Source organism: Babylonia areolata, chromosome 4 (genome assembly GCF_041734735.1).
Source record: "Babylonia areolata isolate BAREFJ2019XMU chromosome 4, ASM4173473v1, whole genome shotgun sequence".
Classification (NCBI taxonomy): domain Eukaryota; kingdom Metazoa; phylum Mollusca; class Gastropoda; order Neogastropoda; family Buccinidae; genus Babylonia; species Babylonia areolata.
The window spans coordinates 38,245,461-38,370,460 of record NC_134879.1 but is presented as its reverse complement, the minus strand read 5'-3'; the positions used below and the strand labels follow the sequence as shown (position 1 = coordinate 38,370,460).

The window sequence follows — 125,000 nt, the reverse complement described above, 5'->3', positions numbered from 1 at the left end:
ACAGCCCAGATTTACAGCTGTTAAACATTACTGAATTTGAGAATAGAATACCACTTAACTAAAAGCATCAGCTCTGAGATGGCCTCTTTGTGGTAGGCTGGTCTGTAAGCAACATGATATGGTTAGAAATAAAAGCAATTATATTTATGTGTTTATGTTTTGTGTATTCATGAAAAAAAAGCATTAGTTCTTGCTAAGTTAGTTGATGCTTTGTGACAGTGTTAAAGAGCAATTTGACTCTGCTTCTTTATTATTATTAAATTCAGAATACATTTGTTGCTATGTCAGAGTGAGGTTTATTGTACATGTTAGTTAATTAGTAAGCCAGTTTCAAAAGTTATTCACATAAACTTAGTTTATCAATCATCTTTGTTATAATGAAGAAATAATAATGTCAAACATAATCAAATAGTTTACTTTGTTTCTGTAACTATTGTTAAGACTGGGTACTTCATTATTTAGCTGTTAAAACTGTATGCACTTACATTGTTTAGATTTCATGGTGTCAAGACGCAGAGTTTGTCATCGATTTGAATGACAATGACACGGATGAAGTTCATGAAGTTAAAATCTACGATGCAGAGGTTGAGATACCAGGGTGCAAGCTGAGCTTGTTTGTGACGACACAGGTAGGAAGTGCAGTGTGTGCTAGTTATGACAACACAGGTAGGAGGTGTAGCTTGTGCTAGTTGTGATGACGCAGGTTGGAGGTGTAGCCTGTGGTAGTGCATGTTGGTGCTGTAGTGATGGTCACCAAGTCCTGTTCCTCAGGATCGCTCTGACATTGTCGACCTGACGGACACATCCTTGCTGGTGGACATCAGCGATTCCCTCAGTGAACGGGACAAGGTCAAATTCACTGTGCACACCAAGGTAATGGGGCAAGACCAGACTGTGGAGTGTATGGTGTCCGTGTGATGAGGATGCTTGTCTCTGTCTGTCTGTGGTCCTGTATCCCACCCCTCCATAGATTATGAAATATGGGTGCTGGTAAGGCAGGGTAAAAATAGTGCTACACTACACACACACACACACACACACACACACACACACACACACACACACACACACACACACAGATGGAAGTGAACATTGGAACTGCAGAACAGAAATAACAGGAAGAATTCAGAAAGAAGCACCGGACTGTTAATGATACACACTGATAGAAAACTTAGTTAAGACTAATAAGAGTTATTGTTCTAGTCCATCTGATTAAAATGCTGTTTGTGCTGTGTTATTTTACTGTTTGACTGGACTCCAGTGAACAAAAATTATATTTTTATTTTTGATATTTAATGTATACATTTTCTGCCCTCTGGGTGCATGTGTTTGTGTTGCTTGTGTGTGATACATATCCACATGCATATCATTTGCTGCATGTGTCACCACACAAGCAATTGTGGTTGTATGTCTTTTTATGTGTTTTTTATGCATTTGATTTACATTTGGTTTATAAAATTTTGATTTATCAAGTCCCTGTGTAACTGGGTTTATGGATGTAGTACATTAAGGTGTAGTAATTATTGTGATTTAATTAGGTTTGAACATTTTAATAGACATTAAAATTAATGAAACCATGGTTTTAAAAAGAAATCATGTGGATTTCCCATCAGGGTTATCAACAGAAATGGATATATTTGGATAACCCTCCACCCCCTCCCTCACCCCTCTCCCACTACAACCCAGTCCAAACCCAGTTCTGGAATGTGGGTCCCTGAATTAAAGTATTTAGAGTCTCAGCATACTGTTAAGCAGTTTCAGAATGAGAGTTGTCAGTGTGTACTTTGCAGACGACGCTGCCGCAGTTCCACAGGCATGAGATGTCAGTGGTGCGACAACATGAAGAGTTTGTCTGGCTGCATGATCGCTTTGTGGAGAATGAAGACTACGCTGGAATTGTGGTGTGTATTACTATTAGGCCTTTTTCATTCGTTGGTATTGGTATCTAAGGTTATGTGGATCATTATGCTGTGTGGTGGTGAAAAGTGTATGAAAGACCATTTGTCTTTGTTCTGTATGCTTGTCATTCATTCAGAATCAACAGTGATTGTATGTGTTCATATACACATGTCAAACAGTTCCGTTTTTGTCCTGTTATTGTGTTAAAAGGTTTTTTAATTACACATACTTAACCGTGACCCACTAGTGCAGACTCCGGCAGGGGTCTGACATTCCTGTCCTGTGCGAACTACTATCCGCCTATGCGGAGAAAACGAAAGTAGCTACGGCCGATAACCTCCCGGAAGTAGGTAACCTCCCCATTATTTAAATGTAATTTTAGATAGAAAATTTCCTTTATGCTAATAGCATAGTTGTATGTGCTGAAGAGAAACAGTTCCAGTTTATTCAGTCATTCTGGTAAAAGGTTTTTATGCAGACAGCATAGTTGTACATGTTGAAGGCATTTTGCAGAGGCAGATAGAATGCACAAGGCATGAGTGGGAGGGTGGAGATTCATTATTGGCCTTTTTTTTTCTTTTTTTTTTAAATCATCGATGCAGTTGGTGTTATAATTATCACAATAGACATCAGTGAAAGTCCTTGCTGCTGACAAAGTTGTTGATGAAATGCGTTACACTGAACCATGTGCAGATACCCCCTGCACCACCACGACCAGACTTTGACGCTTCACGGGAAAAGCTGCAGCGACTGGGGGAAGGGGAGGCCACTATGACCAAGGATGAGTTCATGAAAATGAAACAGGAATTGGAAGCGTGAGTGTTGGTGCTCTGTCTTTGTGTTGAACTTTAACTTACTAAACACCAAGTTTCTGTGTGAAAAATGCTCCCCAGTACCAAATATTTTAGAAATGATGCTCTCAGTCACAGGCTTCGCTTCATGTCAAATCAACACAATGGACTTGTTCATTTCAAACGTGGTCAGGGACCAAAGGTTAGTCATTGTTCTTTGGCGGGGAAACTGGCTGCAGCTGTTGAACTTTGTTACAATGTGAAAAATGGTCTTATCAGCATGACCCCTCGATGTCGACAAAAGTTGCCTAATGTGGTGCACTGTCTAGTCAACTAAAGTTGCCTATGGCAGTGAAAGACAAGATGTTTTTATCTGTGTTCAGCCATGTTGAGTGTAAGCAGTCTGTCTACACTCATGTCGTAATCCATTTAGAAAACACCATACAGTGGCCATTTGAAAAGAGCCAATCAGAAAAGAGATAACAATGTGTCTGTCATCCAGTTCATGTAAAGATGTCCAAAAAAGTAAATGTACAGTACAGTGTTGCTTCCAGGCTGTGGCATTGTGGGAAATTTGTTTCCTTTTTGTACTGCCCACACACAGCCACAGCTCGGCTCAGTCCCTCACAGTCCCAGTGCCGGCAGTCCACAGGAAACTTGAGGTCACACCTGAGAGGAGACCCTGCACTTACGGGCATTCAGTGTACATGTTCTCATCCAACATAGGCAGGGAAATGTTCCACCTGAAATTAAAATGAACAGTAACTGACTATTAGAAAAAGCCGATCCTGAAATCAGTGAAAAGATCCTCCTCATTGAAATAGCAGTTATATGTAAAATAGACAATAAGTCATGTTACCGACAATCAAAATACTGTGGCTTTCATCTGGTTATATGACTGGCCTTTAAGGTAGTATTAAAGATTTTTTTTTTTATAAGTGTTTAAATGTTGTGATGATATAAACGTGTATAAAGGGTGTGTTGGTGTGTGACAGAGAGTACCTGGCCACCTTGTTGTGATGATATAAATGTGTATGAAGCATGTGTTGGTGTGTCCCAGAAGGTACCTGGGCACCTTGTTGTGATATAAATGTGTATGAAGCATGTGTCCTTCTACCCACCCCACGTTGCCCACATAAACCACTTGTTTGGTTGTAGTGTGTGTGTGTGTGTCTGTAGGTGGATGTTTGTGTGTGTGCGGGTGTGTGTGTGTGTGAGCGTGTGTGCGCACATGTGTGCATGTGTAGGGTATTTTTGTTTCGTGTGTGTGTGTGTGTGTGTGTGTGATATTTTTCATTCATTGTAGTAATTTCTTGGTGTATAGATACACATATGTGTTGTTTTTTCATGTGCAGAGGTATGTTATTATGCACAATCGTATATGTGTTGTTTCATGTACGGTGCTTAGAGCCCATTACTTGGGGAGTTTGTGTCATGTAAGTACTATCTATTATTATTATCATGTGTTGGTGTGTGACAGAGAGTACCTGGCGACCTTCAAGAAGACGGTGGCCATGCATGAAGGATTCCTGCAGCGTTTGGCAGCACACCCAGTTCTGAGACAGGACGTCAACTTTGAGGTCTTCCTGCAGTATGAAGGGGATGTAAGTCATGTGCTGTCTGTGGTAATAACTAGGTCTTCCTGTAGTATGAAGGGGATGTAAGTGTGTTCTATGTGGTCATCAGAACAGTGATAATAACTAGGTCTTCGTGAAGTATGGAGCGGATGTAAGTGTGTTCTATGTGGTCATGATAACAGTGATAATAACTAGGTCTTCCTGCAGTATGGAGGGGATGTAAGTGTGTTCTATGTGGTCATGATAACAGTGATAATAACTAGGTCTTCCTGCAGTATGGAGGGGATGTAAGTGTGTTCTATGTGGTCATGATAACAGTGATAATAACTAGGTCTTCCTGCAGTATGGAGGGGATGTAAATGTGTTCTATGTGGTCTTCTTAACAGTGATAATAACTAGGTCTTCCTGCAGTATGGAGGGGATGTAAGTGTGTTCTATGTGGTCACCATAACAGTGATAATAACTAGGTATTCCTGTAGTATGAAGGAGGTGTAAGTCGTGTGTGGTGATCATAACATTCATAATAAGTCACTGACTGTTCCCTGTCCCCCCCCCCCCCCCCAGCCCCCCCCTACACACACACACATAAACATACACACACACATGGATACACACACACACACACACACACACACATGCACACGCGCATGCGCGTGCACGCGCGCACACACACACACACACACACACACTCCTGCAATGTTTGGACAAGGGCTGTTTTGGTCATACAAGAGAAGCAGAGAGAAGATGGTTTGCATTGACATTTCTTAAAAAACAACAACAACAAAACATCCACCATGACAATGTGTGTTGATGATGACTGGTGTATTGTGGAACAGCTAAGCATACGGGGGAAGAACAAGAAGGAAAAGCTGGGAGGATTCTTCAACCGTCTGAGCAAGACAGTGGATGAACAGCTGCTGTCTGGGCAAAAGGTCAGCTGCCCACTCCCTGTGTATGTCTCCCTCTCTTGTGTGTATGTGTGTTTGTGTGCATGTGTGTGTGCGCGCACGTGAGTGTGTGTGTGTTTAAGAGAGTGAGTCTGTGTGAATTGTAGGAGCTGTGTGTGAGTATAATCACGTAAATGCATGCATGTGCTGATTTTTCTCCTTTTTTGTTTTTGTTTTCCTTGTAATCATTATATATATATATGTGTCAGTCAAACTGAGTGTCTCATTCAGATGAGATGATAAACAGAGGGTCCCGTGTGCAGCATACACTTGTTGAACTGAAAAAGAACCCTATGCAACCAATGTAATGACTTATTGTCCTCTTGCTAAATGCAGGAGAAATCCACATGAATATGAACACAAATATATGCAAGCACTCAAGGCCTAAGCATTTAGGGTTATGCTGCTGTCAGGCATTTACGTGGCAGATGCTGAGTAACATAATTGTTTTGTCTAAAGGCAGTGCCTCCCCCTGACAGAGAAAGGTGTGTTGCAGGATGTGGACGACTTCTTTGAGCAGGAGAAGCACTTCCTGGTGGCCTACCACAGCAAGCTGAAGGACGCCACCGCCAGGTCCGACAAGATGACCCGCATCCATAAAAGTGAGGCTCTGCATGCTTGACTGGGCAGTTAGTGTTGGTACTGTCAGCAGTGAACACCACCACATGTGAAGCTCTCTTCACCATTAGAAAGTTGGGTAGTTTCTCTTCACCAATAGAAAGTTGGGTACTTTGTGTTGTATTGTCAGCAGTGTACACCACATGTGAAGTTCTCTTTACCAATAGAAAGTTGGGTACTTTGTGTTGTATTGTCAGCAGTGTACACCACCACATGTGAAGTTCTCTTCACCAGTAGAAAGTTGGGTACTTTGTGTTGTATTGTCAGCAGTGTACACCACATGTGAAGTTCTCTTTACCAATAGAAAGTTGGGTACTTTGTATTGTATTGTCAGCAATGTACTCCACCACATGTGAAGTTCTCTTCATGGATAGAAATTTGGGTACTTTGTGTTGGTATTGTCAGCAGCGTACTCCACCACATGTGAAGTTCTCTTCCTGGATAGAAATTTGGGTACTTTGTGTTGGTATTGTCAGCAGTGTACTCCACCACATGTGAAGTTCTCTTCACCGATAGAAAAGTTGGGTACTTTGTGTTGTATTGTCAGCAGCGTACTCCACCACATGTGAAGTTCTCTTCATGGATAGAAATTTGGGTACTTTGTGTTGGTATTGTCAGCAGTGTACTCCACCACATGTGAAGTTCTCTTCACCGATAGAAAAGTTGGGTACTTTGTGTTGGTATTGTCAGCAGCGTACTCCACCACATGTGAAGTTCTCTTCACCGATAGAAAAGTTGGGTACTTTGTGTTGGTATTGTCAGCAGTGTACTCCACCACATGTGAAGTTCTCTCCGCCGATAGAAATGTTGACATGACTTACTTGACGCCTCAGTTTGTTGTTTTTGTCTCACTGTACTGTACTGTCAGTTGGGTTCCAGTATACACAGTCAGCACTGTTTTATCAGTGTTCTTGTTGAAAGAGAAGATGCATTTTTATTTAACATGGAATATGCACTGTTATTTAAACACATTGTTATTTAGACACATTATTATTCAGCAAGAAAAGCCACAGTAACTTGTACACACACCTAGGAGTGGAGTGTGTGAAGATCAGTGTGAACATTGTGAGGATTGGTTCACATGAACTCCTGCATCCTGACAAGCTCTCTTCTATTTCTCTGTCAATCATTTCTGGTTGATGATTTTTTTTTTTTACACAACCAATTGTAATGTTTGATAGTTTTGAATAACAAGCAAGTATGTCTTTCAATGATTGGCCTATATAAAACAAATGAAGCCTCCCATTTATTGATATGCATCAACGATTGCTAGATATGGCCAGTGGACTGACAATGAAAAGCTCTGTGTCCCTGATGGCAGACAAGTTGTTACCTCATTGCTGATTGGCCCCTTTCAAATAATCAGTGCTGTGTTTTCTGATTGGATGACAAAATTTGTGTGTACTGACCGCTGAAACCCACAGCACATAGTTGACGGATGGTTATTGTCATTGACAATAACTACACACAGGACTGATGATGCTGGCTACAAGTACATCCATTGCACACAACATGCATCACATACAGGTGCAGACAGTAACAGCAGCATAAACAACACATCCTTAACAATCTTGACAGTGGTTCATGCTTTATTGCTCAAACCATTTACAGTCACTGTCTGTGTGAACTGTGGTGACACTGAGGTTCTTTGCACAATTACTGGGGAATGCAAACTTTCTTCTGTCCCTTAAAATAGACCTCAGTGTATATGCCATTTGTTTTTGTGGGTCAGATGTGATGTAATTTGACGTGATCAGTGTTGGTGTGTGTTGTGTGTGATGAGATTTCACCCTGGGTCTGGCCCTGTGCAGACAGCTGGTTGATGATGATCAGTGACGCCTTGTTTTCTTCTGTGCTTCTGGTCAACGTTGATATGCATACTTGTAGAGCGCCCATCCTCAGTCAAGACCAAGCTCTCATACTCATGCAGACATGTAACATTTTATGTGTATGACCATTTTGCCTGTTTATCCCACCATGTAGGCAGTCATCCTCGGGGGCATACATGCTAGGTATGTGCTTGTTTCCATAACCCACCGAACACTGATATGGATTACAAGATCTTTAATGTACGTATTTCATCTTTTGCGTATATGTACACACAGTGGGGGTTCAGGTACTAGCAGGTTTGCACTTATGTTGACCTGGGAGATGAGAAAAATCTCCACCCTTTACCCACTAGGCGCCATTACCAAGATTCAATCCTGGGACCCTCAGATTGAAAGTCGAACACTTTAACCACTCAGCTATTGTGCTCGTTGAAAAAATTTACAAGGTGTTGGTTTGTGAAGAAGCCACAGAGTGTAACACTTTTAAGCCACTTGGCTATGGTGCCTATCGAAAGAATTTACAGGAGTTGGTTTTGTGAAGAAGTCATGGAGTGTGATGTTGGTGTGTGCAGACATGGCGGACTCCTACATCCAGATCTCCACAGGACTGGTGGTGTTGGCCACCATTGAGAACACACAGCTCAACAGGTCAGACAGTGTTTTTACTGCAGTGTGTGTGCTTCTCAGTGTCTGTAAGACAGGGGAGGGTGATAGACATGTTTACATGTGGATTGAGAAGGGTGTATGGGGTAGGGTATGGGTGTTGATGTATGTATGTGTTGGAGCAGGCTTATAATTATGTAGACATGTATATGTGTGATAGAATTGTTTTGATAAAATGTGGGTTTGGGGAAGGATGTGTATGTTCGTGGGAAGTTCCAGATACTTGACATATCTGTGTGATGGATGTGTGTGTTAGTGGGAAGTTCTATATACTAGACATGTGTCTGTGTATGTTAGTGGCAAGTTCTATATACTTGACATGTGTCTGTGTGGGCTGGATGTGTCTGTTAGTGGGAAGTTCTGTGTGTTGATGTGTGTGACCTGTGTGTTTATGTGTGTGTTACCTGTGTGTTGATGTATGTTACCTGTGTGTTGATGTGTGTGTTACCTGTGTGTTGATGTGTGTGTTACCTGTGCTGATGTGTGTATTACCTGTGTGTTGATGTTACCTGTGTGTTGATGTGTGTGTGTTACCTGTTTGTTGATGTGTGTGTTACCTGTGCTGATGTGTGTATTATCTGTGTGTTGATGTATGTTACTTGATGTGTTACCTGTGTATATGTATGTTACCTGTATGTTGTTGCATTTTACCTGTGTTGATATGTTTGTTTACTGTTATCTGCTCTGTGTGTTGACGTGTATATTACCTATGTGTTCATTATGTAATACCTGTTTGTTGATGTGTGTTATCTTCATGTTGATGTACCTTTGTGTTGATGTGTGTTACCTGTATGTTGATGTGTGTTACCATGTGTTGATGTGTGTTACCTTGTGTTGATGTGTTTGTTACCTGTGTGTTACCTGTGTGTTACCTGTGTGTATGTGTTACCTGTGTACCTGTGTATTGATGTGTGTTACCCGTGTGATGATGTGTATGTTCCTGTGTGTTTTCAGAACCTTCACCAGAGTGGCAGAAGCCTTGGAGAAAGCCAGGGTAAGGTTGGAGAGCTCTGCCTGTCTGTCACACCGTCCTCTTTCTGTCTGTCACCACTTCCTCATTCTGTCAGACTGTCTCTGCCCGACAGCAAGCATGAAAGCACACAGTGGAGAGTCATCCACTGCCCAGAGGCCTTAATCCTTTCAGCACTGCTTGGATTACAGTCTGTGCTACCTTGCCCACCTGTCAGGTGTCATCACTACAGCAGGGATTCCCTCACTTTTTAAAAACAAACCAAAAAATGACAGATTGTAACAGATGTATATATATATATATAATGCCACATGTAAATATGTACAAAATAATTCTAAATATAATCGTCAGGATATAATAGATGTATGTATAACACCACATGCAAATGTGTACAAAAGTAATTCTGAAAACAGTTGTCGGGATAAAAATTGTGTGCAGCAGCGCTTGAACATAGCCCAGGCTTTCGGCGGAATGAGTTGAAGAGTTGCTCTCCAGTTTCCAGGCCAACTTAACAGGTGTTTGATTCTCTTCAGCCTGGCTGACACTGGGACGTACTGTGAAAGGAAGTGTAGAGTGCAGGGCATCACTAAGGCCCCAGCTGAAATGACTCTCGTGGCAGCAGCATCTTCTACCTCATCCATCTTTTTTCTTTTTTTTTTTTCTTTTTTTTAATCTTAAAGACAAATTGTCCTACCCTTTCCAGTTGTCCTGTTTCCATGCCAGTGGTGTGTGTATGTGTTTGTGTGAGTCAGTCGTCAGCACTCTGGGACTGTCACTGGTGTCCACTCCAGGGGAGGCACTCTTGTCTTGCTGTCTCCTCTGATGAGTGGCCTCCTGGCGCCCTGATAAATTAGTACCGATACAGTGACAGCTCCTTGTGGATTGTCACTGGTCTCCACTCCTGGGGAGGCACTCTGTCTGGCTTTGTCTCCTCTATGAGTGGCCTCCTGGCGCCCCGATAAATTGGTACTGATACAGTGAGAGTTCCTCGTGCATTGTCACTGGTCTCCACTCCTAGGGAGGCACTCTGGTTGTGTCTCCTCTGATGAGTGGCCTTCTGGCACCCCAGTAGAATGATACTGATAGCTCCTTGTGGACTGTCACTGTTGTCCACTGCAAGGGAGGCTCTCTGGCTGTGTCTCCTCTGATGAGAGGCCTTCTGGCACCCTGATAAAATGATACTGATAGTTCCTTGTGGACTGTCACTGGTGTCCACTCCAGCAGAGGCACTCTCTCTGTGTCTTCTCTGAGGATTGGCCCTCTGGCACCCTGATAAAGTGGTACTGATAGCTCCTTGTGGACTGTCAGCACTGGCGCTGTGACGCAACAAGGCGGGTGTGGTTGTGAGTAATCCATAACTGCATTGGGTTAATGCCAATGACATGTAAGACAAGACAGCAACCCCCAGCAACAAAGAAACCAGTTTCCTGTTATTTTCATGCATTAACGTATTTGAATATTTTGTTTAGTCTTTTAGAACTGGCCTAACGATCTGTCTTGACCCTGTGCCCCACCTGTGTTTGTTCAGAAACTGGAGGGGCGTGTAGCGTCGGACGAGGACCTGAAACTAAGTGACACACTGCGCTATTATGTGCGGGACACATCGGCGGTGAAGGACGTGTTGTATCGACGCACACGGTCCCTGGCTGACTATGAGGCAGCCAACAAAGCTCTGGACAAAGCCAGGACCAAGAACAAAGAAGTGCATCAGGTCTCTGTGTGTGTGTGCGTGTGTGTGTGTGTGTGTGTGAGCTTACATGGATGTGTGTGCGTGTGCACATATGGATGGGTGTGTCTCTCTGTGTGTTCACATGGATGTGTGTCTGTTTGTGCTCACACAGGTGTGTGTGTGTGTGTGTGTGTGTGTGTGTGTGTGTGTGTGTGTTCACATGGATGTCTGTATGTGTGTGTGTTTGCGTGTGTTCACATGGATGTATGTGTGTGTCTGTGTGTGTGTGTGTGTGTGTGTGTGTGTGTGTTCATATGTTTGTGTCAATGTTTGTGTGTGTGTTTGTGTGTTCACATGGATGTGTGTGTGTGTGTGTCTGCGTGTGTGTGTGTGTGTGTGTGTGTGTGTGCATCATAGTGAGAGGGGGGAGGGTCACAAATGTTGCTGCCAGAATGTAGCAAATTAATAACATCTTTTTGTGATTGCAAAATCTGACTTCAGTCAGCAAAGTTCTGAAGATTACTCCTTTCTGTCTCACTTTTCAGAGCTGTTTTAGTTTTTATTGACATAAAAGATATCTAGCTTTTTTTATATATAGAGAGAGATATTCACATACACACACGCACACATACACAGCCTACAATTCCAGTTGGGGGGGTATGGGGGGGGGGGATCAAGGTAAATTGGAGGAGGCATGTGTCTTAGCAGTTTTATTTTAAGCTGTAGTGATTTAAACTAACAGATTTGGAAAGATGCTGGATTACTGAGTTTACTTAAAATCTGAACAGTAAATTGATGTGTGTGTGTGTGTGTGTTTCTGCAAGACAATAAAGGGCTAATTTACTGTTATCTCTTGTTTCAGGCTGAGAAACACCAAGAGCAATGCTGCAATAAGTTCGAGAAGATTTCAGATGTTGCCAAGAAAGGTATGTCATGTGTGTGTGTCTTTCTGTGTGTGTGTGTGTGTATGCGTGGTGTTAACTTTTTGTGTGTGTATATTTTAAAGAACAGGCATCATGATGATTAGTTTAAATAGAATTGTTCAAATGAAAGCCGCTTGACTGCTTTTCTGTTGAGAGATTGGTTTGGTGTGTGTGTGTGTGTGTGTGCATGTGTGTGTGAATACATGAATGTTTGTGTATTTCTGCACTAGTATGTTTGTGTTTGTGTGTGTGTAGTCACCATGAGAACTGTGAATTAACTTCCAGAAGTTTCTTGCCAGTTATCAGTCATGATAATAAAATGGTTTGGGTAGTTACAAAACAAACCAAAAAAAATGATGAAAGTGCAATTGATGTTGAAGTGTCTACCAGTCTGATGATACAGGGTGAAGCTTCTGCTCTGCTGTGTTGGTTGAGACATGGCTTGGTGTGTGGTTTTGTTGACAGAGATCGTGGAATTCAAGACACGGCGGATTATGTACTTCAAGAAACAACTGGTGGACCTTGCTGAGCTGGAACTACGACATGCTAAGGTGCGCTGCAGTGTCTGGTGACACCAACAGTGTCTTTTCATGTGTGTTTGTTAGCACACTGTCCAGATAATAATAGCATTGTCTAGTCATGTCTATCTGTTAGCATACTGTCCAAATAACACCAACTTTGTCTAGGCATGTCTGTTAGCACACTATCCAAATCACACCACCTAATTTTAAGTCCTTATGACTCCTGTGTATAAGACACATTCCCTGAACTTATTTTAAAATCTTGAAAAATCCAGGAATGTGGCTCACTCATGTACTAGACACAGAATATGACATCACAAAACTGCCTGCCTGTGGGAGAGCGGATGTCACTGTGTGTGCCACCTTTGTCACTGTGTGTTACCGGCATCATGTCATGTGTCAGTGTGTGTCACCTGTGTCACAGTGTGTGTCACCGGTGCCCTGTGTCACTGTGTGTGTGTGTGTTAGCTGTGTGCCCAGTGTCACAGTGTGTGTGTTGTGTTTCAGGCCCAGGTGCAGCTGTTGAAGAACTGCATCACGGCGCTGGATGACTCGTCCTAGAGACACCGCTGAGCCTGTGCCTTGCCACATTCTGCCCCCAGCTTCACCCCTCTCTCTGGTCCTCCCCCAAACCTTTTCCTCCCCTCCCACTCTCTCTGTGCCCTCCTGACCTGTGCCCTCCTGTCCCATGACCTGACCTGTGCCCTCCTGACCTGTGCCCTCCTGTCCCATGACCTGACCTGTGCCCTCCTGACCTGTAACCTCCTGACATAACCTATGACCTGACCTGTGACCTGACATCCTGACCTGAGCCCTCCTGACCTGTGCCCTTCTGACCCTTGACCAAGTTCTTTCAGTTGCTGTCCCTGTTCCCTGAACTGGCCCACTTTCTGCTCTCACCCTGTGACTTCTCTCATCTTTTCTTTCACTGTCCTTATTGTGTTGTTTGTTTTGGTGACAATGTTCATTTTTTTCTGTTGGTGTCCTATGTATTGTGTCACTGTCTGTTACTGTCCTGTCCACTGTCCATGGGTTGTGGCTGACATTCTGTCCTGTCCACTGTCCATGGGTTGTGGGTGACATTCTGTCCTGTCCACTGTCCATGGGTTGTGGCTGACATTCTGTCCTGTCCACTGTCCATGGGTTGTGGGTGACATTCTGTCCTGTCCACTGTCCATGGGTTGTGGCTGACATTCTGTCCTGTCCACTGTCCATGGGTTATGGCTGACATTCAGTCCTGTCCACTGTCCATGGGTTGTGGTTGACATTCACTCCTGTCTGTACACTGTCTCTCTTTTTCCTGTCACTGCTTCCTGTCTCTCTTCTCTCTCTTTCTTGGTGACCTTTTTTTTCTCTCTCTCTCGGTCTCTCCCCCAAACTTGCCCCTTGTTTCCCAACATGCCATTAATGTGAACATCACTTCGCATTCTGTCTGTCTACCCTCCCCTTGCCCTAAGGTGAACACAGCAGTCACATCATTGGCTGCCATGTGCAGGAATCTCCCATGGCTGACCTCACTGTCTGACTGCTTGACCTAGACCCTGACCTTGACTCCAGCTCCTTGGATGACAGGCCGGACTGGTTCTGGCTGCAGAGCTGAATGACATTTTTGATTTCCCCCCAAGGCATTGCTTGTTTTGCGGATACTAACACTTTGTTGATAAAAGAAAGGAAAACAGGTCATAATGAAATGAGGATTTTTGTACTTTTTTTGCTCAGCATATATGCTATGTATATTTGACACTTGAAGTTGATGGGAGTGTGCTTTATGCTATGTGGATATGTACAGATATGAGTGTCTTATTTCAGTGATGTGTTGGGGAGGGTGTGTTAGTGAGCTTGTGTGGTATGTTATGACGTCCTCAGTTTTTGTGCCCTCCATATGACTGACGTGTTTGAACAAGATGTGGTGATAGTGGGATTGGGGATGTGGGATGTGGATTTTGTGACAGTGGGGTGGGGGTATGTTCTGATAACAAATTAACATACATCAATGATAGCCTTCTCTAGCTACACGACAACAAATTAAGATACATCATTGAGTGCTTATTGTGGGCTTTAGGTTGGAAAGAGGAGTTGGGGTGGGTTTTTTTACGCAGTCAGATAAATCAAAATGTGCAGTATGCAGTAAGTTAAAAGTTTTGGTGTGAAGTATACATGGATTTATGGTGTGTATTGTTGACACAGAGGTGGAAATATTTCAAGGTTCAGGTCAGAGTTCAATTTGTTGTTGATAATTGTGCAGAAAATGATCTGTTGACATATGTCAGAAATGATCTGTGGAAATACGTGTGGAAATTGATCTGTTGACATATATGTGGAAAATGATCTGTTGACATATGTGCAGAAAATGATCTGATGACATGTGTTGAAAATGATCTTTTGACATTAGTGTGGAAAATCATCTGTTTGTATCCAGTGCATGTTTTCATGAATGTTTGTGTTGTTCCCTTTTTGGAACGGGAAAATCTTCACAAAACTGATCTGGCTGTATGTTTCTGATGTAGGTTAAAAGAAGAAAAAAAAAAGAGTTATGAAAGTGATGGCAACCTGATGACATGTCACAATGAGGTCACAGTTCAGTCTGGGTTGTTGAGTTTGTGTGGAAATAACATGATCTGTCTGTTATGTGGTACATGTACTTGTATAGGGACAGAAATGTTGTGAAGAGATATTCAGTGAATCTCAGGTGATGCTGGTGATTGGTTTTGAAGTTTAAAAAACAGAAAGAAGTTAGAGTGAAACAGAATGGTACATTGATAGTCAAGTATATTGATGACAGCAGAATGCTTAGGAATGGTGTGGCCTTGTATTATCCACACCTGCTGTCAGCAAGCTTTTTCCATGTCTCTCTCTGTCTCTCCTTCTCTCTCTCTTTCTCTCTCTCTCTGAACAATGTGACCTGCACAAAGTAACCAGTGTAATTAGAATACTTTTGGTTTAAATGAGAAAAAGAGATGCCAGTTTGTAATTTTGACATTAACCTGTATTGAATGTTCAGAGACGATCAAATCATTGGTGCACATGAGGCAATGTGATTTGCAGCACGAACAAGAAAAATCTTCTGTGATACTTGCTACGCTGGAGTGAGTCTGGCAAGCATAATATGTTGGTAACAAAGTACAGCTGTGTAAATTGTGGCTGCAGCCTAGGATGAGGTGATTGCTGTGTGCATGGTGATGTCTGGTCACCTCAGGTGGTTGTCTGGCAAGACGTGGTGTCAGCACTGACTGGCTGTGGCATTGGGTGGTGGGGGTCTGTCATGTGTGTTGTTGTGCATATCTTTGTGTTTCCCTTGCGCTTGTCAGTTTGTCTCCCTTGCACCTGTCTGTCTCCCAACAGGTCAGTATGTTCAGTGTGCGAGACAGATGATTTTCCATGAAAATACAAGCATCTGAAAATATGTAGCTGGTCTGTTTTTTCTTATGTAAAAAGAAAGAAAGAAAGAAATACACATTTGTGTTGATTGAAAGACCATTTTTGACTGGACAAACATTCACTTTACAGATAATAATAACCATGCTTAACAAATAAACCATTGCATGATTTAAGACTATTCTTGATCCAACAAACATTAAATGTATGAACATAATCATGGTCATTGGTGCACCTCTGCAAACTTCAGCAAACTCACTTCAGTGGATGTTGACAAAATGCCACATTTGCGGACAGTCACATGTGTAAAGAGTTCGTGGAAGCAGATGTGTGGATTGCCTGACTTGTGAGGTTCTCAGTTCTGTAGATGAGAAAAACTGGTTGATGTAAGCCTCACTTACACACCTTGCTTCTGCAGGTGAAACTTAAGAAGGTAAACTGATCGTGTATTATTCTCATCATTATTATTGATACCGTCTTCATTTTCATTATTATATGTATTGTTTATTGCTGTGCTGCTCCTGTCCAACAGCAAGAGTACAGATGATGATACCAGTTTTCATGGTGGGTTGGGTTTTTTTATGTTGGTAGGATTGTGATTTGTGTTGACTGACAAATTATAAATGAATTGATTTGTCATGGTCACCCCAAGAAACAGGAAGAAAATGCTGAAGAACAGCACTGGTTTGTGAGGGGAGGTGGGGGTGGCGGTGAGTGTGTGTGTCTGGTGTTGGTTGGTTCTTTTGTTTTTTCCTTGTGTTTGGGGTTAAAGTCATACTTCAAATGAATGTGTCAAGTTGCGGTGTGTTTTATAAATATACATGGATGCTTCATAGTGTGAATGCTTTGATGAGCATCACATTTGGCAGTCATCTGATTGAAATGTTTTCTTGCAGAGGAGGGCATGAGGAAAGAATCATGCTTGTCATATTTTTGTGATAAATGATTGTAATAAAGTATTCATTGGATCGTTGTGATGAAGTATTGTATTATTATTATAGGTCATAGAATGTTAACTTTCAAATAAACATTAGCCTGCAGGTACAGTGCATGTGAAAAAGGTCATGGTAGATAGTGGTACAGTTATGACTGTGAAGGCAGGAGCCAGAACTGTGTTTCATTGAACTGTCTCCCTGGGGAGTGAGTCCTGGGTTTCAGTTCCAGAGAATAAGGGGAAGGTTCACCTTTGTCCCTGCCTCCTTATGCTGCTCACACTTCACACACGCACATGTGGAGGAAGCAGCCTCCTTGATGTTCATTCCTGACAGACCTCAGTGGTCTGTCCTGACCAGCCACAGTCCCCACTATGTGTCGTTTGAAGATCTCAGCATGTGGCAGAACCAGCTTTGAATGTGACAGAAGATAGTGTTGTTGCTTTACAGCCTTCTGACACACACCCCACAACTACACCCATGCTGACTGAAAGTGACATATATCTTACACAAGGTTCCCACATTATTGATGTCATTTATGGCAAGCTGTAGGCATCAGAAGGCTGCTACATCAACATAAAAGAATAATAAAATCTGGGAATAATCTCAACTCTTTAATGGAGAAAGAAACGTCCCCTTCGGTTTGCTAAGTATGGACCAGCATGTGACCATGGAACAGATGTTGACTGTGTTGCCTCCCCTCTCACAAGATCACAATGATCTGATGTGGACCATGGTCATCCAGGCTTGGTCTGTGACCTTGTGTGTTGGTGCATGAGTTTGTGTGAGAGAGAGAGAGAATGTGTGTGTCTAAAATATGTTGAGTGATTTTTTTTCTGATCTTTATATGAGCCTTTTCTGCTTGACTGGTTATGTTTGATTTATGAACTGTCATCCCTTTGCTGATTTAAAAAAAATGTGGTGAAATAAAAATTCATTGTTTTATTTGCAATGTTTTGTATTTGGAAAAGCATTCTGAAGTTTTATTTTGTGAAAGTGAGAGCCTATAATGTTAGACTGAGTGGACATACAATGTGTTTAGTTTGACATAATTATAGTTGTACCTGGGTTTAAATCGAGTTTTTTGTTTTGTCCCTCCAGATGATCAGCATGATGATTACATATCAGAAAAGTGGATAACATTCCCAGATTCTCACAGTTTCAATGGCAGTTGAAGATGGTAGTGATTTTTTTCTTTTCTTTTTTTAAATATTTTTTATCTTTGGTGAGTAATTGAAGTTCTCTGAATCTGTTGGTATGAATATGTTGGGAACTGGCTTTATATTTGTCAAATAAGAACTCACATGCAACAGAATTGAAATGATTGATTATTCTTTGTTGTGGACTTGAGAAGCCTAGCTGTTTAGCATGTTGTGTTTCTAGATTATGCAGATACAGGCAGATGAAAAAGAACAAAAACCAGTTTGGGGTGGTTCCCAAAAGCCAACTAGCCCCCAAGGCTGCAGCACTGAGAGCCAGTGCAATCTAGCCTCCTAGTTTGAGAGTCATGGTCCTTCACAAAAGACTGAGTTGTAAATGACCCTGTAGATGGTGGTTGAAGTGCACAAAGCAGGTGACAATCAAAATAATAAATAAACAACAAACTGAAAGGTATTGAAAGTGCAGTGTACGGTAAACTCACCTATCCATTTGTTTTGAAGCAAAATCAGTGATCTCATGTTGGGAGTCATGTCGGTGTAGTAAGATGGGGGTGTCTTCAAAATAAAGTCCACTTTTTTAAACGTTTGAACAGTTGACAGAAGAATAAATGAAAGAGGGGGACAGAGAGTCTCATATAAACATCAATCCAGAGAGGCCAAGCCTTGTTTTCACTTTGATTTATAACAACATGAACATTTTATTTCTTTTGTCCAGCATCAGTAAATAATCACTCATTTAGAATTCTGTGGTGTGTGTGTGTGTGTATAGAGAGAGAGAGAGGGGAGATTACTGGAGGGGTGTGATGGGAGTGAAAGAATGAACACAAACATGCTGGAGGTGGGAGTCTTCAGTTTGCTGCTTTCTCTGGACTGCTTACAATGTGCATTGTTGTGATTTGTTTTGTCTCCATATATATATATATATATATTTTTTTTTTTTAATTCTGTAGTTTTTCACAGCTGGACTTTTTAGTGGGAATGGTTTTGTGATCTCTGTGTGTGAGTGTGTTTGCGGAACCTTTTGATCTTTTCACATATTTTTCTCTGTCTTGTCTGTCCTGTTCTGTTTATCTGTCTATTTTGACCTGTTCATATGTTTTCTATTGTTTTGAGAGATCTGTAACTGTCGAGAAGTGATAACCCAGCATCCAACTTTTGTAGAATGTGGTGCATATCACCATTAAATGTGTGCCATGGACTGCAGCTTGCCACTTCCTGTGTGTTTTCAGTGGTGTGTGTGTGTGTGTGAAGGGAGAGCAGAGGAATAATTCTTTTTCTTTTCTTTTTTGCTGTCCCATCATCTGTTCTGTTTCAGTGGCATTACTCCCACCACTCATTCCAAGCTCACCATACACAGCCACACCCGGCTTCGTCTGTTGTAGTGGAATAATTCTGATTTTTGTTTTTATTTCATTCAAAAACCAACCAACAACAACAACAAAAAACTATTAAAAAAAATTATAAAAAAAATTCACCTGCAAAATCAGTGCTGATGCTGGCAAAGTTTTGGATTCTCTTCTGGTGAGGTGAGGTGTGATTCTTTCTTGCATCCAGAAAGAGGTGTTGGAATACCCACTCACACACCTTGCCACCACCTGATGGAACAACGCCTGCCTCTGGTTGTCAGAAACAACTGTTGTCCCCCTTGTGGACTTGGCTGACCACCAGTAAAGTTGGACATGGAAGCTGTGTGTCTGACTACCCATAGCCTTGGTGGACATAGAAATTGTGTATCTGACCAGCTGTAGACTTCGTGGACATGGAAGTGGTGTATCTGACCAGCTGTAGACTTGGTGGACATGGAAGTGGTGTATCTGACCACCCCTAGACTAGGTGGAAATGGAAGTGGTGTATCTGACCACCCGTAGACTAGAATGGTTTCCATTTATTGACAAACTAGTTGGCATGTGAACTTCATCAGAACACTCAGTGGTTACAACACTGTCAGATTCCATGACCATTCTTCCATTTGAACCGGAGTTTTGATAAGAAAATGAGTTTCATATCACACATTGCTTACCTGAAATGTAGCTGTTTTCTAATCAACACATTGTAGATAAATATGACAACTTCTGTTTTGCCTGAAACTCAGTGGGAGGTAGGTATTATGTGAACAGACTGAACAGGTCAGAATAGCCACTGCTGATCTCTTTTTTCACAGCCGAGTGGATTTACTGTCTCCAACCCAAACAGATGTGAATATCTCCCTGAGATTAAGTATCTCCACCATGTTACATTTGCTGTGGTCTGCAGCATCAGTACACAGCTTTTACAGACAGGAGAACAAGTTGGTAACTCTGTCAACAATAGAGATCTAAGCTGCTGACATGCGTAGTGAACTGTTGGGGTCAGTTTGCCTGATGTGAGAACCTTGAAGTATGTGAAGAGCAGTGGGGAAGTTGAAAGGTTGTGTGGACAGCCTCCGTGGGTGCTGCTGTCCCCAGCAGTCAGCTTGAATCGTCTTTGCCCCCCCAACCCTGTGAACTGTCTTTGCCCCCCAACCCTGTGAATTGTCTTTGCCCCCCACCCATGTAAATCAACTTTGCCCCCCAACCCTGTGAATCGTCTTTGCCCCCCACCCCTGTGAATCATCTTTGCCCCCCACCCCTGTGAATCATCTTTGCCCCCCCACCCCTGAATCAACTTTGCCCCCCACACCTGTGAATCATCTTTGCCCCCCATCCCTGTAAATCGTCTTGTCTCCCCACCCCTGTGAATCGTCTTTGCCCCTCACCCCTGTGAATCAACTTTGCCCCCCACCCCTGTAAAGCGTCTTTGTCCCCCCACCTCTGAATCGTCTTTGACCCCCACCCCTGTGAATTCAGAGTATGGTGGTTAATTTTGTGGTGGGTCATTCTGCACAGTGTAAAGGTCACACTGCAGTGTTTTTACAACCCTATCAAACAGGCTGCATGCGCAATTCCCACAGGTCTGATCAAGGTCTGCTGTCGATCAAAAGTATTCATGACAGAGATGACAGATCTGAACATGGTTACTGATTTTACCACAGTGTTAAACTCGCAGTAAAGAAATCATTCCTGTCAACTGAGGCATACAAAAAAGCATTACAAAAGTAAGTTTTTGTTGTTGTTGTTGTTTTGTTTAAATTGTAGTATGAGGCACTATCTCTGATGATGTATTGAGTACTGACCAGTTAAACTGTTTCAAATGATGTACAACAGTAAAAAATAAAATAAAATAAAAATAATAAAATAAAAACATACATAAATAAAATAAAAATGGGATTATGTTTTGGAACCCAGCTGAGATGGTTCTGTAAAAAGAAATGGAAATTTTACCGTCACTTCGGTTGCAATCACACGCACGCACGCACGTACATACACATACACACACGCGCGCGCGCGCGTGCGCGTTGACATGACGACGGGTAAAGATGCGACAGACTGACAGACCGACGATGCCAGAGGCAAGGAGAATGGCAGGAGGAAGGAGGGAGATCACTCACACGCATGCGTGTGCATCAATTTCCGTTAACAAAATCGAGCAGCAGACGAAAAGGATATCACAACAAATTTACGCATAGAAAAACAACCCAAGGAGCGCCTCGTACTTTTTGCAACTCTGGACATGGATTACGCCAGATACTCATCTAGTTCAAAGGACAGAGGGAACTGGTCGCAGAGAAGAGATGAAAAGACGAGACGCCGTCGAAGTGTTAGCCGAGGAAGGCGGTCAGTCTCCCGAGATCGTCCCAGTGGCCGCAGCAGAAGACGCGACAGTTCAGGCTCCAGAAGTCCAGTTTATGACTATAGTTCTCGGTATGACGCTGACGACCAGTATGGAAAACAACGACGAATTACTCGGATATCACCAGGTCGAAAAAAAGACGGAGTAAGTAAATGCTTTTTCCACGAATCCATCTTTCTTCTCTTCCTCTGTCTCACTCTCAGTCTCTGTAAGTGTCTTTGTCATTTGCACTATTTCTCGCTCTTTGATGCGTGCATGAACACACACACACACACACACACACACACACACACACACATGTACACACATGGAAATGTTCATGAAGTTATACTTCATGAATTTTGTCAGTGTTTGACTTTGAGAGCCACTCGTTATTTATTTCATTTTTCCTCTTGTCATGGTTGGATATTATCTATGTTGAAATACAAAATATGATTAGAGTGATGCACAAAGTAGGTGGCATCATTCATTATTTATTTCAGTCTTTCTCACTCTTTCAACCAAACACACACTTGTGTGAACACACACACACACACACACACACACACACACACACACACACACACACACACACACAAGAACACACATGCACAAGCACATATGCACACACACATACATGTATATCCACTCATGTGTACACACACACACACATACACACACACACACACACACGCACGCACACACACACACACACACACACACACACACACACACACACACACACACACACACACATACATGTATATCCACTCATGTGTACACACACACACACACACACACACACAGATTTTGCTAAAAGAGCTAAGATGATACAGTCTATGACATCCATTAATACATTTGCATCAGATATCATTAGTGCTACGGAATCAAAAGACAAGCAGATTGCAAAAGTATCTACTTTTTCACCTGTCCCTGAATGGGAGCAGTGTAAAGCTACCTTTGATATGGATTATACAGATCTATCCAAGAACCAGTCACCATTTTTGTTAAAACCTGAAGTGCTCTCACATATAGAAAATCAATATTCAAATTATCTAAAAATATACACAGACGGATCTGTTCTAGAAGATGGTAATTCAGGAGCGGCTTTTGTAATTCCTTCATTTAGAATAGAAAAAATATACTTGGTAGACAATATTCCATTTTCACAGCTGAACTTATAGCCATACTTATGGCCTTCAATTATATTTCAGACATTCTGAAAACTGTAAGTGAAATTTTATTATGTGTAGACTCAAAGTCAGTATTACAAGCTATAGAATCTCCAAATTCAAAGAAGTGAATTGAGATGACAATGGAAATAAAACATATTATTCACCAGCTGGCAAAATGGGGCATTAAAATAACTTTCTGTTGGGTACCTTCGCACTGTGGAATATCTTCAAATGAGTGGGTAGACCAAGCAGCTAGAAGAGCAGCACTCAAAGGCGCAATACAACTTGACATCCAGTTAGATCTACATGAATGCATTAGCTGTATAGAAAATGTATCTAGAAATCGATTAAAAAAATTACTTATAGATTCAAATGATCAGTATTACCAATGTTGTGTAAACACAAAGAATGCAGCTAATCCCAAACATTTTCTAAATTCGACACCAGCAGCACATTCAAGACAAATTACAAGTCTAATGTATAGACTTCGTTTAAATGCCTTTCGTACAAAATTTTCTAAAAATATAAAATGCATATGCGGTAAGCAAATAACTGTAAGCCATTTACTCATTCATTTTCCGAGCATAAGACAGTTACTTCCAAAAGATGTAGTTGATGACTTTTCCTCCAATATTTCATTAGCCACTGAAAAGATTTTGAATGATTATTCATTGCTTAGAATGTTTTCAGAAATTTTAAACTCCAGTCCAGTTGGTATCCTCCTTTGATGTATTATATTTAATACTGTTATTTATATTTACATTGTTGTAGGTTAATGCTTGTTGACATGCATATACATAATCTCCTTCCCATGACAACTCATTCAATACACACCACAACCTCTTTAGACTTTTTCTTATAATATACTTTTCCTCTGATACATAACATGTACTTTTTTCTTTTCTTTTTTTCTTCTTTTTTTACACTAATATTCACATGCATTCCCTTTCCTTTATACACTACTTTACTCCTTTCCGTCTAAAAACACTTATAGTGAATAGACGTTAAATTGAAGAAAACACACACATATACATACACACACACACACCTCCTCATCAGTTCCAGTGGAAAGGCATTAAATTAAGTAAGAAACATTCATGGGTATAATACACACATGCATAGGCTATTGTCAGACCACTGCTGAAGAAGAAGAGCCCAGTTTGGGATCTCTTTATACCAGTACTCGCATCGGATCTATGGGAAGGTTCAGAGATGTGCTGAAGGTAGGTAATCCAGAAATACTGGCAGTCCACAGGACCAGAGGATCTGCTGAGTCATCTCAACTGGCCCTTGTAGCACATGGAAGCCTGCTTGGATGAATACAGTGTGTACATTTCACCATGGGCTTTTCTGACAACACAGACTATGCCCCAACTTGATGCCCCAACATGCTGTCAACTGATTTTTTATATTTTTTTTTTTAGTTGCAGAGTGATAACAAGAATACTACATATAGCTCAAAGTCAAAGTTTTTAAGTGACAAACTCCCTATATGATATATTATATATTGGGCTCAAAGTGCTTACCATTGAAAAACACACACATACAAAATTTTACAATAGTAGTTAGTACATGACAAGCAAAAGCACGGTATGAGAAACTTGGAGTAAGATATACCTATACCATAGACAATAATACTGATTGCAAATCTGAATCTTCACATCAAAATACCCAAAAGATCACACACACACACACACACACACACACACACACACACACACACACACACACACACACAGGCGAAACTCCCATGTGCACATTACCCACACACATACACCCACACATTTGTAGTATTGAACACACTTGTATGGAAACACACCTTGGTGTTGCTGTGTTTTTAAGGTCTGTTTTATAATTTTTTCTATTCATTTAGATGTTCAAAACAGAAATGATTAGATAATGTTACAAATTTGTCCACTTACTTTTACTTGACTAAGAATGTTATTTATCACTTTATAGTTTGTGTCATGACATTGCAGTGGAATTTTGAAACATGAATATCTGTTGATGATGATGGGTACATGTCTTTAATTGCAGGGCACACCTGAAGTGGAGACAGTGAGCTTTGGCTTCGCCAGCAGCTTGTTCCATGACCTGCTGAAAGCCACAGTGGCAGCGCCAAAGCCTGTGGGAAAGAAACCAGAGGAGAGAAGCCAGCCCACAGATGGCTGGCTGCCAGACAGGAGGTCAGCAGATGGAAGCCGCTGGGATGACAGCAGACACAGCTTCAGCCCTGACAGGGGACACAACTCTCCCACAATACACCATCGCAGCAGAAGTCCGAGAGACAGAAGCGGCAGCAGTGGTGGACACAGCCTTGGGGAAAGGGACTACAGAGAAGAGGGGAAGGGCAGAAAAAGAGGCAGCAGAGATGGGAGCATCCAGGGCACAGTCGGACAGGAGAGGAGCAGAACTGATGACAGTGATGGAAGACGAAGGGGTGGGCATGTGAGCCGTAGTGGAAGTGACAGTCCCAGCAGTCACAGCTCCAGCACCAGTCCCAGCAGAGGGAGAGGAAGGACCAGGAGCAGCAGCAGGAGCAGCAGTGGGAGACACAGTGATAGTTTCAGTCCTGACACAAGAAGACTTCACGATCTGGAGAAAGAATTCAACAGAAGGAACCAGAGAGGGACTGAAGGCGGAAATGAGCCCAGCCCTGACAGGAAGCCAACCAGGTTTCAGGACGAACGTAGTCCCAGTCCCTCCTACTCCGCCATCAGCTCCTCAGAGGATGTGGAGCCCCCTCAGCTGACGGAAAAACAGTTCAGAGATGAGATGTATCGGCGCCTGCGGTCGGAACTGACCTCCAGCCGGGACCCTGTGGACCGTGAGGAACGTATCGCTCAACACATTCGTGAAATGGCCAAGCTGTCGCCCACTCTTTTCCGGGAGTTCATGGCCAACAACGCTCAGAACCTGTCAGACATGGCCCTGATGCAGACAGAATCCCCAGACCATGTCAACAAACCAGGAGAGGAGTCATCAGTCATGGACAATTCCCTCACACACCACCCACCAGTCCCCACACAACACACCTTCCAGTTTTCTTCTGAAAGAATGGCATCACCAAAACCACAAACTGAGTTGGAAAGAGTGATCCAGGCACTGAGTAAAAGCAAGGAGAAAAAGAAAAGTGAGCCAGGCATGGCATCACACTATCACCAGCTGTCCAGCCCTGGTGATGGTAAAGAAGAGGCAGTGTATGAAGAAACTCAGTCCAGCCAACATCCGCTGGACTTGTTTCTTGGCATGACGGCACCACCACCATCAGAACAGAAAGCAGAAAGCAACAAGGCGCTCTTCCCATCAGCGTTTGCTTCCTTTGAGGAGAAAGAAAAACAGTATGAGCTGTGGAGAGCAACTGTGTTCAACAAAGGTCCCACAGACAGCAAAGCGGTGACAAAACCAAGGACAGCGTCATCATGGAAGGCAGGCCTGCAGTCGTTACCCCCATCTGGGTCAGAGGTGGGTGGAGTTGTGGGGGAAGGGAGGGGCTGGTCCCTGCCCATGGTACAGAGTGGGGGTCAAGGTGCTACTCCTCCACATCCAAGGCAGCATGTGGCCCTCACTGAGGACCACAGTGGGTGGAAGGAGAAGCAGCAGTCAACCTCACTAGTCCGACCATCCAACCTCATAACAGTTCGTGACCAAAAATCTTTATCAGCAAGCAAGAGGAAGCACTCGCCCACACCCCCAAAACAGAGGAAACAGCCTGCAATGGACAGAGATGCCTCCACAGGCAAGACGTCTTCGAGGAGGCGCTCACCCTCACCCCGAAGGAGGAGACCGTCAGATGGAAACAGGTATGCATCATCAAGCAAGATGTCTTCGAGGAAACGCTCACCTACACCCCCTAAATGGAGGAAACAGTCTGATGCAGACAGGTATGTCTCAACGGGCAAGGTGTCTTCAAGGAAGCGCTCACCTTCACCCTCAAAATGGAAGAAACAATCAGATGCAGATAGGTATGTCTCAACAGGCAAGACGTCTTCAAAGAAGCGCTCGCCTACACCCCCTAGACAGAGGAAACAGTCTGATGCAGACAGGGGTGCCATGACAAGCAAGATGTCACTGTCCGCCAAGTCTGCTGGAGAAAAGAGTGCCAAGAATGACAAATGGGGAAACCAGGCCAAGTCAACCAACACTGGTATCTTCAGCACAGAGACAGAGAGTGACAAGATGCTCAGTAACAAGACAGTGGGTGACACGACAGTCAGTGACAAGATGTCAGAGGCTAGTACAGTGGCCAAACACCTTTTGGAAAGACATCGAAAGATTGCTGCTGTTCAGAAAGAGCTGGACGCCCTCAAGAAGATACAGAGCGACTGGCTGTGTGCTTTAGGAAACAAGCCAGACAGTGTCAGAAACCCAGTCATTCAGGAGAATCAAAGCAGTCAGTGTGAGCTGCACCAACAGATCCAAGACATTCTGCAGGGTAAAGATGTGTCCCTCCGGCCTCCTCCGGCCTCCTCCCTCAGCAAGTCCAAGGCTGCAGTAACAGCCAGCACAAAGGTCAGTGCTGTCACCAGGCTTAGCCTCTATGTCACCCTCCCATCAAACACATCCTCCAAAGATTCTTTCTGGTCCATTTTTACAATTGTTTAGAGGGTTTTTTTTGTTGTTGTTTTTTGTTTGTTTGTTTTTTGTTTTGTTTTGTTTTGCTTTTGTTAAGTTTGTTTTAGTTAACCTACAAGGATTGTAACAACGGAAGGAAAAAGGAAGTAATTCAATTACTGATTCAATTGGAGCCAGGTTTTCTTGGTTTTTATTGTTGTTTTTCCAAAGGAACTGAATGTGTTCTGAAACTAATGTGGTACATTGCCAGTACTGGAGCACTGAAGACTGGCAGTCAGTTCAGCAAAACAAAACAGTTTTCAACCCAACATTTCTGACTTTGTAAAAATGTTTGAATATATATCTAGATCTATTCTGTAGTCACATAGACTGTGGGGGCACCACAATTTGGCAGCCAGCCTCCTCAGTCCCTCATGGTTGTCTGTCCTTCTGATTGTCTCACTCAGGGTTAGACCTGTTCACTCACAGATGTCCTCCCATCTCTTCTTCTGCCTGCCTCTTCTCCTTGTTCCCCAAACTGTTCCCTGCAGGAAGGTCTTGGCCAGTCCTGGTGAAGTGAGACATGACAATGTTTTTAGATACTTGAAGTGAAGGCACTCTGTTTGGATTACATAAAAAAGGTTTGATTAATATTCTGTTTATCCTCTCTCTCTCTCTTGCTCTCTCTCTCTCTCTCTCTCTCTCTCTCTCCATCCCGCTTTATTTCTTTTTGTGTATTCTTATTTCCCTAGATTTAATATGTACATGATGACAATTCAAATGACTGTTTCACGAAAGATAAACTTATTCAATTTATTGCAGCCTGATCTGAAGACTGTTTTGAATAATATATAGGCTGTCAGCTCTAAACTTGCTGAGCTCTGATATAGTGGTACTGGTAGTGACAAATGTAAAGTGTAGTTCTAACAGTTGCACTTTGATGCATGGAGGCTGAAAGAAGAAGAGTAGTGACAGATGTAAACTATAAAGTTTTAACAGTGGCAGTTTGTGGAAGAAGAAGAGTAGTGACAGATGTCAACTATAAAGTTCTAACAATGGCAGTTTGTGGAAGAAGAGTAGTGACAGATGTCAACTATAAAGTTCTAACAGTGGCAGTTTGTGGAAGAAGAGTAGTGACAGATGTCAACTATAAAGTTCTAACAATGGCAGTTTGTGGAAGAAGAAGAGTAGTGACAGATGTCAACTATAAAGTTCTAACAATGGCAGTTTGTGGAAGAAGAAGAGTAGTGACAGATGTCAACTATAAAGTTCTAACAATGGCAGTTTGTGGAAGAAGAGTAGTGACAGATGTCAACTATAAAGTTCTAACAATGGCAGTTTGTGGAAGAAGAAGAGTAGTGACAGATGTCAACTATAAAGTTCTAACGATGGCAGTTGGTTGCAGGGAGGCCGGAAGAAGAAGACAGGTGTGGACGAAGAGGAGAGTGCTGGTCACTGCTGTGTGATGTGTCAGGTCATCTGTGACAGCTTGGAGGACTTTCTGCTTCACCTGCACTCACAGTCACACAACAAGGTGTGTGTGTCTGCCAAGTCGCAATGTGTAGTTCTTCATATTTCATGTTGAATAACTTGATAGTTGATATGTCAGCTGTGTCACAGTGTGTGTAATACACCATATTTCATGTTGAATAACTTGATGTCTGCTACATCACAGTGTGTATAATACATCATATTTCATGTTGAATAACTTGATGTGTCTGCTATGTCACAGTGTGTAGTTCTTCATATTTCATGTCGAGTAACTTGTTGTGTCTGCTGTGTCAGTGTGTAGTTCTTCATATTTCATGTTGAATAAATTGATGTGTCTGCTGTGTCACAGTGTGTGCAATACACCATAATTCATGTTCAATAATGTGATGTGCCTGGTACGTCACATTGTATGTAACACATCATATTTCATGTTGAAAACCTTGATGTGTCTGCTGCACCACAGTGTAATTCATTATATTTCTTGTTGAATAGCTTCATGTGTCTGCTACGTCACAGTGTATGTAGTATATCACATTTCAGGTTGAAAACATTCAGTCCTGCTGGTAACTTCCACACCTCCCAAAGACATAAACTATAGATAAAGATAAAAACACAAATCTACCCAGCTTTATTTTTATGACTTTCAGTAAATTTCCACTTTAACTATGCACTTCTCAAGCTGTATGTGTGTGTATTATATATTTCCCCTCCCCACCACAGTGTGTGTGTGTGTATGCGTGTGTGTGTGTGTGTTCTTATATTAATGACTGTATCTCTGTGTGTACATTTGCATTTATACATGTACAAATACAATACATCACAACCTTTTTGACAAAATAGGGGAAAAATTCAAATTTAAATAGTAAAAATGAAACAGTCGGAAATTGCCATTAGACATGAACTCTTGTAGAACTGTTCAACAACCAACCTGAAGTAGGATGTGGAAAAAAAATCATAATGGTTGAATCTCAACCATAACTGTGCTTTGTTCTAGAATGAAATAGCTTCTGCTAGAAATTATTTTTGTAATGTGAGAGGTTGTTGTTGTTTTTTTAGGGTGGGGGTTGTGTTTTATCTTCTTAATGCTATTATTTTCTTTACTGAAGATGAAACAGGTGTAATGGACAGTACACTACAAGTCATTGAGTGAGTGTGTGTGTGCGCAGAGGATGAATCATTCCATATGGCCATTATAACAAACTGTACACTATAAATGTGTGTGTGGGGGTGCAGAAAGTGAAACATTCCATGCGGCCATGGCAGAAGGAGAGTCTGAAGAAATACTCCAAGGAAACCCCCATGACATCTGTCAGAGGTGGGTGCTAGACTGTCACTGCTGTCACACACCTCTCTCTCCTCTCCCTCTGCTGTCTGTGTCACTGCTGTCACACACCTCTCTCTCCTCTCCCTCTGCTGTCTGTGTCACTGCTGTCACACACCTCTCTCTCCTCTCCCTCTGCTGTCTGTGTCACTGCTGTCACACACCTTTCTCTCCTCTCCCTCTGCTGTCTGTGTCACTGCTGTCACACACCTCTCTCTCCTCTCCCTCTGCTGTCTGTGTCACTGCTGTCACACACCTCTCTCTCCCTCTGCTGTCTGTGTCACTGCTGTCACACACCTCTCTCTCCCTCTGCTGTCTGTGTCACTGTTGTCACACACCTTTCTCTCCTCTCCCTCTGCTGTCTGTGTCACTGCTGTCACACACCTCTCTCTCCTCCTTCTGATGTCTGTGTCACCGCTGTCACACACCTCTCTCTCCTCTCCCTCTTCTGTCTGTGTCACTGCTGTCTGTGTCACTGCTGTCACACACCTTTATCTCCTCTCCCTCTGCTGTCTGTGTCACTGCTGTCACACACCTTTCTCTCCTCTCCCTCTGCTGTCTGTTTTACTGCTGTCACACACCTCTCTCTCCCCTCCCTCTGCTGTCTGTGTCACTGCTGTCTGTTTTACTGCTGTCACACACCTCTCTCTCCTCTCCCTCTGCTGTCTGTGTCACTGCTGTCTCACAATTCTCTCTCCCCTCTCCCTGCTGCCTGTGTCACTGCTGTCACACACCTCTCTCTCCCTTCCCTCCACTGTCTGTGTCACTGCTGTCACACACCTCTCTCTCCTCTCCCTCTGCTGTCTGTGTCACTGCTGTCTGTGTCACTGCTGTCACACACCTCTCTCTCTCCTCTCCCTCTGCTGTCTGTGTCACTGCTGTCTGTGTCACTGCTGTCACACACCTCTCTCTCCTCTCCCTCTGCTGTCTGTGTCACTGCTGTCACACACCTTTCTCTCCTCTCCCTCAGCTGTCTGTGTCACTGCTGTCTGTTTCACTGCTGTCACACACCTCTCTCTCCCCTCCCTCTTCTGCCTGTGTCACTGCTGTCACATACCTCTCTCTCCTCTCCCTCTGCTGTCTGTGTCACTGCTGTCACACACCTCTCTCTCCCCTCCCTTTGCTGTCTGTGTCACTGCTGTCACACCTCTCTCTCTCCTCCCTCTGCTGTCTGCGTCACTGCTGTCTGTGTCACTGCTGTCACACACCTATCTCTCCTCTCCCTCTGCTGTCTGTGTCACTGCTGTCTGTGTCACTGCTGTCACACACCTCTCTCTCCTCTCCCTCTGCTGTCTGTGTCACTGCTGTCACACAATTCTCTCTCCCCTCCCCATGCTGCCTGTGTCACTGCTGTCACACACCTCTCTCTCCCTCCGCTGTCTGTGTCACTGCTGTCACACCTCTCTCTCCCCCTGCTGTCTGTATCACTGCTGTCACACCTCTCTCTCTCCTCCCTCTGCTGTTTGCGTCACTGCTGTCTGTGTCACTGCTGTCACACACCTATCTCTCCTCTCCCTCTGCTGTCTGTGTCACTGCTGTCTGTGTCACTGCTGTCACACACCTCTCTCTCCTCTCCCTCTGCTGTCTGTGTCACTGCTGTCACACAATTCTCTCTCCCCTCCCCATGCTGCCTGTGTCACTGCTGTCACACACCTATCTCTCCCTCCGCTGTCTGTGTCACTGCTGTCACACCTCTCTCTCCTCTCCCTCTGCTGTCTGTGTCACTGCTGTCACACAATTCTCTCTCCCCTGCCCCTGCTGTCTGTGTCACTGCTGTCACACACCTCTCTCTCCCTCCACTGTCTGTGTCACTGCTGTCACACACCTCTCTCTGTCCCCTCCCTCTTCTGCCTGTGTCACTGCTGTCACACACCTCTCTCTCCTCTCCCTCTGCTGTCTGTGTCACTGCTGTCACACAATTCTCTCTCCTCTCCCTCTGCTGTCTGTGTCACTGCTGTCTGTGTCACTGCTGTCACACACCTCTCTCTCCCCTCCCTTTGCTGTCTGTGTCACTGCTGTCACACCTCTCTCTCTCCTCCCTCTGCTGTCTGCGTCACTGCTGTCTGTGTCACTGCTGTCACACACCTTTCTCTCCTCTCCCTCTGCTGTCTGTGTCACTGCTGTCTGTGTCACTGCTGTCACACACCTTTCTCTCCTCTCCCTCTGCTGTCTGTGTCACTGCTGTCTGTGTCACTGCTGTCACACACCTCTCTCTCCTCTCCCTCTGCTGTCTGTGTCACTGCTGTCACACAATTCTCTCTCCCCTCCCCCTGCTGTCTGTGTCACTGCTGTCACACACCTCTCTCTCCCTCCGCTGTCTGTGTCACTGCTGTCACACACCTCTCTCTCCCCTCCCTCTGCTGTCTGTGTCACTGCTGTCACACACCTCTCTCTCCTCTCCCTCTGCTGTCTGTGTCACTGCTGTCACACACCTCTCTCTCCTCTCCCTCTGCTGTCTGTGTCACTGCTGTCACACACCTCTCTCTCCCCTCCCTCTGCTGTCTGTGTCACTGCTGTCACACACCTCTCTCTCCCTCCGCTGTCTGTGTCACTGCTGTCACACACCTCTCTCTCCCCTCCCTTTGCTGCCTGTGTCACTACTGTCACACACCTCTCTCTCCTCTCCCTCTGCTGTCTGTGTCACTGCTGTCACACACCTCTCTCTCCCCTCCCTCTGCTGTCTGTGTCACTGCTGTCACACACCTCTCTCTCCCCTCCCTCTGCTGTCTGTGTCACTGCTGTCACACACCTCTCTCTCCCCTCCCTCTGCTGTCTGTGTCACTGCTGTCACATACCTCTCTCTCCCTCCGCTGTCTGTGTCACTCACTCACTGCTGTCACACACCTCTCTCTCCTCTCCCTTTGCTGTCTGTGTCACTGCTGTCACACACCTCTCTCTCCCCTCCCTTTGCTGTCTGTGTCACTGCTGTCACACAATTCTCTCTCCCCTCCCCTTGCTGCCTGTGTCACTGCTGTCACAACCTCTCTCTCCCTCCGCTGTCTGTGTCACTGCTGTCACACACCTCTCTCTCCTCTCCCTCTGCTGTCTGTGTCACTGCTGTCACACACCTCTCTCTCCCCTCCCTCTGCTGTCTGTGTCACTGCTGTCACACACCTCTCTCTCCCCTCCCTCTGCTGTCTGTGTCACTGCTGTCACACACCTCTCTCTCCCCGCCCTCTGCTGTCTGTGTCATTGCTGTCACACACCTCTCTCTCCTCTTCCTCTGCTGTCTGTCACTGCTGTCTGTGTCACTGCTGTCACACACCTCTCTCTCCCCTCCCTCTGCTGTCTGTCACTGCTGTCCTGTCTGTGGCTGGACTGCTGTCTGTCACTGCTGTCTGTCCTGTCTATGGCTGGACTGCTGTCTCTATCCATGCTGTCACACATCTCTCTCTTGCCCTTCCCCTCAACTGTCCTTCTGTCTGTGGCCTCTTAGTCTAAGGGAAGTGACCAACTCATGTACTTGAACAGGAGTGATGTGGTGTGGTGTGTGGGGAGTAGCAGTGTGTGAGCAGTGTGTCATACTGTGTGATGCTGGGTTCTGTGTTCAGGGGAGGAGTTCCTGATGGGGACGGCTGCTTTCTACTGCTTCCTGTGCTCAGAGCTGTGCAGTGACTCACAGGTGGCCAGGGCTCACCTCACCAGCCAGGACCACCACCAGAAATACAAGGTTGGTGGGCGGTGGTCAGTGGTGTCCTATGGTCTGTTGCAAGGGTGGGGGGATGATGGTCAGTGGTGTCCTGTGGTGTGTTGGGGGGAGGGGGTGGTGGTCAGTGTATTCTGTGGTGTTTTGGGGGGAGGGGGTGGTGGTCAGTTTGTCCTGTGGTGTGTTGGGGGGAGGGAGTGATCAGGGGAGGGGGTGGGTGGTGGTCAGTGGTGTCCTATGGTCTGTTGCGGGGGTGGTGTGGGATGGTCAGTGGTGTTCTGTGGTGTGTTAGTGGAAGGGGGGTGGGGGGGTCAGTGAGTTCTGTGGTGTGATGGGGGGAGGGGGGTGGTCAGTGTGTTCTGTGGTGTGTTGGGGTAAAGGGGGGTGGTCAGTGTGTTCTGTGGTGTGTTGGGGGGAGGGGGGTGGTCAGTGTGTTCTGTGGTGTGTTGGGGTAAAGGGGGGTGGTCAGTGTGTTCTGTGGTGTGTTGGGGGGAGGGGGGTGGTCAGTGTGTTCTGTGGTGTGTTGGGGTAAAGGGGGGTGGCCAGTGTGTTCTGTGGTGTGTTGGGGTAAAAGGGGGTGGTCAGTGTGTTCTGTGGTGTGTTGGGGGGAGGGGGTGGTCAGTGTGTTCTGTGGTGTGTTGGGGTAAAGGGGGGTGGTCAGTGTGTTCTGTGGTGTGTTGGGGTAAAGGGGGGTGGTCAGTGTGTTCTGTGGTGTGTTGGGGGGAGGGGGGTGGTCAGTGTGTTCTGTGGTGTGTTGGGGTAAAGGGGGGTGGTCAGTGTGTTCTGTGGTGTGTTGGGGGGAGGGGGGTGGTCAGTGTGTTCTGTGGTGTGTTGGGGTAAAGGGGGGTGGTCAGTGTGTTCTGTGGTGTGTTGGGGTAAAGGGGGGTGGTCAGTGTGTTCTGTGGTGTGTTGGGGGGAGGGGGGTGGTCAGTGTGTTCTGTGGTGTGTTGGGGTAAAGGGGGGTGGTCAGTGTGTTCTGTGGTGTGTTGGGGGGGGTGGTCAGTGTGTTCTGTGGTGTGTTGGGGTAAAGGGGGGTGGTCAGTGTGTTCTGTGGTGTGTTGGGGGGAGGGGGGTGGTCAGTGTGTTCTGTGGTGTGTTGGGGTAAAGGGGGGTGGTCAGTGTGTTCTGTGGTGTGTTGGGGGGAGGGGGGTGGTCAGTGTGTTCTGTGGTGTGTTGGGGGGAAGGGGGGTGGTCAGTGTGTTCTGTGGTGTGTTGGGGGGAGGGGGGTGGTCAGTGTGTTCTGTGGTGTGTTGAGGGGAGTGGGTTGTCAGTGTGTTTTATGGTGTGTTAGGGGGAGGGGGGTGGTCAGTGTGTTCTGTGGTGTGTTGGGGGGGTGGGGGTGGTCAGTGTGTTCTGTGGTGTGTTGGGGGGAGGGGGTGGTCAGTGTGTTCTGTGGTGTGTTGAGGGGAGGGGGTTGTCAGTGTGTTTTGTGGTGTGTTAGGGGGGAGGGGGTCAGTGTGTTCTGTGGTGTGTTGAGGGGAGGGGGTTGTCAGTGTGTTTTGTGGTGTGTTAGGGGGAGGGTGGTGGTCAGTGTGTTTTGTGGTGTGTTAGGGGTAGGGTGGTGGTCAGTGTGTTCTGTGGTGTGTTGGGGAGGTGGGGGTGGTCAGTGGTGTTCAGCGAGACATCCATGTTGGAGGTGAGGGGAGTATGACAGTGCAGAGCCACTCCTCTTTTTCAACATGTCTTTCTTTCTTTGTTTGATTCCTTATCATTGAATTAGTGGGAATTGGTCCGTACGGTTTGCCTTAGGAGTAAATATAAAGGGTATCTTTATTACCTAATCAAATCTATTATTTGAAAAAAAAGGTAAAAAAATTTAATGATTCTTATCAATTTGAAAATCAACAATATTGACCATCCATCAGAAGTCTTGGAAAATAGGAAATGCAAGTTTCCAGTTCTGTTTCCATGGGAAATATTTGCTTTAACCCTTTCGCTGCCAGGAAAATAAGATTGAAGTGAAATCTATTTGCCAGGTTTTTTCCCCAAAAACGGGTATAAATTTTCAAAAAATTCTGTGCTCTTTGTTATTGGAGAAAGACCCATAAAAGTATATATTTTCTGAAAGGTAAATGAATAAAGAATACAAAACACATGATGTTTTCCCGTTTTATGTATTTTTGGTGACATGCTGTTGTTTTGAAATCAGTGTTTTGTTTTTTGTCTCATTTTCAACTTGTTCATTACAAACATTAGTCAGGTAATTTGCACTAAAATATCATTTTCTGGACAAATGGATATCTGCACACACCAAATCATACTAGAACAACCACAATATAAAAAGAAAGAAAAAGAAATTGATACACAATGCATTGTGACTTCTCCAAGTGATAATGGATGTGAGGCCACGCCGCCTCAGTCTCCACCCCCCTCTTCACCCCTCTCACACGGTCACTTATCCAGTTCTCGTCAGACCAAGTTGGCTGAGTGCCAAGAAAATTGCTTACACTGCGATCTGCTAAAAATTTGGGTGACTGCTGTCGTCTGCTAGAGCTGAACAGCCGGCATCATTTACTGATAGTCGTATCTTGGCAACTCTCTTGGTTACTCCCTTTATTTTCCATCAAATCGTCCTATAAATGTTCATCACTGTCTTCTTCGAATTTACGCTTCAAGTCTTTCTGAGCATCAGCTAAAGAAAACAATCTTGGTTGATTTAGTTCGCCACGATCGCATGTCTTGAGCACGGCGTCAGTCCGGCATGTTGTTGAGTGAGCGAGGAGAGGAGCCAGGCAAACTCTGCGGCCAGTAACCCAACCAAAACGTTCAAATACAGGACTGCCTCATGACGTTGATGGTGTTTCTAGCTATGAATAGAATCTAGAAAGATTCCCCAAGCTAAAGCTACCAGCATTTTTGTCAACGAACTGAATGCAAAGCAAGGAAAATCAGAATATTTCCATGACGAGTTATCTCGTCATTGTGGCAGTGCAGCGTACATGCTTGCCATGACGAGTTATCTCATCATATAGGCAGCCTAGGGGTTAACCATGAACTTAAGCCCAGAACACACAGGCACACACACAGGCACACTCTGTTTTGATGCTGCTGCTATTAACACCTTGTAGCTTCTCCTCTTTGGAGTCTTCCTCATTAGTTTAAAACAAGACATTAAGTTTTTTAAGGTGTTTTTCATAGTTACAGCAGTAAACACACAGACTAGAAATCACAAAATTAATAATCCCAAGAATATGTCATTGGGGAAAGGCCATTCAAAGTGGAATTCCAAACTGTTTAGACCAACTTACTATTCATTGGTGAGCAGTGTAAAACATTTGATAAAGAGAGTTTTCAGTCATATTGTTTTGTGGTGTTTGCAGGACTACCTGTCAGAGCAGCCAACGTATGAGAAGTGCTACCAGCAGGAACAGCTGAGACTGTTTTCTGTGGGGACAAGGTGGACCCCAGACAGCATGGACACTGGTGACAAGGCCCCTTCAACCTCACAGGACAAAGGCAGTGCAATGCCCAAGCAAGATGGCAAAGAGAAGAAAGAAGACATAGAGGAGAAAGGCAAAAATGAAGAATCTAGTCGAGATCATGACAAGAGTCCCAGAGATGTTGATAGAGGCCAGAGACGTGAGGGTAAAAGCTCCAAAGATCATGACAGAGGCTACAAATATGAGGACAAAAGCTCCAAAGATCGTGACAGCTACAAACGTGAGGACAGACGATCCAGAGATCGTGACAGAGACTACGAACACGAGGACAAGAGCTCCACAGAAAGGGAGAGAAGATGTAGAAATCAGGACAGAAACTCTAGGGACGGAGAGAGGCGGTCTAGAGACAGAGACAGAAACCACAGGGACATAGACATGGGGTCCAGAGACCGGGAACAAAGATCCAGAGATATGGAGAGAAGTGCCAGAGATGGTGACACAAGCCACAGAGACAGGGATGGGACGATCAGAGGAGGTTTTGGTTCCAGAGATCGCAGTGGAAGAGACAGTGAAGGACAAGGTTCCAGAGAGGGAAGGAGAGAGGACAAGAAAGACAGTGGGCGGAGAGAGGAAGAGGTCAAAGCTTCAGCCAGGACATGGTCAGATGAAGAAAGGCAGAGACCTCTCACAGAGACCAAGCAGCCATCTCCAGGGGAGCAGTTCCTCAACTGGCATGATGAGATCAACAGAAAAATGGCTCTGCTGATTGAAAACAGTGAGAGCGATCCAGGCTGTAAAGAAGGGGAAAGACCAAGCGAAGATTCAGGAAACTCCAGTGGAGAAAAAGTGACAGAACATGATGAAGGTAGTTCTGGGGAGGCAGGGGTGTGTGAAGAAGTCACCGAACCAGAAGAAACCACCAACCCTGTAAAAGCAGGCTCTAAAACAAAACCAGGCCTGCTTCGCACCCGCTCCATACCCAAAGCCACGACACGGATGCGGTTGCTGTCAGCCAGGCCTTCCCCACAGTCAGAGACCACACAAACAGGGGAGCCAACACAGGCAGAGAAAGAGGCAGCACAGGCCAGCCTACAGAAACCCAACCTGCGCTGGCTGTACAAACCTCCAGTGACCAAGACAGATTCCGACTCTTCAGCAACATCTCAGGCTGCACTGGCTGTAAAATCCCCCTCTGTGTCTTCCCTGAAGCCAGCAACCAGTGTGACCCCCATGGAGATAGTCCCCGACACTTCAGTGCCCCCACCTGGGGGTGTCGTACCCATGGACCTGGTTCCTGATACCTCACTTCCTCCGCCTGTAGCTGGTCCACCTGTGGAGTTTGGCCCCCCCATGTCAGTGATGGGAGGTCCACCCCCTGACTTGATGCCCCCCATGTCTGTTCCACCCCCGGACATGATGATGGGGCCACCCCCAGTACCCATGTCGGTTCCCCCCACTGCCTTTGTCCCTTCCTTCTCTGTGCCCCCTCCCCCCACCTTTGGTCCTCCAGTGCTGGGCCCTCCCCCTGGCTTTGGCCCACCCCCCTTCCCCCCTCCCCCTGCCTATGACATGCCTCCTGTGCCCTGCACTGTGCCCCCACTCCCCTCACTGGCCCCACCCTTGCCTCCCATCAGTGAGGCTGTCAATCCACCTCTCCCCCCACCCATCCCTCAAGGGGGCCCACCCCCTCCTCCCCCTCCTCCACCACCCCCTGATTTCTCGCCCAAGAAGAATGCTGAAGCTGCACTTCCTGTGGTCAGTGCAGAGGAAGGGGCAACCCATGGTGGTGATGGTGAAACACCAGCTGCTCCAGGACACACTGCTGGGTCCACATCACCTGTGGTCAGTGCTGGAGACAGTGTAACCCCTGTGGACGGGGCAGAGGGCGTTACACCTGTGGTCAGTGCTGAGAACGGTGTACCTCCTGTGGTCAGTGCAGAGGAAGCCAAGTCTCCTGGAAAACCAGCAGAAAAACCTGCTTCTGCTGTGGATGGTTCTAAACAAGCACCTGTTGAAGACAGTGGTGAACTGCTGCCTGCAGGTGGGAGCGCTGAGTCTGTACTTGCAGCAGGAGAGGCCGGTGATTGTGGAGTTGCAAGTGACGGTGATGGCACCACAGCCACTCCAGATACTCCTCATACACACACCTCTGGAACTGTGTCTCCTGAGAAAGAGGATGGACCTGCACCCACACTTCCTGGAGAAGGTTCTGGCGGAGGGCCTTCCTGGGACAGAGCTGAAGCAGTACTTGAGGGTGGTGAGGGTGTGGCACCAACAGTACTAGGGCCTGGTGAGAGCAGTTCACAGCTGACTGAAGACCGCTGTCAACACGCAGGCGCAGGTCATGGGAACAGCTCAGGGGAGGTCATTGCGGAGAAACCTGTGCATGCTGTGGAGGCACTGGAACCCTCTGCATCTACCATGGAGAGCGAGTCTGCTGAGCAAAAGTTAGACAAACCTGTGATAGACAAAGACAAATCTGACCCACTCAGCACCTCGTTTGTCAGTGCTGGTGACCGTGACAATGCCTTGAAGGATGATGCAGATGATGCCATTGTCATGTCTGTTGATGAAAGCCAGCGTGTTATAGATGAAGCACATGACCGTGTGACTGAGGCTGTGTGCGTGGAGGACAGTTGTCAAGCCGGACTGGTGACAAGCGTGTCACAGCCAAGCGTTTCTTGTGACGGGCACAGCGCTGACGGACACAAGGAAACCACCATGGCCCCTGCCATCACTGACAGCAACCAGACTCAGTGTGTGTATGAGGGAACCACAGGAGGTGTCTTAGAACAGATCAATCCAGCTGTTGATGCTGCTTCTGTGGGGAGAGCTCAGCTAGCTGAGGGAGACTCACATCATCAGGCATCCAGCATTCTGTCAGAGTCTGACACTTCACTTGTCAGAACCACTTCTTCTCCTACTCCTTCTCCTCTGAAGAAATGGTCACCACGTGTGGGCCGGGGTCGAGGCAGAAGGAAAGGTCAGAGTTCAGCATCCAGAGCAGCGTCGGAAGAAGTGTTGGTGGCAGTGACGGAGCAGGCAGCAGGTGGAGAGGAGAGACAGACGCGGCGCCAGACCCGGCACCAGACTAGATCACGCTCAAGTCAACAGCTGCACTGTGATGACAGCCAGGAGGCAGACAGGGAGGGGAGTCCCCTGCCTGGGGGGCAGGCACCTGTCACTGCACATGTTGATGACGACACTGCATCCGACACTGTGTCAAACAGTGCATCAGACACTTCACTGTACAGTGAAGGCCGGACAGCACCATTAGGAATCCAGACACCCTCTCCACGAAGGAGACACACCAGACAGTCCACCATGGCAGGGACAGTTCCAGAGACGTCCCCCTCACCTTCCCCCCGACGTGGAAGAGGCAGAGGGCGGGGGAGGGGGAGGAGGGGGAGGGGTGCCACCAGGAGGTCCGGCACTGTGCAGTGTGAAGCTGGTGATGGCACCGCCCACAGTAAGTCACTGTGTTGATGTGTCTGTCCACAGTAAGTCACTGTGTCTGTGTTGATGTGTCTGCCCACAGTAAGTCACTGTGTTGATGTGTCCACTCACAGTAAGTCACTGTGTTGATGTGTCTGCCCACAGTAAGTCACTGTGTTGATGTGTCTGCCCACAGTAAGTCACTGTGTTGATGTGTCTGCCTACAGTGTGTTGATGTGTCCATCCACAGTAAATCACTGTGTTGATGTGTCCGTCCACAGTGTGTTGATGTGTCCGTCCACAGTAAGTCACTGTGTTGATGTGTCTGTGTCTGCCCACAGTAAGTCACTTTGTTTATATGTTTGCCCACAGTAAGTCACTGTGTTTGTGTCTGCCCACAGTAAGTCACTGTGTTGATGTGTCTGTGTCTGCCCACAGTACATCACTGTGTTTATGTGTCCACCCACAGTAAGTCAGTGTTGATGTGTCTGCCCACAGTAAGTCACTGTTGATGTATCTGCCCACAGTAAGTCACTGTGTTTATGTGTCCACCCACAGTAAGTCAGTGTTGATGTGTCTGCCCACAGTAAGTCAGTGTTGATGTATCTGCCCACAGTAAGTCACTGTGTTGATGTGTCCACCCACAGTAAGTCACTGTTGATGTATCTGCCCACAGTAAGTCACTGTGTTGATGTGTCTGCCCACAGTAAGTCACTGTGTTTATGTGTCCACCCACAGTAAGTCAGTGTTGATGTGTCTGCCCACAGTAAGTCACTGTGTTGATGTGTCCACCCACAGTAAGTCACTGTGTTGATGTGTCTGCCCACAGTAAGTCACTGTGTTTATGTGTCCACCCACAGTAAGTCAGTGTTGATGTGTCTGCCCACAGTAAGTCACTGTGTTGATGTGTCTGCCCACAGTAAGTCACTGTGTTGATGTGTCTGCCCACAGTAAGTCACTGTGTTGATGTGTCTGCCCACAGTAAGTCACTGTATGTGTCAGCTGTCAGGGAGGTAGATGGCAGATGGTTTCAAGAAGCTCACATGCCAATATAGAATCTGTGGGGGTCTGGGTTCTAATCCCACTCTCATCCTTTCTCCGAAGATTGACTGGAAAATCAATCAAATGGGACGATAAACCATGGTCCTCTGTGCAGCATGCACTCTGTGCACTGAAAAAGACCCATAGCAACAAGAGTGTTGTCGTCTGGCAAAATTTTGTTGAAGAAATCTATTCTGATAGGTTAACAAATATAATAAGCATGCATTCAAGACCTGACTAAGCACGTTGGGTTATGCTGCTGGTCAGGCATCTGATGTGGTGTAGCGTATATGGATTGTTCCGAACGCAGTGATGCCTCCTCCAGGAACTGAAACGGTCAACTGTACTGCAAGGGTATGCAGAGTGTTGCTGCAATGTTGGTATCTCTGTGTGTGAAGAGGGGCTGGGGGAGGGGGGGAGGCAGTGTAAAGAGGCTGTTGTGATGATTTTCATGGTGATTTTACTTCAGTTTGAGTGTGTGTGTAACTGTGTGTATTTGTTATGTGTGTGTTTACACCAGTGTACATGGTGGCTTGTCAGACTGTGTAAGCTGATGTTTGCTGTGTGTGAATGTGTGTTTCAGATAATTATTTATTGAACTAAGTTTGTTTGATACAGGTTGGGTTGGTTATTTGGTGTTTTGTTTTTGTTGAGTGTTTGTATTTAGTGTGTTGTTTGGTTGTTTAGTTTTCGGTGTTCCATTTGGAGGGGCATCAGGGATGGATCTGTCAGATTTGCTTGTGAAGAACTGACAGTGTTCAAAACTGAATATTTCTATGATGTTCAGCTGATATATAGTTGGGGTTTGGGGGGATTTTTTTTGTTTGTTTGTTTGTTTTTGTTTTGTTTTTTTTAATATGGAAAGAGGGGTATTTCATCTGCTTTTGTGTCCATTGAATGAACATGTGTCTGTGTGCTTGCATGAGTGGGTGTGGGCATGAATTTTCACACATTTTGCACTCAGGAGTGTGTCCTATACCTGGGCACGTGTTCGCATAGTTGTATGATTTAGTGTTTGTTGAGAACATGCTGAAAAGTGTCAATGTGCTGAGAACTGACGATGGCCAGTGTTCCCTGACAGGTGAGGAGGGAGAGGAGCTGAGAGGACCAGCAGAGGAAGCAGATGGCAAGTGAGTGACCACAACGGCTGTCATCCGTACAGAGGGAATCTGAACTGTCAGACCTTCACAGGGAATAGGGACCTGTACTGGCTGGTGGTGCAGATAAAGCAGACTAGCCATCACTCCAGATATTTTAGACTCATTTGCAAGTGAGTGTGCAGATATGTTGTTCATTTCAAAAACAACAACAAGAAAACAAAACCAACACTCTTCACGCCCCTCCAACATGACACCTCAAGAACTCGTGAGGGGGAGATCAAAAGATAAGAGAGATGAAGTTCCTGGAACAGGAATGGAGTTCCAGACCACCTGGTCGGACGAGGACCCAAGAAACAATGTGGCACTGGAGACCCACACACCGAACCCAATCGGTGACCCTTCCTAAACTCCAAACGAATGGAGCTGGACTTTAAGAAAAAAACAACAAAAAACCCTCTTTATGACTGGGTACAAAAGCCAGTGCCTATAACATCTTCCGCTGACAACAGCATTGACAGGTGAACCTTCCTCATTTAAACTGTATTTCAACTTAATCACTTGAAGGTAACCCTGCACGAAAAACAGCCTGAGCTGACTATGAGGGAAAACACACACACACACACACACAGAGGAAAGAAAAACAAATCACTGTATTCGAGTGGTCAAGTTGACCAGACTGTCTTCTTTCCCCCATCAGCACACTGTTGCATGCGATAGATGTAATGTCACTACTTAAAGTGTCATTTCAATTACCACAAAATGTTTCAGAAAATACATAATGCAATTAGACACAGTTTTCATCATAGAGGAAATAAATTAGGAACAATAACCTGTGCTGATTAGAAAACAAAATAACATACCTTAATCACAGCAAGCAACTTCACTAATTCCCAAAATATCAAGAAATACTGGGTTTGAAAGATCCCCCCCTCACCTCCCACTCCTGACAGATGGCACCAAACAGCTCACACGCTGGAACGGTGACCCGTCTCTTGAGAGAGCTTGGCATCCAATGCAAAACGAAATGTTTCTACCCCAACTACGTAAAATCTTTTAACTTGGCTCATAGTTCAAAATGTATAAGAAAAGGAAGATGCCACGCACATATCCCAAGAGAAGCATGTGCATACACTCAGCATTAACCTGAACATACACATGAAGGAGAGAGGGTGGTGGAGAGACTGGGGGTAGGGGGAGAAGGGAGAGAGAGGGAGGGAGAAGGGAAGGAGAAATGAGATGTACACGAAAACACGCACAACAAACACCATGAGCCGTGACAATACCTCCCTTCTTAAATTCAAATCCCATGTTTGAATCTTTACCTCGTGTCGTGGTGAGAACACAAATGAATTTTAAACTTCCCCCTGTGACAGATCCTCCCACATTTCCCCATTCCTAAAAATAGCACGAACACCATGAACCATGACACATGCATGCACAAGTACAGATACCTCTCTGCTTGTCTGTCATCTCACTGTGCATGTGTCTGTCTGCCAGTCAGTTTCTCTCTTGTGGATACATGTGTTTTACTTGACCTTAGATCACTCATGTACTGATGCTGTTGATTTTACTGTATGTAAAAGTTGCTAGGTGGTTGTGTTCTTTCATTTATGTCACATGTATACCTGTAAAGGAGTACAGCCCCCAGAATGTGGATTCTGTATATTTGGTGATATTCAGTAAAACAGCCGATTTGATGTATATTCTTTTTCTCCCCTTTTCACCCTTTCTTTTAACATGTCTTTTCACCATCATCATGTTCCCAGCCCTTTCTTTTTGCCTAGCATCTGTGCATCAGCCATTGAATTAATTCATTAACTGTATGGTGTTGGTTTATGGAATGAGATGATACATGTATAGACAAGGCATTGCTCTGATGCTCAGTACAGCCCAGCACACATGCCTGTTGTTTTTTCTCTGTCTAGTTGCAGGGAAGATGATGTGTGGACTTTCATTCAGATTCAGAATCAGTCAGAACTGGTGGAAAACAAATATGTTGTTGAGAGAGAAAAACCTTACGGACTTGTGTGTGTGTGTGTGTGTGTGTGTGTGTGTGTGAGAGAGAGAGAGAGAGAGATCAATTCACAGGATAATTTATATCAATGTAGCGGACATCTTAACATGTTTTTTTTATGGAATAAAAAACAGTCTCTACAGCTGGATGAATGGGGTCTCTGTCTGTCTCTTGTCTCCATTGTAGATAGGTTTGTTGTTTTCTTTGAAAAAAAAACCTGAGCTTTTACTTGTATGTGTGTGTGTGTGTAATTTTTTTTTTTTTTTTTTTTTTTTTTTTTTTTTTTTAACCTTTGCATTAAGAAAACTGGGCTGTGCGAAAGGAAAAAGATATTGTTATAATTTTCTGTGAAGGTAAATGCATAGAATAGGTAAGGAAGTTTGCATGTTACTGTTCATGTTATCCCTTTATTACTGACTTGTTTTGCAGAATGTAAGTCATCCCATGATATTCTGGGGGAAAATTTTAATTTCCCATGTGGAGTGTTCTTGCTAATGGCAGTTCAATGATGTTTTCAATGTTATTGATTCTATGTGTATATTCAACTCCATGTTTATGAACAAGCATGCAAATAAATGGATACACACATGTTCCTGTTTGTCATAGTCATGTATTATAAGTGAGTGTCAGAGATATTTCAAAGAAAATGAATGAATTGCTTTTCATGTAAGGAAAACTGTTCTTTGCTGTTTGCTTTTGACTGCATTTCATTGTTTATGGTGGAAAGGGTTGTTGTTGTTGTTTTTTGTGTGTGTGTGTTTTCTTTAATGGAAATTAAATTATTGGGGAATAAGCACATTCATGAGTGCATTGTGTATAGTTCTATGTATGTGAGAGGGTGTGCGCTGTTACTGTGAAAATTTGGGGGGGAATGTGTTGCTGACTATATGTTCTCATGATAAAATGGTCGCTGAACAGTCTCAAACACAGTGTTCAAGATCCACACTTTTCACATGGTTCAGAGGATACTGTGGTCAGTGTAAATTTCACTGTGATGATGGGGATGAAGGGGGGGAGATATTTTCCTGTCAGGATGGGGGTGAAGGGGGGGATATTTTCCTGTCAGGATGGGGGTGAAGGGGGGGATATTTTCCCATCTTATTTAAATCTCTTGCCACACACATGCAACTCTATATACATCACAAACAAGACACTTTCCTAAGGAAGCCCTTTAGGTGAACGTTAGGGAGGAAAAAGGAAGGGGTGACAATCTTGCTAGGATAGAGGAAATGTCCTCCACACAGCTAAAAGAAATGAATTTGACTGCAGAGGCATCAATGAAAACATATACCACACATGCACAAATCACCAAGGAATATGAGGAATCCACATCCACACAAAGTCAAAGAAACATGCAGAAGATGTGGGAATAAACATACACAAGATGCACACTGCCCTGCTATGGGGAAAGAACGCAGGAGGTGTAAGAAGATGAATCATTTTGCACAAATGTGCAAAACAAGAGACAGAAACATAACAAAAAGAAAGAACATACACACAGTTGAGGAAACTGAAAGTGATGAAACAGACTTTGAGGCAGAAGACAAATATGTATATACACTTGGAGCAGTGGACACAGAGATAAACAGTACAAACACAGGATGGTTTGAAAAGTTAGATGTTGAAGGAAAAACAGACAGTTTTCAACTAGACACAGGTGCAAGATCCAATGTCATTTTGAAAAACACATTCAAAACTTACAAACTAAAAACTAGAGAAGACAAAAATCAGACTGAAATCATACTTGTTATACGGTCAAAACTCTTGGCACAACCAAACTCACATGGAGATGCAAAGGTTCAGAAATTTCTCTGTGTGAAAATTGGGCTGCCGTCTCCAGGGAGAGCACCACCCATTTCTTTAATATTTTTTCCTGCCTGCAGCTTTTTTTTTCTTTTTTTTTATATTAGTTTTCCTATCGAAGTGGATTTTTCTTCAGAGTTTAGCCAGAGACAACCCTGTTGTTGCCATGGGTTCTTTTATGTGCGCTAAGTGCAAGCTGCACACAGGACCTTGGATTATCATCTCAACAGATAATTAGCATCCACTCAAAGTCTAGCGGAGGGGGAGAAAATACTGGCGACAGTATCAGTATTTGAACCAGTGTGCTCAGATTCTCTCACTTCCTAGGCAGATGCTTTACCTCTAGGCCATCACTCAACATATGAAGTATGACCTCAAGGTACAATACAACCAGGAAAGGAAATATATGTAGCTCACTAGCTGACACTCAGCAGGTCATACCTTCATGAAACTAAAGAGGAGTTGGTCCCAGAAAAAGAAATCGCCTCAAATCAACCCAAGGTCACACTTGCACAGTTTCAAACAGATGCAGAACTGAATGAAATGAAAAATGTCATGCGAATGGGGTTTCCAGAAAAGCGTTCTGAGCTACCAGATTCAGTGAAACCATACTGGTTCTTCAGAGATGAACACTTATGATCTGATATATATACATTGTTGGACTTCGATATGTTATGACCAACCCGTAAAGTTTACCCCTACACCCAACCCACACCTCCCAACCTTCGGCCAAGCCGCCGCACTATGCCTTGATCCCGTGCCTGAAACAAACTTCCAAACTTTTATTGGCCACTTATATGACCCTTTTATGGCCCTATCTTGGAGCGCCCCACCCCAGGTGCAGATGTGAAGGGGCTGACGAGGAGACATCACACATTTGACAAAGTGAGAGACAGACAGACAGAGAGAGAGAGAAACTCACAGAGAGAGACAGACTGACAGAGACAGAGAGAGAAAAACTGACACAGAGAGAGACTGGCAGAGGGAAGAGAGAATGAGAGAGAGAAACTGACAGCAAGAGAGAGAGACAGAGGGGGGGGGACTGACAGAGGGAAGAGAGAGAATGAGAGAGAGAAAGAAAATGAGAGAGACAGAGAGAGAGATTGAGACACAGAGAGAGTGTGTGGCAGAGAGGAGGAGAGACAGAGAAACAGAAAATGAGAGACGGAAAGTGAGTGAGAGAGAGAGAGAAACTGACATAGAGAGACAGAGAGAGAGTGTGTGAGTGTGGCAGAGAGGAGGAGAGACACAGAAACAGAAAATGAAAGACGGAGAGTGAGTGTGTGAGAGAGAGAGGGTGTTTCCCCGCAGACACACTGAGTCGTGATGAAAACGTCTGAGAGACTGTGTGTGTGTGTGTGGCAGAGAGGGGGAGAGACAGAGAAACAGAAAATGAGAGAGAGAGAGAGAGAGAGAGAGCGTTTCCCCGCAGACACACTGAGTCGTGATGAAAAAGTCTAAGTCCGTGTTACACGGCCCGGACAAGGCACCACAACAGTGGGCCCAACACACAAGTCACTGCAGAACTCTGAAGGCGGACGGCTGGTGGTATGAAGAGAACACATAACACATTCATTCCACAACACATCTTTGATCAAGCAGAAAGCATTATCAGTCACAAATATATTATACATACATCTGTATTTGACTGTTTCTATGTCTTTGTGAGAGGGACTATCGTGCCGGGGTGGTATTGACGTGGGGGAGTATCGACACGGGGGAGTATCGGGCTGACCCCCTGTTGTGGTATTGGAAGAAAACCTGATTTGGATTTAGAGATTTTAGAGAACTTGAATTTTTTTTTAACAAAACTCCTAAGATACAGATATGGAACATCTGGAGTTTTTCAGTTTGGTATATATATGTTGAGACAGCCCACTCAGATGCCAGAAAGTTGTAGGCACAATCCGGTGTTCATTTCTTTGTAAATGAGTTGATTTCATGTGGACGGTCACCGCTCTAAGTAGAGGAGATCTCAATGGAGAGTCATCCTGTCGTACATTTTGCCCTACTAACAAAACCTTCTCCGGACAAAGATATTGAAACAAAACTGAAAGAAAAAACTAAACAGTTTGAAGTCATTGCTCAAGAGGCCAAAAATGACAAGTGGAAACAGTTTTGCGAGGCACTCAGTTATGACACAACATTGACAGAGTTCTGGCAATTTTATCGTCGCATGGAAGGGAAAACGTGCACAACAACAACCCCAGACATGTTAGACACTGATGGAACCAAGCTTAAGACAAACGAAGAAAAAGGATCCGCCCTGCTCAAACGTTTCATACAACAGAGCGATCAAAGAAACTTAGATGAGAAAAAGAAATATGTTGAGGAGTTAAACCAAATCCTTATGCAGACTGGACCCGATGATGACATGACAATAGATGATCTAAACGAAGCAACAGCTAAATACAAGAAAGAATCGGCTCCTGGCCCAGACAAAGTTCGCTACTCGGACATCAAGGAGCTATCGGGAAGAAGACAGAAGCAAACTTTTCAATCTGTATCAAAACAGTTTCCACAATGCGGGACATGTGCCGGAGGACTGGACACACAGCTTCTTAAAACCCATACCAAAACCAGGAAAGGACCATCGTCAGGTAAGCGCCTACCGGATCCTAACCATGCAAAACATTGCTGGAAAGCTCATGGAACGCATGATAGCCAGGAAACTTGCAAGGGATCTTGAACACAGGCACATTCTCCTTCAAATCAAGGTGGTTACAGAACAGGCAAGTCCACATGGGAAAATGCAGCTGCTTTTGCATATGAGGTGTATGAAGGATTTCAAAGAAAAGAAGAAACACTAGCAGTAGCAATCGACCTTGAAGATGCCTACAATAAAGTCCAGTTTGCGCACCTCATGGAGCTGCTACTAAGGTATGGAGTAAGTTTGACACCGACAAGATGGATAGCAGCAGCGCTTCAGGAAAGAACCGTCGTCCTACACCTCGGAGATTGGATGTCTGCACCTTCAAAACTATCCATGGGACTGCCACAAGGGTCTCCGCTCTCTCCTGTCCTCTACAATGTCTACACGAAGGGCCTTGCAGACTTAAACAACAATGGAATAGCTCGGGTGCTTACTCTTGCGGATGATGGCCTGGTCTTCAAAACTTCGAAAGATGCTCAGGAAAGAACTAAAGCCGTCCAGAAACAACTAAACAATATTGCTCAATGGTGCAAAGACACAGGATCTTCCATCAATCCAGCGAAAGCCCAAACGTTGCTGTGCACCCTGAACAACAGAACCGCGAGCAAATCACCACCACCTGTGTCATTCGACGGGATTCAGATCGAGAAAACCGAATGCCTACGCTACCTAGGAATACACTTCGACAGGATGCTGACCTTCAGAAAACATACGGAAAATACTGTTCTCAAATGCAAAAAGGGCCTTTCAGTCTTAAAAGCAATGGCAACCAAAGGTATTGAACAACGCCACCTCTTCCTGCTATACCAATCACTCGTCCTCAGTGTGATCGACTACGGACTTGGGCTAACAACACCATCTCAAAGCAACCTTCTAAAATTAGAAAGAGTTTAAAATGAAGCTATGAGGCTGATCCTTGGAACAACAAAAGACACACCCACTGAAACCATGCGATACCTGCTTGACCTTCCTTCAGTGCAGGCCAGAAACAAGTTAGAACAGGTTAAGACCTACTTCAAAGCATTAGAAAACCCTCAAAACCCACTGCATGACGCAGTCAAAGAACCAAAAGGCAGCCGTCTAGGACAAGGAAGATCATGGATGGGGCAAGCAGAAGACACAATCCAGCTAGTATGCCGACTACAAGACCTGAAAGAAACAAGAGAATGGGAGAAAACCCCTGAAAACCTCAACCATCTATTCAACACAGCCATTTCACCCACTCTTGGAAGACATTGTCGGGAATGGCCAGAGGGCAAAACTGATGCGGAAGCGAAGCTACTCATAGAAGAAAACAGTAAAGAAGAGGACATCATCATATACACAGATGGCTCAGTCACCAAAGACCAATCCGGTTGGGGATTCACTGCGAAACAAAATGGAAAAACAATTAGGGAAGAGAATGCTGCCTACAAAGTCGCAACCTCCAGCCTAACGATGGAAGTTGAAGCTGTGACACATGCCCTCCAGTGGCTATCGTCCATCCATATGCCCGGAAACCAACATGCCATGATTCTAACCGACTCAATGAACCTCATACAGAAAACTGAAAATGGAATGGGAAGCCCACAGTAGCATAAGGCAATGCGCAACTTTCAGATTAAAAAACTCACATGGTCATACTGCCCGGGACATGCAGGTGTTAAGGGAAACGAGCGAGCTGACAGACTTGCTGGTAACGCAACAACAACGAGCGGCCTACATCTAGGAAAATCGGAAAAGTCAAAGAATATCAAAAGGAACAGGTACAAGGCCATCACACCATCGATCGCCTCAAAGAAATAAAAGCAGAGAGAGAGAGGGAGCGGCCGTAAGTCTAGCATGAAAGGTAGAGCATGATGCTTTGCAAATCAAACAAATATCGGCATCATTTCCAAACCGACATTGCGCAAATTTCTTCAAAACGGAAGTGTCTGTGGACTTTTCCAAATACAATAGACTGAGCAACACACTAGACGCCACGTTCTTGGCATCAGAGATCTTTCCCATCCCTATTGCGGCCAGTCAGTGGCAGCCTCTGTGCGTGTGTGTATGTGTGTGTTTGTGAGTATGTGTGGGTCTGTGTGTTTGAGTGCGTTTGTGCATGTGCGAGGGTGTAAGTGTACACAAGTGTCAGGAGTGTTCTGTACACGTGCGTATGTGTGTGCCAGTGTGTGTGTGTGTGTGTGTGTGTGTGTGAGGGAGGGATGGGGGGGGGGGGGGTGCGGGGGCGAGGGGGGGTTAGAGGATGAGGTATGTGTGTGTATGCATGCCTACACTGTGGGAGCAACGGAATATTGGAACGTGTGGGTGTGTATAAATATATCTTTGTATATATGTGTGTGGGGTTGGGGGTGGGGGATATGGGCGTATGTGTGTGTGCTTGTACAAGTAAGTGTTCATCTGTGTGCGTGCGTGTGTGTATGTGTGTGTGTGTGTTTGTGCCGTGGAAGCTGCGATACGTAGCCTAGAAATGAGTGTGTGGAGGAGGGGGGTAGAGGAGGTGCAGGGTAATGTGTGTGTGTGTGTGTGTGTTGTGTGTGTTGGGGCTCATGTACGTTTATGTGTACTAGTTTGACTGTGCTTTCATATCTGTGAATCTGCATGTTTGGTGCATATCTGTTATGCATATGTGGGTGTATGTGTGAATGTGTGTCTCCATGTTTTACCTTTATTTGCTTATTTATCATCATTGTTGTCTTATTTATTTATTTATTTATTATTATTATTATTATTATTATTACTACTACTACTTTTTATATATTATAATTATTATTTATTTATTTATTTATGTACGCTTATAGTTGACTTCATCAAGTTTTTGCACCTTATACATATTATTAGTAGTGGTAGTAGTTTTTTAAATTTTTTTTATTATGTATTTATCTATTATTTATTCACCCCCCCCCCCTTTTTTTTTCTCAATGCCTGACTAAGCGCGTTGGGTTACGCTGCTAGTCAGACATCTGCTTGGCAGATGTGGTGTAGCGTATATGGATTTGTCCGAACGCAGTGACGCCTCCTTGAGCTACTGAAACTGAAACTGAAACTTTGCCCTACTGTTCAACATTCCGGCAACGGCAGGATGTTGCTATAAATACAAGGGAATGCCGGGAGGAAAGTGGCTAGTAATTTCTTTCACCGTCGATTTCATATGTTACTTTTCATCTCAAAAGCCATTGAAAAGCCCGATGGGCGCAGAATCCGAGTCATTAAAGCGGCGGACTTTCAAACTGAAGGTACCGGGTTTGAATCTCGGTAACGGTGGGTAAAAGTAGTACCTCTATTAACTTGATAATTTCACACAATTATTACAATTTGCTTGCAGCTCACCATCCATAAAAAGGCATGATACTTTTCAGGTCAGTGTAACTTATCATGAAAACATACTATCCATGACACGAATCCTCCACACACACACACCCCGACACACACACACACACACACACACACACATTTTTACTAAGTACTCGGAAAATCTAAAATCACTTCAGTGAACAACAACGTCAAATTAATGACCAACCAACACTGGCACAGACAGACAGATAGACACACACGCACACACGCACGCGCGCGCGCGCACACACACACACACACACACACCACACACACACACATTAGAAAAACAACAAAGCAATGCAGTGTTATCATTCTAGACAGCTCTATCCATCCAGGTTCAGTGATGACGCCTTAGTTTATCGTTGTCGTTTTACAAATCAGTGAGGCTCCCACGGACAGTGATAAGATGTAAAGTCAGATACGTTTACTGATTGTCTTCACATTATTTATTTTTAACATATCAGCAAATTTCACAAAGCCGGATCTTCGTCCAGGTCCACCTTAAAACCATGTAAAGGGGAATTTTACGCATGCGCGACTTTCCGACATCCGGTCCGCGAATTGCACGTGAACAGGATTTTGTGTTTACTATTTACCTACTTTAAAGCATTTCTTCGCCGAGCATATTTCATGGCTTCCCGTGGTTTTAGTGCCCCAGAAAGTTTTGATTGGAATCATGGGTCTGTGGCCAGATGTGGCGAAATGAATCCAGACTATGACGACAGCTTGAGAATGTTGTTCAGGCGGGTTGGTACTCCTGAGATGGGATATTTTGAAAGGGGTGTTGGATACGATGAATTGGGTAGTGGGTACGAAATGGGTTACGACAGACTGCAGTATGGAGGTGTGGACAACCCACAGTATGGAGGAGGCAGTTCGTATCATCGTCAAGGATCTGGCTTATGGCAGGTAGGTCACTTGGTGTGTGGCCCAGTACTGCTGCCAGAACTTGATATGTTACTATTGTCTGAGTGTGTGTGTGTGTGTGTGTGTGTGTGTGTGTGTGTGCCGTGGAAGCTGCGATACGTAGACTAGAAATGAGTGTGTGGAGGAGGGGGGTAGAGGAGGTGCAGGGTAATGTGTGTGTGTGTGTGTGTGTGTGTGTTTATGTGTGTGTGTGCGTTGGAGCTCATGTACGTTTATATGTATTTGACTGTGCATTCATATCTATGAAACTGCATGTTTGGTGCATATCTGTTATGCATGTGTGGGTGTATGTGTGTCTTCATGTTCTACATTTATTTGCTTATTTATCATCATTGTTGTCTTAATTATTTATTATTATTATTATTTTATTATTATTATTACTACTACCTTTTTTATATTATAATTATTATTTATTTATTTATGTAAGCTTATCTATTATTCATTCACCTTTTTTTTTTCTCAAGGCCTGACTAAGTGCGTTGGGTTACGCTGCTGGTCAGGCATCTGCTTGGCAGATGTGGTGTAGCGTATATGGATTTGTCCGAACGCAGTGACGCCTCCTTGAGCTACTGAAACTGAAACTGAAAACTGTCTGAGTGCATGTGTGCTTGCCTGAAATCTGATTGAATGGGACACAGGAAACGAATAATGAGCGCCCAATGGCAGCCGTCTGTCGGCTCTACCTAGGTGGGCAGCCTGTTGTGCAAATGACCCTTTGTAAGCGCTTAGAACTTCAGTCTGCGACCAAGGATAGGTGCTCATTTTTCTTCTTTTTTCTTTCATTGATGGCTTGATGTAGAAAAGCAGTTGTTGCTTATTCAATTTACTATCATGAAATACAGTTTTGAATTTCACACCCACACACACATTCACACAAACACAAACAGAGACACACACACAGACACTCAACACATACATCCTTCAAAATCACATGAGAAAAGAGTGATTAAATGAAAGCATTTTTACTCCTTTTTCACACAGACAGTGCAATGCACAATACCGAGGTGCTCTGTTCAAATAATGATTACTGACTGTTATTCAGTGTTTTTGTTGCCGAGTTTTCTGTATTTTGAAACACTGTACATTGAATAACCCGAAAATACTTGCAATGAAAATGTGTACAGTGTCCCGCAGATCATCTTCCTATAATACCACATTATTACATAACACACACACACACAATATATATATATATATATATATATATGTGTGTGTGTGTGTGTGTGTGTAAAGTAGTGAATTATGTCTGTTGTTTCTTGCCATTGCTTTTTTGGAAGTTACTTTTAACTCTGTCTTCTTTAGTGTTAGGGAGGTCAAGCAAAATTTTGGGGAACAAATACAGTTGTTTTATATTGTATTATCCCCAGGGCTTCTTAAAATACAAGTTAATGTTTTGATTATAATCATTACGATTATTATAATTATTATTATCAATATTATTATTATTATTGTTTTGTTTTTGTTGTTTTTATCATCATGATTATCATTATATTAATGATCATTATTGTTCTTATCAATCATTATTAAGATCATTTGAAAATTGTTTGCTTACTGCACATCTTTCACCATTATCAGTGCTGGTGACAGAGTCCACCCACGGTAATGAATGTGGAATCAGTTGATCCTTAATTTCATTCAACTTTATCTTTGTTAAGGATTCTAGCCTTTAGGTAAAAACAGCAACACATTTATATGTATGGATTACGTTTAAAGTCTTCTTTTTCTCAGACATAATTCAACTGATCAGCAGGGATAAAAGTGATTATGCTTGATATCCACTGAAAGACAAGTGACATGACAGCTGATTTGTGCCTTGAATGTTGTGCACAGGAAGAGAGGGGAAGAGTGCGAGAGGCACCAGAAGGCAGGGAGTCCTTCCCATCAGTCAGGGGGAGAGAATTGGGGCATCAGCCCTATCAGGATGGCCATGGGCAGGCTGGGAAATGGGGAGAGAGAGGAAGACCGCATCCTCCTCCCCTACTCCCGGCTTCAGAAGAAGACACTGCAAGGGAAGAGGCAGTGGTCAGCAGCGGCCCGAGAGGACATCTAGGGCTGGGTGGTGCCTGGGAGAGAAGACCTCCCCTCATCCACAGCACACCGCAGCAAGGTGTGAGTCTCCACCGGTACCATGAGGGGCATCCTGTGGCAGGGCAGCCTCATGCAGTCCATCCACACCTAGGCTTTCCAGGCCAGGGCAGGGAACTGAGCCCTGAGCACGGCAGGCAGCAGAGAGTGGGGGGCACAAAAAGGAGTCACAGTCGTGAAAGGCCAGACTGTGAGATGGAGATGCTGAGTTCTGGTAAAAGGGTGAGAGGAGAAAAGGACAGCTGGGTCCAAACTTGGCAAAGTGTGGGGAGGGCAGGTGAGTCTGAGAGCAGCGTCAGGTATAGGGATCAGGACAGCAGACAGAGAGGCAGGACAGACAGACCAACAACATGGTGGGACCCTGAAACCAAAGACAGACCAATGATCCAGTGGGACCCTGAAACCAAAGACAGACCATCGACCCTATGGGACCCTGAAACCAAAGACAGACCAATGACCGGATGGGACCCTGAAACCAAAGACAGACCAATGATCCAGTGGGACCCTGAAACCAAAGACAGACCATCGACCCTATGGGACCCTGAAACCAAAGACAGACCAATGACCGGATGGGACCCTGAAACTAAAGACAGACAAACTATAGGCAGCCAGAGAGAAGAAGAGAGGAGGAGTAGAATCTCCCAAGAAAGGCGGCTTTATCAGAGGGATAGCCAAAGATGGACAGAAGACAGCAGCTCCTCAAGGAATGTGTCAGACCACAGAGGTCCATGGGACGAGGGGGACAGGAACAGCGCTGCAGATACATCTCACCCCACAGGTCAGACAGCAGGCAGGCAGTGTGGTCAAGATGCGATTCACCACAGAGGTCAGCACAAACAGACAGGCAGACAGGATAGCTCTGAGCAGAGAAGTGAACAAAGACAGACAGGTAGACAGAATATTTCTCATCAGAGAGGTGGACAAAGAAAAGACAGACAGGATGGTTCTCAACAAAAAGTTGAACACAGAACAGGCAGACAGACTGGGCAGAATATGCCTGACCACAGAGATGGACAAAGACGTACGGACAGACAGGATGCTTCTGACCACAGAGATGGACAAAGACGTACAGACAGACAGGATGCTTCTGACCACAGAGATGGACAAAGACGTACAGACAGACAGGAGGCTTCTGACCACAGAGATGGACAAAGAAGAGACAGACAGGATGCGTCTTACCACAGAGATGGACAAAGAAGAGACAGACAGGATGCGTCTTACCACAGAGATGGACAAAGACGAGACAGACAGGATGCGTCTTACCACAGAGATGGACAGAGACGAGACAGACATGATGTGTCTGAGGAGAGAGATGGACAAAGGAGAGACAGACAGGATGTTTCTGACCACAGAGATGGACAAAACAGAGACAGACAGGATGCTTCTGACCAGAGAGATGGACAAAGAAGAAACAGATCAACTGGGCAGGATGGTGGTGGTGAGAGAGGTGACCACAGAGCAGACAGGGAAGGTGCAGATGAACTGCTTGCTCCCAGAAACAGACAGATGAGCCCTGGAGAAGAAATGCAGCAGTTCAAACAATTCTGGCCTCTGCTGGAACGACAGAGAGAACAAGATGAAATGAGCGACATGTCTGTGTGTTCTATGGACAGCCAGAACAGAGATAACCTGTTCCTGATGACGGAGGAGGAGTTCAGAGATGAAATGTACCGACGCCTGAGGGAAGAGCTCAACTCAGATGCTGAGGAACGTGAGCAGCGTGTGGCCAAACACATCAGGGAAATGGCCAAGCTGTCACCCACACTGTTCCGCAGGTTCATGGCCAACAACGCTGAGCACCTAGTAGCCATGGCCACAAAGCAGGCACAGAGCAGACAGTGTGGAGACCAGGAGGGAAGGTCGGAGGGCAGACAGCCGGCAGACTGTGATGACGGTGGTCACAGTGTGGGGCCAGGTCCCCCACCAGTCTCCCTGGTGTCGGCGCCCCCAGTGTCCATTGAGCAGCTGGACAAGGTGATTGACGCTCTGCGGGCTGGCAAAGCTCGCTGTGGAGACCGGAGATTGGAGGAGGTCAGGGAGCGTGCTCACTCCCCCACCAGGGTTCTGCAGCAGGTGTCTGACTTCTTTCAGGTGGAGGAGGAGGAGGGGGGTGGGTGGGAGCATGGGGGCAGGGAGCGGTTAGCAGGCAGGGACCACCATGCAAGGGGTCAACGTTGCGGTGAACATGAAGTCTTGAGGCATCGTCCGTTGGAGGTCAGAGAACATTCTGAATATCCACTTGTGAGAAGACGTCCTTTTGAGAGAGATCCTTCAGAGGGTCACCCTTCCTTTGAAGACAGTTCTCCACAGCAGGCTCCTCCTCCAGGTCAGGACCGTCGTTCTGTCCCTCATGTTGAGAACCGTCCCCCTCACAAGGCTGACCACCCCCTTGGCAAATCTCTGTCATCAAACCCTCCACCCAGGAATCCCCCACTCTTACCAGACCCTTCACTCAGGAATCCCTCAGCATCCCTAATGGATGTGGGTCTTTGTACCGCAGACAGGGGAGATGCTGACCTGGGAGTGCTCGGTGCTGAGCCACACAGACTGCCTGTCGTGGCCATGCCTCCAGCAGAGTTCACTTCTTATGAAGAAAAACAAAAGGAATATGAGAGCTGGCTGGCATCACTGCAGGGTGGGAGGGAGACGGGGACAAAGCCACCAGTGGGACGACCTCAGCAGCCAGTCAGACATGGTGGTCGTCATCAACCCATGCAGATGTTGATGGAAGCTGTCCCCCAGAACAGCATCCTGAAGAGAGCCAGAGAAGACAGCTGGAAGCCTCAGGCAGACCGGCCCTCCACCAAACAACAGCACAACAAAGACGACAACTCTGCTAAATTGGAAGGCAGCTCAGCGTCCAGACGACGGTCAAGAACCCCCTCCTCCTCAGAACCAGCCAGAAAGAGGTCCCGGAAGTCCTCCACCAGTTCAGTACGGAAGGAAGAAAAGACGTCGACAGAGAGCGGATCCTCAGAAGGGCACCAGCAGCCTGACAGCAGGCAGAAGACAGAGGACACAGGAGAGAGGCAAGGGACGACGGAGGTCGGTACGACCCGTGCAGAAGAACTGCTGACCCGGGCGCGGCAGCTGGTGGAGCTTCAGCAGGAGCTGGACAGGCTGGTGAGGGAGAAGGAGGACTGGCTGAATGGGGCAGGTGACCCGCCGCCCCCCCTGACCCCAGACATGGTGACCAACACCCAGCGTCAGCTGGACATCACGCTGCAGATGAAGGCGCTGAGGGAGGGCCGGACTGTGGCCTCCTTGCTGAGGGACCAGGCTGCCGTCCCCACCTTCCCCAGTGATCAGGTCAGTGGTGGACACTGCATGGATCAGAGGGGAGAGGTCAGAGGGGTACATCAGAGAGGTGGCTAGTGCTACAGACTTAATGGAGCTCAGAAGGGAGGGGAGGGAGGGGGTGGGGGTACATCAGGGAGGTGGTTAGTGCTACATACTTCATTGTGCTCATAGGGGAGGGGTGGGGGTACATCAGGGAGGTGGTCAGTGCTACATACTTCATTGTGCTCAGCGGGGAGGGGTAGGGGTACATCAGGGAGGTGGTCAGTGCTACATACTTCATTGTGCTCAGAGGGGAAGTTAGGGGAGGGGTGGGGGTACATCAGAGAGGTGGTCAGTGCTACATACTTCATTGTGCTCAGAGGGGAAGTTAGGGGAGGGGTGGGGGTACATCAGAGAGGTGGTCAGTGCTACATACCTCATTTTGCTCAGAGGGGAAGTTAGGGGAGGGGTGGGGGTACATCAGAGAGGTGGTCAGTGCTACATACCTCATTGTGCTCAGAGGGGAAGTTAGGGGAGGGGTGGGGGTACATCAGAGAGGTGGTCAGTGCTACATACCTCATTGTGCTCAGAGGGGAAGTTAGGGGAGGGGTGGGGGTACATCAGAGAGGTGGTCAGTGCTACATACTTCATTGTGCTCAGAGGGGAGGGGAGGGATGGGGTGGGGGTACATCAGAGAGGTGGTCAGTGCTCGAGTCTTCATGGGGCTCAGAGGGGAGTGGAGAGGTGGGGGTGGGTGGATGGGTGAGGGAACATCAGAGGTGGTCAGTCCTTTCTCCTTCATAGCTCACAGAGGGGAAGGGTGAGATGGGGGTGTGGGGGGGATACATCAGGGAGGTTGTCAATCCTCTCCTTCATGATGCTCAGAGTGGAGGGTGTGGTTGGGGGGGATACAGACCATCAACTGAAAGAGAAATTATCTGAAACAAGAGCTAATCAAAGAACGGGAATAACACCACCACAGACACCAGCAACATCCAGAGCCAGTCCTTGTTCACCTGAGACTGGCATGATTTGTTTGGACATGAGTGAACAGAAAGAAAATGTGAATGAACTTGGGAGTTAGTTGGGTTTTTTCTCATGGAAAAGGGCAACAGTTATTGTACTTGATTGTTTAAATGATTATCACTTGATTATGTTTTATCAGCCACAGCCCCATTTTTGTTGTCATGTCTGGATTTCAGAAAGGTCAGGGCGTTTCTTTGCATCTAATGTTGACTTTGTTGGGTGCTTTGTGCTGTCATAGCAGCCTGTATATCATTGGTGATGATGTAGTGACAGCTGTGACTGAAGGTTGCATTGTGTTGCTGGCTGCAGAGGGAGAACAAGAAGTCTGATCCTGGGCGCATCATCAACTGCTGCAAGCGATGTAACCTGGTGTTCCACAGTGTCCATGAGTTCGTCAGCCACCTTGCCTCATATGGACATCTGCAGGTAAGTTGGCTTTTCAGTTTTTCACATACACTTAAAAGCAGGCTTTAATTACACATACTTAACCGTGACCCACTTGTGCAGACTCCGGCAGGGGTCTGACATTCCTGTCCTGTGCAAACTACTATCCGCCTATGCAGAGAAAACGAAAGCAAACAAACATGAGCTTCTGTATTTGTAAAGGCTCACCACTCTCACAAGTGTAGTGTACTTGTACCCGGAGTTTGTTGCAGACTATACATGTTTTGTTGGCTGTCAAAAACAGCTGTTTTCATGATAAGTAGACACAAAATGACAATACATTCTGGCAAAGTAAAGATGTCTTTCCTCTTAAATGTGACATTGAAGGATTTTTTTTCATGCACAACTTGTTTTGTTAAAGTCTGAATGCATCAACAAGATATCTCATTTGAATGTATAGTGGGGGAAAAAAAAGAGTAGAATATGTAGATAAACTGACTGTGAAGTAAATGCTTCATATTGCACTCATCTTATTCAACTGGAAAAGACAATAAAAGCCATGCTAAAATGAAAATTACATAGACATTACATAGTTACTTTGTTTACACACAGTAGTCAATAAATCCTGTGTTTGGTTGTGGCTGAACCAGCATGTTTACACATGGTAGTCAATAGTCAAGAAGCCCAGTGTTTGGTTATAACAGAACCAGCATGTTTACACATGGTAGTCAAGAAGCCCAGTGTTTGGTCATAACAGAACCAGCGTGTTTACACATGGTAGTCAACAAGCCCTGTGATCGGTTGTGAAGATGGCATTAGTGGATGGCAAGGCTTTAAGCACCATAATTTGGTTTGATTTGGTTGTGACAGAACCAGCGGCCATGCAGCCACCTGTGGCAGAAGGAAGCCCTGAAGAAATATCGCAAGGGCGGTGGTGCAAGGGAGAGAAGCCAGCCTGTCAAAGGTCAGTACTGGTTATGGACCTTGATACCTGTCTGAACAGCCTCACACACACACACACACTGATGGGCTTTTCTGTGTAGGGAAAAGGACAGGTGGGAATGGGGATTTGTTTTCTTTCTTTTGTGCAATTATTTGGACTTGTTTTCTTTGTTTGAAAAGCACACAGGACAAAACTGTTTACTTTGTTTGAAATTTACACGGGACAAACCTGTTTTCTTTGTTTGAAAGGTACATAGGACAACCATTTTTCTTTGAAAGGTACACACCACAAACCTGTTTTCTTTGTTTGAAAGGTACATAGGACAACCATTTTTCTTTGAAAGGTACACACCACAAACCTGTTTTCTCTGTTTGAAAGGTACACAGGGCAAACCTGTTTTCTTTGTTTGAAAGGGACACAGCGCAAACCTGCTGGTTTTTTGATATTTCACTATTTTTATTTAGAGGAAATATGGTTTGCGGATAGTAAAAAGATATAGTCACATATACAGCTGCCTTCTTGAATGTTCTGCCTTGAAGTTGAAGTACTCATTGCTGACATTGCAGTGGATCCGGATGACATAATTTCTATGATTGTGAAGAGTGAAGTGAATGTATCAACAGTGTATCAACATCAAATTGTAATGGTTACCAGGAGACTAGCACTGTTCAAACAACACTGATGTAAACAGAGAAGAAAATAAAAAAGATGTTTCTAGACTTTGTTGATGCCCAGAACAAAAGGAAAATAACCTGCTTACACTGTTGTAACCCTGTCCACCTCAGCCTTCAGCTCCATCTCAGCTGTCTCAGTGGCTGGACGAATGAATCATGGCTGTCTGTCAGAAACCAAACATGACGATGCTTTGTGCAAATATCCATGGACACCCAAGTGGCTTTATTGTCCAAAGTACAGCTGTGGATGCGGGTGGGGCATCAGCAAAGACTCCAACTGTAACAATTTCGCCGTATTTTGTTACACTTGATAGCAGTTTGTTCCGACATTACGCCAACATCAAAATTGTTCTGACGAGTTCATTTTCGACCACATAGCATGGTCACATGCTTTCCTGTCGTAACATTACCCAGACGCTCTAGACCTATTGATCACAAGGCCAGGGCAGTCACTACTAACTCTGGTCACATGTGATGATGATCAGCTAATCGGGTGCTTACTTACATTGAAACAGCATTGAGTGGACCTATCAGCTTAATCATTTGCCCAAATAAGAGAGAACACAGCTAAATTGTGTCACAGTCAAACAGCGTCTGTGCCCAGTGGATTATGCTATGGAGTGCAAGGAAGGAACAAGCCTCTGAAAACGGTGAAAGTCAGCCATGGATTCTGATCGTGAGAAACAAGACGAACAAAGACCAGGGAAGTGAAACAGTGCTACAGATATGTCAACTGTATAGAAGCAGCACCGGGAACAGAAGTTCCACTGAACTTGCACTGAAAAATATCCGTGCATCATGCCCTCCATTTTGGGGAGTCCAAGTGTTCCTACCAATATCAAAATGTTCCTGCCGAATTTCCTGATTGTTCCTACAAACACTTGACAGGAGTTGGCATCTCTGATCATGACGGTCTCTGGGAAACCAAGGATGACGATGTGTTGTGACATCATGGGCGGACACACAAGTGGCTTCATTGCCCAAAGTACAGATGTGTCTGCAGGTGGGGCATGGAACACCAGCAGGAAGAGCACGTCAAACATATGTGTGTTGCTGATATCAAGCAGCTGCAAGGTGCTGGTAGTGCTCTCTCTGAAATGCCCTCAATGTTCTTTTTGTCAAGGCACGCCAGCTACCTTATAAGATTCCTGAAAAGCCATCAGCTTATGTGCCCAGAAAAAAAATGCACTACTTTATCATTCTCCCTGAAATGCCCTCAATAATTTTTTTGTCGGGGCACAAAAGCTACTTTTCAGTGGCAGCAGTCTGGAGCTGCCAAGGCTGAAGGTTTGCCCCTTTGAGGTTGGCTTTGAGGTTATGTTTGTTGCATCTCTTCTTTGGGTGTCCCTGGTTGTGACTGCCATGTGCCAGCTTCCCACTGAAGGGCTTTGGGGATTCTGGACCTTTCTATTCAGATGACATGTTGATGTGTCCTCACACAGACAGTGTAGGTTGACAGGTCAGGCAGTGGCTGCATGTTGAAACGTCCTCACTCAGACAGTGGTGACTGACTGGACAGCATGTCCAGGGTGGAAACATTGCTGGTGACAGTGGCAGCAGTGAAGTGTGGGGGGCTGAGGACTGTTGTGCACTGCTGTGTGGGCGTGTCACTGCCACATCAGACAGGCAGACCTGGCAGCTTTCTGTGGCTGGGTGAGGTGCCCCTGACAATGGTTCAGCTTCCCACAGGACAGGGTCATCCCTAGGGCTGGTCAAGGACACTGCACACTGCAGGTGGCTGCTGTTGTGCGGTCATGTCAGTATGTGTATTCTGCACATATCTTCAGGCCACAGTCTTCTCACTCACAAAAGCTGTCAGTTGTGTTGTAAAGTCTCCTTTCATGTAGTTTCAGGATGATGGAGTTTTGTATTCCTCTGTGAGGTCTTCTTCTTGTTTATCAGAAGGATGCCCCAGTCTCTGCAATGAAGGCAGCTGTATGCTGCAGGACCCCCACGCAGCCGTTGAGCTTCCAGGTCACTGGAGTTGGGTTGGGCCAGTACCTCTTCCTGAGCACCTCATGGAGGGGGCAGGACTGCTGCAGATGTTCTATGGTCTGGCTGTCAGCCCCGCAGGGGCACTGTGCTGAGTGACCAATGCAGAATTTACTGCATAAATGGCAGTTTAGGCGATTGTCCTGAGAAAAACTGACACCTGTTCCCGCCAAGTCAGCAGGTAGTAGGGGTCTGTCCTTTTATGGTGTGGATGCCGTTCCAACCACTTCTGTTGCTTGGCCTTGATGATAGTCTTTACGTCAGAGTAGGTGGTGGACCTGTCCACCTGCTCTTGTGAAGTGCATTCCTTTGCGGGGGATTCAGCAGTCTCTTTGCTCAGTACATTGCAGCGAGAGGGAATCCATTGTAGGATGACAGCGTGGCTCCTGCAGAGAGAGGCAGGAGTGGAGGACAGTTCGGAGTCCTGTTGTGGACTTCAGTGCTCCTATGGAAGGAGTCCTGTTGTGGAGTTCAGTGCTCCTGTGGAAGGAGTCCTGTTGCGGAGTTCAGTGCTCCTGTGGAAGGGGTCCTGTTGTGGAGTTCAGTGCTCCTGTGGAAGGTATTGCTGTGGAAAGAGCCCTGTTGTGGTGGTGTTGCCTGGAATCCAGTGGGTCAGTGAGGGTCACTGACACCTGTAGACTGTGAAGACTGTCAGCAGTAACGACCATGGTTCTGACTGTCCTCCACACAGACTGGAGGGAGTGACAGCTTCACTGCTCTGACAACTGTCACACACTGTCCTACACACAGACTGGAGGGGTGACAGCTTCACTGCTCTGACATCTGTCACACACTGTCCTCCACACACCACACAGATTGGAGGGGTGACAGCTTCACTGCTCTGACATGTTACACAGTCCTCCACACACCACACAGACTGGAGGGGTGACAGCTTCACTGCTCTGACATGTTACACAGTCCTCCACACACCACACAGACTGGAGGGGTGACAGCTTCACTGCTCTGACAACTGTCACACACTGTCCTCCACACAGACTGGAGGGGTGACAGCTTCACTGCTCTGACATCTGTCACACACTGTCCTCCACGCAGACTGGAGGGGTGACAGCTTCAGTGCTCTGACATGTTACACAGTCCTCCACACACCACACAGACTGGAGGGGTGACAGCTTCACTGCTCTGACATCTGTCACACACTGTCCTCCACACAGACTGGAGGGGTGACAGCTTCACTGCTCTGACATGTTACACAGTCCTCCACACACCACACAGACTGGAGGGGTGACAGCTTCACTGCTCTGACATCTGTCACACACTGTCCTCCACACACCACACAGACTGGAGGGGTGACAGCTTCACTGCTCTGACAACTGTCACACACTGTCCTCCACACAGACTGGAGGGAGTGACAGCTTCACTGCTCTGACAACTGTCACACACTGTCCTACACACAGACTGGAGGGGTGACAGCTTCACTGCTCTGACATGTTACACAGTCCTCCACACACCACACAGACTGGAGGGGTGACAGCTTCACTGCTCTGACATCTGTCACACACTGTCCTCCACGCAGACTGGAGGGGTGACAGCTTCAGTGCTCTGACAACTGTCGCACACTGTCACACAGTCTTCCACACACCACACAGACTGAGGGGTGACAGCTTCACTGCTCTGACATCTGTCACACACTGTCCTCCACGCAGACTGGAGGGGTGACAGCTTCACTGCTCTGACATCTGTCACATGCTGTCCTCCACACACCACACAGACTGGAGGGGTGACAGCTTCACTGCTGTGACAACTGTCACACACTGTCCTCCACACACCACACAGACTGGAGGGGTGACAGCTTCACTGCTCCAACAACTGTCACACACTGTCCTCTGACAAGTGAAAAACTGAGGAAGCACAGCAGTAGTTAGCACTCCACAGCACTCTTTGGAGGAAGGGTACACCTGATGATACCTGATGCTGAGTACACCTGATGATGACGGTGGATGCCGAGAGAAAGGTAAGATATGTAGTGCAACACCTGCCCTCCCACACCTGCCGGTTCAGACCACTGATGATTGCCACAGGTGCTGAAATGCTGGTGGCCACCTTGGCTCTCTTCTGCCCGCTGTGCTGTGAGCTTTGTGCCGACACCAAGGTGGCTGAGGCTCACCTGAAGAGTGAGCAGCACTATAACAAGTACCAGGTGAGTCAGGGCACACGTCAGGTGAGTTGTCAGTCTGCCTTACCTGTTTTTGGTTTGTGTTGATAATGAAGTGAGTCATGGTATAGTCAGGTGAGTTGTCACTCCTTACCCGTTTTTTGGCCTGTCTGTTGACAAAGTGAGTCTTTGTGTGTTGTCAGTGTGTGTTGTGTATCATCATTTCCAGCATACAGGGTGATACAGAACATAAGATGCTCCCTCTGAATTTCCAGGAAAATGTTATTTCCATCATTTATAAGGCGTACACATCTAATAAGCTACATCTGACAAAAAAAACACTTGGCCTTAGTGGTCAGCAAGGCTCTGAGCACCATAATTTGATTTGATTTGACAGAAATCCCGAAAAGTCAAATCCTCCCAGTGGATTGATACAGAATGGCTCTGTTGACCATGGGTGTTGTTTTCTGAGCCGTGACATATCTTTGGTGTTTTTTTCTTCTTCTTTTTTTCTTCTGCTGGTAGTCTCAGCTCTATTAGCATTATTCTGTTTGTCTGCTGTACAGTCTGCTTTTTCATCAGCTGGTAAAATTTCCACCATTCTGAGGACTTTGACTTGAAGTAGGTGCTAACGTGGTGATAGCCATGAGATGGCTTCAGTGGTCAGTGAGGCTCTGAGCACCCTGATTTGATTTGATTTGATTTGAACTGAGGCCTTCGGATGAGTGTGTGCTGATGTCAGGCCACAGAGCATCAACATGTTTGATCAGAATCCAGTCTGCTGGTTTCACTTCCAGTCCCGGCCACCATCTTGCTCTGCGCATTCCAAAAGATTTCCAGTTTTCTTGTAGCTGTTCAGTTCATTCTGTTGAGTTCCCTGTTTTGCACCATAAATTTATCCTCATGAAGAGCAGATCATAATCATGCTCACTTTGATTTGGCACGATTTGCAGCTTGGTTTTAATACAATACAGTGTTAAACATCAACGACGTTGAATCAGACAGTGGTAATACTGAAGTATGCGTTTTCATTGTGATTGTGTGCGTTTTTTCATACTGTGATCAGATAAGTTGTCAAATATTGAGTTTGTTGTCAAGTGCCACCAAGCGGCAGTCAGAATTTAGTTTCTAGACAGGGTGCACCACAACATACAGCTGCCTAGGCACAGGGGGCAGATGTGGGTTTTAAGTTGTACATCAAGGGCCAGAAATCACAGTGATAACCTTTTGTTGTAGTTATTGCCCATATGTTTGTGTGTGTGTTATGTACATGTCTGTGATGAATTTTAACAAAATCATTTTGTCAACACCAAATTTGGCTTAGAAACTAAAAAAAAAAAAATTTTTTTTCCACATATCCAGTTATAGGGGTGTAAATCTTTCAGATATCGGGACGTTGGGATGTTTATTTTATTTACCTTCGGAACCTTCAAGATTTCCTTGGGTTGTTTCCAGTCTGCGACTTTCTCTAAGTTTGGTTTTAAGACAGCATGACAGGTAAGTGAGCTTCACAAAGACAGGTAAGTGAGCTTCCCAAAGACAGGTAAGTCAGCATCACTAGGACACGGATAGTAAGTCAGCATTGCTAACACCGGTAATTCAGCATTACCAGGACAGGGACAGGTAAGTCCGCATTGCTAAGGCAGGGACAAGTCAGCATCACTAAGACAGGTAAGTCAGCATTACCAGGACAGGTGCAGGTACATCAGGACAGAGACAGGTAAGTTTGCATCACTAAGACAGGTAAGTCAGCATCACTATAACAGGGTCAGGTAAGTCTGCATCACTAAGACAGGTGAGTCAGTATAACAAGTACAGGTAAGTATCATCGTTATAACAGGGACAGGTAAGTCGCATAACTAGGACAGGTAAGTTGCATCACTATAACTGGGACAGGTGAGTCAGCATCACTAGGATAGGGACAGGTAAGTCAGCGTCACTAGGACAGGGACAGGTAAGTAAGCATAACTGGGACAGGTAAGTCAGCATTGTGCACCTGTGTTTGTGTGTGTGAAGTGGTGGTGGTGTTCAGGTCAGTCCACAAAGTGATGTGTCTGTTTCAGGAGTACTTATCCAAGCACCCGTCCTACGAGCGGCACTACCTACAAGAGTGCTGGGCTAGGAAGACCCAGGCCACGCGCAGGATTCCCACAGGAGGGAGGCGACAGGAGAGGCGGCAGAGCATGTCCCCTGATGATGTCATTGACCTGACTGCCACGCCCCCCTGCCACAGTGACTCTGAGGAGTCCCTCGCTGACCCACCCACAGTGCCCTCTAAAACAAGTAGCGCCGGTCAGGGCATGGCCACGTCAGGTGATGCCACTTGTCATGGTGCTCTGGTCACCACACACCTGGCCGCCCCCTCCCACTCGGCTGGTCAGTCACCACAGGGGAGCTCCACCACACCCACCCACACCACACCTGAAACAGGTGCCGCACCTGGCCACACCACACCCACGTCATCCATACCTCCAGCTTCTGCCCTCACTCACAGTGACAGCACTGCCACCACCATCACCACCCAGAAGACTGTGCCATCAGCAGAGCTGTGCCACACCGGCACATCAACACTCACAGTGGACAGAGCAGCAGCAGGAGGTCAGGACATGTCAGTGCACAGCGCCAAACCCCAGTCCTTGACCCCTGGCTCAAGCCCAGGAACCGCCACTGTCTGCAGTGCTGCCAGACCTGCCGAGTTGACGCTGTACCCAAAGGCAGCCACCGACATGGTCAGAAAGGAGAACATGCCAACAGAGAAACCGCTGTCCTCAGCAGTACCCTCTCCAGCAGCCACAGTGAAGGCTGGAACTCCAAACCTGATGTCCCGGCCCACAGGCACTCCCCTGAAGAAAGCAGTCACAGCAGCAGCTAGGTCAGCAGTGAAGGGAGGGTCGCCCAAAGCAGTGACCTCACAGACAGCCCCCAAGCCATGGCCCAGTTCAGCCTCTGACACACACAGTGCTGCCTCTCCATGTCCAGAGAACAGGCCTCAGCAAGGCAGTCTGCCTGTGAGTGGAACGTCCTCCACTGCTGCCTCTGAACCAACACACACAGCTACCTGTGCTAAACCGACATCAGTATCTGTGAGTGCTAAGCCATCACCCACAAGTGCTAAGCTATCATCAAGTGCTAAGCCATTACCCACAAGTGCTAGGCCATCACCCACAACTACAAGTTCCAAGCCATCACCCATAAGTGCTAAGCCATCACCCACAACTACCAGTGCTAAGCCAGTACCCACAACAAGTGCTAAGCCATCACCCACAAGTGCTAGGCCATCTCCCACAACTACAAGTTCTAAGCCATCACCCACAAGTGCTAAGCCATCACCCACAACTGCAAGTGTGAAGCCATCACCTACAACTACCAGTGCTAAGCCATCACCTACAAGTGCTAAGCCATCATCCACAACTACAAGTGCTAAGCCATCACCCACAAATACAGGTGCTAAGCCATTACATACAACTACAAATGCCAAGCCATCACCCACAAGTAATAAGCCATCATCCACAGCTGCAGGTGTTAAACTATCACAGACAAGTGCTAAGCCATTATCCACAGCTGCAAGTGCTAAACCATCACCCACAACTACAAGTGCTAAACCATCAACCACAACTCCTAGACCATCACCCACAAGTGCTAAGCCATCACCCACAACTACAAGTGCAAAGCCATCACCCACAACTACAAGTGCAAAGCCGTCACCCACAACAAATGCTAAGCTACCACCCACAAGTGCTAAGCAATCACCTACAACTGCAAATGTTAAGCCATCCCTGACTACAAGTGCCAAGCCATCACCCACAACTACAAGTGCCAAGCCATCACCCACAACTGCCAGTGCGAAACCAACTGTGACTGCAAGTGCTAAGCCATCCCCTACAAGTGCTAAACCAGCAGTTGTGACAGCAAGTGCTACGCCATCTACAACAAAAGCTAAGCCACCACCCACAGCTGCAAGTGCTGAACAGACATCAGCAACAGCAGCTTCTAAACCAACACCTTCCAAATCAGTAGCAGCAGCTTCTAAACCAACACCTTCCAAATCAGTAGCAGCAGCTTCTAAACCAACACCTTCCAAATCAGTAACAGCAGCTTCACCAACACCTTCCAAATCAGTAGCAGCAGCTTCTAAACCAACACCTTTCAAATCAGTAGCAGCAGCTTCTAAACCAACACCTTCCAAATCAGTTGCAGCAGCTTCCAAATCAGTGACAGCAGATTCTAAACCAACACCTTCCAAATCGGTAACAACAGCTTCACCAACACCTTCCAAATCAGTAACAGCAGCTTCACCAGCACCTTCCAAATCAGTAGCAGCAGCTTCTAAACCAACACCTTCCAAATCAGTAACAGCAGCTTCTAAACCAGCACCTTCCAAATCAGTAACAGCAGCTTCTAAACCAGCACCTTCCAAATCAGTAACAGCAGCTTCACCAACACCTTCCAAATTAGTAACAGCAGCTTCTAAACCAACACCTTCCAAATCAGAAACAGCAGCTTCTGAACCAACACCTTCCAAATCAGTAACAGCAGCTTCTGAACCAACTTCCACTTCAGCAACAACAGATTCCAAACCAACAACGTCCACATCAGCAGCAGCAACAGCAATTTCAAAGGCAGCTGTGTGTGACCCAGCTCCCATGGCTGGTGGTGTGGAGGAGCAGGTTGCCCCAGTGCCCCTTAGCATGGAGGAGGCAGAATGCAGCAGTGCCCCTGCCCCCCACTCTGTGACAAGGACAAGTGCACTGGGGGAACAGGGTCAGGGCTCCAGTGCCACAGCCTCACCCTCAGGATCTCTGACCTCAGAGGACCACCAAGACCGTGAGGCATCCGGCATGCAGACCTCTGGAGCGTCCTCCCCCAAACCTCCCCCAGCAAGGGGGCGGGGCCAGCGACAGACCAGGTTGTCGGCTCGCCTGCAGAACACCAAACCTGGCAGTGGTGAGGACAGTCCCTCAGTGGTCAGCCAGCCGTGTGGGGGTGATGGGGACAGGGCCCAGACAGGGCAGGGAGTGGACCAACCAGTGTCTGAGTGAGGTGAGTGCACAGCCACACTGAACGACCTCTACTCCATGGATGTCACCATGAGTTATGTATTGGTGCTTGTGTGAATTGTCTTTGTTATAACAAAATGTCACATCTGTTGTATCACATGGATGTATAGGTGCGACATCTATTGTTCCATTGATGTTCATCATGATATAGGTGTCACACCTTTAGTAGTGTCAGTGACATTCATGTTACATCTGTGGTGAGTCACAGGTGTAGTGTGTCAGAATGATTTACACATGTAACGAGTAGTTTCAAAAAGATTACAGATGTAGCCTGCGTAGTGTGTCAGAAAGGCATACAGGTGAATGATGCAACACGCGAAAAAACGTATCACAATGTGTGGAGGGTTGTGTTGCAATGTGCTGTACGAGAGTGGATCAGAAAGTTCTCAGACTAACCTGGAAGCAATGGCACAAACTGTTCAACATGAGCACAACTATAAATTAGAATCTCTTCCAAGGTTATTCATTAAGTTAAATGTGTCCGTCTATATTTGTTTCAGTCTGGCCGCCCCAAATCCTCGACCACTGATGATCAAGTGGAAGCCATTCACTTAAGAGACTATATTGAAAAGTAGGAAAGAGTGGAGGTTCTCCAGCCAAGCTTTCTCTGAGAGGTCAAGAACTTTTTTGATCTACCTTTATACTATTCAGCAGTGTACTACACTGTAGGCTGCATGTGTGTGTGTAGAAGCCTTCAGTTTAACATCTTTCCACTTCAAGTGATATTAGACGACAACAACAACAAAGGGGGGTGGTGGGGAGGGGGAGGCTTGGATGTGGGTGTGGAGGGAGGGATAAAGAGAGAGAACGCCTGAGAAATAGAAAGAAATGCTAACATCAAACAACTTTATGTGTGTTTGTGTGTGTAGGTGAGCAGCAGTGTGTGGCCTTCTATTTGTTGACCTTGCCGCACACGTGACCACCACCACCTCTACCTGTGTGTAGACACCCTCACAGCCAGTCCTCCTGCCTCCATGACATCCCCACCCCGCCCACCCCCATCTGTGTGTAGACACCCTCACAGCCAGTCCTCTTGCCTCCATGACATCCCCACCCCGCCCACCCCCATCTGTGTGTAGACACCCTCACAGCCAGTCCTCTTGCCTCCATGACATCCCAACCCCGCCCACCCCCATCTGTGTGTAGACACCCTCACAGCCAGTCCTCCTGCCTCCATGACATCCCCACCCCGCCCACCCCCATCTGTGTGTAGACACCCTCACAGCCAGTCCTCCTGCCTCCATGACATCCCCACCCCGCCCACCCCCATCTGTGTGTAGACACCCTCACAGCCAGTCCTCCTGCCTCCATGACATCCCCACCCCGCCCACCCCCACCTGTGTGTAGACACCCTCACAGCCAGTCCTGCTGCCTCCATGGGGTGGAGATCACACACCCAGCAGTGAACTATGGTCTGAATCAGTGCACCAGGTGGCAGTGACAGCTGCAGTGAAGTCATGTGACTGCAGTGAAGTGAATCTCTGGTCAGCCAGCAGCTTGGACAAACCAGTGTCATTGTCAGGGTCCACTGCTTCATGGAGGGAGAGTGGTATGTGTGCAAATCCTGATGGATAGCAGAGATTTTTATTTCGTTGTTTTTGAAAAAAACCCAAAAAACCCAGCCATGTCTGTTAGCATTTTGTTATGGTCTTCCGCCATTTAAGTTAATCTGCAAAATCTCAGTGACACTGGTCGCTGTTACAAACTTCTGTCTCGTCTTGAGAGTCTGGGCAGTATAGGTGTCCCACCTCTCTCCCCCATTGTCCCTCACACACTGACAGGTATGGTCAGGTCATATAGCAGTATTGTGGTCAGGTCATATAGCAGTATTGTGGTCAGGTCATGTGGCAGTATTGTGGACCGGTCATATGGCAGTGTTGTGGCCAGGTCATATAGCAATATTGTGGACAGAAAAAAGTGTAATGAGGAGACTGGAAGTTTGTAACAGCACATTTCTTTGACTTTCCAGGAATTTTTGTTCAGTCCAAGTGTTGTACTTTATTTCCACATGAACAGTCCAAAGTTTGACAGCTACCTCAGTATATTGTCTGCCTTTGGTGTGACTCGGATTCCATGTTAATACTTGTTCAGCAAATGTGTTTGTTTAAAGCCATGAAGAGAACAGAGGTAATGGAAGTGACAGTTAACACCATAGGTAAATTTCACCCCAATCAACACCACCCCCCACCTCAGTGATGTATTGACTGGGGCCTAGGTGCTGATGATCAGGTGAGGGGATGGGGGAAACCCACTCACTGATTGACTGAATGATGTCTGATGGTGTTCCAACTCTTTTCTCCAATAAAACTTGCTGTCCATTGAAATGGCCTTTTGTTTTTCTGTCAGTATTGGAAATGCATGGTATGAGGCCATCCAAACCAGACCACAGTGTTGATGGCATGTTTACCACAGCCTGACTAGTTTAGGCCATAGCTTGCCTGCCCCAGGTAGAGATCAACGAGGACATCGACACCCTCCCCACAGAAGATGTAAGTCAGGAAGGTAGTGAAGCAACTCTCCTGTGGCAAAATGCCAGGATATGATGCAATCCCTGCTGAGGTATACAAAGCAGGAGGCCCTGCCATGATGCAAAATTTGACTGAACTCTTCCAGTCCATGTGGAACAAGGGACAGATCCCGCAACAGCTGAAAGATGCCAGCACTGTCCACATCTACAAGAGGTAAGGCAACTGCCAGTCTTGCGACAACCACTGAGGCATCCATCTTGTCCATTGCTGGGAAGATTCTGACCCGTGTCCTGCTCAACCACCTTCAACATCTTGAGCAAGGTCTCCTCCCAGAAAGCCAGTTTGGCTTCAGTGCTGAACATGGGATTGTGGACACGACTCACGAAATGGTGAAAGAAATCAGCTTACAACAGAACAGATAGATTGCAGTAAAAGAAAAGAATTAAACAGCTCTATATCTAATTATGAGTAGCAATGCTACCCCCGAAAGCAGAGTATGGCTGCCTTCATGGCAGGGTAAAAATGGTCATACACATGTGAACGTGGGAGTTGCAGCCAACGAACGAAGATGACGAAGAGTAGCCAGGCAAAAAGAAAACTCAGTGTGTCAGTATGTCCCATCCTTTATTTACAACTGAAAGAGAAGCAATTAAAACCCTAACGTTCCAAGATTAAAAATCCATTACCTAAATTTCACTCACATAACATATTTATGTTTCATGACAACATCTAACGTGAAATGTTTTCCTCTAGAAACTGCCCTTTTACCTTTATTTCAAACTGCATGAGAAGTTTTTTCCTTTTTGTTTGATCTTTATTCCCATGCAAAAAACAAGAAAAATACTTACACTCATTAACTTTCTCATCACGATATATTTTCTCTGTGTGACGGTGAGAGATCTTAATGACTTTGATTCTTTTGCACGACATCACAGGTATTTGATATCAATCACTGTGAGACATCACAGGTCTTTACATCAATGTCTCCCCTCAAGTAGGAGCAGGCTCAACAGCCGAAATCCTGTGACGAAAGAACAACACACAGACGTTCGGAACACACAAACAAGCACACTAGCAGGCTCACGTTCACATGCACACAGTCTGCTGGCTCTGTCACCCACTGACAATTGATCTGTGATCACCACCGACACATGACAATGTGTCTCTACTGACAGTTGACAGGTTATCTATCATCACCACTGACAGATGACAGACAATGTGTCTACTGACAGTTGATAGGCAATCTATCACCACCACTGACAGTTGACAGGCGATGTGTCTATACTGACAGTTGACAGGTTATCTATCACCACCACTGACAGTTGACAGGCGATGTGTCTCCACTGACAGTTGACAGGTTATCTATCACCACCAGACAGGCGATGTGTCTCTACTGACAGTTGACAGGCAATCTATCACCACCACTGACAGTTGACAGACGATGTGTCTCTACTGACAGTTGACAGGTAATCTATCACCACCACTGACCGCTGACAATGTGTCTGTAGGGACAGTTCTACCTCAGCCACAGTTTTAACCTCAGAGCGTCCACCCCGTTCAGGTAGTAGTGGAACAGACGCTTGTCGCGGACAAAGCCCAGGTTTTCATACAATCGTAGTGCTGCCTTGTTGGTGATCTCAGTCTCCAGCACCACCTGACACATAATGAATAACACACTGCCGGTTACTGTGTTCATCAACCAACACACTGTAACATACATCGTCTGTTACTGTGTTCACCAAGCAACCCACGGTAACATACACCACCTGTTACTGGGCTCACCAACCAACACATTGTAACATACACAGTCAATCACTGGGTTCACCAACCAACACACTGTAACATACAGTCAATTACTGGGTTCACCAACCAACACACTGTAACATACAGTCAATTACTGGGTTCACCAACCAACACACTAACATACATGGTCTGTTACTGGGTTCACCAATCAACATACTGTAACACAGCACAGTCTGACACATGGTTTACAAATGACTACAATTAACATGCAGGGTCTGACATATGGTTCACCCACCAACACACTGTAACATACACGGTCTGACACAAGGTTCATCAGTGAACACACAGAAACACAACACTGGGTCTGACACATGGTTCACCAACCAACACACTAATATACAGTGTCTGACACATGGTTCACCAACCAACACACTAACATACAGTGTCTGACACATGGTTCACCAACCAACACACTAACATACAGGGTCTGTTACTTGGTTCACCCATCAAAACACAATAACATACTGTCTGACACAAGGTTCATCAATGAACACACTGAAACACAACACTGGGTCTGACTTTAAATACGGCAAATGTAAGAATCTTGAACTTATATTCGAAACAGAGATACACCTTAGAAATCTGGAAGGAATAAAAAAAAAATTATAAAAAAAAAAGAAAAAAAAAAGGGACCAGGTGGTCACATCAAACATACACATATTGTACTTGCATAATTATAGTGCCTCCAGAGAGAGAGAGAAAATTTTCTCTTCTAGACACTGTAATTGTGTGCGGGGCCATTGTGTGTGTCTTTTGTGTTTTTTCTTCTTTTGTGTTGCGTGACCTTGAAAACACTGGATAATGCCAATGGGAAGAAGATATGTGACAAGAAAATGAAAAAAGAAAATAAAGAAAAAAAGGGGCAAAAGATAACAGAAAGAAAGGGGAAAAATGATGATGGAAGAAAAACTGAAAAAAAAAAACCACCTGAAAAAACTAACCCCCCCCCCCCCCCCCCACACACACACACCCTCCCCTCAAAAAAAAAAAAAAAAAAAAAAAAAAAAAAAAAAAAAACCTGAAAAAAAAACTACCCCCCCCCCCCCTCAAAAAAAAAAAAAAAAAAAAAAAAGTATTCTATGGATGCTGAGACAGCCCTGCATATCTGCAGAATCAAGTGATTTCTCCTTAAAAAAACAACAAAAAACAAAAAAACATTGGGTCTGACACATTGTTCACCAATGAACACACTGTATTACACAACACTGGGTCTGACATAATACAAATCAAATTTGTTTTTCGTTAATGTTCAACAAAGAAAATCCAACTTGTCTGGATGTTGAGGAGAGGAATATTGCCAGGGTGGAGTGGGAAGAGGTTGAGGGAAGAGGGCCAGTAAAATAAAGGCTTTGGGTCAAAGTACAATTTTTCTGTTTTCTGATGTTTGCTGTTAATCATTTGTCAAGATAACAGAGTTGCACATGATAACCTTTTTTGAGAAGAATGAATTCTTGTTTGAAGATGTGTGCTTTTCATATCATCCTTGCATGCACATACATATGTACACACACACACACACATAAATATTTAATCCTTTGACCCATATTGGGGCATGGAATTATACAACAAAAATAAAATGTGGACAGCAATTATAACACTGAAACTGGTGATGAAAACAGATAAGTAATGATCATATCATCTTGTAATTTTTCCCATTTTGATGAATTTCCCTACATTCAATCACATTCTCCTCCCTGGTTTCAACAAACTTCAAAATCAAAAACTGATTTCAGTTTCAAACATTTCTTTGAACATACTTATTTCGATAACTACAAACTTTGGGCATTCCATAACAAAACGAAATAACAAACAGTTACGTCAAGTCTGCAATTCACATGGAATATCATGTCTACCAATCTCAACGAGTAATTTGTGACTACTTCACCTGAACTGCAGTAATGACAACATTAAACAATCAGGTAGTAGACTGGAAATGTACTTTTCTCTTCCAAAATCTATTTTAAAGTTTCTATAATATGAACATTTCTTGCTATTTTCCAGGGTGTCATGCCACACACAAATATAATTATTTTGCAATTCCTGTCTAACAAGGAAACACACACATATCATATATATATAATACACCCGTTATACCATGCTGAGAGTGACAGAAAGAAAAACACACGCTACAAACACTCGTCTTTCTTTGTGTAAAAAAAGGACAACATTGGGAATAAATGCTGTTGTAGCAGTTGATCTGTTCATCTTTCACATCATTTTATTTTTCTGGCAGGAGTGTAATCTTTATCCATTTAGAAAGGAAATTCTGTAAAATATTTTGTTTATATGATGATGGGATCTAGCAGTATGGTCAATTCGAACTGTATGCACTGGAAAATGATTTTTTTTTGTTTTTTGTTTTTTTGCTGGGTGCATTTTTGGAAGACATTGTGAAGTGTGCTAGAGTATTTGATATGATCACAAAGTTCAGATTTTTGAATGACTGCAAACAATAGTGTGTACTGTAGGCTGCACACACACACACATATATATATTCTTTGTGCTGCAATAACAAAAAAAATTGGAAGAATTACAAAATACAGAATACTTTATTATCACATTGATCTGCCCACTATACAGGTCCAGTTAGCAAAACATTACTGAAAAGAAAGGGGTCCCCCACCTGACATTTGCTCATCTAATTAGCATGTTTACAATCCAGACACATTAAACTAACTGTTCGGATTCTGTTTGCGTTCACTGAACCAAACTCTGATGAAGGAAAAATTGGAATAGATGCAGGACGCCAGTGGACATCTTATAGGCACTATGGCAACATTTTGTGTAGGATGTTAGCTGATGTTTTATACACTGAATTGGTTGACAGATTTGATGCAGGAAATCTGAAGATATAAGAATGATGTGTGTTATTTGGATAAAGTGTGAGCATAATAACTGATGCTGTTTTATTTTTATAATACTGTTTGCAAAGTATTACTTGTATCTATGTAAAATTGAAGTCAGCCTTCCACTATTATTATTTTTTTATTAAAAAAAAAAAACAACTAAAAATTTAATAGAAAATGGATAGTATCATGTATATGTTAACTTCAACCAAGCCACTTCTCTGTCACATGTCTGCCATACAGGTTATGGATCACAAAGGATTAGTAACCTTTTTATGATCAACAAAAACTTGTCACCCATAATTGCAGAATTTTCATATTTGGTATTTGTTTCATGTAACCGTGCATGAAATGGATGTTAAATTCACTAACTGTGAACATACAAGCTCCTTGAAATTCTGTAAAAGTTCATAACTAATGAATGTTGTGCTCCACGATAATATCCAACCTACGTATAATCTATCTGCTTATCTGTACTGTCTGTCAGTCTGTTTATTTTCCTATGAATGTTTTTCTTTCTTTCTTCTTTTTTTGGTTTACTTTTCAGTCTTTTTTCTTTTCATATAAATATATACATTTGGTATCAAACTCAACTATAATAATTAGTGATTTTGTATATTCTTTATGCTTTTCAATTCTACTGTCTTGTAAAATGTTGACAAATTAAAACTTAACGAAAATGTTTAAAAACGACTAAGAAAATACTAAAACACTGTGCAGCACTGGCAGATGATCTAGCGTAGTGCAGTCTGGTTATGTAGTATAGTTCAGTGTTGTATAGTGCAGAATACTTTACAGTGTAGTGCATTGCAATATAGAAGTGCAGTGCAGTGCAGTACAATGCAGTACAGTATTGAGCAGTGCAATGTAGTGTAGTAGTGCAGTATTGTATTGTATTGTAATGTAATGTAGTGTAGTGTATTGTATTGTAAAGTAGAGTAGTATAGTGTGGTGTAGTGCAGTGTAGTATAGTGTGGTCACTGACCTCATCACAGTGATCCTCTATCATGGCCTGTATCGCCTTCATCACCAGAGTGGACCCTGTCACACAGTACACATCATCATTTATTATAGCCCTCATTATAACACACATCATCCTCATTACAGCCCTGATGATTGCACAATAAATACAGCACATATCATCCTCATTACAGCACACATGTACAGCACACAACACCCTCATTATATTCCTCATTATAGCACACATGTACAGCACACATCATCCTCATTATAGCACACATCCATAGAACACATCACCCTCATTATAGCACGCATGTACAGACACAACACCCTCGTTAAAGCATATGTGTACAGCACACACCCTCATTACAGCCCTTATTGCACATGTGCACAGCACACACCATCATTACAGCCCTTCTTACAGCACACATGTACAGCACACAACACCCTCATTATAACCCTATTACAGCACACATGTACTGACCAATCTGTTGTCGTCTGTAGTGTTGGTCCACAGCCAGCATGGCAATGTAACCTCGTCGTGTCATCTTCTTGTGCATGTCCAGCTTACACACTATGGCCCCCACACACTGCTCCCCCGCCATCGCCTGCAATGCATCATGCCTACAGTTTTCACATCATCACAGGCAGTTGACCAGTGTATAGCAACCGTTGTTCTTGACACTACTGCTTTTAGTGCTTTAACCCTTTCACCGCCAAACTCGCATTTATGCACAAGCTAGATAGAGGACACATGTCACTGAAAGGTGACCAGATCATGGATCTGTTATCCATGAACCTACTGCTCTTAACCAGTTGAGTGCCTATAAGACGTCAGCTGACGTCCTACAAAAAGTGTTGCCATAGTGCCTATAAGATGTCCACTGATGTCCTGTATATGTTCCCATTTTTCCTTCATTGGACTTTGGTTCAATCGGAGATTAGAAAAGAGAGATAAACCACTCACGGCAGGCCCCTTCTTACTGTCTATAACAGTGCTGAAGCCGTTTTGAGGCACACACGCAGTGCGGAAGGGTGGCGGTAAATCACCCTCTCCTTCCCCACCCGAAGGAAACTGGTCGGTTCGACGGTTCAGCTGCAGTAAAGCGAAAGTTAAGTTACGCCTGGAATTTCGCACGTGTAGTAAGATTCGCTGTATACAATGAAAACTGATTCATTTTTGCTTTGGTTTTTAGCACGTTTGCATCTGCTTGAATGTAGATAATATAAAAAGAAAATAAAGCAGCTCCCCCCCCCCCCCCCCCCCCAGCGCAATGTTGCACATGAGAGAGACAGTTATAAATTATTGAACTGCGTTTTCGTAACGCTACTTTTTCTTCACACTTTCTGGTTTACATCACCATTTCTTCAACAACAACAAAAAAATATATATATATCAAAACATAAAACACATATTCAGCTCTGTCTCTCTTCTAACATCTGTCTATACATACATACATGAATACATACATACATAATTTCATATAGATCTATCAGTATGTAAATCTAAATCTATCTATATGTACATAATCATATATATAATTCATATATATACGAACGCTTCATGTTGCCCGAGCAGACCGTTGTATTGTGCTCTATCTCTCTCTCAAAGTCTCTGTCTCTCTCTCTCGGGAGTTTTTACATGGCTGTTAAAAGCATCTACGATTCTGTACTTGTATGTGTTCGTGACAAAGGTATTTATTCAGACTTTTTTCAGTGTCCAAGAGGGGTTAAACAAGGTTGTATGCCAAGCACACAGCCGTTTTCCTTTTTCATCGGTGAATTGGCAGTGGAGTTATCAAAGAAGGGGAGACATGGAATACAAATGATACCTGGCGCAACAGATTTGCTCTTGATGCTATTTGCTGATGATGTTGTTCTCTTGTCTGACACACCCATAGGGTTACAAAATCAATTAAATGCCCTTAAGCAAGAAACAGACAGACTACAACAAACAGTGAATCTCGTTAAGACCAATATTATAGTTTTCCGCAATGGAGGTCATCTTTCGACTCGTGAAAAATGGTGCTGTGGTGATAGGGAAATAAAAGTAACCAATACATATAAATATTTAGGAATGTTATTCACAACAAAATTGAGTTTGACATCTGCGTGGGATGAAGCAAACAGGAAAGGGAAAAAAGGTGTAATCCAAATTATAAAATCACTCAGGAGACTGCGTTCGACTGACGCTTTCCTTTCGTTTGGGCGGGGCAAAGGCAGCTCATGAATAATGAATGCGTGCCGCGGCGCAGGCTGCCTGGCTTCAGCAATTTCTGCAAGTGGTTTATCTCTCTTTTCTAATCTCTGGTTCAATTCACATAAACAGACTCTGAACAGTTAGTTTGATGTGCCTGGATGATAAAAATACTGTTTAAATGAACATACATCAGGTAGAAGACCCCTTTCCACTCAATGATTTGCTAACTGACCACACGATACGCGCGTGGAAAAGGGGGTTGCATCAAATGCAAAAGAAGGCATTGAAAACTGTCCAATAAAGGAAGTGGTCACAGTCAGCAGATTTACATAATTCTGAAAGCTGTGCTTGTGATTATGGACAGCTAAAGCGATGGAGAAGGATCTCTCTTGTCTGATGATTGGTTTGAACACAAAGGTGATTGACGACGACAATGATGAGACTGACAGCCCATCTTATGGTAATTCAGTACGTCTATCCAATCATACAGCGTTTTTGAACAAGTGGCTATGACTGACAGAATACGTGCAATAAGCTTTGGAAGGAGAGGGAGTGGAGTGAGACGATAGGCTGAATTTCAGCCAGAGAGTATGAAGTGGGCATGACAGTTGGGAACCAGTGCACTCACATTTCAGTGCAGACTGCAGGAAATCAACAACCGCAAATGCTCCACAATTTTCATGAAACACAGGGTTGAACCTGCATTGGACGTGAAACATGGGCTTCTTGTGAAGAGGTGGCAAGCCGGATGCAGAGCAGACACTTTAATCAGCCCACATGCAACTTGGAGGGAGTGAATGCTTTCCAAGTACTTCACCCTCTCACTTGTGAAAGATCTTAGTTGTCAAAAAGCTTGCCAGCTCATTTTCTGAGGCTGTGACTGACCTTTTACATTGACTATACCCACCTTTGTCATTGTTGGGACATTAATTCACAATTTTACATGTCTACATGAGATGTGAATTGTTTTTTTATAAACTTACAGCTTGTTTTAATTTCTTCTACAGGTATAATCTGACAATAGGCATGCTATTTCTAGCTATATTTTGTTTCTTTTCTTTGTGGATGTCATTACTGACGGGTGCAATAGCCGAGTGGTTTAAGCGTTGGACTTTCAATCTGAGGGTCACGGGTTCGAATCACAGTAACGGTGCCTGGTGGGTAAAGGGTGGAGATTTTTCTTATCTCCCAGGTCAACATAGGTGCAGACCTGCTAGTGTCTGAACCCCTTTCGTGTGAACACACACACAGAAGATCAAATACGCACGTTAAAGATCCTGTAACCCATGTCAGTGTTCGGTGGGTTATGGAGACACAAAAATACCCAGTATGCATGAACCACGACAGAGTCATTGGCAAGTCGATGTTGCACAAAACTATTATCTTTAATCTAAATACCTGAACAGTTATCTACAATCAACCTAACTGGGGAAAAAAAACAGCCCAGAAGCAGAATCTACATTTACTTTCCTTCACAAAAACATTTTACTCTCTTTCTGTATCTCCCATAGTTTTTGTGCTAGATTTTTTTTTAAATGTATTACCCCGAATCCTCAAAATTCCCTGGCAAGGGGAGAGCACTTTATTTTACAAAATTCTCTGGCACTCAACTGATTAATCTTCAGTGGAAGGATAAGCTAAATTTCTACACAACGCTGGGGGAATCCCCAGCTATTTTTAGACACCATCTTTTCTGTGTTTATTGCACATGGGAATTTTGCACTCTAAACTGACTGGTGGTGACCAGGATAATCATTTTGTTGAATACAATAAACAGCATCTTGTCTTGTATAGACCACTTGTTATAAGGTTCAATATCTCAAAATAAAAACCTTCAGTGAAAGAAGCCACAAAAAACACACACAAAAAACATGTTTTAAAAGTGAATAAAAAAACCAACAAAACCAATCTGATGCAGTCAATGAAAATAAAGGGGGGCATAAAAATGACAAAACAAATTTAAAATTATTTCCATGAACAGCAAAAGGATGCTGAGCTATAGACCTTCTTTCAACATCCATAGCATCACTAAAGTTCCTGATTCTTCACCCTGAGAAACGTTATTGTGGGGGTGAGGAGAGAAGGGGGTACAATAAACTCACCAATAAACACAACTTTGGCCAGTTGTGAATAAAGTATCGATATGTGTATATGGAGTAAGGTTCCGACAAGTCTTTGGTGATGAGTTTCATTATATTTGGCATCTGCAGTTCTGATTCATACACCACATATTCGATGCTGACGCTATCCCCTTTCTGTGATTCTTCTGCTGTCCCCTCAGTGTTCGGACAGTGAAGTCTGTCGACAGCAGCCTCGTCTGCACGGGACACTCGTTCCGTTTCTGTCTCCACAGCGGACAGTCGTGAAAACTGTGAAACAATATCGCAGTCTTGAAAACTAGCGCTTCCAGTGCCGGAATCTGCACTCTCGCCGCCCTCTGTGTCCTCTGTTTCATTTAGCAAGTGTGTCACTATCCCATTCTGGTGCATGGAATGTCGGATCAAACCGTCCAGTTCTGCTGAAGTCTCAGTAACATCTTTCAGGGACTCAAGTGACTGGCAATGGCATGAATGTTCATCTTGTTTACAAACTTGACCAGAATGTTCACATGTCTTCGATATTTGCTCACATTCATCCATACTGAAACCTACATAAACGCTGTGCTATGCAGTCACTTTGGTTCAGCATTGGCTGAGAACGCCCCAGTTGACGAATAGAAAGTTCAGCTGATTTCGTTGTCAGTCTCGCATTGAATGCATGTTGTTTCCTGCGTGTGCACGCGTGGGAGCAACTTCCTGTCGAATACACAAACGGATATTCTTAAACTTTAAGTGAAAAATATGAACAAAAACAACACTTTTTTGTTTTTTCTGCATAAAACAAACATTCATTGCACAGTTATAAAACATTATTCAAAGAAGTCGAGAATTATATTCTTCAGTTGTAACTTCCGTTGGATTGCCCACCTTTCTCGAAATTTGTATGTTCTCAATTTTCTCCAGTTTAAAAATGAAAGTAGCCAACGTATAATTCAATGTTAAAATTCATAGCCGTTTATGTAGAAGGATTTTGTTATGCTTGTTACGAAGAAACTGTTTATCTGTTCAATAGACTACTTTGAAGAGGATTTACTATGTATTCACACACTTTGTTTTTTTTATACGCAAAAGGTACAGTTTGTGTTATGAGCCGTTTAAGAATAGCACACACGAGTTAAGCAACAAGGACAAATAGAGTAAAATTACAACATCGTATATATCCCTGAGACAACTGAACTCGAAAGGTAAGCAGTGTCATTGATAGGAAATAAGTCAATACATGTGTGTAATGGCTCACAAATTGTGTAATTATAAATTACTTTTAACTTGAACTTTATGATCTGGTGTGTAACACTGAGAGACGTGTGTGTGTGTGTGTGTTCAAAGTGTCGGGTTTGTATGTCACTGGAACACTGCATTAACTTTAAGCTATGGTATATTTGTTAATCTAGAAGGTGTCATGAAAAAATATTTTACAGCTTTCTCTAATTACAGTCAGTATTAACAAGGATCTTTGATTTTGTGACGACAGATTTTGCAATGCATTTAGAAAAGATATCAATATGAATATGTAATAGTATCCCCGCATTTTGCATGATTTTGTCAGGGGCGTTATTTTGATTTGTCACTGTTCTGCAAGCACAAGAACTAGGGCAAGCCAGAGGCAGAAATTTAGAAAATGTCCATCTGGGTCAGAATGCTTTAAACAAAGCTGCTTTTTTTTTTCTTTTTCGCTGCACTTCCGGACTCTGTACCAGCCAAAGTTGCTGAGGCTCCTTGCTTGGCACCCTTCAAGCAGGAGCTGCATGAGCTATCATTTTCTCAGCAATATCTACAGATTTCCCCCTCCAGATGGAATGTCTAGTGTTCACAACAAGGTGTGGATATTTACTCCACCAGTCACACAGAGGATTTTGAGGGGAAGAAATGTGGATAGCCTTTTTATCTACTAATCACTCCCTGTAGTCACCAGGGAGGGGTGGGGGGTGGGGTGCCATCACAGTTTTCTGTTTGTTTTTATCACACTGTTTACCGTTTGTTAGTTTTTACCCGTCAGACAGGAAGCACCATTGTTGCTCAATGGCTGTAGATCTTACCAGTGCCATGAAGAAAGAACAGATAGTGACTTAAGGTTTCAGTGCCGTTACTTAGACTTCACAGTGAGACATGTTCAAGTTACAAAAGCTGTGTGCTTGTTTTTCTCAGTGTCAGTTGCCCCTCATGGTGAGCAGAGTAAGTGAGTGTAGACATGTGCTTGGATTCATAAGTCTGCAATGAACATGTGTAGCAGAAGTGATAGTGCTCAGTTGTGGTGTCATTACTGACCACTGATCGGTCAGAATACCTTTTGGCTAAGTGTCATACTGTTTTTCTGATACTTAAAGTATAATTATATTGTTCTGAAAAGATGGATAAAGACACTGATATCATACCTTTCCGTGTTCTTTAATGAACTTGATAAAGCAAAGAACTGCACATCTAAAATTTGTGCTTCAATTGTGTTTTTAATGTGAGCAGCAGCCAGCGCCATGTCGTTTCCCAAGTCTGATGAGCGGAAGAAGTGCTGGGCAGCCAGGGACGACTACTGGCAGTGTCTGGAGGATGGGCAGGAGGACAGGGCTAAGTGCACTGCGCAGCGCTCGCTCTTTGAGACTAACTGCACCAAGCAGTGGGTGAGTACTCCGCACACCTTCTGTAAACATCCACTACCAACAGTAGTGGTGGTCATGACTGGTCCCCTCGTTCCATGTTCATGTAGTCTACAGTGTGCATTTCATTTCTAACACCGGACATGCAGGTTTTTTTGTTGTTGTTTTTCTTTTACATCAGTGTTGGGATGATAGCTATGGGTAATTTTTAAAGATTCAGCTACCAGTCAGAAATTTGACATGAAAATTGTATATTGTACATGGACCAGGTACTTGCTATACTTATTCTTTCCATAATGCTCAGGCTTCCACCCTGTACCTTCAAAAACAGAAACTTTCTCCTTTGTTTCATCAAACTTGTGAATGTAAGGATGGGTTGATTCAGACACATTGAAGCAGTGACACACAGGTTTTTATATCATCCCTGAAGATCTGTTTCAAAGTCTGCTTTAACCCTCATGGCACCAACATAATACAGCTGTTGGCAACCTTTTGTATCAGAGAGCGAGATAACCATAATTTGATCACATGACAGGGATTTCCTTTTTTTTTCAGCAACAGTGTGTGTACATCAGTGTGTGTTGAAAGTTTTTTTTTCCAATCAGTTGGTGTTACTGCTGTGCTGTCGCCAAAACAGCTGGCACCATGAGCTATGAGAGTTGTTTTGTACCTAACTGCAATCAGTTGTGCACATACAGCACCATGCTGACAGCAGTTTTGTTGCAGTGCAGGTCAGGTCAGTTCTGTGTTTCAGGTCAAGTACTTTGATCGCAGACGGGACTACCTCAAGTACAAGGAGAAGATGGAAAAGGGAGGCTGTGATCCCGTGGAAGCTGCAAAAGCAAAAGCCAGCATGTGATAGTGCTGCGCATCTCATGAGTGTGTGATAGCGTGTGCGTAATCAGTAGAGTGCATCTCATGTGACACTTGTGTGCATGTTATGATCAGGGTGCGACAGTGTGCATCTCACGTCATGATGATAAAGCATGACAGTGACCATCCCATGTCATGATGAGTGTATGACAGTGTCATGTCATGAAGTGACAGTAGTGTGCGTTATCTGCTTGCCTGCTGTGTATCTTTGTTGCTTGTGGTGAGGACGGTGGAAGAGAGAGAAAATTGAGAAGTTAAAAAAAATTTTTTTTTTTTTAATAAAACAAAAAAGAAAAGGAAAGAGGGAAAGAGGAGAGTGGAAAGACAGGACAGGAGTAGAGGGGGTAGGGGTGGGGGTGTCTAACATGCTCTGTACAGTGTACCCAGGTTTTCTCACAAGGTTTGACAACCGACTTGTGTATGAACAATAAATTATCCACAGAATGATACTGTTCACTGATTTCATCTGTTTCTAGCAGAGTGGTATGCATCACAAACTGTTCTTTTAACACTCTCTCTGTGTTCTTTTAACAATCTCTACAAACATTTAAACAAAACTATCAGCACATGCCAAACTGGAAAAAACAACACATGTAAATATTTACATTTGCTAAACTATTATTTATTAAACACATCATACATTTTTTCCAGTTTAGGAAATATAGATCGTAGAATGTATCTGTACAAACCATATTTGCAAGTATTTTACTTTCACTTCATGTAAATTTACATATACACATGCTTGTGGACTCATACACACACAAACTTCCTCTCTCTCTCATACTTGACTTTCTCTCTTTCCCCCTCTTATAATTTCATGAACATGTAAAACGCACATTCTTTCTCAATGACAGAAGTGTCCATGGCTTCTGTGAAAGTGAAGTGCTCTATCCCCTGTAACCGAGGACGTCATCATCGTCATCGTCATCACCACCACAGAAATTAAGGGGAAAATAGAAAGTCACCTTAACCGCTGAACACAATATCACAATGCTTCCATTTCCAGTCAGTCCAGTGTGCTCAGATATTTGGTTGCATAAAGTTGTGTGGCAGACATACCAGTTGTGAACTAAACAGTACACATACGGCATACTTGCACACATATACCTGCACACAGACATATACCTGCACACAGACTACAAATGATGGTACACAATGACATATACCTGCACACAGACTACAAAATTAATGATGGTACAGACAGACATAGAATACCTCCACACAGACTACAATGATACACAATTTCTGTTCTACAAATTCTAGTCCTGAACACAATATTAATGTACAACTTACAGCTAAAGGATCAGACTAATCAAATAATGGGCTATAATATGTAAAGCTTTATAACAAATGTGTCAAACTGAAGGGTTTTCTCATAAGCTCTTGAGTGTCAGGCATTATTTTAACTTGTGCTTCCTATTTGCCAGATGGTTTTGGGTTGCAGATGGTGTAATGATTAACAAAAATTCTAGCATGTAAACTACTGCAAGAAAGTATATATGACCCATACTTTTCTGAAAGGAAAATGAACAGACTATCAAATTCTGACAGTTAGCAATTCATTTAACACAATATTTGTGCATGTACACGTCCTTCAATTGCAACTGCTGCCTGTGCCAGGCCCACTCACTTCAAACTCACTTTCAGACAGTATTGAAGAGATTAACAGTGACCCAGCTGGCCCACAGTGCAGGGGGCAAGCACTGTTCATAAGGTAACCTTCATAAGGATAGCTGTTTGATAAATGCGAGCTTGCTTTTCTAAAACCATGCTGTATATGTAATTCACAACTTGCACGAAACTATTCACCCCCTTCATCACTCTCTCCCTGCCCTGAACAAGTGCATGCTTTGTCTTTGAGGTCAACTATAGATCAACCACAGAGCTATACGTGACCTGCTCTGCTTTCTCTCCTTTGCAGGCTACACCTAGCTCTTCAACTAGCCCTACCCTTCCTCGTCTCTGCAAACATTCTAACTTTCAGTCACGTCAAGCGAACTATCTGACAAGTTTTGCCATACCAAGCGCTTAATTCATCATCGTCAGTGACTTAAAAAGCTTCTGCAACATCTTTGATGGCAAAATCACAATTTTGTTTTTGTTGCAACACACTGATGTTTCAAGCCACAAGGGTAAGGTTGTGGATTGACGTCCACCATTCTGTAAGCATCATGATGGGGGTAATGACAATAATATTCAGGAATTACCACACACAGCGTGACTGGCTGTTGCTCCTCAAGGATAATGAAAATAGACATATCAAGCTTTCTGACTGGTGGCTATTGGGACGCATCAACTTTAAAACTGAAAATTCCTGAAATGACGATGACGTACAAATACGGCATGGGGTAAATAGCAAAGCATTTTTGTGGATGTATACAATGAAAAAGATTGAAACTGAAAATTCTAAACCGTGTTCCCTCTTTAACTGGAAAAAAAAAAAAAACAGAAAAAAACTTACCAAAAAACTAGTTGTACTCATACTTTGCCATTCCAGAAAGCAACATCTGTTCTGTCAAAACAAAATCAAAGCAGAGACAACACTGAAAATCTTCACAATAAGAAATGAAAAAAAGATGCCCCGTATAATCACATGTCAAAGCAAAAGTAACAGATTGAATACCAACTTTCCGTACAATTCATCAGCATGGGATTCAAAACTAAAAGGCTAAACATGTAGCAGCACACACCAGCATCCTACCTTCAAACAGACACAACAAAGTAGATTCTCTTCCCCAGGTGAAAAACAACAACAAATAAATAAAACAAGGAACAGAAAGCTCAACATCAATGTAGGCATCAAAATGGAGTATCCATGTCATCATCATCAACACAAAATGCAGTGACCATCATGGAAGACCTACTGGTGCATAAGAAAACAGAACACAAGACAGAAACAGATCAAGGCAGAAAACAAAACAATTGAAAAAACAAAACACAAAAAGACCACAAAACTGAGCTGAATGGAAATGAAACCACCAGCACATATCTGTGCCTGTACAGCACACCAACCACAGCCACCCACACACATCCAGCCTTGCTGTCACCATCTCCAGCAACCTGGACTGAGGGGAGTGGCCCCCGAAAACGGAGGATGGATGCCTTAATGGTGGGGTAAAATGGCCACGCATCTAAAAGTTTCACCTGCAAACCTTAAGGAGTGAGCATAGAGTTGCAGCCTCATGAACGTGGACATCAAGGAAGAGATCTCCAGAAAGAGGGGGGGAAGGGGTGCATGGATTTTGTTCTACACCTTGATAACCTGTTTCTATTACTTATTTTACTCACTTATGTGACTTATTTATTCATCAATCTAATGACTTATCCATTTATTTGTATACTTTATATATCTTATTTTACTTCATTATATTTTATTTTCCCCCAAGGCCTGACTAAACCCGTTATGCTGCTGGTAAGGCATCTGCTTAGCAAATGTGGTCTACACAAATGGATATGTCCGAACGCACTGATGCCTCCTTGAGTAACTGAACTGAACTGTGACTTGGACAACCTGGGGGGGGACGTAGGGGGAGCTTTCAGTAATGTGACCAAAAGTTAAGAACATTTTATATACAAAAGTAAACATATATACAATAATTTCAATTATAATTATGCATCTGTACAAGTCCTATGATTTTCATTCTGTGTCAAACTCACACTGAATGGCACATACACATATACATACACATGTACACACACACACACATGCATGCACACACATACAACTGCACTAACTTTAGCATTCAATGCAGATAATAACTTTACAAATTATATTTTGGTCGATTAATTTACAAACAAGCAATAAGTCAATTTTGTACATTACATACTAAGAAAATAAATCCAGAATCCCTTAGGCCAACCAAAATGATATTTCCCACTTCATTTCACATATATACAAAGTCTAGGAAACTGAAAAATAACAACCCCTCTCAATGACCACACAAACATTTAAAGGATGAAAAATGTAAAACCCACCTCTTCCCAAGATAGCGTCACTCCCCTGCCTCTTCCTTCTCTCAGTTTCTCCAGTTTAGAGTTACGCATGCATGTGAATGACTGCTGTGAAAGCACTTTGATTTGACTCACCACAAGATTTGGTACTAAATAAATACTAATTATTATTATCATTATACACTGTTGTAAATGTGTATCATACACATCATACACTGCTTTGGAGTAGAGTGCTAAGGGTAGCAACTAAAAAGATGATCTATGTATAAACACTGGCTATAAATAAATCATTAGGTAAACCAATCATTACAATAAATAAGGCATAAAAAAACTACACTAAAAGTACAATCACATGACAACCAATCACTTGCAACCCCCCACCCCCACTACCAACACCAAGACAACTCAGACAAAACTTTGACAATGCACAAATGTAATTATTCTAATTTATGGATTCCGTCTGATAGATCTTTCCTGTTCACATTCTGGAGGGTAGTACTGTTTTTCTTCTTTTCATCTCCTGTTGTACTGTCTGTATGAAAGAGGTACTAACCTTCAGAGATGCATGTGTTGTATATAAGCAAACAGTTAAAACACTTATAATTATATATCATGCCATAAGGTACACTGCACATCACCTATGTGAATATCAATGTGTGAGTGTGTGTGTGTGTGTGTGTGTGCTGTGGGTGTGTAAGACATCCTTTATGTTGTCCTCAATTATTCCCCATTATTCCCTCAGTTGTAACTGTCACCAAATTTAATTCTGTTCTCATTATCGTTTCGTTTCTTGTCACATACCTATGTGACAAAAGCAGTATGGATGAAATACACATCTGGTTTCATCCAACTTTGCAGAGAAACAAAGGAACAACCAGAACAGACACAACAAAAAACAAACAAATATCATTACTTTTTGGTAATCTCAAGAATTGTTTTCCTGAATGTCATGGTAAAATTTGACTAGAATATAGTAACTGTGACAGGGGTGGAATGGAATTTGAAATGACGAAAACTTGCAAACTTTGGTTTAAAATGACCTCTCAGAACTGAGAAGTGTATTGGATTCTGTTTGAAAGAAAAAATGTTAACAGACTGACAAGTACATGTTACTGTGTAGTGTCTAAATACATCTCTTTCTCACTCTCACTTTCTCTCTCTCATACACACATCAGTTCTGCAGCTTCCCCCTTTTTATTTTAGAGAATAAAATGCTATTTAGTGTGGTCTATTTCAATGTTATCAAATCAAATGAAAGGATTGAACACCTTGTCTTGCACACAGCCACACTTTCTGTCGCCCAGTGAGCAGTAGCACAATCCTTGCTGTTTTCTTTATCTCAAGTCTTTTCACTGGATATCATTCCAAATCCATCCTAAAATGAAAATTATGCATCAAAATATCTTTGATAAAAAAAAATAATAATAATAAAATTTTTTTAAAAAACACCCACAAAAAAAAAACCCACTGCCTGAAATGTTGCATACTGTTAAATGCTTTGCCCATGAGCACAACTGATAGAGGACTTTGCTGACTTGTCAGTGCAGTGGATCAGATGTGAGAGGGCACCACATTCACATCAGTCATAACCTGACGACTGTATCAACACAACACATCAGACCCCTACAGGCACCACACCCACATCCACGTCAGTTATAAACCAGCCACTGAATCAACACACCACACCGACCCCTACAGACCTTAAATCCTCCCGTACAACAAAAAACAAGTGCAGTTACAGACAAGGTTGCACACAGGGCCCACATCATGAAATGACAAAAAAATAAAAATGGACAAATAAAATCCAGACATGTATGAGATTCTTCAGAAAGAGAGTAGCAGGCATCTGTCAGTCTGGGGAGACTGAATTACGTTGGGGATGGTGATTGATTGATACAGCATCAGGTGTGGCTGGACAGCACACTACGGGAGTGACAGTCCCTCCCACTCTGTACACAGATATGTCTCATGCTGGCCTGTCTGTCGGTCTGTCTGTCTGATTTTGGGTTTTCTACTCAGTCTCTTCGCCTTGGAACACAGGGCAAGCATCTATTGGAACTTGTAGAGACCAGAAAGTGGAGTTTGCAACACCATGCATAATGGGCATCAAGAAAACCACAGTTCAGCTTTTATCCACAATAAACATGGGGTCACACACTTTTATCCACACTAATAAAAATGGGGTCACACACTTTTACCCACAATCACCATGGGGTCACATACTCTGACACACTCTTATCCACAATCAACATGGGGTCACACACTTTTTATCCACAAGGAACATGCAGTCACACACTTGTATCCACAATAAATATGGAGTCACAAACTTCAACACAGCCTGACTGACAGTCTCTCTGCTGTTGCTGGCCCTTGTTGTACATGGTCTTTACATGTCTGTACACTATCTCCTGCACTGTCCATAAATAGTCTATCATATTACACTATCTCCTGCATCAATTATTCATGAATAGTCTATCATGTTTATCATAAAAAAATAATTATACATGTTTAAATTCTGGTTTATAACTCTGTCCCAGGGTCTGATGTTGATGTTTTTCATTCTGACCCAGATGGAGAAGATGAAAGGTGAACATGATCAGTGCTGTGGCTGCCCCACTCTCCTCTCTCACTCTCACTCCCTGTCTGAACACAAGTCAGGCTGGCAGAATGGAAACACAACATGACAGTGATTAACTTCAGTGAAGGAACTGGCACAATACATTCATCCACTTGTCACCACAAACAAGGAGGTGACAACTTTTTCCTCCAAATCAAAGGGAGTTAATTCAGACTTACTTTGTAAACTTACTACCTTAACTCACTCCAGACGACTAATTCTCTCCCTTGCTTTTCCCTACAGACGACCCATTTGTTAGGGTTTGGAAAAAAAAATCACAAAAAATACAAAACATAAAGTAACTGAATGAACTCACTGAACTTGACCCACTGACCCCTCTCCTTACGTCATGTGAACACCCACCCCCTCCCTCTTCACTGTTCTCAGAAGCTGAATCACTATCAGTACCTACTTGCTGGTAGCTTTCTTCACTACAGATACTTTATTCAACGTCTTCATCATCCTCATCAATGTCGAAACCTTCACTTTGAAGCATCACTTCAGCAGTGGTAAAAGCTGCTGTCATGATCTAGTTTGCTCCAAAACTTTCCACCTGTATTGCCTGCAACGCCATTTTCGATACGTATGCTGATTAGCTTTTTGTGTGGGGTCCTGAACTTGCTGGCTCACTGTGGAGTGTGTTGTTATGGAATCTCATGAAGAAACTTTCCATTCGACCCTTGACATGTTCGCATTGCCCGGTGTAGTTGCAATTTTTATGCTACCCCCTGAGGAAAATGTGGAAAAATTTTCAATTGTTGAAACCGCTATAGCGTTCCGTCATCCAGAATGCTACCTTATGTCAGGAACACAACAGCGTTCCATCATCAGGAGTGAGTTAAGTGAAGGAAATGGCACAATGCAGTCATCCACTCTTCACCACAAACAAGGAGGTGAAAAAGGTGTTTTTTGTCCAACTCAAAGGAAATTAATTCAGACTTACTTTTTAAACTTCCCTGGCATGAATTCATTCTGCAAATATAATACCTGTCCCAGTCTATTCTCTGAAGCACATGGAAAAAACACAGCAAAATAATATTCAGTTATTGCTGTACCCTACTACCCATCACTTAAAAAATCTTTTTACGGAAGCAGGCATAGCAATAAACTCATATTGTAAACCTACCTTTTCAAGTAAACTTTAATTAGCATCAATTATGGAGTGTTGTAATATCATACTTTGACAACAGTGGCCAGCACTAGCAATGATTTTTATTCAATTCATTTCTAACTGAATCAAAAAGAGACAACTGCCTTCAAGTAAACTGAACATTAACAATAAAGAAATGAGAGAATTTTTTTATTTTTATCAATCTTTAATTAAAAGCTGATCCTTGGTCACAGCCTCATCCACAGGACCTTCAATGACAGTCTACAACAGTTGGGGTCTGCAGATAGGACCTTCATTGTACTGTATCAACTGTGACAATCTGAATCACTGATCAACCTTGTGATTTTTTATGCATTCATTACATGTCTTTCTATCTTTTTTGTTTTGTTGCTTAATAATTAGCTTTGCATTTCACATAATTTCCTTTATGAATAAATATAATTACACATCTAATATTGCGCTGGTCCATTTTCTTTGTTTTATATTTCCAATGTTGTATAGCATGAAGAAGCCACAGAACAATGTGTAGCAGGACAATCACCGCAATGATCAGTACAATAACCCTGAGCTGTTCTAGTGCACTGTGCTGGACAGGACCTTGATGTTCACTTAATCAAGAAATATATATATAATTTTTTTTTAATACAGGTGACCTTTGGATAGTTCTGTGCAACAATCAAAAAACCCCTTGGATGTAAATCAGTATAACAAAATAAACAAAAATGCATGAATATACACAACAACAAGAACACGGATAACATTACTTCAAGTCACTGTTGTACTGCCATTTTAAGTTAACTAATCTTTCGCAGCTCAAGTTCTACAACTGCACAGTGGGTCAGGAAAAGACAACTGTGCTGCAAGAAGACACCACCCTGCCTTGACAGATGCTGACATGAGCAGTGCGTCAAGCTGGGACTACAAGTCCTTCCACCACAATACCCACGGTCAGTCTCAACCCATCCAGGTCTGACACTGACCACTGGCCATGTTCATTGTACACCCATCATGTGAGTAGCTGCACTGAGTGCGGTACCCTCCCCAACCATCCCCAGTACACTGGTCATGTCATGTCACGTCACATCACTGGATCCAGTCATCAGTGTCACATTACTGTTGCATTTGTCCGTGGAGAATGGTGATACACAATAGATGGGAATACTCCAGATGACAACCTAAACAGAGTCCAGTTCTTTCTGCTGGTCACTGATTCGGTGTGTCCTCCACATCATGCAGAGTGAAGAGACATCATGTCAGCTGTCATTCAGGAGTAACACCTGACACAGTTCACGGCCAGGCTGTCAGTCACTGTTGTAATGCAAAAGCAGTATCTCCTGCCTTCCTGCTACGTTGATGGCACACTCACAACACATCACCGTTTCCACTGCACAGACACCCATGGCGCAGTGTGCACACAGACGGCAAAACGCGTGTCAAGGTTGAAGGCCGTGGCCCCCGCGCTGGCAATCTCACACGGCTCCACAGTCTGCAGCTCAGGACGTCAGTCACCGCGCACAACTCTTCGCTTTGTGTCCACATGCCTGTGGTCAGACTAGCTGCAAAGGTTCTATAACCCACATAACCCCTCCCCCCAAAAAGAAACAATTCAAATCCCGAAGATGCAGTCCACCCTGGCCAAGAGGAATAACCCCACATCCCCAAACACCATCAATCTTCACAATGCTCCGCCACTCGATGACACAATCCATCCCCTCTGTGAGTGTGAGTTGTCGTGGTGACACATCGTCCCTCCACAACACAATCCATCCAATGTGTGTGTGTCACCATGGTGACACACCGTCCTTCCACAACACAATCCATCCAATGTGTGTGTGTCACCATGGTGACAGTGCAGATGCAGTCCGTGCAACAGAGATTCAACATCAGATGGCTGATGGGAACGGCCCAGGTCACCGACCCCATAGAATGGGGTTGAAGGTCATGAGTGAGTCAGGCGTGGAGGGGGGGAGGGAGGGAGAGTGGGATGGAGAGGCAAGGTGGGGGGTGCACCTTCCCATTGTATGGCTGCCTGTGCGGGCTGAGGAGTGGAGAAAAGGTATGGCTGCCTGAAGTGCCCAAAAGTGTGCATGTGGCGTGCCGCTAGCTGCCCTGCACGTTGCTGTGGCCCACCAGTGCTGCCTGAAGGGGTGAAGGCTGCAGCCTCTAGGGTCATACTGCACACATCAACACGCTATGTGGTGAAGGCTGCAGCCTCTAGGGTCATACTGCACACATCAACACGCTATGTGCACACATCAACACGCTATGTGGTGAAGGCTGCAGCCTCTAGGGTCATACTGCACACATCAACACACTTTGTGGTGAAGGCTGCAGCCTCTAGGGTCATACTGCACACATCAACACACTATGTGGTGAAGGCTGCAGCCTCTAGGGTCATACTGCACACATCAACACACTATGTGGTGAAGGCTTACAGCCTCTAGCGTCATACTGCACTCATCAACACACTATGTGGTGAAGGCTTACAGCCTCTAGCGTCATACTGCACTCATCAACACACTATGTGGTGAAGGCTTACAGCCTCTAGCGTCATACTGCACTCATCAACACACTATGTGGTGAAGGCTTGCAACCTCTAGCGTCATACCGCACACATCAACACACTATGTGGTGAAAGCTTACAGCCTCTAGCGTAATACTGTACACACCAACACACTATGTGGTGAAGGCTGCAGCCTCTAGCGTAATACTGCACACATCAACACACTATGTGGTGAAGGCTTGCAACCTCTAGCGTCATACTGCACACATCAACATGCTATATGGTGAAGGCTGCAGCCTCTAGCGTAATACTGCACACATCAACACGCTATATGGTGAAGGCTGCAGTCTCTAGCGTAATACTGCACACATCAACACACTATGTGGTGAAGGCTGCAGCCTCTTGCGTCATACTGCACACATCAACACACTATGTGGCGAAGGCAGCAGCCTCTTGGGTCATACTGCACACATCAACACTATGTGGTGAAGGTTCTAGGGTCATACTGCACACATCAACACTATGTGGTGAAGGTTCTAGGGTCATACTGCACACATCAACACTATGTGGTGAAGGTTCTAGGGTCATACTGCACACATCAACACTATGTGGTGAAGGTTCTAGGGTCATACTGCACACATCAACACACTATGTGGTAAAGGTTCTAGGGTCATACTGCACACATCAACACACTATGTGGTGAAGGTTCTAGGGTCATACTGCACACATCAACACACTATGTGGTGAAGGTTCTAGGGTCATACTGTACACATCAACACACTATGTGGTGAAGGTTCTAGGGTCATACTGCACACATCAACACACTATGTGGTAAAGGTTCTAGGGTCATACTGCACACATCAACACACTATGTGGTGAAGGTTCTAGGGTCATACTGCACACATCAACACACTATGTGGTGAAGGTTCTAGGGTCATACTGCACACATCAACACACTATGTGGTGAAGGTTCTAGGGTCATACTGCACACATCAACACACTATGTGGTGAAGGTTCTAGGGTCATACTGCACACATCAACACTATGTGGTGAAGGTTCTAGGGTCATACTGCACACATCAACACACTATGTGGTGAAGGTTCTAGGGTCATACTGCACACATCAACACAATGTGGTGACGGTTCTAGGGTCATACTGCACACATCAACACACTATGTGGTGAAGGTTCTAGGGTCATACTGCACACATCAACACTATGTGGTGAAGGTTCTAGGGTCATACTGCACACATCAACACACTATGTGGTGAAGGTTCTAGGGTCATACTGCACACATCAACACACTATGTGGTGAAGGTTCTAGGGTCATACTGCACACATCAACACTATGTGGTGAAGGTTCTAGGGTCATACTGCACACATCAACACTATGTGGTGAAGGTTCTAGGGTCATACTGCACACATCAACACTATGTGGTGAAGGTTCTAGGGTCATACTGCACACATCAACACTATGTGGTGAAGGTTCTAGGGTCATACTGCACACATCTACACTATGTGGTGAAGGTTCTAGGGTCATACTGCACACATCAACACAATGTGGTGAAGGCAAGAGCATTTAATGTTATGGACACACCTGCATCCTTGTATCAGATAACTGTGTGAGATTTTCAGGGATATGATTACATACGGAGAGTGATATCATAATTATCCTGATATCACATGGCTAGTGAAAAACCGAGGTGTATAACAGAAAAAAAAGTAAGTAAAATACCACACTGGGAGAGAATAACTGATTCTACTTACAGCAGTCCACCTTTCTTCTCTGTGCCTGTTGCTTCATTGCCTGAAAACAACACACACATGGCTCAGTGTTTACGTCACTGTCACTACACATCACTGCCTGAAAACCACACACACATGGCTCAGTGTTTACGTCACTGTCACTACACATCACTGCCTGAAAACAACACACACATGGCTCAGTGTTTACGTCACTGTCACTACACATCACTGCCTGAAAACCACACACACATGGCTCAGTGTTTACGTCACTGTCACTACACATCACTGCCTGAAAACAACACACACATGGCTTAGTGTTTATGTATCTGTCACTACACATCACTGCCTTAAAACCACACACACATGGCTCAGTGTTTACGTCACTGTCACTACACATCACTGCCTGAAAACAACACACACATGGCTCAGTGTTTACGTCACTGTCACTACACATTACTGCCTGAAAACAACACACATGGTTCAATGTTCACTGTCACTACACATCACTGCCTGAAAACCACACACACATGGCTCAGTGTTTACGTCACTGTCACTACATATCACTGCCTGAAAACCACACACACATGACTCACACACCATCCACTGTTTACTACACTGTCACTACACATCACTGCCTGAAAACCACACACACCATTCACTGTTCACTTCACTGTCAATACACATCACTGCCTGAAAACCACACCTACACCATCCACTGTTCACTACACTGTCACTATATATCACTTCACACACATTCTCATTCACACTGCTATTTTGTTAGTGAATTCTTGAATTAAAATGATGTGGTAGGCAGTTGATCAAATGAAACATTCCTGACTGAACTTAAAAAAACCCACATGAAATATTTGTAAAGACAGATAATAAAAAATGAACGCCCACACACCTTGTGCACGTATCACCATACCATAACACGCCTTGTACATATCACCACACACACCATGACACACTTTGTACTCATCACCACACCATGACAAACCTTGTACACATCACCACAAATATCATGACACACCTTGTATGCATCACCACACCATGACACAACTTGTACACACCACCACACACACCATGACACACCTTGTACACATCACACACCATGCCACACCTTGTACATATCACCACACACACCATGACACACTTTGTACACAAAACCACACACACCTTGTACACATCACCACACACATCATGACACATCTTGTAGACAGTACACATCACCACACACACCATGATACACCTTGTACACATCACCACACCATCTCTTTTCACATGTATCACACACAGAGATCCACATACCCGTTTGATCATTGTCCAATCCTCGATGATTTCTGTGTCACGTAACAAATAAACAATATATGGACGTGACTAGTCAAGGAAAAAATATATATCCATTTGAACTGTTCAAAAAAGTACTGACATGCAATGAGAAACAGATAAAGAACAAATCAAAAACTGTGCTCTGCTGAACTTGATGTGTCAGCAAATTAGAAAACTGACATATGCATAAATTAAAAAAAAAAAAAAAGATACATAAAACATATCCCTTTTGACAATCATTTATGATCATTCATTGTTGAAAACACTGCTTTCAAATGAGAAACAAGAAAAAACAGAAAGTAATTCCCATATCATATTTCCACATTCCCACACATACACCAGCAAACAAACAGGGTGAGAAAAAGACCCCCACCCATTACCAAACCAAACCAAACCCCAAACTCAACACATCAACAGAAAACAAACACACAGTTCTGGAAATGGGCACCAAAGGATATCAGAAACTTGAACTGGTTTCTTCCGCCGATCACAGTTGAAGGGATCATGTTTTTTCCTCTTCTTCTGGTTCTGTGATTCATATAAATCTGAAACAGGCAACATATATGTCAGTTTAAAGAAAAAAGAAAAAAAGGGGGGTGGGTGGCAACATAAGAGATTATGATAAAGTGTGTGTGTGTGTGTGTGTGTGTGTGTGTGTGTGTGTATGAGTCCATGTGCATTCACATGCATGCATGAGTCATGTGGGTGTGCACTAATGGATCTTTCTTTAGCAACGCTGGTTTGATGACTGATGTTCATACAGCACAGTGATGATGCCTTCACAAGAGAGTCAGCATTGCTGCTGTGATGTCGATGCTGTGTCAGTGTACCTGCTGTAATGTCGATGTTGTGTCGATCTTCTTCCAGGCGTTTGATTTTCTCTTCCAGCTCCGACTTCAAGTGGTCGTATAACAGCTCCTTCTCACTCTGACAGACAGAACATCAGAAATGTGTGAATGAATTAACAGATGAATTGAAACCAAATGACAACAAAGTACTGAGAAAACACCCTAAGAATAATGCCACATACCAAACGAAACAATTACGATACTAAGCTGACTTCACATATCACATGTGCACTCAAAAGTAAAAACACATGCATACTCACGCACCACTGTCCATATCCAGTGTAAATCAAAGAAAACAATGAAATGAACAGATAAATCACTCACTTCCATCCGCTGTTAATCTAAGAAAACTATGGACAGATGGATCACTCACTTCCATCCAGCATAAAACTAAAAAAACTATGGATAGATAAATCACTCACTTCCATGTGCTGTTTTGCTGCCAGCTCCTCACTCCGGAACTTCTCTTGAATAGCCTCCCTTCTCAGACCATCCCGAATCTCTGCCAGACAATGCGAGACACAACACATGACGGACATGTCCCATGACACAACACATGGTGGACAAGTCCAATGACACAACACATGGCGGACAAGTCCTATGACACAACACATGACGGAAACAACACATGATGGACATGTCCCATGACACAACACATGATGGAAACATCCCATGACACAACACATGATGGACACATCCCATGACACAAACAACCCACAACTGACATGTCCCATGACACAACACATGACGCAAACAACACATGATGGACATGTCCCATGACACAACACATGACGCAGCGGCAAACAACACACAATGGACACAACGTGACATGTTCCATCATTCATGAGACTTCACATGACAGACACGTTCCATGTAAAAATCAACCTACACAACATGCATCCTGAAATTTGGTGATGCTAAAGTCTGGAATATGACATAATGCTAGAGATCAGGGGCAACAGATTCCCAACACTTCGCTCCTGAAGACACAAACATCCAAACAAAAACCTGATGCATTACAGACAAAGGTTTACGTATCAGTTTATACACATGCACACACACAGCGCAGACACTGAAAGGGACATGGAACCACTGACAAAGACACAGGCCCTCAAGACACATGCACACACAGCGCAGACACTGAAAGGGACATGGAACCACTGACAAAGACACAGGCCCTCAAGACACATGCACACACAGCGCAGACACTGAAAGGGACATGGAACCACTGACAAAGACACAGGCCCTCAAGGCCAGGGATCACTTACTGGCCACCTGAAGGCGCACTATCCTGCTCCGTTCCAGCTCTGCCAGGCGTGTCAGGTAGTCCGGGTCTGTCTCCCGCTCCAACTCCCTCAGCTTGTGTTCGATCTGCGCCTCTCGCTCGTTGAACAGCCTGACAACAAGGGTCGTCACTCTCAGCACAATAATGCGTGCTTCAGTCTAATGGGTTATATGCATCTCATGTCATCATGTGGTGGACGTTATTTAACCCATCATAAAAAATTGTGCTTTATCCACTTCATTACTGACATCAGTTCATACCATTACTGACTGGAAGAGTGAGGTAGTTGCAGATCTGCTTTTGAAAATAACTTATATCAGGACCATGTACAGTCAACTGTGTAATGCCTTGTGTTCTTCCATAATTTTATGATTTATATTTATAACAATAGTTCACTTGGGTCAGAATGCGAATGATAGGTGAAGTAAAGAGTCAGCACTTTAAGTGACTTACTGGTCTTTGAGTTTACAGAACTGGTGTGTCAGTTCATTCAGGTCGTCCATGCATTCTGTTTTACGTCGGTCACACTCCTCCTCATCCATCTCTGTAAACAAACAAACAAACAAAAAAAACCCAAAAAAGTTACAATTAAAAAACAAATACCATTATTACATTAACATTTCAAATACTGGAGACAAAGACAGATGAGACAGATCTATAGACCCACAAAGACAGAAAGTAGACAGAGATGTGCAACTTAAAACACTTTTCAAGTGTAATAAGAGGCCAAGCACTCTACAAGTGTTATCAGAGGCCAAGCACTTCTCAAGTGCAATCAGAGGCCAAGCACTCTACAAGTGTTATCAGATGCCAAGCACTCTACAAGTGTTATCAGAGGCCAAGCACTCTACAAGTGCAATCAGAGGCCAAGCACTCTACAAGTGTTATCAGATGCCAAGCACTCTACAAGTGTTATCAGAGGCCAAGCACTTCTCAAGTGTAATCGGAGGCCAAGCACTCATCAAGTGTAATCTGAGGCCCAAGCACTCATCAAGTGTAATCTGGGGCCAAGCACTCATCAAGTGCCAAGCACTCATCAAGTGTAATCTGAGGACCAAGCACTCATCAAGTGTAATCTGAGGCCCAAGCACTCTACAAGTGTTATCAGAGGCCAAGCACTCATCACGTGCAATCTGAGGCCCAAGTACTCATCAAGTGTAATCTGAGGCCAAGCACTAATCAAGTGCCAAGCACTCATCAAGTGTAATCTGAAGCCAAGCACTCATCAAGTGCCAAGCACTCATCAAGTGTAATCTGAGGCCCAAGCACTCATCAAGTGTAATCTGAGGCCCAAGCACTCATCAAGTGCCAAGCCAAGCACTCATCAAGTGTAATATGAGGCCCAAGCACTCATCAAGTGTAATCTGAGGCCAAGCACTCATCAAGTGTAATAAGAGGGCAAGCACTCAACAACCTGAACCATTATAACTGGAATTCAATCACGCAATGTGTATAATCAGTTTCACTCAATGACAGTTTCACACAATGCCAATGACAGTCAGTCAGTCAGTGTGCATGCAGTCAACAAAACCAAAAGACACAAGGTGTGCATGCAGTCAACAAAACCAAAAGACACAAGGCGTGCATGCAGTCAACAAAACCTAGACACAAGGTGTGTGTGCAGTCAACAAAACCAATAGACACAAGGTGTGCATGCAGTCAACAAAACCTACAGACACAAGGCGTGCATGCAGTCAAGAAAACCTAGACACAAGGTGTGTGTGCAGTCAACAAAACCAATTGACACAAGATGTGCATGCAGTCAACAAAACCAATAGACACAAGGTGTGTATGCAGTCAACAAAACCTACAGACACAAGGTGTGTATGCAGTCAACAAAACCTACAGACATAAGGTGTGCATGCAGTCAACAAAACCAATATACACAAGGTGTGCATGCAGTCAACAAAACCTACAGACACAAGGTGTGTATGCAGTCAACAAAACCTACAGACACAAGGTGTGCATGCAGTCAACAAAACCTACAGACACAAGGTGTGCATGCAGTCAACAAAACCTAAAGACACAAGGTGTGCATGCAGTCAACAAAACCAATATACACAAGGTGTGCATGCAGTCAACAAAACCTACAGACACAAGGTCAGCATGCAGTCAACAAGGTGTGCATGCAGTCAACAATGTGTACATGCAGTCAATAAAATCTACAGACGCAAGGTGTGCATGCAGTCAACAAAACCTACAGACACAAGGTGTGCATGCAGTCAACAAAACCAATAGACACAAGGTGTGCATGCAGTCAACAAAACCAACAGACACAAGGTGTGCATGCAGTCAACAAAACCAATAGACACAAGGTCCGCATGCAGTCAACAAGGTGTGCATGCAGTCAACAATGTGTACATGCAGTCAATAAAATCTACAGACACACGGAATGCATGCAGTCAACAAAACCTACAGACACAAGGTGCGCATGCAGTCAACAAAACCTAAAGACACAAGGTGTGCATGCAGTCAACAAAACCTACAGACACAAGGTGTGCATGCAGTCAACAAAACCTACAGACACAAGGTGCGCATGCAGTCAACAAAACCTACAGACACAAGGTGTGCATGCAGTCAACAAAACCTACAGACACAAGGTCCGCATGCAGTCAACAATGTGTGCATGCTGTAAACAAAACCTACAGACACAAGGTGTGCATGCAGTCAACAATGTGTACATGCAGTCAATAAAATCTACAGACGCAAGGTATGCATGCAGTCAACAAAACCAATAGACACAAGGTGTGTGTGCTGTCAACAAAACATATAGACACAATGTGCATGCAGTCAAAAACAGCTACAGACACAAGGTGTGCATGCTGTCAACAAAACCTACAGACAAAAGGTGTGCATACTGTCAACAAAACCTACAGACACAAGGTTTGCATGCAGTCAACAAAACCTATAGATCTCTATATAAGGTGTTCATGCAGTCAGACACAAGGTGTGCATGCAGTCAACAAAATCCAGTCAAAAAAATCTATAGACACAAAGTGTGCATGCAGTCAACAATGTGTGCATGCAGTCAACAAAATCTATAGACACACGGTGTGCATGCAGTCAACAAAATCTATAGACACAAGGTGTGCATGCAGTCAACAAAACCTACAGACATAAGGTGTGCATGCAGTCAACAAAATCTATAGACACAAGGTGTGCATGCAGTCAACAAAATCTATAGACACAAGGTGTGCATGCTGTCAACAAAACCTACAGACACAAGGTGTGCATGCAGTCAACAATGTGTGCATGCTGTCAACAAAATCTACAGACACAAGGTGCACATGCAGTCAACAAAACCTATAGACACAAGGTGCACATGCAGTCAACAAAACCTATAGACACAAGGTGTGCATGCAGTCAACAAAACCAATAGGCACAAGGTGTGCATGCTGTCAACAAAACCTACAGACACAAGGTGTGCATGCAGTCAACAAAACCAATAGGCACAAGGTGTGCATGCTGTCAACAAAACCTACAGACACAAGGTGTGCATGCAGTCAACAAAACCAATAGGCACAAGGTGTGCATGCAGTCAACAAAACCTATAGACACAAGGTGTGCATGCAGTCAACAAAACCAATAGGCACAAGGTGTGCATGCTGTCAACAAAACCTACAGACACAAGGTGTGCATGCAGTTAACAAAACCTATAGATATAAGTTGTGCATGCAGTCAACAAAACCTATAGATATGGTGTGCATGCAGTCGACAAAACCTATAGATATAACTATAAGGTGTGCATGCAGTCAACAAAACCTACAGAGACAAGGTGTGCATGCAGTCAACAAAGCCTAAGGACATAAGGTGTGCATGCAGTCAACAAAACCTATGGACATAAGATGTGCATGCAGTCAACAAAACCTATAGATATAAGGTGTGCATGCAGTCAACAAAACCTACAGATATGGTGTGCATGCAGTCAATAAAACCTGCAGACACAACGTGTGCATGCAGTCAACAAAACCTGTAGACATTAGATATTCATGTTGTCAACAAAACCTACAAGCACGAGGTGTGCATTCAGTCAACAAAACCTAAAAACCTAAGGTGTGCATGCAGTCAACAAAACCTATGGACATAAGGTGTGCATGCAGTCAACAAAACCTGTTGACATAAGGTATTCATGTAGTAAAAAAACAACAACCTACAAGCACAAGGTGTGCATGCAGTCAACATAACCAATGGACATAAGGTGTGCATGGAATCAACAAAACCTAAAGACACAAGGTGTGCATGCAGTTAGCAAAACCTTCAGGCATACAATGTTAAGAAAATTTTACTGCTGGACTGCTATAGTGCTAATGATTTGATGTCAATGTCAGTATGATTATGTGTATAAGTAATTCTTGAGAACAACTTCAATAGCATTGTTCCAAATTTCAACTACTGAAGTTCACTTGTTTCAATACTTTGATTCATTAATGAAAATTCTAAATAATTATTCAAGATAAGTTCATGAGATTATCAATTTCCGAAAAAAAAGTAAAGAAAATGTTTACTGAATGTAAAAGAACCATAAAACTGTCACAGTTGGTTAAAGAAATTGGTAATTCAGAATTTGATTTCATTTGGAATTTCACTGTTCACAGTTATGTGTTGATTCTTTATACATATCATAAAACTATATATTCAAAATTAAAGTAAATGGTTGTTTCAAAGAACACATAAAGTTCTACTGAAATTTTATCACATTATACAAAAAAAAAAAAAAAAAAAAAAAAAAAATCATCTAACAAAAAGTTAACTGATCCATCACATGATATACAAAGAAATGGAGGAATGTCAAATCTCTATTTGATACAAAAAGAACTATCTATAATTGTGGAAATAAAATGTTTTACATCCAGGAGAAATATTCTGAAAAAAACATTGTAAAGTACAACTGATAACTGATGGACTGCTGAGTCTTTGATGATGGAATCAACGCACAACTGAAAAATCAAAGTATTGGGGATCACAATAAATTTCTTTCACTATTGTTCCTGAAGACCCTTTAGTTTATCTTATTTACTGCACACAATATATTCCCTTAACTTGAATGTTCAATGCCTCTTTTTTATTCACTTCATTTCAAAACAATGTTGTTTTGAATGGACGTAAAAAAAAACTACTTTTTTTTCCTTTCATTTACTTTTTTATTATTCTTAATTTGAAATATATACAAATATGTTGCACTGTGATGGAGTATGGTTTGTAAATAAATGAGCAAGGGTGTATACAGTACTGCATGCTTAGTTATAATAATAATGATGATGATAATGAGACAATAAAAAAAAATTAATAATGTACATTTCAAACACATTTATCCTGCAGATCTAGGCGCTTCTGGTGATTTTTTTCCTATTAATCAATTTTATCTATCATAATGATATCTACACTATAGTATAAAATAAAATGAAAATTCAGTTGGGTGGCAATGGCGATATCCTGGTTCACTATTAAAATTATAAAGTAAATAAATCAGTAAAAACATGTAACTTGAATTCAATAATTGCTTGTAAATGGTCATAAAGCTGACTGAAAGCAGAAGAGAAGAATCTATTTTTATCTACACCTAACAACTTAATTTCGTGTTCACAGTTACGCGACTCGGAGTGGCCACAACGGTAGCAACCTCGTGTGTTGGCAGCACCACTGGCAGACTTTTCTTTGCACTTTCTGACATTTGTTTCTCGTCATCAGGCTCGCAGTCAACCTCCAGGCGATATACGGCAACCGGGAACTTAAGAAGTGACAGGTATACAACAAAAATAAGACAAAAGCGAGGACTAAAAAAGAAGGATGATGTGTGTGTTCGTGCGGCCTTACCTGACGAACCGCCTTCATCTTCATCTTCCTCATGATCGTCGTCGCCTTCAGCTGAACCAGACGCGGTTTCTTCCTCCCAACTTTTCCTGTCTTCGTTCTCCAGTTGCTCCATATCCTCTTCTTCCGCCTCCACGGCCCCGTTATTCTCTGTCACCGACGGCATCCTGACAGAACAAACGGCAGAAAGTGATCAGGGAATGCGCCACAAAAGGCTGCAAAATGCGCTCCAAACGCTCCGTCGCGATACAATCAACACACAAACGAGCACACCGGAAATGTGTACAACACACATCTTGCGCCTGCGCTGTGGCACAGAACACAGGGAACCTCGCCTCGTTTTAGAGTTTGACGTCAGAAGTTGTGCTCGTTGGAAGAGGATTTCCCCTCCAGCTCAGGCAGGGTGAATGTGAACACGCAATCAGAGAGGTGGGGAACTGGCGTGCTGCCCATTCACACACTGTTGGCCTCCATTGAAACGGGCGCCAAACACAGCAGTTCTACGAACGTTGTAAGAACATAACGTCTGCTAGTTTCATAACCAATCACCTTCAACAGTCTTCTGTAGGTTCCGTGGTCGTCCCCCTGCCGCTCCCCCACCCGCCGCCCACAATCCCCGGGCCAGGCTGTGTGTGTTTGTGTGTGTGTGTGTGCTCATTCTCATATATGTACTACTCCATCTCTCTCTCTTACCCCCCTCTCAGTGTCACGAGCAGATGATAAGGATGTCGGTTTGCAGTACCAGCAGACTATGTTATCATACATACATATATATATCAAGAGCCTGAGAGGGATGGATGTGTGTGTGTGTGTGTGTGTGTGTGTGTGTGTGTGTGAGTTTCCGAGGCTGTGTCTGTGTCTGTCTGTGTCTGCCCCCCAATCCCCAACCCCCCTTCCTTCATCTCTCTCCCTCTGTCAGCATCACAGGCGGTTTCAAAACGAAAAAGAGTTTGAACCGTGACAGAGAGACAACTCAGTTTGTGATTGTCAGTTCACTGTGTGTCAATGTTTTAGGGTAGTTCGTTTCATGGCCTCAGGCTGAATCTCAGTGGTGTGTCGCCGGTGTGTGTGTGTGTGTGTGTGTGTGTGTGTGTGTGTGCCCAGTGTGTGTGTGAGCGCCCCGGCCGTGCTGTCAGTGTGCATTTGTCAGTCATACCTCCTCCCTCAGGCTGAATCTGGTGTGTCGCCGGTGTGTGTGTGTGTGTCAGTGTGTGTGTGTGTGTGCGTGTGCGTGAGCGCCCGTGCCGGGTGCCTTTGTTAGTTATATATGTACAGTGTTGAGTGGCGCGGCCACGGCAGCCGCGCTGACGAACAGTCAGCCCGCACGGCAGCTCGTTGATGACTGACAGCAGCTGACGGTCAGGGCTGTCACAGTGCCTGTGTCGCTTTCACTGATTCTGACCAAGGACATACTAAAAAAGTGATTCTGACCAACAGTCACAGCGGGGCAACGCACAGCCAAGGGTGTCAGGGACTGCACACATGGGAGGTAATGAGAAAAACAATTTCTTTTGCACAATGCATGCCCGCTTATTTCCCTTTCTTACTGAAAACATCCCAACCTGTGTGTGTGTGTGTGTGTGTGTGTGTGTGTGTGTGTGTGTTTTATCTTCAGTTTAACGTCTGTTCACTATAAGTGTTTTTAGACGGGTGTGTGTGTGTGTGTGTGTGTGTGTGTGTGTGTGTGTGTGTGAGAGAGAGAGAGAGAGAGAGAGACAGAGACAGAGAGAGAGAGAGAGAGAGACTGGGCGTGTCTCAGTGGCTGCAACGTGCACTGCTTCATTGCTGAAACGATAAAAGAAGAAAAAATCGGACCCATACTAAACACAACGCGAACATGTTCAGGCTTATTCTCCCTGGTAGTAAGAGGAATAAGCACTGAGTACCAAATGCTGTATGTTTCAGATTCACTGTGAATAAGCAGTACCAAATGCTGTATGTTTCAGATGTACTGTGGATAAGGAGTACCAAATGCTGTATGTTTCAGACACACTGTGAATAAGGAGTACCAAATGCTGTATGTTTCAGACACACTGTGAATAAGCAGAACCAAATGATGTATGTTTCAGACACACTGTGAATAAGCAGAACCAAATGCTGTATGTTTCAGAGACAGTGAATAAGCAGAACCAAATGCTGTATGTTTCAGATTCACTGTTGATCACTTTACTCAGTGTCCCGTCACGTGACGTGTGGTGGAGTGACCTTCACACTGTAGTGGTCAGTGTGGTCAGTCAGCGTATCGATCGGGCCTCAGCGTGATGGGTGGACTGACGCGGCAAGGTCGCCCACAGGCCACTGTTAGCTGTCTATTGACTGACCGCCGCTGGATACCACTGGACACCAGGGGACACAGTATGGCTCCCCCCCACCCTCCACCCCCCTCCCTCCAGTCTACAGACACTGTGATTTCTCTCTGTCTCCCTCTCTCTCTGCTCCGTGTCTCTGTCTCCCTCCCTCCCTCCCTCCCCCTCTCTCTTAGATGTCAGTGGATGTACATTAGCAAGGACAGAAGAACAGGCCATTCCTAAAATCTTTCATCTTTGAATACTTGAGTAAAAACGTTTTTGAGTTCGGAATTCACTTCAGTCTGTCTCTGTCCGTCTCTGTCTGCCTCTCTGTCTCTGTAGTCTCTCAGGTCAGCTTTTTGCGTGTGTATGCGGGTACGCGTTTGAGAGAGAGAGAGAGAGAGAGAGAGAGAGAGAGAGAGAGAGAGACACTGACAGACGGACACTGAGACGGACACTGAGACAGACCCTGAGACAGACAGAGACAGAGAATGTGTGTGAGGGTGGGTGGATTCATTATAACGTTTTACTGACTGAATGATTGATCGATCAGTCTTTCTTCCCCCGTACCATCCCGGAATGTAACACACTGCCCCAGGAGGTTGTCACAGCAGAGTCGCTGGACTGCTTCAAGTCCAGACTCGCCTCCTGCCTGTGACACAACAGAGTAGACTTACCACCACCACCACTCCCCCCCTCCCCACTCCAACACTTCTGTTTACTCCCCCCCCCCCACACACACACCTGCCAGCAAGTCCACCCACCCCCACCGTTTTTTTTCTCCCCCCCCACGTCCCCCCACTGGAAAGTTAGTGTCGTAGAAGGCCAGGGCTGTGCCGGTCGGGTGTATTCCGGGGGACCGCTACGGTAGCCGGATTGGCCTAGCTGGAGATGCGAACACACCAGATGACTGCGCCCAGTCTCCCCTATCAGTTAATACTGAGTACATCCCTCGGTAAAGTAGCCCAGCTGAATTGCGCCCAACAGCAACCTTCCACAACACGACCGTTTTCATCAACATACTGATGTTGGTCGTCTAGTGGAAGAAGAAGAAGAAGAAGCAATATCAAGAACTAGAGGAATTTAAAATGTTTGTCACGTCACACATATTGCTGACTGCAGACGACTATCCGTTTACCACTTAGCCAAAGAGGATGATCATGATGATAATTATCATTATTCCTTATCATTATTATCAGAAGTAGTAGTGGTAGCAGTAGCACTAGCAGTAGTCACCATCATCATCACTTTGCACTCAGTAACTAATCATAACGAAAAAAAAAGAAAAAGAAGAAAAATCAGTCAACTTGCCATTCTGCGGGAAGAGGGGGGATAAATCAGGTGATCACAATCCACTTGTTAACTACCCTGGGACCGGGTTTGGCGAGGGTCGGGTTACCATGTGGGTGGTCAGTGATGACCGCTGGCTGACCTGTTGGTGGGTCACGTCATCTGGCCACTACCTGTCTCTGTGACTGGCGTGTATGATGTGTGTCAGCGTGTTCATTGACTGTCAACGTTACCCATGCATGATTATTTGTTTGTAACAACGAATTCATAACCAGAAGTAGGCCTCAGTAACAGATTTCAAAACTTGACCGAAACATTCTGAGAGAGAGAGAGAGAGAGAGAGAGAGAGAGAGAGAGAGAGAGAGTTTAACCATGGAGACAGGGACAGCGATACAGAAACAGAAGGGGAGGTATGTGTGAGAACCTAAGTCTGTCTCCTCAGTCTTTCGCGTGTTTTGGCAAATGAACTTATGCGGGTGGGGTTAACTTGAATAAAAGTATGCACGGGATCCACAATGATCCGTCGTGGATCTCACAGAAGACTATCCGCTTTCAGTATCAGTAGCTCAAGAAGGCGTCACTGCGTTCGGATAAATCCATACACGCTACACCACATCTGCTAAGCGGCATCTGCTACCAGCAGCGTAACCCCGGCCAACGCGCTTAGTCAGGCCTTGGGGGAAAAAAAAGGAAGAAAAAAGGAGAAGGTCCAGAGAGATACAACGATACACGACGTGTGTTACTGATACTGCACTCATTTTACGATACACTGATACATGATAATTTACGCCGTCATTGATACTACACTCAACTTACCGTGACACGGTGATACATAACATGCTGTCATTGATGCTACACTCAACGTTCGGTACAATCATACAAAACATAATGTCATTGATACTACACTCATCTTACGATACACTGATACATCATTGATACTACACCCAACTTACCGTGACACGGTGATATATAACATGCTGTCACTGATGCTACACTCAACGTTCGGTACAGTCATACAAAACATAATGTCACTGATATTGCACACATCTTACGATACACTGATACATCATTGATACTACACCCAACTTACCGTGACACAGTGATATATAACATGCTGTCACTGATGCTACACTCAACGTTCGGTACAGTCATACAAAACATAATGTCACTGATATTGCACACATCTTACGATACACTGATACATAACATTCTGTCATTCATGCTACTCTCATCTTACGATACGCCGATACACACCATGCTGTCATTGGTACTACACTCATCTTACGATACAATGATACATAACATGCTGTCATTGACACTACACTCTACTTCGATACACTGACACACACATTATCTCTGTGCCCTTTTCTCTGTGAACACAGTGTTGGATAGCAAATGAAGAATATCATCTGTCTCTAGAAGTTAAAGAGAGAGAGGTGGGGGAAGGGTGTGGGGACGGAGCGGTCTGTCTTCAGGGTCCACCTGTCCTGCATAGGAAGAGATCTTGAAGACCTGTCCATGCAGTGTAAATCATCCCACTTATCTCCACCTCTTTCTTGTCCGCGCGCGCGCGCGCGTGACTGTGTGTGTTGTGTTGTGTTGTGTGTGTGTGTGTGTGTGTGTGTGTGTGTGTGTGTGTGTGTCGGTCGGTCGGTCGGTCGGTCGGTCTATCTCCGTCGCTCTCTCCCTCCCTCTCTCCCATCCTCTCTCTTTCTGTCTCCCTTCCTCCCCCTGTCTCTCTCTCTGTGTCCCCCCCCCCCCTGCCCCCCGACACACACCGTCTCTCTCTCCCCGGCACAAAAGGTTTCAGACAGACTTTCCAGCAGGCCATTTCAGACACTGAACACTTCAAAGGCAAGCTACACTGACAGGTCCAAGGATCCATGATGTCCCATGAGTAGCACTGGCCTTCCCGGGAAGGACTTCTCACAGCAATTAACAACTGTTCACAACAACGATGTTATGATCGACACAAGGCAGGCAGCTATTCTAAGAAAATATACAGATAACATCAAACCGAATTTTGGATAATATACACAACCCAGATAAGCATTAAACTGTTGGTTTTCGCTTGTCGTGTTTCGACGTGATACAGAGTGTTAACATGAAGCTACATTACCCGTGGAAGAGACAAGACAGCAGAAAGAAACTTTTCTCTTCATCAGTTTTCTTCAGATGAAAAGAACTGAAATCTAAAGAAAACCAATGTGTCGCTTGACTTCTATTTCTTCTCCCCGGATTGAAACGTGCCAGAAAAGTTCGTGTAGAGCCCACATTACTGTTTGCTAACAAATTCTATTTTAAACCCCCAGGCTAACCCGGCTTTCCCTGTTCACGTCACACACACAGTGCACCCACCCCCATAATGCACCTGTTTGCTTCGGCGCGCCCTCTGACGGCCATCGTCAGCCACTCCACATCACTTTGTCACTGAGTGGAAAGGGGAGGTCACGCTATTTGCCAGACCTCTCCTGACCGAGAGACTGCTTTGTCCACCTTGTGTGGAAAGTGGCGACCACTTAGTTTCAGACAGTGTAAGACAGAGGCAAGGAGAGAGAAAGGACTGCCCTTGGTGAACCTTGTGCATTTTACTCATGTTGGAGTGAGAGAAGGGGGTTGGGGGTGGCGGGGAGGAAGGGAGAAGGTTAAGGGGGTTACCTATGTCTATCAGCCACGGAATTACTGTGCTCTGTGGGGGTAGTTGTTCACAGTCCCTCTAACAGGCATGGGTCACATACAGTGTTAGTTCATCCACCATGCCCCTGAAAAGCCACATCCATGTCAGTTACATACACTCTCTACCCAGCTGCAAACACAGTTCAACAGAGGCTGCCGGTATGCCTACCTGTCGTTATCACCAACACCTATGCCTATCCTCACGTATACTAGGCCCAGCACAAAACAAACAATCCAAGCACCACTGATCTTGCTCGCACCTGGTTCTAAACTAGCGCACTTCATAGCTTTGAGAGGCCACGACTGAGCCAGTCGGACATTTAGACACAATCACTGTTTCTGACACATGGCGAGATGCGGTAATATTCGGATACTGGCGTAAGATTTCGAACCAAGTCAACGCATGTAGTTCAGTAAGACTGCTTTCAGTTGAAGACTTGTTGCATCAAAAGTTCTAAACAACAGTGTTCGAAGTAGAAAATCACCCCCTTAAATTACCTTGATTCTGGCTTTTGTCTGTCTGGTGAAGTTTTATCACGAAATGATGTAGTTTATCAGTTCACAAGACAAACGAAGTGTGGAACGAAGAAATTCGTTGTATCCGAAACACGTCAATCCCGACGCGCTTATTGTTTTGTAGAATTTGATTAGAACAGCCACATTTTACATCACACAAGTTCTGAAAAACCAAACTATACATTGACTGTGAATGAATTTCTTAAAATTAAGTTTGAAGAATTCCACGTTTAGTAGTGCTTGAGATGAAGTCAGGTGTCACATTCGTACACGGAACACATGTTCTTCGGTTCTGCTTTACGCAGATAATAAAATTCCTTATTTTTAGTTGTTGTTTGTTGTTATTGTTGTTGTTTGGTTTTGTTTTTTCTCATAGTCTTACTTTTATTACATTTTGTTTTTCTGCAATCCTACATATTTGTTCACTGTGAGGATAACGTTGATCAGTTTTCTGTTGATTGATCGAATAGAAAGATACAAAGAATCCTGTGTTTTGATCACAATTCTTCAGATAAGGAGGAAAAACTTTTGTCAACTGATATAAATCATACAATTCCCATTTCATAATAAGATGAACAGTAGTACTTTAAACAGTTAAACACTGGGGAGAATTAATGTGAAAATGGAGTGCCTGCAGTATTTCTGAAAAATAAAATCACCCAGGGTGGGGAAGTTAGTTTAGGTATTTTGGGTTCCATGTTACATATGTCATAAGGTTTTAGGTAATCATTAATGAAATACATAATTTTGTACAGGCTTGATATATCACAAGGTTTTAGGTAATCATTAATAAAATACATTATTTTGTACAGGCTTTGTTTGAATGCGCTGCCCTGGCTAAGGATCGCATGATAGATTCATTACTATCATTATCATAAATCCAGTAATTCAAACATGTGTCGGGAAAGTTAGTTCAGGTAACTTGGATTCAATGTTACACGTGTTACAACAAAGTTTTACATAATCATTAATAAAATTTATGATCCATTGTTATCATTATGATTATTATTTATATCCCACGCTAAATCGACGTCTACTGCACCAGTGCTCGTGAGTCACATTTGCAAATCTACTTATCTGTTCCCACCCCCCTATAGTGGTCAACTTTATATCAGTGTGATCAGTATGATTTATTTTATTTTATCGTAAAAAGAACGGTTTTGTTGCACACATTTTGACCTAACGCAAATTTTAATCTAAATTCCCTGGCCTATACAGTCCCCCTCCTTTGGAAAAAAATACCTACAAGCCTAAGCATAATCGCCCCCTACCCCCACCCTCACCCCCTGTACACACACGCGCACACACACACACCTCTTTCATCCTTCCATTAAAAAAACAACAAACAAACAAACAAACAACAACAACAAAAAACAAAAAAAAACACCTTCTCAGTACAAAGCACTGCCTGAGTTCACTCATAAATATAACATCCTGTCATAATTGCACCACAATTCAAAGTTTTACACATATCACAAGTACATAAATGAATAAGTCCTTAACACACACACACACACACACACACACACACACACTGTGCCGGGCTATGTATTTCACTAGTTTCACTTGCTGTTTGGAATGACGTACTCAACGAAGACATCTAGGCTTCTGTTTAAAGTGTTAATTAAGTGGATGCAGGAGAAAGAGAAGTGTGAGACTGAAACACTGATAATAACATCAGTCAGTACGGTATTGTTAAAGTATTGACTGGTAGGACCAATCATTCGAGAGGCCCGGAAGGAGCCTGTTGAGCGAGAGCCGCCTTGCATGAAATTACCTCCCTATATCCAGCAGACTCGATATTGCCGTGTAATTACACTTTCATTGTCATCATTGCCCTGTGTTATGACTGTAACTGCAAGCTGTTTTTTTTCTTTTCTTTTTTTTCTCTGGGAGCGGTTCAAGCCCGAGCAGAGAAAGGAGCAGTTGTGGCCATGTTGACAGTGATGGTGACTGACTGACGGGAATGGAGGGCAGTGGCTAACAGTATGGGACCTGTCCACCCTCTGCAAGAGGAATTATTCACCCGCTTCACACTTGGCTGCCTGCCCCGTCCCCTGCCCGTCCACACACCCCCACCCCCACCCCTTGCCAGCTCGTTCTTTATTCTGCACACCGCCACATTAAATTAACCATTCCAAGCGCCCGTTCTGAACGCCATAGTCCGCCATTATGCCCCGTTGGCCACGTGACAGGCCACGTGACCATGTCAACGACCTTGAGACAGCCAACTGCTGTCGCGGGCACAATGCTGCTTTTCACTGGTGCCAGGACTGCCGATGACAGCGCCCATTGATGGCGGACTGTTTATTAATGATTAATTAGGGTGTGTGAATGATTGATCACTGAGCGCCTTTCTCTGGCCGGCTGTTCCACGTGCGACAAATCAGGACACGCCTGGCTGATCACAAGGTCGTCACAGTCCCTTCAGGTGGGGGCCGTCTTAGAGGGGTGGGGGGTGGGAGGGAATGAGAAACAACAACACAGCACAGCACAACACAACACACGCACACACACACACACACACACACACAAGGTTGCTGACTGAATCATCAGCCGTTCATAACAAAATACCTGATATCGATGGGGATAAATTCTCCTTGGCGCTGAAAGGTAGATGGACGATGGAGTATTGAACTCGTTTTCCTGTGTTGTTGCTCAGAGCAAGTGGGAAAAATAACCACAGTTACATTTTTTATTTATTTCTATTTTCAGTTCTTTCTTCATCCTGATTGGTACACTGATATATACGCATGCACTCAAGGCCTGACTCAGCGCGTTGGGCTATGCTGCTGGTCAGGCATCTGTTTAGCAGATGTGGTGTAGCGTATATGGACTTGTCCGAACGCAGTGACGCCTCCTTGAAAAACTGAAACTGAAATTGAAACTCCTGTGAACGGGCAACGCGTCGACATTGGAAGGAAGATCCCAGCACAGCTACACAGCGGGCAGATTTGTAATTTGTCAATATTATTTTACAGCTTTCAACTTCTATAAGGTATTGTAAATTATTTATATAATTAAATGCCAATGCAAGATAAATTAATGTGACAATGCATGGTCTTTAACTGTTGTAGGATCAGTGTGTTCGTATTTGGTGCATCGGATTGAAGGAGACATAGCCTTCAAAGACGGAAAGAGAGGCGAGCCAAAACAATAGTAGTTTTAAAATTTCCAGTTAGATAAACATTTGTGTGTTTTTTCATACAGTTCGCAACCTATGTAGAATCTCTCTCTCTCTCTCTCTCTCTATATATATATATATATATACAAGAAAAAAATCTAAAGTGTATAGTTGGGAAACACGTTACACACACGCGCGCGCGCGCGCACGTACACAGACACACAATATTAATCTGGATATCTGGCAACCTGAAATATGCAATGTGTAGGTAGTGTATGTATCATTTTGAGCTCCCTCCGCCCCCCCCCCCCCCCACACACACCCCTTCTCTACCTTCGGCCCCCTCCCCCGACTTGTTTCACTATTTCTTTTTTCAGTATTTCATTCCAGTTTATGTACTTAATGTTATATATATATATATATATATATATATATATATATATATATATATATATATATATATAAAATTGCAGCCAGTTTATCGACATGTGTCCATTTTAGAGCACGGTTATTATGTTAGCTTATGCTTTTAATTGTCTGTTGTACAGCTGCGTTGGTGTTTCTATGAATAAAGGTTTTTGAAACACACACGCAGGCATGCACACGCAAACAGAGAAACAAACAAATACCAAACAAGCTGTTACATAATACGTGACAAAATCGAAATCATGCTTTGAAAAATAACAACAGCCACACACACACACACACACACATACACACAAACAAAAAAACCCACCAACAAACACAAACAAGTTCAAAATGAACTTCAAATAAGCGATAGAAAGACAAACTAACTCATAATTATACAGAAAGTTGGGGGGTGGGGGTGGGGGACAAAAGTGGGAGGCGGTTATAGGGTGTGTAAATCAAGAATACAGCGGGGACAAAGACGGGTGGGGGAGGGGGAGGACCCACCCACCCACCCCCCAGTCCCTAACGGTTCAAAGCCTTGTTTTGCAGGACTGCAGTGACGCAGGAGAGGTAAGTGACCTTCAACCCCCTCCCCCCCCCCCCCCATCCCCATTCCTCACCCTGCTTACCCCTGACCTCCCTGTCAGCTGCTGCACGGGCAATCAGAGCGGGGCAGGACGTCAGCTGTTTGTGCTTCACAATGGCTGTCCTGGCCACGTGGGGAAGGGCGGGGGGAGGGGGAGGGGGAGAAAGAGAGAGATTTAGGGCGTGGAGGGGCAGGGAACTGAAGGGGGTGGTGTGCGTGCCTGTGTCAGAAACACAGACAACACACAAAACTGTTCACACATACACTCTCACTTGATTCTCACCTGTCCAAAACTCACCGTCACAATCGCACGTGCAATTCGAGAACCACACACAACATGGGACATCACGCATAACTGGGACAAGACTCGAAACAGTCACTCTGTGACAGAGAAAGGCTGGTGTGGGTGGGGTGGGAGCCCCCCCCCCTCTCTCTGTCTCTCTCTGTGCACGTGCACTGTCTGTTCAAAATAACACCACGTGAACAAACATTAGGACTTCCACTATCTGCCCTCCAACCCTCCCACTCCAAACTTACCGGTCAATTTGAAATAGGACCGATTAGAAAAATAAAGTTCCAATTGTTTAAATTGAAGCTAAATTATAATTAAACCACCAACAACAGCAACAAACAAAAGCCGCCCCCCCCCCCCCAACGACCCCTCCCCTCCAAAAAAAAGCAAAAAAGCAACAAACAAAAACCAAAAACCAAACAAAAACAAAAATAAAAAACAACAACAACAACAACAACGACAAAAAAACAACAACAACAAAAAGTGACATTTCATTGCAATCACAACATTCCGCACAGAAAAAAAACCACCCATCCAATATTAAATGTAATTGTTGTTCTTGTGACCCGCACACACACACACACACAACTTGATATGCAGATGAATTACACATGCCAGTTTCAGAACGTAGTCTAACATGAAGTTATCGTAGAGGCAGTGTAATTTCGGTTTGCACTGGGCATTAAAAAAGCACACACAAAAAGCAAAAAAAAGCAAGCATGCAACAACAGCAACCAAGGTGCACGATATGTTGGAGTCACTGATTCCCGCTCCCATTGTCAGCTTATGCACACACCACATACGTTCTTAGTTTGGCCGAAGGCTAATCCTTGAGTGACATGCCTTCCTCGTCTGTCGTGTTCTTGTGTTGAAAGAATAACAACGAAAGTTACAAACACTTCCGTCCACAGCTTTTGGCTGTTCAGTTTTCCTCCCCGCTTTTTAGCCGGCTTCAATTGAACGAAAAAGGTGGTAACTGTATTGTCGTCTGCATCTGCTTGAACTGGAGGCACCGAAAGAGACATGGACAAGACTTTGGAAAATTTTCAATGCAACATTTCCTGGCAAACCGACACATTGTCAGAAGCACGAGTTATGTGATATGTTCAACATTCCAAAGAAACTGACGAAGCAAGCAAGAGGGAACTGGCAGATTCACCACAAATGTACTGCTATGTGTGTCTGATGTGTATTGGGTTTTAGATTAGTCAAAACTGAGATCTTGTGATACACATCTGGTTGAAGAAATCGAGTTAAGTGTGTTTGATGATGAAAAGCCTCCATTTAGCCTGCTTTCAAAACAAAATATGCAAGCAACGGTTCCGTCAATAGTTGTTTGCTTACTATATTATTGTTGTATATATACAGATGACAGATGTTAGGGGGTTAGGGGGTGCACGGGAGGGGTAGTACCTCGAGGAGGGGGGGGGGGGGGGGGGGGGGGGGGGGGGGGGGGGGGGGGGCGGGGGCTTGTCACGCTCTTCCGGGAGTGGTTCGTCCTCTGTTGGTCTCCACCGGCACCCAGCTCTCACCAATGGGTCCTAGAAGCTGCTAGCATGCGGCAGCGCCCAACCCCCGGGCAACGGCTTTGACAGGTTGGCTAAACTAGGTGAGGGTAACCGACGGGTCTCAAACCCTCGGTGAGTTAGGGCTTGTCTACCCAAGCATGTGAAGACTGGATCCGGCGGACTCTGCGGAAGAAACCTTCATGGTTCAACGGAGAGGAAGGCGGTTGCAGCAGAGCACTGTGGAGTGCTGAAGGCAGGATGAGGCACATAGGACATCCTGGTCATCCACTGCATCCGTTTCCATCTCCAGTCGTCTTGACCTCGTCTTGTCACTGGATACAGACGGTCTCGGACAAGAGAGTGAGGTCGACGGTGCGCAACTCCTCCTCACTATAAACAAAGTCATCGCGCAAGTCATCAGTCATCCTTCATCCCATACCATCATTTTTCCAAAGCCCTGTGGCGACAGGCGAGCGACGAAGCGACAGGTGTGGGTACACTGGCAGTCGTAGCCGCGGACCTGCACACAGGCGGCTCAGGCCATAGGGTCGTTTTTCACCGACTGGAGCAGCAGTGGAGATCGGCAGCCCCCTGAGCGACTGAGCAGCCCTCTTCAGGACAGCACTGCTCACCTCCATGGCATGAGGAAGGGGCTAGAAAAGGTGCCCTAAACATTGCCTGCTCCACACCACCCTAGTCAGCATACCGCGGCTGACGGGGACTCTACTCAAGCGGTCGACACACAAAGGAAAGAAAGAAAAAAACAAGGAGCACCCCATTGACCATTGCCACATGGATCGTGCGTACGCTTCTGGCCAGAGGCGACTCGGCCAGACCACAGAGACGCACAGCACTCATTGCGAGTGAATTAGCCAGGTACAACATCGACATCGCTGCCTTAAGTGAGACCAGACTGGCAGAAGAAGGCGAACTCTGTGAGCGAGGCGCAGGCTACACCTTCTTTTGGAGTGGTCGTGGACCTGAAGAGAGACGTGAGGCTGGAGTTGGCTTTGCAGTGAAGACAACCCTCGTTGGCAAGCTGGCTGGCCCCCCGAAAGGAGTGAACGATCGCCTGATGACGATGAAACTCCCTATATGCAAAGGGAAGAAGTTTACCACCCTTGTCAGCGCCTACGCGCCCACCATGACCAACCCGGATGAGATCAAGGACAAGTTCTACGAGGACCTGAACGCTGTCATCACCACTGTTCCCAACGCAGAAAAGCTCATCATTCTTGGTGACTTTAACGCGAGAGTTGGTTGTGACAGCACCTCCAGGGAAGGCGTGATTGGGAAGCATGGGGTTGGTAACTGTAACAGCAATGGCAAACTACTTCTCCAGACATGTGGTGAGCACGATCTTCTTATCACAAACACCATCTTCTGCCTCCCTACCCGTAACAGGACGTCATGGATGCATCCTCGCTCTGGGCATTGGCATCTCATCGACTTTGTCATCGTCAGGAAGAGGGACAGACAGGACGTACGAGTCACGAGGGTTATGTGCGGCGCCGAGTGCTGGACAGACCACCGCCTTATCGTCTCCAAGCTCAACCTCCGCATCCAGCCCAAGAGACGGCCTCAGGGCATGAAAGCACTCAAACGCCTGAATATCAACAAGCTGGAGCTAGGCAACATCAAGCAGAGCTTTGCTGACACCCTGGAGGAACGCCTTGAGTCCACCGTGCTGGACAACCAGAATGTGGAGGCAGCATGGCAAGCCTACAGAGCCCACATTGAAGATCCCGAGTCACAGTCAAAGAAAGACATACTGAAGAGCGCACGCAGCACCATCCAGCTGAAGCTGCAACAGATGCAGGATTCCTGGTTGAGCAACAAAGCTGATGAGATCCAGGGCTTTGCAGACAGGAACGACATGAAGAACTTCTATGACGGCCTGAAAGAAGTCTACGGTCCCACCACCTCCGGATCTGCTCCACTCCTCAGTGCTTATGGTTCTACCTTGATCACTGACAAGGACGGGATCCTTGAGAGATGGGCTGAACACTTTGACAGCGTACTGAACCGCCCCTCCACCATCAATGATGAAGCCATTGACCGACTCCCCCAGATGCCAGTCAGTGAGTCGTTGGATGCCATTCCAACTTTGGAGGAGACCCAGAAAGCTATCCGTATGCTATCCAATGGCAAAGCCCCTGGCTCAGACTGCATTCCAGCTGAGGTCTACAAAGAAGGTGGTATGGCGCTGACTGAGAAGCTTCATCAGCTGTTCCAGCTCATCTGGCAGCATGAGGCAGTTCCACAGGACTTCAAAGACGCTTCCATTACACACCTGTACAAGCGCAAAGGAAATCGTCAGGCCTGTGACAACCATCGTTGCTGTCCGTCGCAGGCAAGACTCTGGCCAGATACTCAACAGTCTCATTGCGCACCTTGAGCAAGGTCTCCTACCAGAGAGCCAGTGTGGCTTCCGGAAAGAACGCGGGACTATCGACATGTTGTTTGTTGCCAGGCAGCTCCAGGAGAAGTGTCAGGAACAGAACGCCGACCTTTACTCCACCTATGTCGATCTGACCAAGGCCTTCGATACTGTTAGCAGAGATGGCCTTTGGAGAATCATGGCGAAGTACGGATGTCCCAGAAAGTTCATCACCATCATACAGCAACTACACAATGGGATGCTGGCCCGAGTCCAAGACAACGGAGAGACTTCAGAACCATTCTCTGTCTCCCACGGAGTCAAGCAAGGGTGTGTTCTTGCCCCCACCCTATTCAGTCTCATGTTTTCAGCCATGCTGACAGATGCCTTCAGAGACGCTGACGTAGGCATTGGCATCAGGTACCGCACAGATGGCTCACTCTTTAACCTCAGGAGGCTTCAAGCAAAAACCAAGGTGAGGACAGACACCGTCAACGACTTCCTGTTTGTTGATGACTGCGCTCTCAACGCTGCCTCCGAAGCTGACATGCAACACAGTGTCGACAAGTTCTCTGCTGCCTGTGACAACTTTGGCCTCACAATCAGCACAAAGAAGACTGAGGTGATGCACCAGCCAGCTCCAGGAAAGCCTTACGTTGAACTAAACATCTTCATCAACGGGCAACGACTGAACGCGGTGACAGGTTCACATACCTGGGCAGTACACCCTTTCGCACAGTTGTCATCGACGACGAGGTGAATGCCAGACTCGCCAAAGCCAGTGCTGCCTTCGACAGACTCCATAAGAACGTTTGGAACAGGAGAGGCATCACCCTGGAGACGAAGCTCAAAGTATACAAGGCCATAGTTCTCACCACACTGCTCTATGGATGTGAATCATGGACGGTCTACAAACGCCACGCCAAAAAGCTGAACCACTTCCACACCACCAGCCTCAGAAAACTTCTCGGCATAAAGTGGCAAGAGAAGATCCATGACACAGAGGTGCTCACTCGTGCAAACTTGCCCATCATCTACACCATCTTGATGCAGGCCCAGCTGCGCTGGGCAGGCCATGTAGTTCGCATGCCAGACCACCGGCTCCCCAAGAAACTGCTGTACGGCGAACTCCAACATGGCAAGCGCTCCCATGGAGGCCAAAAGAAGCGCTTCAAAGACACTCTGAAAGCTTCTCTGAAGGCCTTCAACATCAGCCACGACACATGGGAGCTGAATGCAATGGACAGACCAAAGTGGCGTTCAGCTGTCCACAAAGGCGCCAAATCCTGTGAGGCCAACAGAATTGCTGCAGCAGACAGGCCAGGAAAAGCAGTGCCAGCAAGTCCCCGACAGCCGCCACCATCCCCTGTCCACACTGCGTCAGAACCTTCCGGGCGCGGATTGGCCTGACCAGTCATCTGCGCACCCACAGAGCCCAACCCACCCACCCCCAGGATGACTAGATGGTCCTCGTCGATCCCGACGGACGAACACACATAATGTGTAGCGTACATGGATAATTCCTCACGCTTTGACACATCCTTGAAACTGAAATTAAACTGTTAAAAAAAAAGATTCGTGAGTTTGAGTGGATTAGTCACCTTAGCGCTGGGAAGACCAGAATAAGGCAACAAACAAGAAAGAAGAATAAGAAAAAAAAAAAGAAAAAAAAGATTCGTGAGTTTAAGTGGATTAGTCATCTTAGCGCTGGGTAGACCAGAAATAGGCAACAAGCACCTGGGTGAAGAGTACTCACTACGTGTTGGGTCCAGATATGTTGTTTGGTGAGGAACGTAATCTACAGTACAAGGCTACACAGACGACGATGTTTCTCTGCGTCCATACTATAAGTACAGCGAAAACGTAGTGCAAGGCATTATTATTTCTCTGTCGAGACTGTTGTAACCGTGACACTGTAGTA

The 125,000-nt window shown here is 44.6% G+C and overlaps 7 protein-coding genes across 9 annotated transcripts in view; 5 read left to right on the top strand and 2 right to left on the bottom strand.

Annotated features, from left to right (window-relative positions):
* LOC143281155 (sorting nexin-6-like) overlaps window positions 1-19,077 on the top strand; it is a 19,996-nt gene extending 919 nt beyond the window's left edge. Inside the window, exons 3-14 of the mRNA XM_076586163.1 lie at window positions 772-873; window positions 1,791-1,901; window positions 2,593-2,714; window positions 4,171-4,294; window positions 5,104-5,199; window positions 5,711-5,816; window positions 8,234-8,309; window positions 9,279-9,318; window positions 10,823-11,005; window positions 11,826-11,889; window positions 12,352-12,437; window positions 12,915-19,077. Coding sequence (XP_076442278.1) covers window positions 772-873; window positions 1,791-1,901; window positions 2,593-2,714; window positions 4,171-4,294; window positions 5,104-5,199; window positions 5,711-5,816; window positions 8,234-8,309; window positions 9,279-9,318; window positions 10,823-11,005; window positions 11,826-11,889; window positions 12,352-12,437; window positions 12,915-12,968 — 1,164 coding nt within the window. The 3' untranslated portion in view covers window positions 12,969-19,077. The remainder of the gene's footprint in view (window positions 1-771; window positions 874-1,790; window positions 1,902-2,592; window positions 2,715-4,170; window positions 4,295-5,103; window positions 5,200-5,710; window positions 5,817-8,233; window positions 8,310-9,278; window positions 9,319-10,822; window positions 11,006-11,825; window positions 11,890-12,351; window positions 12,438-12,914) is intronic.
* A 2,298-nt stretch (window positions 19,078-21,375) lies between these two features.
* On the top strand, window positions 21,376-45,486 carry LOC143281154 (uncharacterized). The gene is made up of 7 exons (XM_076586162.1): window positions 21,376-21,726; window positions 24,774-27,248; window positions 28,696-28,824; window positions 30,015-30,096; window positions 33,654-33,772; window positions 37,069-40,597; window positions 42,686-45,486. The coding sequence occupies exons 1-7, from the start codon at window positions 21,463-21,465 to the stop codon at window positions 42,736-42,738; spliced, it is 6,651 nt and encodes a 2,216-aa protein (XP_076442277.1). The 5' UTR covers window positions 21,376-21,462; the 3' UTR covers window positions 42,739-45,486.
* A 7,546-nt stretch (window positions 45,487-53,032) lies between these two features.
* Window positions 53,033-55,469, top strand: LOC143281153 (uncharacterized). The gene is made up of 2 exons (XM_076586161.1): window positions 53,033-53,401; window positions 55,250-55,469. The coding sequence occupies exons 1-2, from the start codon at window positions 53,286-53,288 to the stop codon at window positions 55,467-55,469; spliced, it is 336 nt and encodes a 111-aa protein (XP_076442276.1). The 5' UTR covers window positions 53,033-53,285.
* On the top strand, window positions 55,465-72,066 carry LOC143281152 (uncharacterized). Its single transcript, XM_076586159.1, has 6 exons — window positions 55,465-58,813; window positions 60,119-60,235; window positions 61,064-61,157; window positions 65,842-65,960; window positions 67,979-70,955; window positions 71,842-72,066. Exons 1-5 carry the CDS (start codon window positions 55,700-55,702, stop codon window positions 70,952-70,954), a joined length of 6,420 nt encoding a protein of 2,139 aa, XP_076442274.1. The 5' UTR covers window positions 55,465-55,699; the 3' UTR covers window position 70,955; window positions 71,842-72,066.
* A 2,549-nt stretch (window positions 72,067-74,615) lies between these two features.
* LOC143281150 (N-alpha-acetyltransferase 30-like) lies at window positions 74,616-84,252 on the bottom strand. 2 transcript variants are annotated; one of them, XM_076586155.1, is made up of 4 exons: window positions 83,352-84,252; window positions 79,534-79,657; window positions 79,075-79,130; window positions 74,616-75,094 (listed from the first exon to the last, which is right to left on the bottom strand). In XM_076586155.1, exons 1-4 carry the CDS (start codon window positions 83,886-83,888, stop codon window positions 74,957-74,959), a joined length of 855 nt encoding a protein of 284 aa, XP_076442270.1. In that variant the 5' UTR covers window positions 83,889-84,252; the 3' UTR covers window positions 74,616-74,956. The 2 variants fall into 2 exon arrangements, with proteins under 2 accessions (XP_076442270.1, XP_076442272.1); XM_076586157.1 differs by having other exon boundaries at window positions 83,901-84,252.
* Window positions 84,253-84,398: 146 nt separating this feature from the next.
* On the top strand, window positions 84,399-87,084 carry LOC143281151 (cytochrome c oxidase assembly factor 6 homolog). The gene is made up of 3 exons (XM_076586158.1): window positions 84,399-84,532; window positions 85,806-85,960; window positions 86,691-87,084. The coding sequence occupies exons 2-3, from the start codon at window positions 85,817-85,819 to the stop codon at window positions 86,793-86,795; spliced, it is 249 nt and encodes an 82-aa protein (XP_076442273.1). The 5' UTR covers window positions 84,399-84,532; window positions 85,806-85,816; the 3' UTR covers window positions 86,796-87,084.
* A 311-nt stretch (window positions 87,085-87,395) lies between these two features.
* Window positions 87,396-108,261, bottom strand: LOC143281149 (breast cancer metastasis-suppressor 1-like protein). Of its 2 annotated transcripts, none has more exons than XM_076586153.1 (9): window positions 108,012-108,261; window positions 102,651-102,741; window positions 102,181-102,308; window positions 101,335-101,414; window positions 100,895-100,991; window positions 100,523-100,609; window positions 100,044-100,108; window positions 98,757-98,796; window positions 87,396-96,662 (listed from the first exon to the last, which is right to left on the bottom strand). In XM_076586153.1, exons 1-9 carry the CDS (start codon window positions 108,172-108,174, stop codon window positions 96,658-96,660), a joined length of 756 nt encoding a protein of 251 aa, XP_076442268.1. In that variant the 5' UTR covers window positions 108,175-108,261; the 3' UTR covers window positions 87,396-96,657. The 2 variants fall into 2 exon arrangements, with proteins under 2 accessions (XP_076442268.1, XP_076442269.1); XM_076586154.1 differs by lacking the exon at window positions 87,396-96,662 and adding an exon at window positions 96,860-96,887.
* Window positions 108,262-125,000: the final 16,739 nt, after the last annotated feature.

Excerpts from the sequence above, each read along its gene's own strand:
- LOC143281153 (XM_076586161.1), top strand. The coding sequence starts at position 53,286 with ATGAATTGGGTAGTGGGTACGAAATGGGTTACGACAGACTGCAGTATG. Across the intron at positions 53,402-55,249 it reads AAGGATCTGGCTTATGGCAG|GAAGAGAGGGGAAGAGTGCG; the intron begins GTAGGTCACTTG and ends TGTTGTGCACAG.
- LOC143281149 (XM_076586153.1), bottom strand. The coding sequence starts at position 108,174 with ATGCCGTCGGTGACAGAGAATAACGGGGCCGTGGAGGCGGAAGAAGAG. Across the intron at positions 102,309-102,650 it reads TTCTGTAAACTCAAAGACCA|GCTGTTCAACGAGCGAGAGG; the intron begins GTAAGTCACTTA and ends CCTTGTTGTCAG. Across the intron at positions 98,797-100,043 it reads ATTGGACAATGATCAAACGG|GCAATGAAGCAACAGGCACA; the intron begins GTATGTGGATCT and ends TGTTGTTTTCAG.
- LOC143281150 (XM_076586155.1), bottom strand. The coding sequence starts at position 83,888 with ATGGATGAATGTGAGCAAATATCGAAGACATGTGAACATTCTGGTCAA. Across the intron at positions 79,658-83,351 it reads GGCCAAAGTTGTGTTTATTG|GCGATGGCGGGGGAGCAGTG; the intron begins GTGAGTTTATTG and ends GATGCATTGCAG. Across the intron at positions 75,095-79,074 it reads TAGAGGATCACTGTGATGAG|GTGGTGCTGGAGACTGAGAT; the intron begins GTCAGTGACCAC and ends ATTATGTGTCAG.
- LOC143281154 (XM_076586162.1), top strand. The coding sequence starts at position 21,463 with ATGGATTACGCCAGATACTCATCTAGTTCAAAGGACAGAGGGAACTGG. Across the intron at positions 30,097-33,653 it reads CCCCATGACATCTGTCAGAG|GGGAGGAGTTCCTGATGGGG; the intron begins GTGGGTGCTAGA and ends TTCTGTGTTCAG. Across the intron at positions 40,598-42,685 it reads TGGTGATGGCACCGCCCACA|GTGAGGAGGGAGAGGAGCTG; the intron begins GTAAGTCACTGT and ends GTTCCCTGACAG.
- LOC143281151 (XM_076586158.1), top strand. The coding sequence starts at position 85,817 with ATGTCGTTTCCCAAGTCTGATGAGCGGAAGAAGTGCTGGGCAGCCAGG. Across the intron at positions 85,961-86,690 it reads CTAACTGCACCAAGCAGTGG|GTCAAGTACTTTGATCGCAG; the intron begins GTGAGTACTCCG and ends TCTGTGTTTCAG.
- LOC143281152 (XM_076586159.1), top strand. The coding sequence starts at position 55,700 with ATGGAGATGCTGAGTTCTGGTAAAAGGGTGAGAGGAGAAAAGGACAGC. Across the intron at positions 61,158-65,841 it reads GAGAAGCCAGCCTGTCAAAG|GTGCTGAAATGCTGGTGGCC; the intron begins GTCAGTACTGGT and ends TGATTGCCACAG. Across the intron at positions 65,961-67,978 it reads AGCACTATAACAAGTACCAG|GAGTACTTATCCAAGCACCC; the intron begins GTGAGTCAGGGC and ends TGTCTGTTTCAG.